This window comes from Prionailurus viverrinus, unplaced genomic scaffold (assembly GCF_022837055.1).
Source record: "Prionailurus viverrinus isolate Anna unplaced genomic scaffold, UM_Priviv_1.0 scaffold_45, whole genome shotgun sequence".
NCBI lineage: Eukaryota > Metazoa > Chordata > Mammalia > Carnivora > Felidae > Prionailurus > Prionailurus viverrinus.
In genome coordinates, this window is record NW_025927610.1 from 3,659,527 (window position 1) to 3,799,331 (window position 139,805).

The window sequence follows — 139,805 nt, forward strand, 5'->3', positions numbered from 1 at the left end:
CCTGCCCCCGGTCCCTACCGGCAGCCAGCCCCAGGCGGGTTGGGTTTCCTGTCTCCTGTCCTCCCGAGTCCTGCACTATAGGAGCTATTGACACCCACTTAAGTACACGGCGGTCAGGACAAAAGTGTAGAGGTCTGGCAGTAAGGACGCTTTGGTCCAGCCGCGCTAATCCGCAGCTAGACAGCCCTGCTGTCCAGTCACAGCCAGCGCGGCTCAGGGAGCCCGGTCCCGGCCACCTGTCCACGCAATGTGGAACCGTCTCCACCTGTCTCAGCAGGTTCCCTCAGGCCTGAAGGGCGGGGTCCTGTCGCGGTGGAGCGGGGGTTCCAGGGGCGGCTGGGGGATCGGCGCTGGGCTAGGGGCGGGATTGCACTGGGGGCTGGGGGCCGAGCTGGCGCCGCCCAGGACCCCGGCCGAGGGCCACTCGAGGCCGCGCCAAGACGACGCATCTGGGAGCCACAGCCCGGCCGGTGCAGCGTAGCCTCCGCCGCCCGCAGTCCCCTCCGGTCTCTGTTCCCGCCCACCTGACCGGCTTGAGCCAATAAACGTGTGCTAGGTAGTCCGCCACTATTGGCTCCTAGAGTGTCACGTGGCTGGAGACTGGCCAATCAGAGCCGGGGAGGCGCCAGTGTGCGGCTCCCGGCGATCGGGGGACGGCCCGGCGCCGGCTCCCCCCACTGTTCTCCCGAGGCCCGTGCGACCCTTCCCCCAGTGTTCCCCGAGTCCTCCGCAGGCCGCAAGGGGCGCACGGCTGGGAGGCGGCCGCGGATCCTGGGCGGGAGCAGCCGCCGGGAGGCCGGCACCGGAGAGGGGACACGTCCGGGCTGCCACGTGTGGCTCATCCTCGGACGCGACAGCACAGTCTCTGCCCTTCGCCCAGGGGCCGAAGCCAGCCCGGGTGGGGTCGTCCTTCCTGCTGCCCCCAGACCAGTGGCCAAGGCCGCCGCCTGTTGGGGGGCGCGGAGGCCCGGGAGGCCCTAGCTGGCCAAGCAGAGGTCCGTGCGGGTCTGAGGGCAGGGCCTGGGGCAAGGGGTGCAGGTGGCAGTGACCGAGGCTGGCCGCCGGGTCCACGCTGCAGCCCGAGGCGCAGCAGGTCGTTAGCGGGCACACAGGGTCCTGCGCGGTTCACACTGGAAGGTGAGGCAGGTAGCGTCCTCCTGCTGCTGGTCCCGCGTCCCCGCTTCGGGGCCCTGCCCAGGGCTGAGCCCCAGCCCCCAGGTGCCAGTGGTGCCCAAGGTGATTTCTCTCAGCCCGAGGACCGGGCGTGCGAGTTGAGGGTTAGTTGATTTTTGCAAAACAAAACCCTTATTTCTTGCACCCTTGAGTGAGTCCATGGGATTTATCCTGCATAGGGACAGAAAAGGACTTTGTGGGGAGGGAGGTGAGTGGTGTGGCCTGGCTAGGGAAAGGCCTGGACGGTGGGTGTCTCCCTCTCTGTCTGCTCCTCCCCTGTTCATGCTCTGTCTCTCTCTCCTTCAAAAATAAATACGCATTTTAAAAAGTAAAAAAAAAAAAAAAAAAAAAGAAAAGAAACCTTTGGTGCAGTGGCAAAGAGAGGAGGGCCTTGTGCTCTGTGTCCATTTGGCCAAAAATCTTAATTCTCTCCAAGGAGGCTTAGACTCCAGGGTCCATCAGTCAGAACTCAGCCTCTGGTCACACGTTTCCACTAGGCCCTGACCTTGGGGCTCAAGCAGAGGGGGACACCCCATCACACCTAGCCCCCTCTCTCACCTACCCAGGAATGGGCCTGGCTGGAACTTCCCGGCTAAGACGGATGATTGACACTGGGCACGGGTTCTCTCTCCTGTTAATTCTTCCTACCCAGAGCAGAAATAAATAGACAATCAAAATTCACCCACCAGGAGACATTCACCTATGACTGGGGCGATAAATATACACGATGGGCCTGGAGGCAGGAAATGCTAAATAAACACAAGGGTGGGGCATGTCAAAGGCACAGACACAGCACCAACTGGCCGAGCTCTTGGTGACCAAAGGTGCGACACTGAACAACACAGGCAGTGTTGGGTTACAACTCAAGTATGGAATAAATACCCATTAGTCCACACTGATACGAATGAATGAATAAACAAAGTGGGGAGAAGAGAGAAATCCGCCATGCGGGATTCTAAATAGTTTACGTAGACACGGCCTTCAAGGAGATGGAGTAACCCCCTCACTGTAAGTCCTGCACAGTGACTTCCTTCCAAAGAACACAGTGTGGAAAAGGGGTGAAAAGACTAGCTTATAGGGAGAAACCTGATAAAGCCACCACCTCCAGGAGGTCAAGGTCAACATCACAGTGATAGGTCCTGTTGATAGTGTGTGCCCTTGATAGGATGGGACGAGAAGGGCACTTCAGCTCTGTGGTCTTCCTCTCCCAAACCTGTTAGCCTAATCGAACCGTGAGAAAAACCTCAGACTAACCCCAGTTGAGGGATGTTCTACAAAATAACTGACCACCAGTACTCCTTAAAAGTGTCAAGGCCAGGTAACACAAGGAATGTGGGCGAAAATACCACAGCCAAGAGGAGCCCATGGAGACAAGACACCTAAAAAATGCAATATCCTCAATGAGGTCTCAGAACCGAAAAAGGACACCAAGTAAAACCTAAGGACATCTGAATAAAGAATGGGCTTTACTTAATAACAATGTGTCAAAGTTGGTTCATTCTCTGTGGCAAATGTACCGTACTTATGGAGGATGTTAATAGGAGGGAAAATGAGGTGCGGGGATATGGGAACACTCTGCATTATCTTCACAGCATTTTTTAAATGTTTTTTTTTTAATTTTTATTTTTGAGACAGAGAGAGACAGAGCATGAGCAGGGGAGGGGCAGAGAGAGAGGGAGACACAGAATCCGAAGCAGGCTCCAGGCTCTGAGCTGTCAGCACAGAGCCTGGTGTGGGGCTCAAAATCATGGACTGTGAGATCATGACCTGAGCTGAAGTCAGACGCTTAACTGACTGAGCCACCCAGGCACCCCATGCACAGCATTTTTTTAAAATCTAAAACTGTTCCAAAAAGTTTACTTAAAAAATTCATCTGGAAAAGGCAGAATTCAATTCAAACACCATTAAAACCAGCAGCTGATGAAAGACCTAGAAGGAAGCACAGGCTCACCCCCTAACCTCGGCCGCTTCGTTGCAGAGCGGCAAAGCCACATGGGGAATGGACAGTCCTGGGCTTCCTGAATGTTCTCCCTGCCTCCTCACAGGCAAGGTGGGAGCCGCTGCATGGAGGCAGGTTACGTGAAAAGAGAGAAGAGCGGGCAGGTTCCTAACGGGAAGGAGAGGTCCGAAACGGTTTCCTCCTGGGGATGTCGCCCAGTGCCTGCCTTGCTGCCCCAGTCCTGCTTGGTTGGGGTAAACGTGGCCAGGCTGCCTGACACCACCTCAGCTGAGCTGCCCAGCCCCTGCCAAAGTCTCGGGCCAAGAGGCCTGCAGGGTCATCAAAAGCCCCATGGTGCTCCAACGCAGAAGAAAAAGCAAGTCATTCTCAGAAATGGTGGGGAGAGTGTAAAACCTCAGCATGCTGTATCTAAGCTGAAAATCGATTCTGGGTAGGACTGTACAAGCAGAAGAAAGTGGAAAGAACCAGCAAGGCAATCAGGCACATCACAGAGAAACAAGCAAACAAGCGAATACTGACTGCAAACATGGACCAAGACCCTAACCTAGCAGGAGAAACCTCAAGAAAGAACATAGCGAGAACATGAACTCAATACAATTCAAAGTTCTGAGGGAAAGAACCTGTGGCTCGAGATCTGATTTGAGAATAAAGCACTTAACACATCTCTTCAGTAAAGAAGCGGCTGAAAATCAGAAAAAGATACAGAGGATTTCATGCAATTAGCTAAATCTGTACTCAACTGAAAAATGCATATTCTGTTTTTAAAAAAACGTTTATTTGGGGGGGGGGGCAGGGGATCCGAGGCGGGCTCTGCATTGACAGCGTAGAGCCCAATGCAGGGCTCGAACTCATGAACTGTGAGATCATGATCTGAGCCAAAGTCGGATGCTTAACCAACTGAGCCCCCCAGGCACCCGTGTATATTCTTTTAAAGTTCACATGAATATTTACAAAAATTACTGCTGATTAGGCCATAAGCTTGTCCCAACACAATTCATGGGGTTGTCACAAGACAGAACATGTGGTCTAGCCTCAGGGCAACTAATCCGAAGATCAACAACAAAGATAATTAGAAACACCCATAGGCTTGGAAATTAAACTTGTAAATTATTTTAGGCCAGAGAAGACACTGAAATGGACTGTTGTGTGTTTAGTTTGTCATTAGTGACCACTGAGAGAACACGCATGCGGAGCTCACAACCTAGTAGAGGAACAAAGGAGTGGAGAAATTGGTTAATCTAATAGGGGACAGGAACGGAGGGGGGAAAGGAAGCGAAGAGACGGACCAGGGCAGTGGAGCACCAAGTGCCCATAAGTCCCCTTATCTGAGATGCCAGGATGGCCGTCTGCGTCCCGGGACCCGGATTGTTGGCTGCCGGTGTCTGCTGCTCTTTCCCACAAGGCGGCTCCCCTCGTGACGCAGCCAGAGGCCCCAGGGAGCAGGCACCCCGGGTCTGGCGAGAGGGGTGAGCCACCCCGGCTCCTTCCCCCCTGGAACAAAGAAGGGGAACGATTGCAAGATGGGCACCGTCACGCACCCCGAGCTCCCCCACGGGAATGAACGTCATGAAGCTCAAGAGACCAGGTCTTTTGTGTCTGTTACCTTCTCGCCCAAACCCACTGGAAACACCCTGTAGCGGAACAGGTTGGCTGGTCACTCGTCACACACGATGGGGACGTCTCGGTGAGAAAGGACTTCCGGGATGTGGCGCTGGCTGGTGTGCGGGGAGGGCTCGGGGAAGATGCGCCAGGGATCTGGGAGGGAGAGGCCTGGAGCCAGGCGAGTTCTGTGATCGGTGAAGAACAGGTGTCACTCCCGCTGGCCAGGACAGGGGTGCTGGGTCGTTTCTGTGGCTCAGACGACGTTTGTATGTTGTCTGTGTTCAGCGTGATTACAAAGTGCTCCTGTTCCTGTCTTTGTCCACCGGTGTGGCCTTGCCTGGCTCTACGGTCCTGTGAAATTGTGTCTGTTCAGTGGGGACCCCAGGGCCTTCCCGGGGGTGGTGGGCCAGCCCCTGGAAGTCGCAGCTGCACTTCTCTTTCTCACTCTCTGCCTTCCCTCCCTGACCCGTGTCCTCGCTTCCCACCTGCTGGTCCCTGTCCCTCTAGGTGAAGGACTGAGACACTTGTCTTTGGGGTGGCTCCTAGGGGGAATACAAACGAAGACAGTCCACACCAAGAGTGGATCAAGGAAGCGGGTCCCCTGGATGGGGTTGGAAATGATTATTTGCTGCCCCTGGTGAGAGGGGACATCACTCCCTGGCACGCTGTAGCACCCAGTTGCCACAGCCGTCACTGGCAACGCACCGGGCTCCAAGGCCACAACAGCCAGGTGGTGTGTGTGCCCTTGTGCGGCTACACAGTGACGCATGGCGCCGGTCCGCCACCATTAATTGTCCCCTTATTGATGACCTTGAGTCGTTATCCGGTTCAGTCATGAAAATAAGCCACTACGCGGTCTTTCTATGAACATTTCTCTTAGGTAACGACCTATGGGTGGCACTGCTGGGTCACGAGTAGCTGTATTCTTAACCGGAAGAAATTGTGAAACGGTTTTCCGAAGTGGTCGTGCCAGTAATATTTGGAGAAGAAGCAACGTATTGTCCGTCAGGGCGGGCCGCTAATCTCGGTCTCCATTCAGCCTGCTTGAATCAAAATCCCACGGCCTGGGGCTTAAACAACAAACGTTTCTTTCTCCCAGTGCTGGAGGCTGCAAGTCTGAGATCAGGGGGCCGGCAGATTTAGGGTCTGGTGGGAGCCTCTTCCTGGTTCACAGGGGGCATCTTCTCACTATGTCCTCCGTGGCGGAAGAGGTAGGGGAGGTCTCTGGGGTCTCTTTTATAATCTCAGTCATGACCCGATCACCCCAAGCCCCACCTCCTAATGTTATCACCTTTGGGGGTTAGGATCTCCATGTGGGAACTTTGGGGGAGACAAACATTTAGTCTGAAACGGTCACTGAAGTTCCAATCACTCTCAGGGGTTTTTAGTGGTGTCTCATCTTGGCTCTGATTTACGTTTCCCTGATGACTAGTGGTGAGCACCTTTTCATGAGCTTGTTGGCCATTGTATAGCTTCCTTGGAGACGTCCATTTAAAAAGTTGTCTTTTTTATTTTTATTTTTTTAGTTTATTTATTTTGAGAGAGAGACAGAGACGGAGACAGAGAGAATCCCAAGCAGGCTCTGCACTTTCAGCTCAGAGCCCAACACGGGGCTCCAGTTCATGAGCTGTGAGATGATGCCCTGAGCCCAAATCAAGAGTCAGATGCTTAACTGACTGAATCACCAGGTGCCTGTAGCTCATTTTAGTGCTAAATAATATTCCACTGTCTGGACGGACCACAGGTTATTACCCATTTGCTTATTGGACATCTTGGTTATTTTCAGGCTTTGGTAATCATGAATAAAGCTGTTATAAACATTTGTGAAAACTTTGTGTGGATGTAAGTTTTCTTCTTTTTCTTTTTTTAGAATACTATTTATTTAAGTAAACTCTACACCTCATGTGGGGTTTGAGCTCACAACCCCGAGATCCACAGTCACACGCTCCTCCAAATGAGCCAGCCAGGTGCCCCTGGATGTAAGTTTTCAACTCATTTGGGTAAATACCGAGGACCGGGGCTGCTGCTTCATACGGCAAGAGTATGTTTATGGTTCTGTAAACCAACAGCCAACTGTCTTCCAAAGTGGCCGCAACAGTTTGCATTCCCACACCAGTGGGGAGCGTTTCTGGGCTCCACACCCATGCCAGCTCTTGAAGTTGTCAGCGTTCCAGGTTTTGGCCATTCTGATAGGTGTTTCCTTATTATTTTAATTTGCAATTCTCTAATTACACAGATTGCGAGCATCTTTTTATATGCTGTTTGTTATCTGCATATCTTCTTTGATGAGGCGTCTGTTCAGGTCTTTTGCCTGTGTTTTCATTGAGTTGTTTGTTTTCATATGGTTGACTCTTGAGAGAGCGAGCAAGAGAGTGTGTGTGCGAGTGGGGGAGGGGCAGAGAGAAAGAGAGAGGGAGAGAGAATCCCAAGCAGGCTCCACGCCTGCTCCAGTGCAGAGCCTGACACTAGGCTTGAGATCGCGACCTGAGCCGAAATCAAGAGTTGGATGCTTAGCCGACTGAGCCCCCAGGAGCCCGTCTTATCTTTGACTTTTAAGTGTATGTAAATTTTGGATAACAAAATTGTCAGATGTGTATTTTGCAAATATTTTATCCCAGCTTGAGGCTTGTTTTCAACGCTCTTAACAGTTTTTTTCACAGAGCACAAGTTTTAAATTTTAATGAAGTCCAACTTACCAACTTTTTCTTTCATGATTTTGGTGTTGTAGCTAAGGGGTCACTGCCAAACCCAAGGTCTCCTATGTTATCTTTTATGAAGTTTATAGTTTGCATTTTTACACTGATGCCTGTGATCCATTTTAGGTTAATTTCTGTGAAGGGCGTAAGGTCTGTGTCTAGATGCGTTTTTTTGCATGTGGACGTACAGCTGTTCTGGCGCCATTTGTTACAGACTGTCTTTTCTCCGTTGTGTTGCCTTTTTCCTTTGTCAGGATCAGTTGACTGTATTTGTGTGGGTCTAGTTCTGGGCTGGCTGTCCTGCTCCACTGATGCATTTGTCTATTCTCTCACCAACACCTCACTGTGATTACTGTAACTTTATAGTGAGTCTTGAAGTTGAGTAGTGTACGTTCTCCATCTTTGTTCTTCTTCAATACTGTATTGGCTGTTCTAGCTCTTTTGCCTCTTCCAAATAACCGCAGAATGTATTTGCTAATATTCACAAGAAAACTTTCTGGGGGGCGCCTGGGTGGCTCAGTCGGTTGAGCGTCCGACTTCAGCTCAGGTCACGATCTCACGGTTTGTGAGTTCGGGCCCCTCCTCAAGCTCGCTGCTGTCAGCTTGTCAGCACAGAGCCCGCCTCGGATCCTCTGTCCCCCTCTCTCTGCCCCTTCCCTGCTTGCGCTGTCCCAGACTAAATAAATATTAAGAAAAAAAAACCTCTTTAAAAAAAGAGGATCGTGTCATAATGATGAACTGGTACATTCATCAAAAAGACATAATAACCCTAAACAGTTCTGCATCTAATAATAAAACTTTACTTGAAGCAAAACCAGATTTTTTTTTTAACAAAACCCAACTGTAAATTTAAGTTGTAGATTGTAGCTGGCGATTTCAATACCCTTATCTTAATAAATGATAGAACAAGTACCAGAAAATCACCAAGAATATAGTTGAATGATACCATCAGCCAACTCGACCTAATGGACATTTGTAGAACACTTTACACAATACCAGCAAAATATACATTTTCAAGTGTGTATGTGAAGAACATTTGCCAAGATGGATAATATTCTGGGCTACAAAACAAGTATGTTCTGGGGCACCTGGGTGGCTCAGTCGGTTGAGTGTCCAACTTTGGCTCAGGTCATGATCTCATGGTTTCTGGGTTCAAGCCCCATGTCGGGCTCTGTGCTGACAGCTCAGAGCCTGGAGCCTGCTTCGGATTCTGTGTCTCCCTCTCTCTCTGCCCTGCCCCGCCCCCCACACTTCTGCTCTATCACTCTGTCTCTCAAAAATGAATAAATGTAAAAAAAAAAGTTAAAAAAAGCGGACTGACAGACTTAGGCATAAATCTAACCAAACGTGTATAGGATACACGTGCTAAAAACTACAACATGCTGATAAAAAATTTAAAAAGATCTACATAAATAGAGAGATGTAATATACTCGTGAATGGGAAGACTCAACATAGTGTATCAATCTCCCCCAAAATGATCCATACAATTAACACCATTCCAAAATCACAGCAGGATATTTTTGTAGATACAGATAAGATGACCCTAAAATTTATATGAAAGGGCAAAGGAACTAAGATAGCTTAAGAAATTTTTGCAAAGAAGAACAAAGGTGGATGAATCACACTACCCGATTTTAATGCTTTCCCTGAAGCAACAACAATCAAGACAGTGTGGTTTGACAAGGGGACAAGACAGAGAGGTGAATGACCAGAACAGAGTTCAGGAACAGACCCAAATACATACGGCCAATTGATCTTTGACAGCAGTGCAAAAGCCACCCAGTGGAGGAAGGACAGTCTTCAACAAACGGTAATGGAAAAATTAGTCGTCCATATGCAAAAAATTGAACCTTGACCTAAACCTTATACCTTACAACCAACTCGAGATGGATCACATATAAATAGGCATAAAACTATAAAATGTTTGCAAGAAAGCAGAAAAATATATTCATGACCTGGCATCTAGCAGAGTTTTAGACACGACACCAAAAGTATAATCCAGCAAATAATCCATAAAAGAAAAAACTGGTAAATTGGGCTTCATCAAAATTGAAAACATTTGCTTTTCCAGTGATAGTGTCAGGAGAATGAAAACCCAAGCTAAAGACTGAGAGCAGTATTTGCAAACCTCAAGTCCAGTTTAGGACTTAAATCCCGAGTATATAAAGAACTCTCAAGACTCCACAATGAGAAAAAAACCCTCCAAGGGGGTGAAAGATGCACCAAAAGTGCTGTAACGGCAGACGAGCACAAGAGACGTTCGACATCAGCAGCCACCAGGGAAAGGCAGACTCGAACCCCCTTGAGACCCTATGCACGCCTGTGAGCGGCTAAAATCAGGGAGGACACTGACAACTCACGGGTGTGGAGCACCGGGGCTCTCAGACCTTGCTGTTAGAAATACGAACCAGGGCAGCCACTCTGGAGAGCATTCTGGCAGCTTCTCATACAGTTAAATGGACAGTCAGAATATGACCCAGCAATTCTACTTCTAGAGAAACCAAAATCTCACATCCACATACACACCTGTACATGAATGCTCACAGCTGCTTTCTTCACAGTCATCAAAAAACTGAAAACACGGACGCCTGGGCGGCTCAGCCGGTTAAGCGTCTGACTCTTGATTGCGGCTCAGGTCACGATCTCACGGTTTGTGAGTTCAAGTCCCCACATCAGGTTCTGTGCTGACAGTGTGGAGCCTACTTGGGATTCTCTCTCCCTCTCTCTCTCTCTCTCTGCCCCGCCCCTGCTCACATGCTCGTGCTCTCTCTCTCTCTCAAAATAAATAAACATTAAAAAAAAAAACAAACCTGAAAACACAGAAGCTTTTCTTTGGGTGATATCCACATAGTAGAAAAAGGGAAATACTGAGCTAGGCAGCAGCTTGGGGTCTGAGGTCGTGTGCTGACAGAGTTCTTGAGAAGGCAAGTGTGATACTGAAGGTCAGTGGTTGCCAGGTGTTCTAGGTGAGGAGGGTGTTAGCAACAGAGGGGAGGCACTACGAAGGGGTTTTTTGGGGTGATGAGCCATTCTGTGTCCCGACTGTAATGGTTAATGAGTCTACAGGTGTTTGAACTTCAAAAACGAAACAAAAATTTTAATTTAAAACTTTTAACTGAAAAATAACATTTATAATTAACACATACTCCTGAGGCGCCTGTGTGGCTCAGTCGGTTAAGCCTCCGACTTCAACTCAGGTCACGATCTCACGGTTCGCGGGTTCGAGCCCCGCGTCGGGCTCTGTGCTGACAGCTCAGAGCCTGGAGCCTGCTTCAGATTCTGTGTCTCCCTCTCTGCCCCTCCCCCCGCTTCCACTCTGTCTCTCTCTCAAAAATAAATAAACTTAAAAAAATAATTAGGGGCGCCTCGGTGGCTTGGTCGGTTAAGCGTCCGACTTTGGCTCAGGTCATGATCTCGCGGTCCGTGAGTTCGAGCCCCGCGTCGGGCTCTGTGCTGACAGCTCAGAGCCTGGAGCCTGTTTCCGATTCTGTGTCTCCCTCTCTCTCTGACCCTCCCCCGTTCATGCTCTGTCTCTCTCTGTCCCAAAAATAAATAAACGTTGAAAAAAAAAATTAAAAAAAAAAAAAAAAAAAAAGCAAAAACTCTCGTGTTTGCTAAATGAACAAATCTGTTTCTGAGCAAGGGAGAGGCTCAGGTCAGGAGGGAGCTGAGAAGAGGTGCTCCAAGGGGGTACAAGTACAAGACCATTGTCTCCACCTCCCTGTCCAACAGCCAACCCTAACCCTAGACACGACCCTAGGGCAAAACCCCAGGCCTCAGGCCTCTCCAACGAGGCTCCAGTTTAAAAATCAACAGGGGCAGGGCACCTGGGGCAGGGCTCAGTCGGCTGAGCGACAGACTTCGGCGCAGGTGACGGTTTTTGAGTTCGAGCCCCACATCGGGCTCTGTACTGACAGCTCAGAGCCTGGAGCCTGCTTCAGATTCTGTGTCTCCCTCTCTGCCCCTCCCCCCGCTTCCACTCTGTCTCTCTCTCAAAAATAAATAAACTTAAAAAAATAATTAGGGGCGCCTCGGTGGCTTGGTCGGTTAAGCGTCCGACTTTGGCTCAGGTCATGATCTCGCGGTCCGTGAGTTCGAGCCCCGCGTCGGGCTCTGTGCTGACAGCTCAGAGCCTGGAGCCTGTTTCCGATTCTGTGTCTCCCTCTCTCTCTGCCCCTCCCCCATTCATGCTCTGTCTCTCTGTGTCTCAAAAATAAATAAACGTTAAAAAAAATTAAAAAAAAATAATTAACACATATTCCTGATTAAAATGCTTAGTAAGCTGTAACAGAAGGCAATTCCTTGACTTAGTACAAGGGATTTATCAAAACCCCCCAACCATTATGCTTAAAAGGAGACATTAAGAATATCCCCATGGGGTGTCTGGGTGGCTCAGTTGGTTAAGCCTGTGTCCCTTGATTTGGGCTAAAGTCATGATTTCAGGGTTCATGAGTTCAAGCCCTGCAACAGGCTCCAAGCTGGTGGTGAGGACCCTGCTTCAGATTCTCTTTGCTCCTCCCCTGCTCTCTCTCTCTCTCTCATTCTCTCTCAAAAATAAACAAACAAAAAGAATATTCTCATCAAAGTCTCAAACCACAGCATGCTTGTCCAGAGGTCCCAGTAGGGAGAGCAAACCACAAAATAGCAAAGTAAGTAATTAAATGCTGGAAACAGGCTCTTTGTGTGCGTGTGCGTGTGCGTGTGCGTGTGCATGCGTGCGTGTGACTGCATCATTTGTGTGGACATCCAAGAAATTCCACCCTGGAACCTTCAGAACGGATTCAGCACAAACAAGCGTTTTCTCAATTCCAAAATAACCAGTTTGCAATGGGCCACGTCTCCCCCACCCCCGTACCTTCCTGAGCAAAAATACATGAAATAAACCAGACAAGGAACATGTAAGAACTCTATGAAGAAAACTCAGAAACTCCTTTCAAAGACACACAAACATGCCATGATGTGGGTGTTGAAAGCCGCCCCAGAAAGTAACGGCCAGGAGGGACTTTCTGTACTAAACAAAGCTTGCGCCCTGCGATTCTGGTCCACCCTGGTGTAGCATTATGTGCCCTCTGGGAGCCGTGAGTGTAAGTGGGTCCCAATAACTAGAGTCCTTGTAGGTGCTAGCTGGTGGCACTGAGGGAGGCAGGTGGATCTGAGACCGGCCATGTTTCCCTCAGCAAGTACTTCAGCCCATCCCACCACATTCTCAGGAGGTGGGCCGAGGCACCTACGGTGACCCCTCCACTGCTCTGGCGTGTGATGTGGGAGACAGCTGAGGGGCAGGAGGAAGCGAGTCAGTGACCTCCCAGGGTAACACCTGCACAGCCATGGTACGATTTGTGGATCCAGGAGACCCCTGTCTCCTCACCATCTCTCCAGAGCCCTGGAATCCTAAGATCCCCCCCACCAGAACCCTGGGGTCCTGGGACCACCCCAAACCCTCAACAGCCTTGGGGTCCTAGGACCACTGCCCCCATCCTTCCACAGCTCTGGGATCCCAGGACCGCCTTCCTGAGCCCTGGGGTCCCACAAAAAACAGAATGGGAAACAGTACAATCACCAGAAGCACCTCCTAGCAGGTGGGGAATGAGCTTAGGAATTCCCCAAGCCTGCACGGATGGGTTCACAAGGCATAAAGAATTAGAAAGCCACAGAACGAACTTAACACACCCAAGTTCGGGTAAACAAGATTAGGTAAATGGGGCAAAGGCTCCCAGTGTAGGACAAAAGTATAGGGCAATAGCACAAAGCTGCCTTCACCGGAAGGAAGGACCACAAGAGGTAAACAGGTAAATAGGGCTATAGACAGCTGCAGGGTGAAGTTGCCCGGAGGGGAGCTAATTAGCAAAAGAAAGGTGCCTTGTGGACCCTGAGGTAGCATGCTCTGTCTCGTCCCCTAGGCCAACCTTCCACCCAGCACCAGAATCTTGTTTTGTGTTGACCCAAACTCCTGACACCGCATATCTCCAAAACCCCCTAACCCTCACACCCGTGAGTTCATGTTGACAGTTTCATTGTGTCTCTGTGCCTGCCCAGCGCGCTTGTAAGCCTCTGATCCTAACAAAAATGGAGCAAGGACCCGTGCTACGGGCTCTTGTCTCCTCCCGGACACGAGCCTCTCTGGCGTTTTTAATCCTGCATCCGCTCTCTTGCTGGACGAGAGAGAACCCCAGACCCAGAGTCTACGACACTAGAACTCTCAGCCAAGCCCATTTTGTGCTCCCCAAGAACTTAAAGAAGTGATTTCCCACCAACAATAGTATATTCTTAGTCTGAACATTTTTTATACTTGGTCTATTTATAATAGAGGCCAGATCCCTTTATCATTCAAAAACTTTTTGACCAAAAATGTTCTTAGAGCAGCAAATTTGTTTTCATAGTACCCCAGTAAATTAAAAAAAAAAACGTAGGAATAAACGTAGCAGTCAAATAATTTGTTTTCCATACCAAAATAAAGTCCAGCTTAGTAAAAATAGCTGACAAGAGCGCTATTTCAGAGCGCCACTGATTAGCCTGCACATGGTTGGGACAGACTTGCCCCTCTCCTCAGGAGCCGGGAAAGCATGTCACGGTCATGTGAATCAGAGCAGAAGGTACAAATACAACCCACATGCCAGAGGGGGTCTTCGGTCTTTGACAGAGGGCGCGGACTGCCCCCTGCAGGTGACTTGGAGAAGCACCATGTATTTCAGAATAACGGGGGGGGGGGGGGGGGGGGGGCGTCTTTCAGTATAACCGGCGGGGGTTGGGGGGCGTCTTTCAGTATCGCCAGGGGAGGGGGGATTTCACTATAAGGGGGGGAGGGGGCGCCCAGTGAAAAGGTGCGGTACGACGCAGTGGAGGCTGTGGAGCAGGTAGCCCCCCGCACGTCTGGCCACGGCCGCCCCCTATGGGGGTCTGGTTGCACCCACTGGGATTTCCATCCTTAAGAAGCAAAAATCCAAGGAAGACATTTATTCGCGGCCACGCAGAGGCATCTGCAGGCCTCTGGTTGTGCTGCGCGGTGGGCTCCTGAGGTACTAAGGCCAAGGCCTGGCGGGTGGGGTTTCTCTGGCGTCTGACATTTAGGACGCACAATCACTTCTGTCGGTAATTACTCTTTTTTAAAAAAGAGCTTTTTTTGTTTTTTTGGTTTTTTTTGAGAGAGAGAGAGAGAAGACCGTGTGAGCCAGGGAGGGGCAGAGAGAGGGAGAGAGATAATCCCAAGCGGGCTCTGCACTGTCAGCGTAGAGCCTGACCTGGGGGTTGATCTCACGGACCGGGAGATCACGGCCTGAGTGGAAATCCAAGAGTCGGACGCCCAACTGACTCAGCCAGCCAGGCATCCCTGTAATTGCTCTTAGAGTTAAACCGGGACTCACATATTTCCACCCACGTGGCTTCACACCGAAGGAGGCAACCGCCAGGAAGATGTGCAGACGAGAGTGGCTGATGGTCGCACACAACCCTTCGAGGCCTGCAGAGAGGGTCCAATCACCTTCTCGTTCTTCCTGAGTCACCTTTCTGGGGCGTCGACTGGTCTCTGGTGGAGGCAGGAGGCTGTCAGCCCCCGGGTGCCCACCGACCTCACCTGGTGGCAGCGCAGACTTCAGAATCTGCCCACGTGGACGACCAGCCGCGGGGGCCTAACCTTGAAGATGCCCGGTCCTGCCGCGCCCTGCCGCTGACCTCGGCATGCAGGTGAACGTGAACGTCTGTGTGGGGTTTTAGCTGATAACTTCTCATTCCTTAAGATAAAGGACACCATTTACCTAATCAATTGAAATAGGCAGGCAGTTTCTTACACTAAATTTTCTTTCAAGTTTACTGAAACCCATGAGAAAATACCATTTTGGTCATCATGCTCTGTTTTTTCAGCTCCCGTTTCCTCAGAGTTTCACGATTTCTGTGTTACTTAGCCTTTCAAACTTACAGTTTTGGGCATACTGCCCTTTCCCCCGAAATCGTCTGCCATGGGTAATTTCATGTGTCCGCCTGAATGGGTCCCGGGGTGCCGGGACTGAAATGACTCTGGGAGTGTCTGGATGAGAGGAGCACCTGGTTTGGTGGGTTGAGCCCTCCAAGTGTGGGTGGGTGTCACTCAAGTCCTGGCGGGCCGGAGTAGAGCAGAAGGGTGGAGGAAGGAGGAGGAAGAAGGGATCCTGCTGAGTTGGGACACGGTCCCCTCCTGCCCTCGATGGCACTGCACAGGTCCTCCGGGGTCTCTCAGTCTCCATGATCCTGTGAGTAAACTCCTGACGACCCGTCTCCTTTTAGACGTGTGCAGAATGACAGAGTCACTCATGTCAAGCAGTGACGCCACGGCCAAGACCGGGAAATGCATCCCCAGATGCCGACCCTTTCATGTCTGACCACATCAAAGGCAACAGCCACAGCATACTCTGCCCAAGTGATCTCTGGACAGAACAGATCCCCCACCGCCTGGACAGAACAGATTCTCCCACTGCCTGGACAGAAGAGACCCTCTACTCCTCGGACAGAACATTTCCTCCAGTACTTGGACCGAATAAGCAGTCTGCATAGACTTGGACCGGAAGAAGTCCTCAACTCAACTCCACACTCAGACTGACTTTGCATTTGGTTTGTTAGCTTATCCCTAGCTGTATCTTGTTTTTTTTTAATGATTTTTTATGTGCTTTGCTTTGTGTGCTGTGTATGAAGCCAAATTAAATGTGTAGTGAAACGTCACTGAGTTTAGATGTAAACCTGCTTTAACCTTGCTCTACGACTGAACAAAGTTGACACCGTGGGGAAATCAGGACCCCTGTGTGCTCTGTGGCATGCTCGTGAACACACAGGCACACAGATATGTATACGCACGTATTCTCTACTGGTTCTGCTCCTTTGGAGAACGCCCGTTAACATCTTAACAGAGGGAAGCAAACACGGTCACTCCACCCACAGGGATTAGCAGGTTCTTTTTTTAACAGTATTTTCATCGGCACGTGCAGCTCTAAACCAAAGTGAGTTCTTGCTGCAAGCAAATAGATGAGCAGCATGGACTTTACACACAGGTCCCGCCAAACCTCTGGTCCAAACACTGGACCAATTTCAGTGAAGTTCTGTATCCAAGATACAAGTGCCGCGTGAGTCAGAGTGAGAAGGTAGTTAATCTGTGAGGGCTAGGCATGGGGTGAGGGAGGGCACAGGTGAGGGAGGGCACGGGGCTCGGGGTGGGGGAGGGCTCGGGGCTCGGGGCTGGGGAGGGCATGGGGGGAGGGGTGTGTGCCAACAGCGCCTGCGGTAATTTTCAGTTCACTGCGGTGCCAACAGATCATCCATGTTACGCTCCTAGAAATATTTTACAAACTTCCAGCCCGAAAAAACTTCAGGTATGTTTTTCTTTTGCTTTTATTACAAGCATATAATATTAATTGGCAAAACACTGAGTACAAGCTTCACTATCATAAAATCAAAACGTTTAAGCAATATTCCAAAAAAGATTTTAGACAAAAACTAGCCACCAATAGAACAAAAATTACACACCAACACAAAGCATAAAAAATGTAAACTTTCAAACTAAACAGTCAAAAATATGTATCTGCATTTTCATCTCAACAAACCGCGACAGCGTCCATGTGGCCACGTGTGACGGTCAGGTTAGTGGCGGCTCACAGCCCTGAACCCTACATCGTTTGGGGAAAAATGGTTTTCTTATACCCAATTCAGTTGTTGGAACAGACATTTGCACTAACGCTACACACGTTTTAGGGGACACTCAAACCACAGTCCCTCCTTCAGATGCGCTCGTGGACGTGGCGAACCCCACGTGATGCAGGCCAAGCGTGGGCGGGCATTCGCACAAACAGAGCCTCCCTGATGGCCCGGAGGCTACAGCTGCGCCACACCTGTCCCTGCCTCGCAGGGACAGAGTGTGTCAAGATGACGGCTGGTTTGAATCACGGTTTTCTAATCTACTGATCTTGACCTACGTAGTTGGTTTAAATCCCAAGGCAGAGAGACACTTGGCTTATGGCGCTAAGGTCACACATGATGGAGCGTAAATGATTTCCTGAGGAAACAGAAACAGGATTTGTTCTGAGCTAAGTTTATTTTCAGTGTCTTAAGAGCACATCTAACACTCGCATGTAAAGTAGAAATCAGCTGACTCGTTTTCTGGAACATTCAGCCCAATGACACGTTTTAAACTGCTGTAAAATGCCATCCTGTGCGCTTTGAGGAAGAAACGAAATGGATTTCTAAAGACTTCGCCACAAGGAGGCATCAGAGGCCGCACGCCCTGGAGGGCTCGGGAGCCCCTGTGGAAGTAGCACCCACACATCCGTGGTCTGGTCGGCGTGGGGCAGGGCACCCAAGGGCCGCACACGGGGTCCGAAAATAGGGGACCCGGGGTGGCCGCGAGGCAGCCTGCTGGGTCTCGTGCCCTACGATACTGCTGGCAGGTGTTCTTGCACACACACACACACACACACACACACACACACACACCATCCCCCAAAACAGCATTCTCGTAACAACAGTGAAAAGGAGAAACCAAATAGCTGAATGTACATATTTTGAAATTCCACCTACATTCCCTTTCAATTGAGCAGAAGAGATGCGGCATTACAATTTAAACAGATGTCTAGTAAATGCATCTTGGGACCTATTGCACAAAAGCATAAACAGTGCTCTGTATCTATCTAAAAAAAACGTACAAATTAAAAGCTACTCAAAGTAAAAGAAGAAGCTTGCAAAACATGTCACAATTTCATTTTATATGCCTGTAAATAAAGCTGGACCACGGAAACCAAACAATCGGATGGGAAAATATGATAGAAGGCTTAAAATAGAATAAATAATTTTATAAAGTTAAGTTTTCTTTTTTTTTAACCCCCCACATCTTAAATTCAATATTTATATATTCTATCTGAATTTTCTATTTTCATGAAAACTGCATTTAGCGAGACCACGTGCTGGGCAGGGAGTCCCGCTGCCGCGGACAGTGACGCGGAAAGGTAACTGAACAGCTCTTGCTTACCAGCATAAACGGTCGTGAAAACTACTTCACAGTAACTCCATCTGTTAAAAAAAAAAACCTCGTAGGATCCAATCACTAACTGATCCTGGCTTTCATGCTGGAAGAAATTAAATTCAGCCTTTTGATGTGACACGAAAGCGTGACAGCGGGGAAGGGGCCACGGAAGCTGCCCTGGGACGCAGGCTCTGGGCTCCTGTCAGCTGGGGGGCGGGGTCCCCGGGGCCGTCCTGTAGTGAAGACAGTCTGCACGAGGAATCTTAGAAAAATAGGTACTTCTGCTGAGGTTGCGTCAGGTTGACACGATTACAAAAGGGGTCACAGGAGGGCCAGCAGCCTGCCGGCCATGTCAGCACTGGCTCCGACCATCTCCACCTCTCCGTGTATTTAAGTACGTCCGCTTAGCACCATAGCAAATTCAAGTGATTTCAAAGATAGCTACAAAGTTACAAATATATATTATGAGAGGATTACGGCGATACTCGGTCTAATCTGAACCGTGAGCCGATTCTGTTTGAATTTGGGTGCTTACACTGTTTCACCCTAACCCCCCCTCCACCACACAGGCAAATCCCCAAGTTCTAACGCTAACCCTAAAACCGCACTGTGGTAATGTATGGTTGTGCAGAGTGCTTCAGCAGTGATGTGTATTTTGAGGTAGACAGGCAATATTTACTCCTACACATCTACTCATTAACCCTAGTAGAGCAACCCTAAAACATGATTTGGATGAGTAGCAAGCTTAGGTAACTGAACAACTCGAACAGTACTGGGAGTCCATGGGCTTAAACGAAGACGTGAATTTTGACCAATCCCTAACAATCTGTTGCTACGTTTGTGAAAGGCCTTACGTTAGAATCACTTGGACTGAGTTAATTGGGATGATTTTCTCGTCACCCAGATCAGGTCTCGTTAGTAGCTGCTCCTGACATTTACCTGTACGAAATGGGAAGCAGAAGAAACCCAACCGTAACTTTCGAAGCAAATGGAGAAAAAAATTCTGGTCAGTAAGGTGAAACAGTCCATGACCGAAGGTGGTGGACGGGGGCTGATGGACCCAGGGCCCCCAGCCTGCCTGCAGGGTGAGCAGAGGTGACGGTGGGGGGTGGGGGTGGGGGGCAGGAACCCAAAGCTCACTGAGGAAGCACGGTGCGGGGGGCAGAGGACAAGGACAGACACAGAACCCAGGACAACACTTTCACTGCCCCGGAAAGTGGTTGCTTTCTCCTTCTTGCTTTACGTGTTCCAAGTTACTATTTTCAAGGAACAAATATTTATTCTCTAATTCCACAAAAATATTAACACCTGGGAGGAGAAAGGGGTTGACAAAACGTGTGCTGCCTGTGACCGGCACTTGAGAACATTAAGTCACTGAAAAAGCAGCCAGCAGGCTCGTCCCAGGCTCGGCTGGGAACGGCAACAGAGTGCCGGCTTTGTGCACAAGCGGGGGCGGGGGACAGCTTTCCAAGGGTGGCCGTGGTGGGGACCGGAGCTGCGCCCTGGGGCACCGGCCCTCATCCGACGGGAACGCCCCCCAGAGCCACCACCCCTCCCTTCAGCAAGATGCAGATAGGAAGAATTAAGCGGGGCCCTCAGCCCTCGGAACCCGACGCGCACCAGTGATGTTTGAGAACAAGGGCGGCTCCACCAGGCGGCGTGCGGCCGGCCTAGCCACCCCGCCCTGCTGAGTGCGCCGCGTCCGGGGGCGTCTGGGGGGCGGTGGGGGCCCTTCCTCGCCTGGGGGCCGCGTGGCCCTCGGAGCCCGGAGCGCCAGGCGAGGAGGCAGAGGCGCCGTCGGCTTTTCCCGTTTCCTAATGTGGAAATTAAATACCGTGGCTAACTCATTAATGGAAACCCCTTTTGGTATGCTTTTAAATTAAACCTTTATATACCTTCTAAGTCTTCAGGAAGCTAAAGGCAACATAAATAGCGTCATTCACCATGAAAAGATATTTTCTCAATAACTTAGGAAGGGTTCAATAAACATACAAGTATTTTCGAGGCTTATCGTGAACCCTAATTCATCAACTAAACTGAAATGACCAGATTTCCAAGGCCTGGAAAGCAAGCGAAGGTCGCGTGGCCACTGTGTTTACCATCCAGTCTGTGAGAGGCGCCTCTTCGGCCACTAAGACTGTGCGGTAAAGTGTTTCGTCGTCTCGTGACCGCGGTGCTGGTAGTGTCTTGGTGAGTGTGAGTTCTCTCATACAAAAGTTATAAATACTCTGTTCAGAAATCTGGTCCCCACGACACCTGCAGGGCGGCCACAGCCCGGGCGCGGCGGGGCCGGCCCAGGGCCGAGCTCAGAGCAAGTCCATCTTGGGTCTGTAGTGCAGCAGGAGAGGCGCCTTCTGCAAGACAAAGTCAGAGCGCGGCGTGTCACCATCGCCAGCCGCGGGGGCAGGGAAGGGGGACGGGACGGGCCCCTTCCCTCTGCACAGCTGCTGCCCCACCCAGTCCCGCCCTTCCTCTTGGGGTCCTACTGGCTGTCACCCCCTTCTCCGGGCTGCCCCTCAAGTCGGGGATCCTGCCATCTGCTTCCTGCTTTAGAGCGGTACCCAAAGGCTTGTGGGCGTCCTCTGACCCCCACAGCTGACTGCGGGCAGCCAGCTTGGCCAGGAGGGGCGGTGCTCGCCTGAGGGCCCCGGCCACACCGACTCTGGTGTTGATGATTCCAGAATAATCCTGTGACTGAGCTGTCATTTCTAAGCTCTTAGTTGAAAATATGCACAGAAAAGCAGTTGTCATTTGTAGCAGATTCTGAAAATCAAATAACCCAATCTTTACAAAGTGACGGGTCTCACCTTGAATCTCCACCTCGTGACAACCACAAATTTGAGCGTGTGGTCCTTGCCCAGGATTTCCTCGTTGCATAAAATGTCCAGCTGGCGGGAGAAGAAGGCTTCAGTCAGGGTGCCTTGGGCACGGCGCTCAGCACACGTGGCCTCCGGTCTGCGCCAGCGATGCCGGTCGGGTCACACAAGTCAGTTGCCTGTGGCCGACGGGCCCCGTTTCCAGGTGGCACAGGTGGGGAGCACTCGGGAGGCCCTGCCCCAACCTATCCCAGGTCCAAGAGCACCTGGGGCTTGGGTCCACACCCACCACACGGCCCCCAGGGGGCGCTCAGCTGTTGTCACCCCAGAGCACCTGTCTCTCCACCTCAGTCCACCTCTTGGCCAAGCTTGTTCCTCTTACCTCAGTGGAGAAAGGTAATGGGCTCTTCAGGTGGTCTTTCTCCTTTCTTTTTAAAAAAAGACTATTTTGAGAGCAGATCTAGGCTCACAGCAAACCTGAGGGAGGCACGGGGATGCCCCACACCCCCTGCCCCCCCACAGCCTCCCCCGCGATCCACACCCCCACCAGCTGGTGCACCTGCTGGAGCTGATGCGTCGTCATCGCCCCGAGTCCACGGCAGGGTCACCCTTGGTGGTGCACGTCCCGTGGGTCTGGACGAGCGCATGATGGCAGGCGCCCACCACCCTGGCGCCACACGGAGCTGCTTTGCTGCCCTAAAAATGCCCCGGGCTCCAGCTGGTCACCCTCCTCCCCCCTCCCCTCCCGCCGTAGCCCCTGTGGTTCCGCCTTCTCCAGAATGTCCCACAGCTGGAGACAGATTGGCTTCTTTCCCTCAGTAACGTGCATTTAAGATCCGCACCCCCACCCCCACCCCGGGTCTTTTCATGGCCTCATAGCTGGCTTCTCTTTAGCATGAGTAAGATTCCGCTGTCTGGGTGGATCACAGTTTATCATCATCGCCTACTACGGACATCTTGGTTGCTTCTTAGTTTGGGCAACTACGGACACAGCTGCTACAGACACTGTGGGCAAGGTGCGTGCGTGTGGACGCAAGGTTTCAGTTACTTCGGGCGAACGCCAGGGAGCAGGACTGCTGGATCATGCGGTAAGAGTGTAATTCATTTTGTAGGAAACTGACAACCTGCCTTGCAAACTGGCCGCAGCATTCTGTGTTGCCACCGCCGCGAACAGGGGTCTGTTACTCCACACCCTCTCCAGCGTGTGGTGGTCAGAGGTCTGGACTTTGGTGTTCTGATAGGCGTGGAGTGTAATCTCACTGTTTTAATTTGTTTCCCTGATGACAAATGATGTGGACTCAAGTGGTCTTTTCAACTCCCTCAGGACGAGGGGAAGAAGCCCCCTACACCTGCACGAGGGCTGGGCAGGGGACACGTGTGGGGCCACCTGGGGCCAACTCGGAGGAGACTGTCCCGACGCCGAACCCCACCTCCCCCAGGCGTGCCTCTCACCCACACCAACCCTCTCCTCTGGACAACCTCACCATGACCCCGGGGGCCAAATGGCACCACACACCAAGGACCCCAACCTTGACCCGGGGCCCTGACACTCACCTCCCACTTTCCCTCTCCACTGTGTGCAGGCAGTGGCCACAGCGGCCTGTCTCGAGAGGCCGTCCACCTGGGTGCTCATTCCCGACCCCTTCTTCCCTCTAGTAGCCCCGCCGAAAACACCAGCACATCATTTTGGCTCTCTCAGTATCAGTCTCCTGTGCCTTCCCTGAAACACCACCACTGGGGGGCTTCCCACTTAATCTCCTGGACGCCAGGAGGCCACACTCCCCTGGGGTCTCTGGGGCTTTCTATCACCAGTTCATTCCTTTTTACTGTTTGTGTTTTTTTTAATGTGATAAAATACACATAAAATTTACCATTTTAACCGTTTTTTACGTGGGCAGCTCCGTGGCATTGGGCACATTCGCAGTGGTGAACATGCCCAGCCTCCACCTCCAGAACTCTCTCATCTTCCCAGGGGACACTCTGCTCCATGAAACACTAGCTCCCCGTCTACCCCCCCCCCCCCCCAGCCTCTGACCCCCACCATCCATTGTCTGTCTCTCTGATCTGCGTCCCCCACGGGCCTCCTGTGAGTGGAATCATCTGATGCTTGTCCCCTCGCGACCGGCCTATTTCACGGAGCACAACGTCCTCCAGGTCCATCCGTGTGGTGGCAGGCGGCAGGACGTCCTTCCCGCTCGAGGCCGAGGAACATTCCGCCGTGTGGACGGGCCACGTTTTCTCACCCGCGCGTCTGTCGTCGACGGACTCTGGGTTCTGGCTCGTCTTAGCTGATGGGAACGGTGCTGCTGTGAACGTGGGGTGCACACACCTCTTCAACGTCATTCTTCTGCGTGTGGATGTGCAGTTTCCCCAGCACCATTTGTTGAGAAGACTGTCCTTCCCCCATTGAGTGGTTTTGACCCCCTCGCTGGACGTCATTTGACCACATACGTGAGGGTTTATTTCTGGGCTCTTTATTCTAGTCCATAGACCTAGATGTCTGTCTTTATGCCAAGATTGTTTTGGCTATTCAGGGTCCCCTGAAATTTCATATAAAATTTAGGATGGGTTTTTTAATTGCTGCAAAAAACATTGGGATTTTGATAGGCATTGCTTTGAGTGTAGATTGTTTAGGTGATATTAACATTTTAACCATTTTTTTCAAGTTTGTTTGTTTGTTTATTTTAAAAGAGAGAGAGAGTGCATGCGCAAGCAGGGAAGGGGCAGAGACAGAGGGACAGAGTCCCTAGCAGGCTCCTCACTGTCAGTGCAGAGCCCAACACGGGGCTCGATCCCACAACTGCGAGATCACAACACGAGCCGAAATCAGGAGTCGGATGCTTAACCAACTGAGCTGCCCAGGTGCCCCACAATCCTTTTGATTTCTCTAGAACTATGACAATGCCTCTACTTTCATTTTAGATCTTAGTAATTTTTTTTTAGTCCATTAGTTAGAAGTTTGTCAACTTTGTTGATCTTTTCAAAGAACTGCTGACTTTCTCTGTTTTTCTGTTCTCTATTCCATTTATCTCTGCTCTGATCTTTATTATTTACTTCCTTCTGCTAGCTTTGGGTTTAATTCTTTTTCTACTTCTTCAAGTTGTAAATCGAGGTTGTTGATGAGACCTTTCTTGTTCTTAACGTAAGTATTTATAGTTGTAAATTTCCCATTGGCACTGCTTTTGCTTTACCCCAAGGGTTTTGGTAAGTTGTGTTTTCGTTTTCATTTGCCTATAAGTATTTTCCAAATCCTCTTTGATTCATGACTTCTTTAAAAGTGAGTTGTTTAATTTCCACAATTTTGCAAACTTTCCAGTCTTCCGTTAGTGATTTCTAATGTCACGCTGCTGTGGTCAGAGAAGGTGCTTTGTAAAGTATCTGTCTTTTAAAATCTATTGAGGCAATGTGTGCCTGCCCTCCTCTTATAAGGACCTTTGTCACTGAATTTAGGGTCCAGCTAGATGATCTAGGATGATCTCTTCATCTCAAGATTCTTGACACATCGACAAAGGCCTTTTTTCAAATCACGTCATATTCACATGTTCTAGGGGTTAGCAAATGAACACATCTTTTAGTGGAGTCATCATTTCACCTGCGATAGACAGTCTGCCTTCTGGTCCCCCCAAGTCCACATCCATCCCATATGTAAAATATACTCACCCCATCCCAACATTCCCAAGAGTCTCAACCCATTCCAGTAGCAACTCCAAATTCCAAAATCTCCTTGGACACCATTAGCCAACAGTCCCAGACCTTCCCTTCCAAAGCATAGGAATCAGGCAGAGGTGAGGCTCTGGGTATCCACCTGGGTTGAAATTCTTCTCTAGCTGTGGGTCCTATGAAACTAAAATCCCATTGTCTGCTCCCCATATACAAGGTTGGGAAAGACACAGGATATTCCTCCTCCAAAGGGTAATATATTAGAAGAACAGAGGGTTCACTGGTCTCAAGCAAGTTTGTAAACCAGGCGGAGAAACAGCACTGTGGGTTGAGTGAGATTCTGCTCTCTGGGCCCACGACGGCCTCGCCCTCTGGGCCTAAGGCTCTGCCCTGGGAGTCATTTTTTCTTCACGAAGCGTAGCTCTGCCAGCCTATCTCCTGCCTGCAAAACTTTGGAGGTCTGACAGCCTGTTCTTGTTTCTTCCCGTCTCTGTCCCCTTCAGGAAAAGCTGATGGTCATCTGCTGGTACAACATTCTCAAAAATGTTGTGGGTCTCCCATATGTGTTCTGGATCCAGGCCATTAGACAGGATGGTTCTCCACAGATCCATTGCTAGTTTCTGTGAGACAGCTGAGTCACACATCTAATGTCTTCAGCAAAAGGTTGTCCAGCCACACTCTCCACCTTCTCTCCAGAGCATGCTTTCCCAACAGTGAAACCCTAGTATTCTGGTCTGTCTGGAGTCGGCACAGGCCTAAATGCTGGCTCCTTTTTGCTTAGCAGTCCCTTCCCCAACTCACATCTCTCATATTTTACTGACAGCAGCAAGACACCGGACCACACCTTCACACTTGGCTTGGAGACCTCCTGGGCCAAATACCCAAGTTCATCACCTCCACGTGGTCAGAGGGCGCAGTCCCCCTGTGCTTGCTGCCACCGTGTGATGGTGACTGCTTTTCTTCTGCGTCCTCTCTTGTCAGAAGCATATTTCACGTTTCTATTTCTACCAACATTGTGCTTGTGGTGACATGTATCCTCCTAGGTGACAGAGTGGTTTCCCTGCGCCGCTCACCTCCTTTGGGGCCACCAGAGTCACCTTAAATGACCTTATTTCCAACAGCAATCCAGCCTTTTTCATCGTCTCTCAAAATTCTTCCAGCCTCCACCAGTGACTCAAGTCCAAGGCCATGTCCACATTTCTAGGTATTTGTTACAGCAGCACCCCACTTCCTGGTACCAAAATCTGTTCCAGTTGCCTGTAGCAGCTGTGACAAAGTACCCTAAACCTGGTGGTTTAAAACAACAGGAATTTACTTCCTCGCAGATGTGGAGTCCAGAGCCCAAAATCAAGGCCCTGGCAAAGCTGAGCTCACTCTGGAGGCTCTAGGGGAGGATCCTTCCTGTCTCTTCCAGCTTCGGGTGGCTCAGGTGTTCCTGGGCTTGTGGCCACATCACCCCCTGTGACCCTGCCCTCACATCACCTCCTCCTCTGTGTGTGTGTCTCAAATTCCTCTGCTCTCTCTTGTAAGGCCACTCGTCATTGGATTTAGGGTCCGCTCGGGACATTCACGGGTTATCTCATCTCATGATTCTTATCTTAATTATAGATCCTTACTCAATTTAGAAAAAAATACTTTTCCCCAAAAGGTCACATTTACAGATTCTGGGGTATGTGCACATATTTGGGGGGCTACTGCTCAACCTACTACTCCCTCTGAAACATTCCTCAAGTTTGTCCAATTCTGCCGTCTGCAGTGCACCACCCTGGTCCGCCTCCCCCTGGACTCTTGCCACTGATGCCCCTGCTGGCCTCTCCTGCTTCCGTTTCTGGGCCCCAGTGACCCATTTTCCTCACGGCCTGAGGACTATTTTAAAGCTATACCTCTTTCCGCCTTCTCCTTGCGCTTAATGACGCACAACTGACTCCTACTGACGACTCGCATCCTAGCGTAAGTGCTCGCCCAGCCCTCCGTCCACCAGCCCCGCGCGCACCCGCCGCCCGTCATCCCCACAAGATCTTGACCTGCCCACCCGTTCACTGCCACCCAGCAGGCAGTCAGCCCTCCATTTGCGAAAGAACAGAGTCTCTCTGAGATGAACCCCCCCAGCACGGTCACACTGTCCCCACCGCCCGTCAGCACTCTCTCCCGTTGTGGGGGCTCCCCACACTCCATCTGGCCTTCCCTCCACTCTCGTCATCACCGTGTCCCACGTCACGCTGTCTGGGGGTACGCAAAACAAACCGAGAGTTTTGTTTTCTGACTTAAAATCTCTAAACGGAGATGTCAAAACAACAAAAAACCCACAAGGAACCGTAGAAGTATCGCTTTTACAAACGAGAACCGGTTTGTCATAGTTTCTATTTGTGGCCTAACTATTACCTCGTTGAAAGACGAAAGGTTAAGTTTTTTGGCGATGAACTTCTTCAGGTGCAGGACGGTCGCCTGGGCCGAGCAGCGGATCCACTTTCGCTTCAGGCCCCGCAGTTTGCTGCTGTTGCACTCCAGACAGATGCTCACCTGCGGGAGGAGGACACAGCCGGGCAGCCCCGCAGACAGGGGTCCGCGGGCTGCCCCTCGGGGCCCCCGCTCCCGTGCCCACGCGTTCCGTCAGACGCGAGAATGCGGACTTCGTGAAACCAGACGTCTGTCTGACCTCAACGCCGTGGGAGAGGGTTTCGTTTTACTCACATTCTCTTAAAATCTCTGTTCACCATGTTGCGAAACGTAATCTACCAGTGTCTCGTGTTCTGTCTTATAAGCATACTACTTGAAAGTAAACCTGAGGGGCACCTGGATGGCTCGGTCGGTTGAGCGTCTGACTCTTGATTTCAGCTCAGGTCTAGAGCCCAGGGCCTTGGAATCGAGCCCTCGTCAGGCTCCGCACCGAGCACGGAGCCTGCTTGAGATTCTCTCTCTCTCCCTGCCCTCCCTCGATCGTGTGTGTTCTCGCTCTTTCAAATAAAAATAAACACATAAATATTTAAAGTAAATCTGAGAATTATTCATCCGTTGTCCAGATGGCGCTGGTCTCAGAGTCTAGCTGATGCAGACGCAGCCTGCCCTGAGCTTCCGGCCGGTGGGACACATGTGCGTCTTCCCACAGGCCCCGGGCCGAGTGTTCTGCTGGCATGAGGGGGAAGGACACACGGCCATCTGAAGCGGGTGCCCCTGCCTACGCGAGATGCACCAAAGAAGGCTTCACAAAGGAAGGAAGTGTGGGGCGTGGCCTTGGAGGAGGATGGCAGACTGACTAGAGAAAAAGTACTCTCAGCACAGGAAAAAGCACGAGCGAAGCCACAAAGGTTGAAAGTTCACAGTCCCTCCTGGATGATCAACAGGACAGGGGATCACGGTAGGTCACGTAACAAGGAACCACAAGGTAACGAAATAAAAGGGATTCTAGCCCACGGGATGCCTGGCAGATGCAACACCAAGGACCCCAGGCCACGAAGGCCACAAAGCGTTGCAGAGAAGGTCCGGCCGGACAGCGCTTCCAAAGAGTGAGTCTGCAGTAGCAGCCACAAAACAATGGCACAATCAGGGGCGCCCGGGGGGCTCAGATCACGATCTCGCCATTCAGAGTTCGAGTCCCGCGTCGGGCTCTGTGCTGACAGCTCGGAGCCCGGAGCCTGCTTCGGATTCTGTGTCTCCCTCTCTCTCTGCCCCTCCCCCGCTCTCTCTCTCTCAAAAATAAATAAAGATTAAAAAAAATTTAAAAGCTGGCACAGACTCTCGAAAATTCAGATAAAAGAGTTAACAAGGAATTAATGGAAATATGTAGGCCTAAAATCACTAGAGATACAAAAGAAGGAATTAAAAACAGAACATACTATGAATAAATAGGTATAAAAGATAAGCAACCACAACTTCTAAAAATAAAAGCAGAGTCACTTAGACTAAAAACTCACAGGTGGCTGAACCACAAATTAGTCTCAGCTGAAGGCAGACTAATTTCCTACAAGACCAATATGAAGAAATTACATAAAAGAAGTACAGAGGCCAAGGGGTCAATTAAAATAACAAAACAAAGGAAAAGTGAGAGACGGGGTAATGGACCGAGGTGTCTGACAAACTTGTAACGGGTTCTGGAGGAAGAAGGCAGAAAAAGGGAAAGGCAAAATTTAAGAAATAACGACTAAGGATCTCCCCAAAATAACGGAGGACATAAATTCTCAGATTTAGGAAGCAAAATAATAAGAAAGAAAGAAAGAAAGAAAGAAAGAAAGAAAAAGGAACCCTACACCTACGCACGAGTGGGGAAGGCGCCAGGCAGGAGCAGTGGACAGCTCTCCAGATGTGGCCACAGAGCCTGGAAAGCAAGGCGCTGGCAGAAAATGCACAGAGAAATTACCACTCAAGACTTAAAATGAAACAAAGCCATCTGTAAACAAAACAGAGAACGACTAGGAGGGGGTACAGTTGAAGAAAAGAGACCCATGTCCAGGAGGAAGACATGGGAAGCCACAGAAGGGTGAGCCGGAAGGCGGGACAAGAGTCCGCGGCTGGGTTTGGGTCTGGGAAGAGAGAAAGGAGGCGGGACGGTGGCCCCAGGCAGAGTGAGCAAGGCCCTTGTGTCATTCGGGGAAAGGGAGACTCTCGTTAACTTCAGACCTTTAAAAAATGTAAATGTGCATTTTAGAATTTCACAGCCACTAAAAGAATAAAAATAGGACATATAACTTGTCAACTAGTTGCTAAGTAGAGGCAAAAAAGGGATTGAAGCAAACTTACTAATTCAATAGAAGGTAAGAATGGGGGGAACATAAAAAACATGAATGGACAGCACAGAGAAACTCAGAGTTACTGTGAATCACGGTAAATGGAAAACGTGAAATAACTTGTCAGCTAAAGAAAGTTTCTCATTTGATTTTTTAAAAAAACCCAGTTCTGTGTTGTGACAGGCGTCACATTTAAGAAAGTTAGGGAAAAAATGGAAATACCAAGCAAACATTAACCAAAGAAAGCTGACACAGCTACATTGATATTAGAAAAAGCAGACTTTAAGAAAGAAAGCGTAATCATAAAAAATTCCCTAAGGATGGGAAACACTGCTAAACTTGAGTGCACCTGGGAACAACCTTAAACTGAATGAAGGCTGAGGGACGGTAAAATCCTTAAGTGTGATGGGGGCCTTCTGTGTGCTTCTCTGTAAGTGCCAGACTGAATTCTGTCCCCGGCAGTGGACACCTGTCAGGACACAGGACACCTGGCCATCTGCCCCCCAAGCCCAGAGCAACAGGCATCATGCAGACCAGGGTGCGGTAAGCAGATGCAAGTTAGAGACCAACAAGAAGCCCTAAGCACCACCGCTGGGCTCTCCGTGTGCGCAGGGGAAGGGGGGTAAGAAACTATTTGCTTCACTCAGGTTTGCGTGGATGTGGGGGCAGCAGGGACGGTCGCAGGGGTGCTCAGATTATATCTTTCATATGATATGAACTCGGAAATACATGAGTGTGTCACCTGTTTAAACACACTAAAGTATGTTTTTAACGGCCTCGTTGGAGTATAATTCATACGTATGTTTTTCGGATACACTTCAATAGTATTTAGTAAACTTACAGACCTGTGCAGCCACCACCAGAATCCAGTTTCACATAATTTTCACCACCCCATAAAGACCCACATCCTGCTTTGTGCTCAAGCCTTGCTCCTGCCCAGCCCCAGGCACCCAACTACCTCCTGTTTCTAAGATTGGCCTTTGGGGGACATCGTACACAAATGGAACTGTGCAACATGTAGTCTTCTGCATCTGACTTCTTTGCCTTGTAAGGTCCTTCCGAGTGTCACTGTGGTGTAGCAGGTGCTGGGGTCATTGTTTTTCACTGCTGACCAGAACGTCCCTGTACGCGTGGACCACATTTTGTCTATCTGAAGTTCGCACTGTTCCCCGGCTTGGCTATCATGAGTATGATAGCCCTGCTGTGAACATTCATGTACAAATCCTTGTGTGAATAGGTTTCCATATACACCTAGGAAAATTGCAGGGTTGTATGGTTAGCTTATGTTGAACTCCTTAGGAAACTGCCACACTGTTTTCCCAAGTGGCCACACCATTTTATGTTCCTGCCAGCACGCTACAAGGGCCCCATTCTTCCACATCCTTGCCAACACTTGCCAGTGGCTGTCTTTTTGATGGCGGCCATCCTAGTGGGTATAAAACAGGATTTCATTATAGTTTTAATTTCTATTTCCCTAAGAGACTCATGACATTGAACGTCCTTTCACGTGATTACTAACCAGTTTTAGGTCTTCTTTGGTGAAACATCTACTGAAATCTCTTATCCATTTCTTATCTGGATTATCTTCTTACTGAGTTATACAGATATATAGTCTAGATAGAAGTCCTTTATCAGAAATATGATTTGCAGAGGAGTCAAAATGGTGGAGAAGTAGAGGGATCGCAATTTCCCTCGTCCCTCAAACACGAGTATCGACGTCACAACACTTGGAACACCCATGAAATCAGTCTGCGGAGAGACAGAAAAGTCTCCACAGGTGGACAGAGACAGCTTGGCAGGACAGAGGTGTGTGTATGCGAATTAGAAAAGATAAAACGGTCAGTGTAAGCACGGAGCGGGGAAACCCTTTAGTGGAGACAAAAGGAAGAGAAAGAGAGGCTGTGGAAGTGTGGTGTTATATTTGGACAAGAGAAAAACCTCTCCGGACCACAGACGGGGGAACGAGAAACACAGAGAGTGCCAGTTTCTACTTTGCAAACAGCCTCAGAAGCTAAAGATGGTAATTATCAGGGGTGTGTGACTTTCTCCAGACCAGAGCCGGGTGCATGGGCCTGGTGGGGAGGGAGCCCGCTTGGGCGTGATAGCGATCTCGGGGGCGCACCGGGAGAGAGCGGTCCCTCCTTTGAGTACTGTGGGAAGAAGGTGTATTGCCCTCCTCAAGGACAAAAGACCTTGCAGGTGACAGCCAGATGCCCTTTGTCGGTTGGGCAGAGTGGCGTTATTCCAGAACCAGGACCGTGTAGAATGTGACTCTTTAAGACGTCAGGTTTTGAATCTCAGCTGAGTGCCCGGGAGGCACGGGAGACTGTGGAGCGAGACAAGCTGGCCTCCCACGCTGCTCTGTGAGGACCACCTGAACAGCGTGGTTTGGGACACCCAGTCCAGGGAGGAGAGACTGGGGTGTTGCCATTTTTCTCCCAATCACCAACACAGTGGGGCTTCAGGGAACAGGACAGCGGCCCCCAGTGGAGGCGGGGCCTGCTTACACCAAACCCGCCCCTCCGTGCCTGGTAACTGCGTATGGACCAGAGTGAGATTGACACTGACGCGACCAGACGGCCCCTCCTCCAGACCAGAGCTGCCACCGGTCCCAGGCGCCAACATGGAATCGTCCTGTGGTTTTGTTTGGTACTTTTTAACATTTTAATATTATTATTTTTTTCTCTTCTCTCTCTTTTCCCTTCTTTTTCTTTCCACTCTCCTCTTTTTTTCTCCTCCCTTGGGAATCAGCCTCATGGTTTCTGATTTGATTTTTGGTTAATTCTTATTATATATATTTTTTCTTTTTTTTCTTTCTTTCTCTGTTCTGGTTGTTTGTTTGCTTAATCAGGCATCTTTATTCTTTTTACCTTTTCTGTATCTCTTTCTTCTTTATTTTCCTCTCTCTCTCTGAATTAAGCCTTATAGTTTCTTCGATTCTCTGCCTGGTCTTTTTTTTTTTCCACACCTTTCATTTCTCTCTTTGTATGGGATAATGTTTCTCCCCCTCTCCTTTTTCCTTTTTCCAGGGTTACTTCAACAAACAAATCAAAGGACACCTGATGGAAGGCCCAAACCACCACTACAAATAGGGAGCAACAAATAAAGCAACCAGAGTCACAATAACAGACAGCATGCAACACACTCCAAAAACACCTCCTTAAGGGTCAGGCATTGCACTCTGTATGGCTTCTTTTTAATATAGTAGTGCTTGCAGGTGCAGGGCACATAACAAGCTTTTAAAACACATAAGGGACAGAAAACTAGCCAAAATGACGAAATGGAAGAATTCTCAAAAGAAATTCTGGGAAGAAATGACACCCAGAGAATTGTTCAAAACAGATATACACCACATGTCTGAACAAGAATTTAGAATAATAGTCATAAGACATTAGCTTGGAAAAAAAAGCATAGAAGACAGCAGAGAATCTCTTGCTGCAGAGATCAAGGACCTAAGAAATAGTCACAATGAATTAAGAAATGTTGTAAACGAGGGGCAAAATAAACTAGATGTAGTGACAGCAAGGATGGAATAAGCAGAGGAGAGAATAAGTGAAAGAGATGATAAAATTATGGAAAATGATGAAGCTGAGAAAAAGAAGAAATTACTAGACCACGAGGGGAGAATTAGAGAACTAAGTGATTCTACGAAACCTAATAATATCTGTATCACAGGAGTTCTAGAAGAAGAGAAAGGGGAAGAAGGTTTATTTGAACAAATTATGGCTGAAAACTTCCCTAGACTGGGGAAGGACACAGACATCCAAGTCCAGGAGCCACAAAGAATTCCCTTCAAAATCAACAAAAACAGGTCAACACCACAACATAGCATAGTGAAACTGGAAAAATACAAGGATAAAGAGAGAATTCTGAAAGCAGCTAGGGACAAATGGTCCTTAACCTACAAGGGTAGACATATAAGGGTAGTAGCAGAGCTGTGCACTGAACCTTGGCAGGCCAGAAGGGAGTGGCAGGAAATACTCAATGTGCTGAACAGGAAAAATATGCAGCCAAGAATCCTTTATTGAGCAAGGCTGTCATTCAGAATAGAAGGAGAGATAAAGCCTTTTCCAGACAAACAAAAATTAAAGCAGTTCATGGCCACTACCAGCCCTGCAGGAGATCCTAAGGGGGACTCTGAGTGGAAAGCAGCAAAGACTACAGAAGACCAGAGACATCACCGCAAGCACAACCTAAATTACTGAAGTCCAATTGTAACGTGACTTTCTCCACAAAGACGCAGCTCTGCAGACTACTGTGGAAAAGAGCATCTTCTGCCATGTTCATTCTAACATATGTGTTCCTCCTATCCCGACTTTCTTAAGGGTTTTTATAAAGAAACGATGCTGTATTTTGTCAAATGCTTTTTCTGCACCTATTGACAGGATCATATGGTTTCTATCCTGTCTTCTACTAATGTGATATATCACGTTGATTGATCTGCAAATACTGAACCAGCTCTGCACCCCAGGAGTGAATCCCACTTGGTCATGGTGAATAATTCTTTTAATATTAAAAACATCAAAAAAAGCCGTATATGAAAGGCCTACAGTTAAAAACTGAGAGCTTTCCCCCTGAGATCAGGAACACAACAGGGATGTCCACTCTCACCACTGTCATTTAACATAGTGTTGGAAGTCCTAGCCAATCAGACAACAAAATGAAATAAAATGCATCCAAATTGGCAGTTCGAAGAAGTCAAACTTTCACTTTTTGCAGATGACATGATACTGTACATGGAAAACCTAAAAGACATCACCAAAAAACTGCTAGACCTGATATGTGAACTCTGCAAAGTCACACGATATAAAGTCAATGGACAGAAATTGGTATACACCAATAATGAGGCAACAGAAGGAGATACCAAGGAATCAATCCCGTTTAGAATTGCACCAAGAACCACAAAATACCTAGGAATGGGGCGCCTGCATGACTCAGTCAGTTAAGCAGTCGATTTTGGCTCAGGTCACGATCTCGCAGTTTGTTGGTTGGCCCCTCTGCTGACAGCTCAGAGCCTGGAGCCTGCCTCGGATTCTGTGTCTCCCTCTCTCTTTGCCTCTCCCTCACTTGTGCTCTGTCTCTCAAGAAGAAATAAATGCTAAAAAAAAATTAAAAAAAAAAAAACAACAACCCAAACAACCTAGGAATAAACCTAATCAAGGAGGTAAAAGATCTGTATGCTGAAAACTATAGAAAGCTTATGAAGGAAATTGAAGAAGACACAAAGAAATGGAAAAACGTTCCATGCTCATGGGTTGGAAGAACAAATACTGTTAAAATGTCAATACTACCCAAAGCAATCTATCTGCACATTCAATGCAATCCCAATCAAAATAGCACCAGCATTCTTCACAGAGCTGGAACAAACAATCCTAAAATGTGTATGGAATCACAAAAGACCCCAAATAGCCAAAGTAATGTTGAAAAAGAAGACCAAAGCTGGAGGCATCACAATCCCAGCCTTGTAGCCTGTACTACAAAGCTGTAGTCATCAAGACAGTATGGTACTGGCATAAGAACAGACACATAGATCAAGGGAACAGAATAGAGAACCCAGAAATGGACCCACACACGTATGGCCAACTAATCTTTGACAAAGCAGGAAAGAATATCCAATAGAATCAAGACAGTCTTTTTAGCAAATGGTGCTGGGAAAACTGGACAGCAACATGAAGAACGAACCTGGACCACTTTCTTACACCAGACACAAAAATAAACTCAAAATGGATGAAAGACATGAATGTGAGATAGGAAACTATCAAAACCCTAGAGAAGAAAACAGGCAACAACCTCTCTGACCTCAGCTGCAGCAACTTCTTACTCGACACATCTCCGAAAGCAAGGGAATTAAAAGCAAAAATGAACTATTGGGACCTCCTCAAGATAAAGAGCTTCTGCACAGTGAAGGAAACAATCAACAAAACTAGAAGGCAACTGACAGAATGGGAGAAGATATTTGCAAATGACATATCAGATAAAGGGTTAGTATCCAAAATCTAGAAAAAACTTATCAAACTTAACACCTGAAGAACAAATAATCCAGTGAAGAAAGGGGCCAAAGACATGAACAGACACTTTTCCAAAGAAGACATCCAGATGGCCAACAGACACATGAAAAGATGCTCGACATCACTTATCACCAGGGAAATACAAATCAAAACCACAGTGAGATACCACCTCACATCAGTCAGAGTGGCCAAAATTAACAACTCAGGAAACAACAGATGTTGGTGAAGATGCGGAGAGAGGGGAACCCTCTTGCACTGTTGGTGGGAATGCAAACTGGTGCAGCCACTCTGGAAAACAGTGTGGAGTTTCCTCAAAAAATTAAAAATAGAACTACCCTATGACCCAGCAATAGCACTACTAGGAATTTATCCAAACAGGAGTGCTGATTCACAGGGGCACATGCACCCCAATGTTTACAGCAGCACTATCAATAATAGCCAAATTATGGCAAGAGCCCAAATGTCCATCAACTGATGAATGGATAAAGAAGATGTGGTTTATATATACACTGGAATATTACCTGGTGATGAAAATGAACGAAATCTTGCCATTTGCAGCAACGTGGATGGAACTGGAGGGTATTATACTAAGTGAAATAATTCAGTCAGAGAAAGACAGATGTCATATGTTTTCATTCATATGTAGAATTTGAGAAACTTAACAGAAGACCGTTGGAAAAGGGAACGGAAAAGTAAGTTATAACAGAGAGGGAGGCAAACCATAAAAGACTCCTGAATACAGAGAACAAACTGAGGGTTGATGGTGGGGGTAGAGGGGTGGGCAGGAGGGGAAAACGGGTGACGGCATCAAAGAGGGCACTTGGGATGAGCACTGGGTGTTGTATGTAAGCAATGAATCACGGGAATCTACTCCCGAAGCCAAGAGCACACTGTATACGCTGTATGTTAGCTAACGTGACAATAAATTATAATAGATACACAGATAGAAAAGACAAAAAAAAGACAAAAGATATGATTTGCAAATATTTTCCCCCACTCTGTGGCCTTTTAATTTTCTCACTGGTATAGGATGCTGTATTAAAAGCTGGGTAGGAATGGCTATAGGGCTTGATCAAATGCTCTCAACAGCATCTCTGTGATTGTTTTCTTTTTTAAATTGGTAATGCAGGGGCGCCTGGGTGGCGCAGTCGGTTAAGCGTCCGACTTCAGCCACGTCACGATCTCGCGGTCCGTGAGTTCGAGCCCCGCATCGGGCTCTGGGCTGACGGCTCGGAGCCTGGAGCCTGTTTCCGATTCTGTGTCTCCCTCTCTCTCTGCCCCTCCCCCGTTCATGCTCTGTCTCTCTGTCCCAAAAATAAATAAACGTTAAAAAAAAATTTTTTTTTTAAATTGGTAATGCAGTAAATGACGTCTGCACAGATTTTCCTCAATGTTGCACTTTTTCTTTTCCTTTAATACACGACTGGACCGTACCTTCTTTTATATAATATGGGCACTTGCACGGAAAAACGCCCGGCACCAAATTTTCCCACCTGTGGAGTGATGTGTGGAGAATGGACTTTAATGTTTTTATATTTAAGATGTTTTATAGTAAGCATATATTACTGTGGCAGTTAAAGAGAAAAAAGAAAGAGAAGGAAAAACTAAGACGTTGGACGTTTTAACATGTCTACTTGGCTGTTTGGCCTTTCCTTCCTAAGTGGAGGGAGCCCCCGGGCGGGACAGTCCGCAGCACCTCTCTCGCTGGGACGGGACGGGGTATGAGGCACCTGCAGGGGGCAGGCGGGGCGGCCATGGAGGCAGAGCGCCACCTACCTGCTCATCGCTCCTGTGGTAGTCATTGTCCTCCTCCTGCTTCTCCTCCGCGGCCTCTTTGTTCGAACTGTCATCTGCTTTGGTTTCACCTTTCAGCAAAAACAGAAGACACTATATTATGAAATCCAGAATGCTAAACCATCACTTTTTTAACTGTACGGTATACTCAAAATGCTATAAAAATTCACTCAAATAAGACAGTTGCACCTTTAAGAGCATATGCAACTGAGGAGAGCTGGTCTCCAAAGCACCTGCTAAAACTCCGTATTCTGTAAAGTGCAGGGGCCCCAGGAAGCTGAAGTCAGCTGTGCACGGGTCTGTGAGTGTGTGAACAAGGGCACAGCAGGGTGACAGGGACAGTGAAGGGGGCAGAGAAGCCCCCCACACCCAATACTATTCAATGCTTAACACACCAACTACCCGCGAGTAATGCAGGACTCCCACAATATTTATTGTTCCAACACTACTTTTAAAATGAAGACTCCATTGTACATAAGAAGTTGGGACAAGACCCCTGGCTTCCCAAACAGCCCCCAACTGCCTTCCTTCCGTCTCTGCAGGGCTCCACCTTTCCCAGGGGTCCCAGCCAGGACATCTCCTTTCTTCTAAGATTATGGGAAACACACAGAGTGGTCTAGAAGCTTCTCAGGAATCCCTGTGCTCACTAGAAAGGTACCATGGCATCAAAGATTTGAATAATTTGTTATGGCACGTAGATTTAAAAATACCACTAATTTTTCAGTGAATCCAAGTGTCACTTTGCCATTCTACAACAGGACAGTTGAGGGGAAGTCTCAGGAGGCCCGCCTGCACTGCACCCCACCTCCAGGTACTTTCGGGGCCCCCGTGCTTCCCTCACCTCGCCTACGCAGGCCCCCTCTGTCCACGAGCCGTTTCTCAGCTCCGCCCGCATTCCCATCGGCACCAGGAGTGCCGGAGGACGCCGGAGGGAGGCACAGGGCCACCTGAGAAAGGGGCTCGTAATAAAGGCCGGCCTTGGCAGCAGGTGTGCAGAAGCCCACTCACCGTTCCGATGGGGATCTAGGTGCTGTTTCGCAGAACAGGTCTCCCCCTTGATGTCTCCAGGCACTTCCATGCCTAACTTGTGGTAGAATTCCCTCTGTTTTCTCATTTCCGCTATTAAAAATGAATATATACTCTTTAATCTTAAGGAGGCAACGAATCACATTAAAATGCTGTTCACAAACACCACATGAAGAGAACGACGGATCGGGATTGGGAGGTTTCGACGGCTGCCACTAACGAGAAGATAAATCTGGACCGAATCCTCGGGATCTTGGAGCGGCTGCCACCCCGCCCCGTCGATGCACAGACTCCCGGCTGCAGGACAGGGCAGCTGTGTGAAGAGAAGCCCCTCCCCCCGCCCCCATCCCCCCCCCCCCCCGCCAAGACCCAAGACTGCTGTTTTCAACATGTGGCGTCTGGTCAACATTCTGGGACTCCTCAGGGGCACAGCAAACACGACCCGCTGACCTCTAGGCTGCTCGGTAGGAGACTCGGGCCTTCTAGCACCTCACGCCTACGGCCACAGCTTAGAAACCAGCAGTGCCCCTGATCCGCACGGTGCTTTCACAGCTAGATGGCCACCCAGGTGCGCCCGGCGGTGTGTAAACGCTGCCCCCTGCTGTCCGTGGCCAGCCATCACAGCTCGCCGCATCCGGAGGAGGAAGCCAGGGGAAGGTTCCCTGGGGAACAGAGGCCATCCACCCCAGGGCCCTGTGATCTCCTCCTCAGAAGCCATGCCAGTCAGCATTCTTGCGCCCCACAGTCAGCACTCCAGTCACTGCCGGCTACGCCGGAGGAGGCTCCCCAAACGGAGCGGGGGCCGGGCCGGACAACGAGAGGGCAGGAGCGTAGGACACAAGGCAGCTACGGATGGGCTTTTAGCAACAAGTGACTCTGAAGCGAACACCCGGGGAATGAAGTAAGTAGTCACTGCTCAGGGCCGCACAGCAGCAGCAAAGAAAATTCACACCCAAGTTGCTCCAACTAATAACCTACAAATCACTCTACGAGAAACATTTCTGTGGAGCTCACTTGGTAACTGTTGCACTTTTTACCTGCACGTCTGTCTTCTATACGCCATGAGCTCAACGGAGCCAGGAATACATCTTGGTCACATCCTGGACCCACACAGACGCTTGGCGTGCCCAGTCATGTGGGAGCGCATCGATGCAGGGGGTGGGGCTCTGGCGGAAAGAGGGTGGCCCTCAGAACTGAAGGGACAGCACTGCCGGACTAGAGAGGGAGGGGCTGCTGGAACCAAATACGGCAAGTGCCAAACCAAAAGGCTGGTCTGGAAAATTTGGATTAGCTTGAAAAGAAATCAAACAATCCTGTAAGACTGGCTCAGGAGTAAAGGTGTGAGATGGTGTGGGGCTGTTCCCAGGTTCTCCAAGAAGGGTGACGGAGCCCTGCTGGTCAGTGCGAGAGAGGATTCTCTCCTCACCTGTAGAAATGGGGCAGCTCCCATTACCTTGCTTTAATTCCCATTCAAACATTTTTCACCTGTCAGAATGAAAAAAGATTGAAAAGAACAATATTCTCTGCCAGGAATACGCCAGCATAGAAATGTTAACTGGGATGATTTTCAGCAAGGTAACTTGCTATTTAAGGGGCTCCTGGTGGCTCAGTCGGTTGAGCATCAGGACTCTTGCTTTCTGCTCTGGTCGTGACCCCAGGGTCATGGGATCGAGCCCCGGTTCGGGCCCTGTGCCGACAGCGCAGAGCCTGCTTGGGATTCTCTCCCCCTCCCTGTCTCTCTCTCTCTGCCCCGGCCCTGCTGGCGCACACCCTCTCTCCAAATAAATAAACCTTAAAAAAATGATACAGGTCACATTTATTGATGTGGAGCCAGCACCACGATATGCTGTCATGCAAAGGACAGGTTATGTGATGTCATAGGTAAAAATTACAAGTCGTAATCCTGGTGTGACTACCATGCTGTGAGAATCCAGGGGAGCGATAACGCAACGTGACCCTGGGCACAAGCCAGTGTCCCTTCCTGACGCTCTCGGCACCTCCTCAATGACGAAGGGCACCTACGGGGCCCCGTGGCCGACCTCACACTCGGGTGTGGAAGGTGGACTGCATTCCCACCCCGGCCCCACCCACGTCCACGTCCACGCTCGCCATTCGGACTCAACGTCACAGTCAGAGCTCAGGCTGACAAACGTCTCTTCGAGGAGGGGATGTGTGAGCTTAGCAGCAGAACTGTGATATGAGGCAGGCACTTGTATAACAGGAAGAAGGCGCACTTTTGTTGAAATATACACACGTCCACAAGCATAGTAAGTAATTGAGTACATTCTTGCTCCTTATCACTTTGAATAAATGGTCACCTGTCAGATTTGGAAAAACAAAAATTCTCACTTTACCTTCACTGCTGCTCCTTCCTGCGGGTCAGAGTTTCCGACCTATACTTCCTCTGGAGAACTTCGTGGAACTGTTCTTGCAAAGCTGGTCTAGAGACAACAAACTCCCTCCATCTCTGTTTGACTGAGTCTTTACTTCTCCACGTCTGGGGAGTAATTCCTCAGGGTGCAGAATTCTTGGTGGATGCCTTCCTCTCTCAACACTAAACATTTCACCCTCCACTCTCCTTGCAGGCACAGTTCTGGAGGAGAAGCCAGGTGAATTCTGATCTTTGTTCCTCTGTACTCTGGCTTGTTTTTGTTTCTCTGTAGCTTCAAAAGAGCATGCACAGGTGTTGTGCTTTTGGTATTTATCCTGCCTGGTGTTCTCGGAGCTTCCTGGATCCATGGTTGGGTGTCTGACATTAATTTGGGGAAAATCTCATCATTATCATTTCACTGCTGTTCCTTCTCACTCTTCTCTTCTGCTTCTCCTGTTCCCATCACACACACAACACACCTCTGGGGCCATCCCACGTCCTCAGAGATTTTGGCTTTGTTTTAGTGTGTGCTCTTTCATTTTCAGCCTCCGAGTCTCTGTTGACAGGTCCTCAACCTCGAGATCCTTCCACATACAAGTCCTGTTACTAGGAGGCCCACCTGAGGCTTTCTTCATTTCTGCCCCAGCATTTTTTGCTCCTTCTCGGCATTTCTCTCTCTCTGCTTCCACCGTCCACCTGTTCTGGCATGCAGTCCGCTTTACCAGTTAGAGCCCTTAGCATATGTATCACAGTTGTTATTTTATTTTATTTATTTTATTTTAAGATTCATTTTGGAGAGACAGACACACACAGAGTGTGAGCAGGGGAGGGTTAGAGAGCGAGAGACACAGGACCCGAAGCAGGCTCCGGGCTCCGAGCTGTCAGCACAGAGCCCGACACGGGGCTCGAACTCACAAACTGAACCATGAGATCATGACCTGAGCTGAAGCTGCCCAGGCACCCCTATCCCGGTTGTTTTAAATTCCAGTCTGACGACACCAGCATCCCTGCCATGTCTGGTTCTGACGCTTCCTCTGTCTCTAGAAACTGTGTTTTTGTCTTCTAGTGTGCCCTGTGATTTTTTCCTTGTGAGCCAGATGTGATGTGCCAGGGAAGAGAGCCGGTGTGCCCAGGCCTGCGGTGATGTGGGGCAGGGTGGGCGGGGGAAGGGCTCCGGGGGTGGCGCCTCCACACTGACCGTCACCAGAGCTTCCCAGCTGTGTTCTCTCCCTCGGTGGGGAGGGGTGAGCGGAGCTGACCGGCTCCCCTTGCTCAGGTTGGCTCTGGTTAACTAGTGTCCCCGGGGGCAGGCCTTGTTAGAAATATTTCAGAATGGCTCCTTTTCTACCCCCTGCTGGAAGCATGAGAGATTTCTCTCTGATATTTGCTGAGAGACCTCAGCCGAGCTCCTGGAGGTGACGTTCACGATACCGTGAGGCCCTGGCCATGATGACATCTCCTACAGGTTTTCCAGACTTGTCCACACGGGGCCTCCAGCAGCTCCACAAGCACAGCTCAGGTTTTCAGCCCTGAGCTGGTTCCTGCAGAGGCTTCTGCTCTGGGAAGCCGTGTCCCCAAATCCACTGTCAGTCTCTCTACTCTTGACGCAGAACTTTGCCCTGTGTCCCTCCCTCTTTATGATCCAAGAAAGCTGGCTGGCTTCTCAGGCTGTTCAGCTTTTTATTTGTTAGAACAAAGTGGAGACTTCCGAGTTCCTTATATGAGGAAGTAGAAACCAGAAGTCACGAAATTCAAAAACCAGTAATTATAACTGAGTACAATTTTTGTAATATAGGCTACTGACCAGAAGAATGGGCTCCTTTTAGGGGGAATAATATTTAATTGGTGTTAAAAGTTAGTGTTCCTTACATCAAAACCGACTCCACATGTTCATCTCAATGATCTTTCACACATTTCATTTTTGGAAGTGTCCTTTCATACAGAAATGCTGACATCAGTCCACAAGCACGTGACTTTGTGTGGCTCGTGCGTCAGTGTGGGGGCGCTCAGGGAGCTCCGTCAGACTCCCCTCCCGGTGCTGGCCTTCGTGGCGCCAACCACAAGCCAGTGCACCCGGCAGAGGGCGGACGAAAGCTCCTCCGTGGCACAGTTAATGGACTCTGAAATATGGAAGCTGCCTTCGCATGTGTGTTGAGCTCCTGGGCCTGGAGCCAGAGCTCAGATCAGCCTGCGACAAACCTGAATGGGATCAGAGATCTCGCTCCCCCTCTTCTGAAAGCAGGATGTCTGAAGTCACGTAGCACGGACAGCACTCACTGCTGTTGAGCGACTTCACTCGCAACAGAGGTTTGCATACAAGTAGTCCTGTTGTGCCTTATGATGTTGGGCTGAATTCATCCCAACATAATGTTGGGAAACATTATCAAATCTTTAGCAAAAGCTAATTTCCATAGTCATTCCAGGTTAAAGGAACTTCTTTCCATTCCAAAAAACTTCAATTTGTCCTTAGCTCAAAATGACAACAACACACACACTCACCACTACTAAGCCACTATTAAAGTGCCGTCTGGGGGAGAAAGTCAGGGTGTTTAGGCTCCACTCCTGACAAATTCATCTCCCTGGTGACAGTGACATCTGAAAGAGTGAAGGAAGCCTGCCGCGGACTCCGCTGATTCGGTGACCTATGAAAGACTCGTCTTCCACAGAGTACCTGCTCTGATGCAGAATACGATGCCCTCTGAACACCTCACACTCTTGCCAGCTCAGTTAGTCTGTCTGAGTTAGCATCTTCCTGACCCCCAGACGCTTCTAGTGCCGCTGGACGGAACGCGTCTTGGCAGACCCCACTTCGGGCTGCACTGAATTAGTATTTTCTCGACCCCCCGGACGACACTCTTGTCCGCAGCTGCTCTCTGCAGACTGTTCAGAGATGTTATTTCTTCAGTCACTTCGGACTCACCAAATGAACAACTGAGCAGACTGGCGACACCAAGGCCAAGGAAAACCACTCAAAACCGCCTGCCTCGTTTTCTCGTGGACCCCTGATGTTGCCTCCCAGAGGCTCCCTCCCCAAAACAAGCCTGTCTTCTCTGGACGCACTGGCTCAGCGGCTACAATCAAACGAGATCTGATTAACTTACGTTACGAAGCGGCTTTCCTCGTTTGGCTTAACAAAAGAGTCAGTCAGAAACCTACTTCGATTGTAGCCTGATATCCACCTTTTATTTCCGCGATGAGGTATTCCGTTTGATATTTTCAGTTCTTTCCAAACGTCGCTTTCCTGTGCGTTGGGAGCGCCGTGTACTCGTCTGGCGATGCCTGCACACGCTCTGCCCCTCCAGCTCGGCACGGCCGCGCCTCATGGCGCAGTCGGCTCACGAGCATAAAACCGTCCACGCTTCACTGTGGCTTAAAAGGGCAACATCTGAAGTCCATACCTCCCTTCTTCCTGTTTCGACATGACGGGTACGAACTGGCAACAAGGACAGTCGCACCAGTGGCGCACATGGCTCCTGAAACACCGTCGAGTCAGCACTGCGTTTCTGAGCTCTGCAGCGCGAGGAGCGGCCACAGTGCACATCCCGTCGGCCGCCGGTTGCTGCTCTGCGTTGTGACGTGAACACAAACGGTACAGGAGCGAGCGAGCTGTGATTTTCACATCGCAAGTATTACTGACTTTTTTCTAACCATTTAAAAGTATAATAAAGCATTCCTGGCTTGCAAGCCATGGAAAGATGGGCAGCAAGCCCGATCTGGCCTGCAGTTTGCCGACCCTGTTCCAGCCAGGGCGAAAAGGCAAGAGAAAGAAATAATGCAGAAGCCTTGGCCTAGCGATTGCACTTCCAGAATAAAGCCAAATACATCCACCCACATCCACACAAAATTACGCGGAAGGTGTCACCGCACCCCCTCTTCTGTTAAAGCCAAGGACGAGAACGTCCCGAGTGTCCCTCAGGAGGCATACGGGAGTGAGCAAACCCCACGCAGCCACCCTCACGACAGGGCCCGGCCCGGCGTCCCGGCCATGCCGGCAGAAGAAGCCAGCTGGGCAGTGTGAGGCAAAGAAGGGAGGGGGGGGCTCAACATAGAAAAATAGTTTGATAAATTTTATAAAATGTTGCCTCTTTGGGGCGCCTGCGGGGGGGCTCTGTCAGTTGAGCGTCTGACTCTTGATCTTGGTTCAGGTCATGATCTCATGGTTGGTGGAATCGAGCCCCGTGTCGGGCTGGGTGCCGACAGTGTGGAGCCTGCTTGGGGTTCTCTCCCTCCCCCTGTCTCTCTCGGTCCCTCCCCTGCTCGCGTGCATGCATGCTCTTTCTCTCAAAGTAAATAAAAACTTAAAATGCTGCCTCTAAAAGACAGGTTTTTAAAAACTATCGAAAAAGGAAACAGACCACTGAACAATGAACTCTCCGGCAAAAAGGCCTTGTCTACAAGTGAACAGAGAAACCGAGCTGGTGCGGGGCCAGCAGCGGGGAGCGAACCCCGGGGAGCGGCCACTCGGGAGGCCTGGATGGCGGCACGGGCAGGCGTCCTGCTGCCCCCGGCCCTTGTCAGCTGCAGCTCGTCTGCCAGGAAGGGGCCTCCATCTGAGAAACCGGGTTTGCGACCGTTGGCACAAGCAGACAGACTGTGTGGAGGAAGCCCTCCTGCCGGGAAGGGTTTCCTTCTGCTTAGGGGCAGCAAGCGACCGAGAGCCCGAGCAAGAGAGAAGCTGAGCGCCTGCCGGAAGAGAAAACCTGCCCGAGGGGCAAGAGGGGGCACGTCCCACATGCAGGGTCATCACATACCCGCACCACGTTCTTCACAAACAAACCCTCCACTACAACTCTGTCACCGGGCGACCCCTACACTGAGGGCACCTGGACTCCGTGGGGAGATGGCCGGCACTGCCCGGGGCAGGAAGTCAACAGGAGGAGCCTGGGACCCACCTGGTCACCCCAGACTCCCAGGGCAGTATCGGGAGCTGCCGATGGGGGAGGGGGGGAATGGGGGGGCGCGCGAGCTTCAGAAGGGACAAGGACCACGAAGCACTGTGAACACACGTGTACGTTTACACGGCCCTGACTGTGGCCGGAGAGGTCAGAACTAAGGCAGCGTGCCGTGCGCAAAGGAAAGACAGGCTCCGATCTGCCGGTCGGTACAAAACGGGCCTCAGGAACCCCGCGGTCCACCTGGCACGCGGGCCGGGCTGGGCGCCAGGACAGGCACGGGTTGGCCACTTCTAACGAATCGTGGACTGATGCTCTGCCGGGGCAGGGCGGCTGGGGTGACACGGGAGCCAGGCCGACTGCACCCGTCCAGGCGGAATAACCCCCGGGGGTGGGCTTCCCAAAAACACGAGCCAGAATCCTGTCAGGCCTGCAGACGCCAGCGGTTCACAGGAATGGGGCCTCCTCAGCAAGTCCAGACTTGGTGACAGGAGGGGCTGAGAGGGGGCAGAGCAGTCGGCCTGGGGGCTGACCTGACCTGGACCCTGATTAAAATACACGACAACAAGGAAACTCACAACATGTGGTGTTCACGAGGCAGCTAGAAATGCTGACGCTGAGCAGGTACTTGATCCTAAGGGATTACTATTACTTCCTTAGGTTTACGAAGTGTTGTGGTTACTTGTGTTACAAAGAGGGTATCTTCTGGGACTGGAAGATGGCTGGAAGCAGAGGATGAAACGGGGCTCTGCGTGAGCTGCAGGGGCTGGGCAATAAACACATGGGGTTCTACATGTGGTTCTGCCTGCTCTTATGTTCAAAACACCCTGTGATCATTTTTCAAGGTACTGGCATTTTATTTTGACGTATTCTTTGCCTTTTCTGAGGACTCAAAAACTTCTAGGTATCAAAAGATTGTTTCCGTCCGCATTCTACGGGAAACTTGAATTCTTCTTGTATGAGTGAATTGGTGAATGGCACAAAAAAGACCTTAACAATATTATTCTTTAAGTTCTGTACGAGGGGAGCCTGGGTAGCTCCGTCGGTCAAGCCTCCGACTTCAGCTCAGGTCGTTATCTCACGGTTCGTGAGTTCGAGCCCTGCATCGGGCTCTGTGCTGACAGCTCGGAGCCTGGAGCCTGCTTCGGATTCTGTGTCTCCCTCTCTTTCTGCCCCTCCCCCACTCACGCTCTCTCTGTCTCTCTCTCTCTCTCTCTCAAGGATAAATAAACCGGGGCGGGGGGGGGGGAACAGTTCTATAGGAAAAGCCAGGTGTAATATCTATCTCTTGATCTAAGGTAGTAAGCTGTATTTTAAATTTTAACCCTCTTCCGAAACATTACAATGAGAAAACACAGCCCTTGCAAGTGAATCCCTAACATATCTTTAAAAGAAAGTGTACCTGAGCTGTATCAGCCAGCACCACCACGCCCGCCCACCATCAGACCCTGAGTGGGATTCTGAGGCCAGTGTCTCCCTCCCCTCCCCCATCACCAGCCCCACAAAGAGGGGGGGCAACAGTCTCTGCGTTCGGAATTGCAGAAAAGGTTGAAAAAGAACAGCCATTTCCACTTCGAGGGTATTCACACTGCATAATGGTTCTTCTTCATTCTCAGTGAGACTTGACTTTAAATACAGTCAAACTTTATCCACACACTTGTTACCGGCTTCACGTCTGTGTGCGTGTGACTGAGGAGGCTGCCCCTGTGCCCTGCTGTGCCCCCGCTGCCCCAACAAGGCAGCACGCTCGGCAAGCCAGAGACAGTGGGAGAAGCCAGCAACACGGCGCTCACGAGTTCAGAGCAGGGACAAGGGAGATGGTGCTGTTCCCAAAGAGGGGACGGGGCCGGGACCCCCAGGAGCAAAGTGCTCAGAGGCTGAGCCGCAGACTCAGGGGTCCAGGTGGACGTTCTGACACTTACCTTCCTGAAGGCCTGGAACCAGTTTGTAAACAATGTCCTGCATGGTTCTGTCATGACTGGCAAAGAGAACATAACAGGTGAGGTTAGCTAGAAACGCCACTTCCACAATCCGTGCGCATTTTCCATTAACGGTATCAGACTCCACGATCGCGAATTTGAAATTTTGCTTGAGTTTTGCTTCTAGTTTGCACTTAAAAAAATGTTTGTGCTAGCAAAAGTTATAAACAACCCGAATCAATGTATCATTTAATTCAGGTTCTAGAAGTTTCAAGGAATGGCGGCACAGACAAGACCCTCTAGATGATGAGTGCCCTCTGCCTGCTGAATGTGGTCCGGACACCCAGAGATGCGGCCTCCAGGGGCCACACAGGCCCCCACCCCCACCTCTTCCACCGGTGCCTCCTGGGCCTCCACTAGACAGGAAACTTTTCTTTCATGTTCTGAATAATGTAGAGGAAAGGCCCTAAGATCAGGCCCTCCCTGTGGTCTTTAAGATCTACCTATAAAGGTTTTCTGAAAAGGCTATATAAGCACAGTATTTCAAATATAGTTTCTACTCCAGTTTGCTATTTTTAAACATAACTTATTAATATGTTTAAGTAACTTTTCAAATCAACGTTAATTTTCAAACATCATGCGTTAAAATGAAAACCTGTTAAGTACCCAGACAAGCAGCACGTAAATAACGGAAAACGATGGGGTTCCACAAAACTTCTAGACATTTAGCTGTCAGGGCTAGTCCAGGGCTGGGCACACAGCAGCCACTCAATGGGCTCACGGTTAGGCCACAAATGGCGGGTGACCAGGGCCTGCAGAGACCCTCATTCGCCATTTCCAGGAAGAACTTTTAAGTTCTAATAGACATCAGTCTGACATCTCAGCCTGTGTTGTGGCAGACCAAAGCAGGGTTTCTCAAATTTCCGACCACGATGCACACGTGCCCACAGCGAAGATTGTGGACCACAGCCGGCCCGCAGCACGCAGGACACCCCCGCGACTTTGCGGAAAGCTCCCCCCACTGCACGAGGAGAGGACGGTGGAGAGATCCCCGCCACAGAGCTTGACTCTGGGTCCTCCGAATGACCGTGCCAGGCCCCGCCTGCCTGGCCACAGACCCATAGGGCCGAGGGGAGGGGTTGGGGGGGGGGGCTCTCCTTGGAAAGGGTGCTGGCAGGCAGGACAGAACAGCACAGCGCGCTTCTCCTGGTGTCAGCCACATCCAGGCTCTTGGAGGGGCAGCCCCTTGAAAGAGGCTTTCGTGTTTACACTCTAGGCCACAGGCCACACACCCTCTCCCAGCCCTTCGCTTGTGCCGAGGTCTCTACTGGGCCCACGTGACAAGAGCCCTTGGCTTTAAGATGAGGCCTGAAGTGTGGTGCTGCCTCAGGGATCCAACAGGCACCAGGAGCTCAGGCCCAGCACCCGCCTGCGGCCAGCACCACTCGGCATCATCCCACCTCGTAAGGCCTAAGTCACTGCCCGGGGCCCCGCACGGTGCCACCAGGCCCCGCTGCCCTGCCCTAACTGCCCTCTCCCCACACTGCCCCAGCCCCAAGCTGAAAGCCCTTCCCTTGGGGCAGCTGCACAGTGGGGGGCAGCGAATCAGAGCAGGAGGCTGGGCCAGGTGTGGCTGGAGAAGCTGTGTCAGGAACGAGGCTCTGAACCAAGTGCAGAGTTGGCATCAGGAGGGGAGAACAAGAAAACCACCCTGGGCCAGTGTAGCTTTAGGCAGAGCACAGGGAGCAAACAGCAAGGGACAGGACTGCCAGGAAAGAACCACCCTGGAGCCCAGGGCCCACAGCAGGCCTTGGGGCTGCGCATCTTTCCCAGCTCTGCACCTCCGTCTCGCTGGCCCTGGCCCTCTGGACCCAGGCCTGCACACCTGGCCAGCTCTCTTCCCATCGGCCCCCTCCTGTGTGTTAGCAGGCTAGGCTCTGCCTGGAACACTGGGGTCTCAGATTGCTAAAGGGCTTCAGTTCTCCAGACAGCCCTGCCTGCTGTCTCCCCAGAGCACGGGGGTGGGGGTGGGGGCAGGGTCTCCACAGCTTCCCACGAGCACGAAGCCCCCACCACCACCTGCCTTGTACAGTTCATGTCAGGAAAGCAACCCCGTGCTCTGCAAGACTATGCCCCCAACGCAGGTAACGTGCACACACCGCCAACAATTAGTACCCAGAGCATATAAAGCATTTCTTCAAAGCAAACAAGTAAAATAAAGAACCCAAGAGAAAAATGAGATGTGAAGAGACATCTCCCGGCAGCCCAAGTGGCCAGGTGACATCTGAGAAAGGACCGTGCTCACTGGTAATCAGGGCGACAGGCCAAGATACCCTACGGAGCCACCGTGTGGCCAGAACGCAGTCCACAGGCACCCACAGGACACATCAAGACGGTGCACGGCACAGCAGCCCAGCAGCACACAGGAAGGCACGGGAGCTCCACAGCCCAGCAGCCTGCGGAGGGCCGACAGAGGGGGGACACCCGCACGGGAATGCCCAGAGCAGCACGGAGGGCCCACAGAGGACACCCTGATGTCCACCTGCACAGACCTCCCCACTAACAGAGACCAGTCTGGAGAACAGGCTGGGTCAAGGGCAAGGGCCACGAAAACACAGCTGGTTCCCCATGCAGCGAGCCGGACCACAGGAGACTAAGCTATGTTGTGTGGGGACAGCGGCCAGGGTGGGGCGGGGGCTTCTGGGCCTGGTGATTTCTACTTCTCCATCTGGGAGTGGTTTCTTGCTGTGCCGCTATAAGCCATTCATGTGTTTTTAAACGCCTTGTGCGCACACGACATACTTCACAACTTGGGAAGTGGAGAGACACACGTCCCTCTCTTCCTTCAAAACATATATTCAGCCCTACCTCTGCTGCTCCCATGTGGTGCAGGCGGCGCTTGGCTTCCTTTAGAGCGCCCCCCGCCCCGGCCAAATCTGAAGTCATTTAAAACTCTGCATAAAAGCCAGAAGCCAGCACTTCCTGCCCATCATAGCCTGACCCCCAAGTCTGGTCGTGCCAACTCCCTCACAAATGGTGCTGATTCCAAGGGGGTCCGATCTCCCCGAAACCAAAGGAGGTGGCTCCTTGCAGCACCAGCTGCAGGGAGCAAGACGCAGGCCACACACAAGGGGCAGCCACCCGGGACCTAGGACCACTTGTCCCATGACAGGAAGGTGGACCAGGGGCTGCTATCCACTTCAGAGTAAACTTCAGCCAATTTACTGCAAAACTAGTGAAATACAGGTGTGTCCTGAGGTTCCTCAAAATACTCAATTTGAGCAAATATTCCTGGAAACTTGTGGGAACAGCCCCAGCGCTCACTGGCCTGACTTGGCTGGATCGGCTGCCGTACGTGGTCACACGTGTCCCGTGCTGGGCGGGTCCCTGACACACCGGGAGATGCCGGAAGCTGTGGCTTTGGGACCGCGACCTGGGCACACTTACCCAATGTACTGCAGCGGGTGGCTCTGGTGGATCACGATCCTACACGTGGGGCAGGTGTTGTTCTCCTCCAAATACTTGACCAGGCAGCTCCGACAGACTGCAAAAGCACACTTGTGTCAGAAAGTAACCAGGGAGGGAGATGCCAGCACCCCCTCGGGCTCGGCACACACGGGGGCCGAGGCGCAGGCCACCTCGCACGTGGCTGCTGTGATGGAGCAGCCACCTCTCAGGTCTCAGCAACGACGGAGAAGCCCCAGGCGCTCAGTCAGCGGCCTCACTCAGCAGATTTGAGGTGCAGGGATAAGAGGGGCGAAGAACCTAAGTGAATAGGTGTTCAGAGGCCAAGAGCTGAGAAATCATCAGAAAGTACTTGTCTCCCCCAAATATCTTCACCATAGGGGCCCATAATTACAATTTTCACGTGTGTAAAAAAAGATCACAAGATTTTCTTTGTACACCAAAATTCAAGGCAATTCAATGAAAATAATAATCCAAAAACTATAGTTACCTTTAAAATGAAAGTTCTACCTAAGGGGTCAAATATTTTATTTTCTGAAGTGGAAAACACACAGTCAAAAGTCATCTACATTACACGCATCGGCCGTATTGCAAAGACCCTATCTACACGGCGTGCCTACCACAGCCAGCGGAGACACTCTGGCCTGACTCCTCAACCACCCCAGCGGTGACTATGCTTCGGGGTAAACAGCAGCATCTCCTGCTGAGCTGGGGCATTAAAACCGCAAGCTCGGCACAGCTAAGAGTCTTCTAAACATCAGAACACAGGCTTATTAGTCGTGAGGAGCCGAACCGCATTCTTGTGTTTAAAACGTTTAAGGAATTCATTTGGAAAAATTTAAAAAGTAAGCATTTCTGTCCACTAGAAATGAATATTCTGTCATAACAGTTACTGGTTTTGCTGTTATATAGAAATAATTAAATTTTTCCTGTACTTAGCTTTCCTAAATGGTATCTCTACTGAAATTACCCACAATGTTTTTAATTTGAAGTAATTTTTCGGATTTATTTTTAAGATCTTTATTCCTGCTTCTGTGTTTTGCTTTGTGCTTGAGCTAAAAGCTTTTGGTGGAGGAAGGAAGGAAGGAAGGAAGGAAGGAAGGAAGGAAGGAAGGAAAAAATAAGAAACCACAAGTATTAAGAAAGCATAAGGCTGGAAGTTGTCAAAGGCCACGTTCTAGAACATTCCGCCATACACATATGCAGACAGTCCACACACACCTCCCACAGCTGTCAAAGGGATGTTCTAGATCATTCCACCATACACATATGCAGATAGTTCACACACACACAGCTGTCAAAGGCCATGTTCTAGAATATTCTCCACGTACACGTATGCAGACACTCGGTCACCGTGGTCGCGTCGATGAGATATCCACTGCACAGGCGGCAGGTGATGTGGGCATTTATGTCCCAGAGTTTAATCTTTCTGGTCAACATCTTTGGCTTCTAGAAGAGAAAACCAGTATCAATATCTGAAATACTCCCAGGTGTTGTCAAAGGTTCAGGCTAAATGTAAATCAAGTTACGGCACATCCTTCCAGGAGGGCACAGCATCATGTGGACAGAGGCTGCCACCTGCCAGGGCAGGTCCAAGCCACAAAGGCTCTGTGGGCCGACTTCCGTCTGGAGAAGGAACTGCCAAAAGTCCTCTCACAGAGGACTGGGACTGTCCCGCCGAACACCTGATGGGCAGCACTCTGCAAATGTTACTATTCCCTTAACCACCTGTGGCACTGCCCCTCTCGGCTCCCCTGACCCCTCCTGCTCAGGACTGAGCTGAGGCCAGCTGGTGAGGCGGCAGGCAAGTGTAGGAGGATCGTGAAGGTGCAGGGAGACAGGCTGGGAGAATAGGTGGGCTGTGCTGAGTCTGGGGCAGGAGGCTGAGGGGTCACTCCTAGAGCTTCTGGCTCTTCTGTAAACCTAGGGGATGAATGACCCCAAGGGGCACCAGCAAGGGCAGCACTGGCCAAACCTGAAGGAGAAGCAAAGTCCTTCGATGAGACCTTGATACAAACAGTCACACCACGTGATTCTGACATCAGAAGGGTCAGGAGAGTCAATGTCCAGTCCCGACAAGGCCCAGGGAAGCAGGCAGTAAGAGGGGCCCAGATGTGCCCAGATGGAACAGGAGCCATCCCATTTCTAGACATTTATCGTAATAACTGGACAAGTTCAACAGATGTTTGCCGCAGGGGCACCTGGGTGGCTCAGTCGGTTAAGCATCTGACTGTGGCTCAGGTCATGATCTCACAGTTCATGAGTTTGAGTCCCACGTCGGGCTCTGTGCTGACAGCTGGGAGCCTGGAGTCTGCTTCAGATTCTGTGTCTCCCTCTCTCTCTGCCCCTCCCCTGCTTGCACTCTGTCTCTCTCTGTCTCTCAAAAATGAGTAAACGTTAAAAGAAGAAAAAGAAAAAAAAAAAGATGTTCGCTGCTATTGTTTCAAATGGCAAATCACAGAAAACCGCCACCGAGGACTGGCTCGGAAAGCGATTTCATTTAGCCGGCATGAGCTCCAGACTCTCCCCCCCCTTCCCTCTGCCCTGTCCAGGGAAAGCCCAACCAGCCCTCCAGGACCCCTCCCCGGGGCTCAGGAAAGCCCAGGCCCAGAAGCAGGGGGGCACACAGAAGCCCCCGCCTTGGGCCGCCTGCTGATCCCTGTCAGTATCACACAGAACGTCAGCACTGCATACAACATGGCATCATCAAAGTCCAATCATCTGTGCACCAAAGTGCCGACATGTTGTCTCTATCTCGGGGCCCCTTCCTGCTCTGCTCCAGCTTTCTCCGTCTCCCTGGCTAGACCATCTCCGTCTCCCTGAGGTTGGGTTCTGTCACCGCATCTCCGGAGCTGTGTCAGGAGGTTTAACTACTGTCCTACCACATGTCCTACTCCAAAATCTGCATGTCACCTCACAAGGCAAAAAGTCCTTGAGCTGGGAGATGGTCCCAGATGACCCCACAGACCCCCTGTCATCACAGGGCCCTTGAAAGGGAGATGGGAGGGTCCGAGTCAGAGAGACTGGGAGTGGTAGGCTGCTGGCCATGAACCAAGGGTGGGGTGCCTGGAAGAGACAAAGATCCATTTTCCCCTGAAGCCAGAAGGAGCCAGCCCCGCGGGCACCTTCACTATAGGCCACTTGAGACCCTTTTGGACCCCTGACATTTAGAACCGTCAGGTGACACATCTGTGCTGCTGTAGCCACCGAGCCTGTGGCCCTTCATTGCAGCAGCAGCAGGGAACCCACACAAAACGCTGCTCCAGAAAATACTTACAGAACGGATGTCTTCCCGGTAAGATGACTAACAGAAACAGATGCTCCGAGACATCAGAGTCAAAGGCATCACTGAGGGTGGCTGGCCGCACCCAGTGGCCATCGCGCACACGGCTCCCAGGCCGCCAGCGAGGACATTCACTGCTCAATGCCATTTAAGGAAAATGAAAAAGAAAGCAAACCACTTGGAGGACTTCAGACCCACTTCCATTCGCGTGAAGTCCGAGGGCAAATGCCCGCCACGCCCGCCACCGTGCAGCGTGGCACGGGGGCCCGGCCAGGGCTTTTGGCTGGAAGAGGCGGTGAGGGACCCGGAGGGAGCAAGGATCTGGAGGCACACTGTCACCCATCCTGAGACCCAGCGGCACCCACAAACTATCAGAGCAAAGGAATGCAATCAGCAAGACCGCCCCACTAACGTCGCTGATGGAACGCGGCGGGTCTCTTGACCACAGTACCGCTTTGGGCTTTCCACGGAGAGTGAGGTGGAAGCTGACACTCCTGGGCGTTCGCCCACATCTCTCCTCCCTGCACATCAGGCTGCAGTAGACACACGGTCTCCACTGGAGATGACCCTTCCTAACTCCTTGCAGCAAGGTGTGTCTGTGGGTCAGGGTTCACGGACGTGACTAGGAATCTAGTAAAGCCTGTCCTCAGCGAGTGTGTGCACTGAGGCCAGCCAGGTGACTGAGCTGGGAACCCAGCAGCACCACCGTGTGGAGCCAGGAAAAAGGAAAAAAAAAAAAAAAAAAAAAAAAAAGACAGAGAACAACCCGAGAGAAGGGAAATCCAGGAATCATCCCAAGCAAAGCAGAGCAGGGAACGGGGCCCTGCCGACATGAAGGGCTCTGGCGTGAGGCCCCGCGCTGGCCCCAGGGAGTGCTGCCCTCATGTCCACAGCCCTCTATAGGAGCTGTTTCCAAGCCAGCCACTGAGGATGTGACCACACGCAAATATTCCCGTCAGACAGGAATGTGCTCAGCGACAAAGCGTCTTCCCAACCCCCAGGTAACTGAACCACGAAACGAAAGCCACAACGGTGCTCGCTTCAGTAGCACACACGCTGAAATCAGAACGACGTGAAGACCGGCGTGGCCCTGCATGAGGGTGACAAGCAGATTCATAAGGACAAAACAGAGGCCACGGTCACGCCGGCACTGACAGGGCCTTGGGCCCCTTTGAGGGACCAGGCTCAGTGTGAGCTCATGCTTATGAGCAGGTGGGTAAAGAGATAAAGACGTGTGGGTGCATGTGGCTTGGACTCCACACCCCCTCCCCAGCTCTATCCACCGAAAGGGCCTGGGAGTAAGCGCTCCTTGGCAGCCTAGGTCCCAGCTTACAGCACGATCCACCACGAGGAACCAGGGTGCGTGAGCAGGTGACTGACCCAAGGCTGGGCCCGGAAGGTAACAGGACTGGAGCAGGGGTCCTGGCCCCAGCTCAAAGGGGCCCCACTAGACACCCCGGGGCAACCAGAACTTCAAGATAAGCAGTAACTATCGTTAGGTGAACAGAATGAATCAGATTATAATCGACAGAATAACCCAGAAGCTCACGAGTCCACAGGGAGACAGATGAGTAAGAAAGGAACACGTGTCTTTCCAGAAGAAGGTGAGCTGATCGTGTGGAGTAGGAGTCACCACCACCTTAGTAACTGCGGTGACAATTTATTCGGGAGTCGCCAGTGGAGGCTTTGTTGAGGAAAGAGAAGATTCAGTCTCAAAGACCCGCTACCACTTTTCAGGCAGAGTGAGAGCAGGGCCTCAGTGTGGAGACACTGCGTAGACGTCATTTACCGAGTGACCAGGTGACAGCAGGTGGGCACCAGATGGGCGGCGGGAGAGCCTTCAAGCTGCGAAAGACACAGCATCCCTCGGAGACTCCCGCTACAAGAGTCTCACCGCCAGGGAACCCCGGATGAGCCCCGAGGGAGGGAGGTCACCGGGGACAAGGGAAGGCGGAGGGGCGGGCCACCCAAGCGCAGCGCCTGGCTGAGGGGACGGCCCTGGCAGCCCGGAAGAGGAACCCTCTGCCTGCCGACCACCGCATTCGGAGACGAGAGCGGCCCTGAGAGACCCCTGCCGCCGAGTGCCCGCTCGGCCCACGCTGGGCCCCACGGCCAGCCACCGTCCTGCCCCTAGGCCCACAAGGAGCTGCACTCAGGAGGGACACGTCCACTGTCACCGTCCCTGCACCGCCCATGCTCGACGGCCCCTGCTCAGCACCGGACACTGGACACCAGGTGGGGGCGCAAATAGCAGCAGGGGTGCAAAGCTTTCAGTCCCGCACCCTCCACAGGCTGCACCTGCCGGCAGACCCTGAGACGCCTCGCCTGGCCCGTCTCCGACCCCCCTGCAGGAGCGACACTAGGGGAGGTCGGCAGCGAATGTGAGCGCACGGCCCTGTCTCAACGGTGGGCTTCTCACGGCTGCGGACTCCTCCCCACCCGACACCAGTGGCTGTGGGAACGGAGGGTTGGGGACCCTGGGGACACCGTGCCTCACCTCCTCTAGACGTCTTCGGCCCCCTCCTCCTGCCCTCGCATTGGGCGCTCAGGCCGCTGCTCTGACACTGGGGCACCTCGCCAGCGGCCGCACTCTGCCCTGCGGGTCTTCGCTTCCGTGCCTCCCCTCCGTCCCTTGCTCTCTGTCCATCTTCTGGCACAGAAACGCACGTGTTATTTCACGTCTTTTGTGTCTGATGCACACAGCCCTGACATTAAGTTCTTTCTAGAATTTTTAGGTGAGTCCCACGTAGCAAACAACACGACAGAGTCAAGCAGAAGCGTTAATGAAGAGAAAACTTGAATATATGTAAAGCAGCTGTGCCCGAATCTCCTCCAGAGCTGTCAGAGACTACACGTGAAAGGAGTCAGAAGGAACTGACTTCTTCTATGGCTACCATAATCTCACAAAGTACAATCCAAGGTACATTTAAGCAATTCGCGTGCACTGAAAGAAAATTCGGACCGCACTCACCTGTACACGGCAGCCCGGAGCCCTCTGCTACATCTTGAAGCCTGTGGAGACACACAACCCAGGAGCGTCATCCCACACGTGCTGACCACACAGAGCCCGTGTTCCCCCCACGTCCCCAGACCAGCAGCTTTGGCTTTGCCCAGTTACACCGGTCCGTTCATTTGCTTGCTTGAAACAACCCGGAGAAAAATAAGAATTGAGACAGTGAAGAACCAGGATCGACCAAAGACACACGGGCCGATCTCAGTGGCAGTCTGGTGTCACTGAGGCCCAGGGGCCGGTGGGCTGGAAGGGCGTGGGAGACAGGGGAGTGCACGGGGAGCATGTGGGAGTTGTGGGGGCAGGCAGGGGACATCCCATGTTATGAAGCCCAAGGAGACAGGAGGAAGGTCTGTGAAGGCCTACCACCTCGAGGGCAGTCCTACCAAGCGTTCAAGGAGCCAAAGCAAACCTACTCAAACAAACCCACTTGGAGAATCAATAAGACAGTATTTTCCAACTCTTTTTATGAAACTAACATCCACACACACCAGACCAGAACTGGAAGGAAAATCAGACTGACCTCACTGGTGGACATTAGTGTCAGAGGCACAGCACGTGGAGTCACCTGACCCAGCAGTGTCTGAGAAGGAGGTTCGTGCCTCACAAGCTAGGTTTACCCCAGACTACAAGGGGGCTTAATACGAGAAAAAGAAGCAATTTCACAAAAGACAGAAAAGGAGAAAAACGACAAGATCTTCCCAAAGATTACAGAAATCATTTGGTAAAATTCATTATCCATTCAGGACTTTAAAAAAACCCTTAGATGCCTGGGTGGCTTGGTCGGCTGAGCGTCCAACTTTGGCTCAGGTCATGATCTCATGGTTCGTGGGTTCGAGCCCCACGTCAGGCTCTATGCTGACAGCTCGGAGCCTGGAGCTGTTTGGATTTGTCTCCCACTCTCTCTGCCCCTCCCCTGCTTGCGGTCTCTCTCTTTCTCTCTCTCTCTCTCTCTCTCTCTCTCTCTCTCAAAAATAAACATTAAAAAAACCCACCAAAAACCTCTTCACCAATTTAGAAGCTAATAAAAATTCTCTAATTTAAAAGAGACACAAACACGAATACGCACTCAAAGGCTTATGCCTCAATGTTCAAAGCAGCTTTATTCATAACAGCCCGCACTGGAAACAGCTACAGTGCCCATCAACGGGTGGTGGGAGTCGGAAAGTGCCCCATCCACACAAGCTGGTACTTCTCAGCAACCAAAATGAACAAGGGGCGAAATCTGTGCTGCGGGAAAGAAGCCAGACACGAGGACCACGCAGTGCGTGTCCCAGCGCACACACGATTCCAGAAAAGGCAGATTTGGGTGCCTGTGGACCGGCCGGCGGCAGGGACTGGTGGCTGGAAGGCTGAGGGGATGAACAGTCGGGGTCGGGACTGGGGTGCGGTCACAGATGCACCAAGGGACGCCAGCCACACCGAAGACTGTGGTGAGCTTCAGGCTGTGTAGACGACACCTCCACAAAAAGTGCATTTTACAATGAAGAAAACTGGGCCATCCCCAGTGATGAAACAGGAAAACCGAAACGAAAACCAACTCTCACTACCTCGTAACAGGGATCTCCCCTACCTCACCCCCAAACGATCAATTCCAGGTGGATGAAGCCCACGTGTGAAAGCACAATTCAAAACGTGAGAAGATCCCGGGGAGGACATCATCTTGACCTCAGTGAGAAAAGGTTACCAAACAATCAGAAGGCGCTAACCACAGAGGGACTGCCCTAAGAAGAGCAACTTGTTAAAGAGAAGGGCAGCAGATAATCGAAAACCACCAGAGTGGAAGAGGCCACGGTGGACGAAAACACCCCCGTGGGTAAGACTACAGTCCAGACGGGGCTCGGCAAGGCTGGCCTGGAAACAAAGCGAGATGGGGCCTGCCGCGCCCCCTCACCAGTGTCCCGTCTGTGACCGCTTTGGGACTGAGGACTCTCGACACCAGATGACCCAAAAAGCTAAGGTATTTGCTGTCCGGTTCTTTACACGAGACATCCGCCCACATCGGCTCCGGGCCGTACAAGGAACCACGGGCACTTCACAAAAGGGGAAATCCAAACAAGCATATTTTCAAATGTTCAGCTTCACTAGTAACCCAGAAAATGCAAGCTAAACTCAGTGCGGGTGTTACAGGCCCCCCACACCAGCGCACTCTTTTCCCTTGCATCTGCCACCCCGACTCCATCAAACTGCTCTTGACAAGATCCCAGTGACGAGGACGCTACCAACATAACCTGTATCCAAGATCACCGGTCACTGCCCCGACCGTGGTCTGGCCAACCCCTCCAGTCTGAGACCCGAGCCTCTCCCATGTGGCTCCCTGCCGTGGTGCACGGAGGCTGGCTGCGCTGGTGCCGGAGCATTCCAGAAGGGCGTGGGTGGTGTGTCAGGCACACCGCGGACCCAGAGGCAGCCATGCTTGTGTGAAGAGGTCCTGCCTCCCTGTCCACTCACCTCGACCCGCCCCTCCAATCAGCCTCCTCCACCACGAACAGTCCTTCCTGTTAGGCCAGTGCCTCCGTCCCGGCCGCTCTGCTGCACACTGCTCCACGATCCGGAGCACGCCCTCCCTCCGAGCCCCTGGGCACTGCTCCGTGGATACTTCCCCACCCCGCCCTCCCCGTATCACACCCACACCCTGCATTACTGTCCTTTAGGTGAGTACGTTGGGTTTCTTTTGCAATATGAAAGCAATACGCACATTTACTGAACGTGATTTGGAAAGTAAAGAATAATATTAAGGAAAAAAAAACCCCGACAACCCTAATCACCAAAAAGGAGCTGTCGTCCTTAGCGTGATGGTGTATTTCCCTCTGTGGGTTCACCCTTAAATACTTTTCACACGTATACACAGATCTCCATCTTTACTAAAAAGCCAACCTCGGACTACAATATGATGCATTACAATGCGGTTTTTATAACTAGTCAACCACGGGGGGTACCTTCCCGTGCCAGCACACACAGCAAGTGGGCTCCAGAGCTCAGGCCCTCGGGCCTCAGCCGCAGCTGAGTGAGGACAGCGTTATGTGGTGTGCCCTGCCCACAGATGCGAGGCACGATGGCGGCTCCGTGACCGTGGGGTCCCCGACGGAAGCACCCCCTCCGGCTGGTCCCAACTTCCCGTGCGGCTCGGACCCTCCTTACGCCCACCTGCCCCGGGGACCCTTCAGGAGAAGGGACCTGCATCCACCCCCTTGTGCAAACACCCAGGGGTCATCCCTTCCTTTCGTTAACCACATCTTACAAGAATCTTAAAGTTTTCCAATTATTTTTTTAAAGTATATTTATTTATTTTGCACTAGAGTGAGAACACACAAGCAGGGGAGGGCAGAGAGAGTGAGAGAGAGAATCCCAAGCAGGCTCCGAGATGTCAGCACAGGGCCGACGTGGGGCTCGATCCCACGAACCATGAGATCAGGACTTGAGCTGAAATCAAGAGTCAGATGCTCAACTGACTGAGCCCCCCAGGCGTCCCATCCACTTGCTTTTTCATTAGCTTTGCTAAGTTGTATTTTTCTAGATTATTCATCTATCTATCCCATAACCTTTATTAAACAGCTTTTAAGGAGAAATATTTGACAAAACAAACCGCACGTATTTTAAAGAGACAACTTGGTAAGTTTTGACGTTTGCCTGAAAACCACCACCACGACGGAGATGAGGACCCTCGCCCCAGAGACCCCCGGTCTGCCCAACAACTGCACCGAGGGGGCGTGTTCTGGGCACTGTGTTTGTGGGTCACACAGCACAATTGTCTCCCTCATCCTGTTTCCAGGCTCGCTCACGTTGTCACATCAACAGCTCGTTCTCCTCCTGAGCAGCGTCCACTGAAATTTTGTCGGCCCACTCACCAGCAAATGGATATTTGGGTTGTTTCCTGTGGGGCTGTGAGGACTAAGGCTGCTGTGAACACTCACGGCCACACCTCTGGGTGGACAGACGCTCTGGAGTAAATGCCCACCACGGGGAGCCACACACGGCTATCTGACAACTTTCTAAGAAATCGCCAACCTGCTCCCCCCCGCCCCCCACCTCCAAGCTCCAGCTGCCCTGTGGGGGTCCTTCTGTCTTCTCTCCTTCCTCCCCACACCATCCTCTCCCCAGTCCTGCCCCTTCCTCCCTGAATGCCACGCCCTCTGAGCCCACGGCCATTCCCTGGACACTCCATGGCTCCCATCTGGATGGCAGACCCATCCAGAACAGGCCTTCCTACACCCAGTCTCAGGGACAAGTCTAAGCAACATGTAGAAAAGCCAATCAGACATGTCCTTCCTGCATGAAACCCCTGAAAGGGTCCAGACTCCTGATGAGCCACGCCAGCCCCATGCACATCAGGGCTCCCATCCACGCTGGCCCCGTCCACGTCAGGCTCTGTCCACACCGGCCCCGTCCATTAACAACGTCTGTCCGGGTCAGGCTCCATCCACGGGCAGAGCCCGTCCGTGTCGGAGCGCTCGTCCGTGCCAGTGCCACCGGTGTGCACCATTCCTGCCAGCCCGGCTCCCCAACCCCAGGTCTAAAGCCAGCTGCTGTTCTAACTCCCACGCTGTCAGCATCTTCAGAGCCGTGCCCGGGCCGCTTCCCATGGCACTGTGAACCCCCAGGCAGGCTGAGGCTGCACCTCCCTGGGGGACGTCGTGTCCGGCAGAGTGCCCGCCCCAGAGCTACTGCTCAGGAAGTCAACACTGAGCAACCAACGAGAGAGATTTCTATCTTCACCTAAGCACTCTAGAAGTCCTGTTTGTACTTACTTCTACACAAAAATCACCAAACTGCTGAACCTGCCCCACGTCCAACACCCTCGCCTCACAAACCAGTCTGCTACGGTCTGGGATGTTTACGTGTAAGGCCGAGGGAAGCTGCCTCCGCACGCCGTGCCCCATCTGATGGGCCTCTCTCTCCCACCGGCCAGAGGGCCCGAGTCAGCACGCGGCAGGTGCTTAAGAAAGAACCCTACTTTTTGCCACCTGGTCCACTGCAGCCTCTTGCCTGTGGCCTACCTCCCAGACCCCCGGCTCCTCACTGCTCTCCCTCCGACACCCAGCTAACTCACTCGCACACTGCTGCCCGCTCGCGGTGCAGTCCTGCTCACCAGTGGGGCCGTGGCACTGACAGCTGCCGAGCCAGCGCGCCCCGTGAGGGCGTCACCAGGTCCTCCAGCCGGGCCTGGAGGAGCCGCCAGCAGGGCTCTGCATGGGGGCCAAACACCCAGGATTTATCGCAACCTCCAGATAAACAGAACCAGATCACGAATGTTCTGGGTCACTGAAATCAGGTCAAGATTACGAGAAAAAGGGAAACTTTAAATGTATTTCTACATGGCTACATACCACCATCAAAGCTTTTAAAAAAAGTAATGAAATAACAAAAGTGCTTTGAATTTAGACTCTCAAAAGGGTTTGTGACTCAAAGGACAGTGAAATCCCTGCTCCACCTTCTCCCCTAACTAGGACCCGACGCCCCACCTCCACCCCTGCCATCCCGTCACCCCCAGGTCACCATGGTCTCAGCCCTGCAGAAAGCCGCACGGGGCTCCCTCCCCAGGCTTCGTCCTCGCTTCCCCACTCAGGGACACCGTGCCCCCCCCACCCGGCTACTCCTCCCACATCACTGGGTGCTCGGAGGATCACACAGTACCCCGCTAACATGCGTCCGATGAATACCTGCTCAACGATACGGCAGACTGATGGTCATTTCTGCTGGTGAGTTTACTCCCAGTTTTTACTTCTTAAATTAAGAGTTTGTACAAATATCTGGGTGTAACTTAGTGACCTGACATACAGCCCAGGGTGGGATCCCAGGCACGTCTTGAGCAGCACCAAGGCCCACCCACATCAGTGACATCCACCGCAAGCGGACCGAGCTGCTCCCAGGCACCAGTCCCTGCGGCCGAGCCCACGCCAACCCTCACTTGCAGTCACGTCCCACTGGCCCCCCACCTCCGTGTTTGTGCCTCCTGTTCCTTCAGCTCGACACTCCCGGACCCCAAATTCAGACGTCAACTCCCTATGCTCCACTGGGAAGGCCGGGCATTTCCACGCGGGTGCCAGCATCTCCAAGTTTCCTCTGCGTGTCCGCCATCCCTCCTGCACCTTCTGCCCACCTCACACCCATGTGCAAGAGACAGGGGCAGCTGTACCCCTCACACTTACCCCATTTGGCCCCGCTGTCCAGGCATACCATGCCACACTTGCCCACATGCAGCTCCCAGGGATCCCATGAAAACGCACCTGAGCAGGTGGCTGTGGCACAGACTCTCCAAAGTGTTCCAGTGGCTCCAGTGGCCAGCGATGCCCAAGCTGCCTCGCAGTCCACCGTGGCCACGGTGGACCCTGCTAGGTCTAGAACATTCTAGGTGTGCTCCTTCTTCGTGGCCCTTGCACTTACTGTAGCTGCAACATTCTCTGTCATATGGCTACACGGGGCCCCTCATCTCTGTCAAGCCTCTCCCCAGCAACACTGTTAGAGACCATCTTACTCAAAGCTACATGCTATGTGGGTACACACCACAAATCTAAGACACTACCCTCGAATTTATAATTTACTTATTTTGTTACTACCCATCTCCCTATACTACGATGCCAGCCATGTGACTGGCAGTATTAAAAATTCAATGGAACGGTTATATGATAAAGCTGAGAAACCTTCTCCAAGAGCAGATAAAGACAGGAAATAGAAAAAAGCCAACATCCAAGCAACAGGTGTTTTAGAAAAAACAGAAAACCGAGATATGGAGCTTCCAAATCTACTTTAATATTTTATTATTTCATGATTTGGAAAAAATTACCCAAGTATTCCCCCCGCTGGAAGAACCATGAGGCTGCAAAGGCCCGAGTGCCAGGCACAGAGAATGAAAATGACCCATGTCTAGCCAAGTCCTAGAATCTCGAGACATCAAGGGTGCCAGAGAGGGCCCTGAAGGTTCTGAGAGGAGAGGAGGTCCCTCCCCACGACAGACTGGGAATCAGATAGCATTTTCATCAGCAACAGTGAACCCTACCAGTAAGAAAGCGATTCTTTCCGAGCACTGAGGAAAGTGCTCAAATGCTCAGCCGAAGCATGCGTACTGAGCCAACCAGGGTGCTCACACCTTATCACAGGCCTGGTGCTCATGGAGCTCCCGTTCCAGCTGGTGACGAGACGTGACAAACTCATCAGCAAAGAGAGGTGAGCACCACTGAGAAAGTAGGTCAAGGCAGCGAAGCAGAGAACAGGTGGAGGGGCTGCTTTAGAAAGTGACCAGAGGAGAGCCGGTGCAGAGGGACATCTGACCTTGGGCCTGGAGGGAGGGGCCAGAGCAGCAGACACCCCACTGACGGGGCAAGGGATCCCCCAAAGCGTACTATGACCACTTTGAAGCCGGCTGGCCCGGAGGATGAGGCCTCCAGACAGGGCAGGGGGACGAGGACAGAGGACAGAGGAGCAAGGAGGACAAGGGCTCAGACGCAACCCTTGAGAATTTGGAACAGGAGACAGTAACGTCAGGCAATGTAAGGAAAAAGGAAGGGAGATTAGAAGCCAGCTGTATAACAGATCATGATACAATCACGTCCATTTTAACTGCCAGATCCAACCCCTGGAGAAGACAAAAAACATGCCGCGAAAGGGGCTGTGGGGCCCCAGGTTTTCTACCAACAGAGGCCGCTCAGCTACAGACACGCATCCCCCTCACGAGGAAGGCTGACTCAGGGCAGAAACGGGAGCCCAGGGAGCGAAGCAGGGAGCCAGGGGGGGTCACCCCGAGCTCCTGACTGGGGATCCCCCGCTGGGTTTCAGAACCGTGTTGGGCCCAGGACTTCCTGTTGTGTCCAGTTCCCACTTCTGAACTGGCCAATCTACACCTGTGGTCCCACAACCTGTCCGCTGCGTGGGGATTGCTGGGAAGGCGAACTGTGTCGCTTGGCCCGTAAGTGCCCGGAAGCGGCACCCAGCGGGTGACCCAGGGGATGAGACTCTGGAGTTCTGGGACTCAGGCAAGGTTTGGGAGTCTGAGCCGGTGCTGCAGTGGGAGGAGACCCCGGGGAACCTCAGAAGAAGGGTAGGTGTGTTTGGCATTTGGGGGGATATCAATTTCGGAGGGCCGGGACTGTAGCAGGCGGAATTCCGAGGTAGCCTCGAGAAGGCCCTGGCATACACATACCTCTTGCCTTACTGGCCCAGGCACTGCTGCAAAGCGATTTTTAAGGAGCAAATTAAGGTCCCAAATGAGCTGACCTTGAAACAGAGCAAGTATCTGCTGGCCAAGTAGCATGGCCTTTCAAAGCGATGTTCTTCCCAGCTGGTGGCAGAAGAGGAGGCCAGAGGGACGAGTCCTACTTGCCTGGCACAGGGCAACTGGACCCGTCAAGCACTCACGGCCCTGAGGCGAGGAGCCGTGGGCCTCCAGGAGCTGAGGGCAGTCCCCAGCCGACAGCGAGCAGAACAGCAGGACCCCAGTGCCACAACCACAGGACATGGGTTCTCCAACAGCGGGCGGGCTCAGAAGACGATCTGAGTCCCAGATGAGAGCTGCAGCCCAGCCCCCGCGTTGATTTCGGCCTCTGAGGCCCTGAGCGGGGGCGGGGGCGGGGGGGGGGGGGGCGGGGGGGGGGCAGCCACCCTGCACGACACTTCCAACCCATGGAACTGTGACTAATGAGTTGGTGTCCTTTTAAGCCACTAATTCTGTGGCAATTTGCGATGCAGAATTACAAAATTAACGTAACGGTATTAAAAGAAACGGAATTAATAGCAGAAGACAGGGTCAGTTTCCCCAGCATGTAAAATACAGAGTGGCCACCAACCCCGGAAACATTTTCATTAGGCAACTATTCTCCCAACTGGAGCGACAAGGAACAGGTTAACAAACCAGCAGAAGAAGCTAGAGCCCCTTGGTGGGGACTGGATTGTGCCTACCCAAAATTCATGTGCCGAAACCCTAAGCCCCCATCTCCAAATACGGAGCCCATGGGGCGATTCGGGTTAGATTCCCAAGGGTGGGCCCGTGATGAGATTAGTGTCCTTACGAGAGACAGAAGAGGGCTCGCCGCCTCTCAGTCTCCACCGTGTGAGCACCCCACCCCATCTACGACGTTCTGTTGCAGCGGCTGAGCTGACTGAGCCCCTTCCTGGTTTCTGATGTCTGTCTTCTTCACCAGGCTGCCTTCAATAAAAGGCCGGGGGCAAAAAACTGCCTCTAGCCAGCCGTGTCTCTACAGCAAGAAAGGCACTTGCTTTATGCAAGGGAAATGTTACTTGTCAGCAGAAGTCCTATTTCCACGAACAATTCCAAACACTTTCCACCCACTAAACCTTTTATGAAGTCTGCTAAAAAGTATGGAAGCCGACAAGTAGGACTTGCCCGTGTGTGCCTGTGAGGAAGGGTTAACAGGGCCAAGGGCACCTCCCCATCAGAGACGGATGAGGTGGCCCGGAAGGACATGCCCTATCGCAAGACAGTGGGACTCTCTGGGGCGCCTGGGTGGCTCAGTTGGTTAAGCGTGCGACTTCGGCTCAGGTCATGATCTCATAGTTCCTGAGTTCAAGTCCTGCGTCGGGTTCTGTGCTGACGGCTCAGAGCCTGGAGCCTGCTTCGGATTCTGTATCTCCCTCTCTCCCTGCCCTTCCCCCACTCTCTCTCTCTCTCTCTCTCTCTCTCTCAAAAATAAATAAAACATTAAAAAAAAATTTTGTTTGAAGACAGTGGGACTCTCCCCTGGGTTCCTGTGCTGGGGCTCCACATCTCTCCTGGCACTGGGGACCGGGGCGCCAGAAGTATGGCCTGCAGCACTGACCCGAGTAACCACCACTTGAACACATGTCCCCGAAGTCGCGTGAAGCACTCACTCACTGCTCCTATGAAGTGATCTCCCAAATCTCGAGCCTGACTCGGCCTCTCCCTCGTTCCCTTTAGTTTACAGAGTACACAGGGACAACAGGCAAAAGTGAAGGACACAAATAGTGAAGACTCAGAAAAATCCAGATGTAACAGGTGGCCTAGAAAAGTCAACTCTGTGGAGGACAAGTGGGGAACCTGAAAAGACACCAAGGGACGTGCCACACGGGGAACCTGCCTCTGTCTGGTTCCGAAAAGGCATGACCCCCAGTGCCATGCAGGGAAGCTACCTGTCTGTTTCAGGAGGGGCACGACCTCAGCGTCACTCAGGGCACCTGCCTGTGTCTGGTTTAGGAAGGACATGACCCCCAGTGCCACTCTGGGAACCCAGTTATGTCTGGTTCAGGAGGCACGTGACCCGCTGTGCCACACCAGGAACCTGCCTGGGTCTGGTTAAGGGAAACACATGGAAGACATTCTTGAGACAAGGGGGGGGAGACTTGAAAATGAACAGGAAATCAGCTATTATGTGAAGTAAGAGCCCACTTCTCGGGTGTGATAATGATGTCGTGGTTGTCCTGTGACCTGTGTGCTCTAAACTACTTAAGGGACACGGTAGGTTGTCTGTGGCTATTACTTTCAGATGATTCAATGACGATAAATATGTATTTAGAAAAAAGAGATGAGGCAAATATGGCAAAGCATGAATAACTGTTGGGTCGGAGCAGGGGTGTAAGACTGCTCAGTGCAGAATTCTTTCTGTTCTTCTCCACTGTGTTTTCTCTGAAATTAAAACTTGGGGAGGGGGAAGTAAAATGGAATCACTTGAAACTTTAAAAAAAGGAAAGGCTACCCTTTCTCTGCTCCTGACTTCCTAGCTGTGACTGTGCCCTGTGCCTGCATGTTCATCAGGCAAATGGGGGGCGGGAATCAAACAGCAGTCCTAGGATGGCTCTGAGAACTAAACAGGTTCGCACACACCGTGCCTCCAGGACGGGACCACACACACCAGCCAGGGCTCGGCTGACATTCACCACAACACCCACTGCCTCCATGAAGCCCACAGTCAGTTAGCAGGGGCTTCAAAGAAGTATGCAGACAGCTTTCCACAGTTTGCATATTTCTTGCTAAACATCTGGAACTTGCTGTTCATGTAGCAAAGTCCAGCAAATATTGATTCATTTGCAAAATAATCCAATTAACCTCCACTCTCCAAATTCACCTAAATATTAGAAGTTCTCTTCAAAAAAAACCAATCAACCCGACAGTCTTTAAGGACTGTATTTTCAAGTGAGTTTTAGTTCTTCTCAACAGACGCCGTTGCTTAATTCAACAGACAATTCTGAAAATGTGTCTAAGCAAGGCTCACACCCTAACTAACTCTCTCGTCACGTGTTAAGTGTTTCATTATAGCTCTTTGTCATGTTGGCCTTCAGATAATTCAGTTCTGTAGGGAGGAACATGCCACATCAGAAATGACAGTCCTATTATTTTTAAAGGTCTTCTTACAATTGAATTGATACACTATCACTTGTACAACAGTATCCTGTGGTTCCATTTTCTGAAGGACAAGGGATTGTGAAGCATTTTTGGACTATTAACAGCAAATACCAGAAGGGTAATAAGAAACTGTCCCCAAACCTCAACATATTTCAACAGTAAAAGAAAAACACGTTTTCAACTTCAAATTTGATTCTCACCACTAAGCAAATAGCTCCAAATGAATTAATAAATCCTGCCATTTAATAGATTAAAGAGTAACAGTATAGACCCAAACAACCCAAATAAGTCATTCCAGTCACTGGCCCAGGGCCCCGCCTCACACTGGCTGGGTGGGGCCTTGGCAGATCTAGAGAGCTGGGCACAGGTGACAGTTCCGTCCACGTAGGGTTCCTGGGACAAGTCCTGCATGGAGGCCTCCCATACGGGCCCCGGATGGTGTCCTTTCCAGCCCCATGCTGCAGCCCAGCCCAGAGTGCCAGACAGAGGTACCCCAGAGCCACAGGTCCTAAGCACCGAGGACCTTGCATACAGGCTCCTGGAGCATGACTTCCTTACAAAGGTCAAATATCCAAAACATCTCAGGATCTGACTTCTTAAAAACTTCTTACAAAGGTCAGTTTACAATTTCTGGAGCAAAATCATTGCTAGGAATAAAATGACTCTTGGGAAACATTGAAATCATTGCACTTGAAGCTATCAATGAATTCCACACCACTTCACTTAATTTGAGCACGGGGGTGGGGGTGGAGGGGGCGGTTCACGGTTTGCTACAGGTGTGTTACATTAGAAGTTAATTCCCAACAATCTTCCCTATTTATAATTTATCTTCCCTCATGTGTAAGTTCCAGTGGTTTCAGTCATTATGGCGACAACAGAGGAACCGATACAATTAAAGAGACAGCCGGGCTGCTGCAACCTTGTACTTCAACGTGCTACCCTCTACACAAGTGTTAATTTACTTGGGTATTTCTCAGGTGCAGGCCCTAGATCAGCGGAACCCTGATGGCCACAGTGTGTGTCACCCCGCCTCCCAGTACACACGTGTTTCCTCTTGAGTGAGGGCTGGGCCTAGTGACTAGGCCCTAACAAAGAGAATGTGGCCAAACAGATGGGATGTCCCCGCTAAGATTAGGTCATCAAGATTGTGGCCTCCTTGCTCGCTCTCTTCTTCTATCACTGGCTCCCTCTGAGTTGCCCTGTGGAGAGCCCCATGTGGAAAGGAACTGACATCTTCAGCCAACAGCTGAGTGAGCAAGCCTGGAAGCAGATCCCACAGTCAAACCTTCAGATGAAACCACGGTTCCAGCCAGCGCCCTAAGTTCAGCCTTGTGAGACCCAGAGCCACAGGACTCAGCTAAGCTGCGCCCAGATTCCTGAACCACAGAAACTGTAAGATAATAGCTGATGTTGTTTAAAGGCACTATGTTTGGGGGTAATTTGTTGGACAGCAATACATAAATAATACAACCACACAGCACTATCGTACCTTCAAAAATCCCAAAATAGGAAAATAGAGCCTAACCAAACTTGAATGCCCAGTTTTGCAAGTCTTTTCCAAAACTTCACAAAACAAATTAAGTTTTTAAAAAAGTAAAGTGTGTATTTAAAAAAAAAAAAATCAGAAGTGTTGAGTAGGAAGGTCCCAAGTATGGATACATTTGGCAAATAAAAGTTCCTAAGCTAGACCATTCAGGGACTCCATTTGGTTAAGATTCGGTCTTATGAAATGTCAATCTGAAAATCTCAACTGCAAATCTTAGGTTTTCTCCTAAGTAACCAAGCGGCAACGTTGTGGCACAAAATGAGACGCTGAAGTGACCAATTCAGGTGCCTCCCCTGGGAGTCCATACAGCTCAGAGTTCTAGACTTGCACCTCATCCTACTGTCCAACCTGTGGATAAGTTTGCAAACTTAACACAAGTTCTAAAAGTACTCCTGCCTTTCATCCATTCATTCACGCACTCACTTCATTCAATAGTCGTGCACTGCCGGCCGACCTCAGGCCAGGGAACCAGTTCTGGCAGCTGAGCTGGACGAGGCCCTTGCCCTCCTGGCTCTTCATTCTCTTAAACTCCTCCAGCATTACCTTACTGGACACGCTCTGGAGTCATTACCCAATCAAAGAGCAGCACATAGAATACCCTTCTTTTTCATCAACACTTCCAAATTAAAGGAACACACGGGCAAATTTTAGACGAAAGTCTCATCCAAAGGTTTCAAAGAAGCAAAGACCCCCATTGCTAGGTCCTTTAATATTTTCCTTTCCTGGAGTGGAGAAGGTGCCTGACCCACTCACCTGACATGTATGCTCACCTACTCCAACCTTCTTCCCCTGGGCCCAGTGCCCCCCAAATATTTCCTTAAGCTTCCAACACTCCTTAAGGAACCCCACTCCTCCTGGAACTTCCTGGACACTAAAGACACACCTGGATGGAGGGTACACCCACCCAACCACTTGACCTCCAACAACGGAGGGCGGGGAAGCCAGGAGTGGTTGAAGGTGATGGACACTGACCACAAGGAAAGAACAGCAGCCCCGCAGTAGGGGCTGGAAGAACAGGGTAGGAGACAGCTTCTTGGATCTGGGGAGTGGGCACTGGGGCATGGAGCCAGTGTGGACTAGGAGCTCCACTTGAACCCCTAGAAGGAAGAGGACAGACCCTAACCCTGCCTCACACCTGCCCCTGGGGCCCAGCCAGGCAGCATCTGCTGAAGGTCAGAAGGTCTGTGGGGCTGGCCCAGGTGCTCGTAATATCGGGGGCCTCAGGGAGGTTTGCACTTGTGGGGCTCAGGTGAGCAGGGTCCCTGATGCCCCCAAGCCTTCACAGCCGTGGGTCCAGTTGAGTAGAATGGGCACATTAAAGGCACCTCTGGATCTTGCCCCAGGGGGTCCAAACCCCTGGAGGGCTGGCTTAGGGTCCCAGCCTTCCTTTCTGCTCTTGGGGTCTGGGTGCATCCCACTGACTTGTTCAGGAGTTCTGGCAGGGACCGGTCTCCAAGTTCCAGCTCTTATCAGTGTCCTGGCCCTCCCTGAGAGCCTCGCTTCTTCATGGTCCCGCTCCAGCATCCAGATACCCCTAAATGACCTAGCTGGGGCCTGGTCATCCCCGGAGCCTGTCACATGGGATGAACCCTCCTCATGGCAGATCCCAGGGTCCTGGCCTCCCACTCAGAAGGGGCTGTCTCAGGGTCTCAGAAGTGCTCACAGGACTGTTCCAGCATGCCAGCCCTCTTCGGGACCAGTCTCCGTGTCCTGGCCCTCCTTAGTGACCCAGCCTCGTGTCCCAGCCCTCCCTAGGTCCTGCCAGATCCTGGGGGCTGGCCCCCCTCAGTGACCTGTCTCAGAGTCCAGCCATCTCTGATTCCTGTCGGGTCTCAGGGTCACAATCCCCCTCAGTGACCCGAGCTGGCGTTGGACCCTCTTGGATGACCCATCCCAGGGTTTGACTCTCCTCCGGTGACCTATCTCAGGGTCTAGCACTTCCTGGTCCCTGTATGGTGGGTCTGAGGTCTGGCCCTCTTCGGTGAGCCGTTCTGGGGTCTGGCCTTCCCCGCTGACCCGTCCCGGGATCCGGTCCTCCCTGGTCCCTCCCCGATGACCCGTCCTGGGGTCCGGCCACCTTCCCCGTGACCCGCCCGGGGTCCCGACCCCGTGGGTCGCGCCCGCACCCGGGGCCTGCCCAGCGGTGTCGGGGCTCCCGCGGGCCGGGCCAACAAGGGGCGCAGGGGCGCGGGCCGGGGTTCCGAGCCTCAGGGGCCCGCACACGGGCCGAGGCCGCGGCCTGAGGAGCGGGCGCCTCGGGCCAGGCCAGGCGGGGTGCGGACTCACTGACCTGCCGTCTCGGCTGCGGGCGAGCGGGGCGCACGCGGGGGCAGCGCCGGGAGCGGGGGGGGGGGGCGCCGCTCCCTCCGGGTCCCCCCCAAGAGCAGGAGAAAAAAACCCGTCCGGAGTTTAAAACAAAGAGGCGGAAATGCCCGAGCGGAGCCGAGCGGCGAGTCGGGGGCGCCGCACATGGAGCATGCGCGTTGCCCTCCCGGCTCCCACCCCGCAGCCGGGAGGGGGGCGGGATCTGGAGGGGGCGGAGCCCGAGGGCGGGGCCGGGGCGTGGTCATAAGGCGCAGGCGCGTTCCGGCAGGGCTAGGCCGAGGGATCTGGAGAGGGGAGGGTGTCGGGGGCGGGGCCCTCAGCGGAGGCGGGGGCTCGTGAGGGCGTGGCCCGAGGGGGCGTGGACCAAGGGGGTGAGGTCTGCGGCGTGAGTCTTGCTGTACACTGGACTCAGCAGGCAGCTGACGCCGACTCCAGCTCCGGGACCTGACCGGGGCTTTCCTCTGGCGGAATCCGTCTCGTTCTTGCAATTCAGTCCTTCCTGGGACGTAGCAGCGAGAGCTCTCCGTGCACCAGGCAGGAGCCGGGGGCCGCACACGGACAGGGCCCTGCTTTCCGGGCCCCGGTCCAGTGGGCAGCAGGGCCGACCCTGAAACTCTGTGTGTCCACCCTTGCGCAGGCCCTGCCCTGGAGCGTGACGTCCACCCCTTCGTGCGGTCCACACCTTAGCGGGAGGGGGACAATAACAAGAAAAAGTAAATCTGATATAATGTGGGAGCCAGATAAACTGGTTGGGGGAGGCCGCGGATGTCTGGAGTGTTAGTTACAATAGGGTGGGTGGGCATGGAAGGGACAGAGGGAAGGCGCCATAGAAGCACAGAGTAGGAACATAGAGGTAACGGCCTTGCAAGTATCGGCAGGTGGGGTTCACAGGCAAGGTGTCCTGCCAGCACCAAGCTGCACAGTGGGGAGATTGAAGAGAGCCAGCATGGAAGCCAGAGGGAATGGGGCACGAGGAGGCAGGAGATGAGGTCGGAGGGAGAGGTCCCTGGGTGTTATGAGCAGAGGGGTGACGGCATGGTGCTGGCATTGTAAGCCTCCCTCTGGCTGTGCTGTGTCTGTCTGGCAGGAGCAGAGCAGGAGGCAAGTGGTGCCCTGGAGGGGAGGAAGCGTGAACTGCTGGGGGATCAGCCTGAGAAGAGGCAGGGATGGGTGGGGGACAACTGGAAGGGTGGGCGGCTGCTGACAGTCCGGGCAGCATGATGGAGTGCACAAGGGTAGAGTCAAGAGTGTAGTTGTAAGGTCCATTGGCCCCCCAGTGGAGCCGCTGTGTAGTACGTGTAGGATGAGTTTGCAGTGTGTGGAGATGGGTGAGCTGGTCAAAAGAGTGAGTGAGGGTTGGGGGGCTGAGCCCCCTGCCCACGTGGAAAAATCAGCAAGTCCAGGTGGATCCAGTAAGAAAGACTGAGACTGAGCCAGCTGGAGAGAAGGAGTGATGTCTGGTCAGCTGCTGAAAGGGGCAAGGGGAGTGAGACCCTTCTGGGGCCTTGGCCTACGTACAGGTTACGTAGGGGTAAAAACTGGATTGTGGTGGGCTCAAGAGGGGAGGGTAAATATAGGCAACTTTTCCAGGTGGTTTGCTGTGGAGGAGCTTCTGGGACTAGAGGGATGCTTCACATTTGGGCTGCAGCCTCAGTGGTACTGGTGCAGTGCAGGGGGAGGCTGGCCACGCTGGAGAGAGGAAAGGCTGCCTGAACCCAAGTCCTCACATGGGGCCAGGGACCAGATCTGGAGATGGGGCTGTGGCGGCCCTCACGCTGCAGGAGGCAGCCCCAATGCAGGAGGTGGGGGGTCTGTGCACCATCTCATCCAGCTGCCTCTATTTTCTAGCGACACGGCAGCTAAGTTGGCCCAGACTGGAGTAGAGGCCTGGATGTCAAAAATGGGGACGACAGGCCGGGATCAGCCCTGGGTGGAGGGCACAGTGACCCTAGGAAGTCATTTGAGGGCCCTCTGACACCGTAGCCATCTGTCTGCAAAGGGGGGAGAGCCAGGAGCGTGTGCATGACGCATGGCCACTGGTCTCTCTCAAAGGATGCAGACCAGAGAGCTGGCCTGCCCGCTCTCTCCCGGGACCTTGTCAGCAACAGCATCCCAGACCTTGACCCTGAACCCTGGGCTCTTGTATTCAACTGGCTGGCCACATCTCTACTGGGATATCTTTAGGGAGCTCAGGTTCTGATATCAGAGTATCAACTCCTGATCTTCCCCCAACCTTGCTACCCACCCCAGCCCCCATTGCAGAGGAGAGGGCTCCATCACGCCGGCTAAGCCAAGACAGTGGGGTCTTTTCTTCCAACCCCAAAACTGCTGTCAGCAGACCCCTCAGAATCTGGCTATGGCTCTCCATCCCTACCCTGGCCCAAGTCCACTGATTCCTCCTGGATTAGTGCATGGCTTCCAGACTAGTCTTTCTGCTTCTTTCCTTGCCCCCCGCCCAACCTATTCTCAACACAGAATAGTAACTGCCATAACACATTAGTCAAAGTATGTCTCTCCTCTGCTCAAAAGGGGTGTCACTCAGAACAAAAGCCCAAGAGTGGGTAGATTACAGGGGACCCAAGGAAACCTGGGAAGATGGAAATGTGTGCTGTGTTGATGGTGGTGATGAGTTCATGGGTATATCCGTGGGTCAAAACTCATCGAAGTGTACAGGTTACGTATGTGTGGTTATACCCCGATAGAGCAGTAAAGAAAGAAGAAGCCAGAGACCATGGTACAAGCAGTGAGAGGAGGCTGCCCCCCAGCCCACTGCTCCCTCCTCCCTGGAAGGTGAGCTGTCCTCACTCCTATGCCGCCCAGCCATCCCTGGGCACTGGCCTGTTCTGCTCACCCACCCAGCTGTCCCTCCTCACCCCCCCTCCCCCACAGGCCATCCTCTCTGTTGGGTCACTCCATTTGCTTACAAACTCCGAGTGAGGCTGTCTCCTGATGGTGTACTTCTCTGCTTATCTTCACAGCACGACTTCTCCGAAGAGCGGTCTACACTCAGCCTCTCCATTTTCCCTTTCCATGTTCTCTCTTAAACCCTCAGACTCCTGTCCTGCCCCCACTCCAACAAAATGCTCTGTCCAGACACCCAAGACTTTGTGCAGTTGTACCAAGGGCCATTGTCATCTCCATCTCCAAGGGTCATCTCCGTGACCTCTGTGCTTCTCTCTCCTGAAACACTTTCCCTTTGCCTGGTTCTCCATTCATGCTCTGCCCCCTGACTAGCACCTTCTTGGCCCCTCTGCCATCCTCTTCTCCTCCTGGGCTCTTCCTGTCAGGCCTCCTCTCCTCTCCCTGAGGCTCCTCTCCTGGCTGGTGATCGCTCTGCCCCTGTTGGTTTTATTTTATTTTTTTAAATTTTTTTAATGTTTACCTATTTTTGAGAGAGAGACAGACAGACAGAGTGTGAGCAGGGGAGGGGCAGAGAGAGAGGGAGACACAGAATCTGAAGCAGGCTCCAGGCTCTGAGCTGCCGGCACAGAGCCCAACGCAGGGCTTGAACTCGTGAACTGTGAGATCATGACCTGAGCTGAAGTCGCATGCTTAACCGACTGAGCCACCAGGCGCCCCACTCCATCCATGGTTTTAAGCTCAGTCCGGATGCTGGCTGCCCTCCAATGTTTATGCACTATGTGTCCCTCCAGTGAACAGCAGACATCATTCCCACCAGGTTCAGGACACAACTCTGGGCCTTCCCGGGTGACCCGCTTCCCTCCATTTTCCTCTCTCATAGCCACTCTACCTTTTCTGTTACTGGGGCACAAACATTTGGACTCATTCCTGATGACTCTCTTTCTCTGTTTTCCCACATCCAATTCCTGGGGAAGTCCTGTTGGCTCTGTCTTCAAATATGCCTTAATCCAGCCATGGCTTCCACAGCTGCCGCCATGGCCTGAACGCACCTATCCTGTCTGGGTTGGTTCCACAGCCTCTGTGCCCGCCCCCAGTCTGTGCTGAACAGAGCAGCCAATAAGCTGATCCTTCAATACCTAAGTCAGAGGGTGCCAGGCCTCTGCTTAGCAGCCCAGTGGATGCTCTGAGCCTCCAAGGTCTTGCCTTGGGCCCAAACCCTGCCTTGACTCTGGCCCGGCCCTGGCTGCTCTCCCCAACTCACTTCTTCCAACCACATGGCTCTCCTGGACACGCTAGGCCCTCCCATCTCAAGGCCTGGCAGAGCCGTTCCTAGACCTGGATGGCCCATCCTTGGTGCCCGTGGGGCTCCTTCCTCCCTCAGGCCTATGGTCAGATATCACCTGAGGCCTCTCCTGACCAGTCTGGTGACAAAGCCTCACCATTTGATAACTCACCTTATTAAACGGCGCCAATATATAATAGCAAGATCCTCATACGTTGCTATTGGAAACCGTGGGGAGATTGACGATAACCTGCAAAACTACGTGGGCATCTATCCTTTGGCCCAGCAATCCCCAAGTAGGAATTTATCCCAAAGATAAATTGGGAAAACTGGTAAAACACTGGCAAAAATGCAAAAAAAACCCTTTTTTTTTTGAAGCATGAACAAGGCTACTAATTGAGGCATAATTTGTAATAGAAAAAACGAGCCAGTCCACATGGTACCACATGTGGTAATTAATAAACAATCGAGTCTGCACCCCGTGGGTCCCGCGGCTACAAACAGAGAGGCAAATACCCATCTATGCTGTCACGGGGTTGCCACGAGTGACGAGAGCCAGACCACATTGTTGAGATAAGCAGTGTGGACAGAAGGGTGTGCAGAGTGCTGCCACTTGCCCAGTAAATGGGGATTATTGCTTGTTTCCTATGTGCTTGCCCGTGTTAAAATCCTTGTGGGTTGCCGCAGGCCGGTGGCAGTAGCAGGACTTCTGCGTCTCTCTGAATCCCCTCATAAAACGGAGAGGGATAAAACCACAAAAGAAACGGGGCATCTTGGTAGCTCAGTTGGTTCAACGCCCGACTTGAGCTCAGGTCATGATCTCATGGTTCGTGAGTTCGAGCCCTGTGGGTTCTGTGCTGACAGCTCGGAGCCTGGAGCTGCTTCGGATTCTGTGTCTCCTCTCTCTGCCCCATCCTCCACTCATGCTCTATCTCTGCCTCTCAAAAATGAATAAGCATTAACATTTTTTTAAAAAAGCCCCAACAAAACAACAATCAGGTGGGCTGCAATGACCTCAAAGCACACACACAAATAAAGACATCACTCTACACAAACAGATACCCATTCATTTCCAATGTACATGAAAAATTTCCTAAGTATATCATACTTACACAATATGTCATACCACATAATACACAGAAAACTGAGATACTAATTTCAACCATACAGAGAAAAAGGTTAGACACCCGTCTCACAAATAAACACTCATGTCTCCCCCTTTTCTCCACCCCCCCAATACTTTCCACCTCAGAACACCATGCTAAAAGATTCATCATGCCATATCCTCAAACAAAAAATTAGGTTCTCGTAGAGGTGTTTTTGAAGGGTAGATCCTATTGGGAGGCAGTTCTCCATGAATATCTCATGTTTCTGTTTCTGCATGGTCCAGGTCGTCAGAGCAAAGTCATTTAGAGCCTAATTAGGAATGTTTGTCTCAGAGACATTCCAATATAGTCAGGAAAAATACCCATCCTTCCCCTCCCTGGAGAAGATTTGCTCATATTCCAGTGCGAAGAGAAGGTCTCTCTCTGGAACGCAGGGTGGGGAGGGCCACAGTAGTCCTAAGATAAGAGTTTCCTATTTCAGGGTTCCTCTGAAACGTACCCCACTGCGGTGCATGCCACCTGTCCGCCCATGGAGATAAGACCCGAGGAGCCAACACAAGGCATTGTCCTTCACCTCTGACCTGGGTGCCGTGCTTCCTGCATACACACATACGTGACCTGCGGTAGGCTACCTTGTTAGCTTACCAGTAGAGCAAAATCTCAGACCCAGCACAATTTCTGATTTAACACATGCTCATTTTATGCCACACACACACACACACCCTTCACATAATACACACCAAAGAATTAGATGCCTGTTTTTCCCACCCATTCAGACAGAAAAAAACAGATAAGCATTTCACACCATTACGTATACGTGCGAGAGACCCATCTTGCACCGCACGTACCAAAAACCATACAGTCTTACATAACGCACCACGAACACACACTATCATACCATCCCGTACCAGACACACAAAACAGGTGCACGTCAGGCCATGCGCAACATTAGACCCTTATTTCTCTCGTATACATACTAGACGCCACTTCACACCATGCACGTACAGAACAACTGGCCACCTCACAGTGTGTGCATATGCACCTGTGAGAACTCTGATCCCCCCTCTTCTTTAGCTGGCTGAACAGGTCTGAGCAGCACGTAAAAAATGGACCCCAGAGTCCTCCTTGGGAGGGGCTGGCCAGCTGGGGCGGAGGATACTTGTCATGACTTTGAGATGTAACGAGCCTCCCAGGCTGACTTCCCTGGACTGTGGCAGAGAGACAGAGGGCAGATTAGGGGAGGCAACCCCAAGGGCTTTGCTGGTGAGAGCCAAGTGGAGTGCAGACCACAGCGACCAGGGGTGTTGTTCATCTAACTAAACAGGTACACATTCCAGTGCAGATTTGTGAACTGTTTTCAGATCGACTCCCCGATTGGCCTCCCATAAGGATAAGGACTAGGGCACACCGTCCTTTTTGAGGCAGCCTGCGAATCCAGATTCTGATTTGCTTGCTTGCTCAGTTCCCTGCTGTGGGGCAGTGTTGGTGTGTGTGGGCTTTCAGCAGCCTTGAACTCAGGGAAAGCAGCACGGAGTGGACGAAGGTGTGGGTGCTGGGAAGGGAGGGTGTGCTTCTGGAATCAGACAGGCCAGAGGCTGTTGTCCAGGATGTGCGTTGCAGGGTGGGGTCAGGGGAGTGGGCCACCCTGTGGAGAACCTGCTAGACAGGCCAGAAGGTCACCCACCCCACACACTTCTATTTTCTCCCGCAGCTGTGTGCTGGCTGTATCCTGTTCCAGGGATTTGGGTGTGGACATACCAGCTCCTGCCCTCAAATAGTTGACATTCTCTTGAGAGGAGCAGATAAAAGACAAGTAAAGACCAAACAAACAGGATGGGCTGTGGCCATCTCATCAGATAAGGTGAGATTTCTTCCCTGATACTGTCAGTGAAGAAGGCGTTGCCTCTACTCTATTCCTGGCAAAGGGACTGCTCTCAATCGCTTAATTGTGAACAAGACACTAGGGAAGACACGGGTAGCCTGAAGAAGTCTTGACTAGTGCTAGTTTGGGTTGTTGATGGGAGTCTGTTTTGGTTAAGAAAAAAGGAGATAAAAAACTGAAACACATTTAGTCATAATTGTGTGTTGAGTGTTATTTCAAACAAGTCTTTAAAGGTCATGTCAAAAGGAAGACGCCAGGTGGAGATCACTAAAGGGCCTCTTCAAGATGCGGTGGTCCCAAAGGTGTGCGGATGTGTTCTGGGCTCAGGAAGACACTTCTGTGGATGGTCTATACCTGGGTTCAAAATCTGAAAAGCTTAGATGCTATGTTGAGGATAGTTGTCCATAATTTCAATAAACTGTGAGAGTGGAAAGAGTTGTTTCCAAACAAATGTGCTTTCCACCCTATGTGAGTTTTTATTTTATTTTATTTTTCATGTTTATTTATTTGAGAGAGAGTTTGCGCGTGTGTGAGCAAGGGAGGGGCAGAGAGAGAGGGAGACAGAGGATCCGAAGCAGGCTCCGAGCTGACAGCAGAGAGCCCTATTCAGGGCTTGAACTCACAAACCGTGAAATAATGACCTGAGCCAAAGTTGGACGCTTACCCAACTGAGCCACCCAGGTGCCCTATGTGAGTTTTTAAAATTAAACCTATTTTGAGATAATTATAGATTTAAATGCAGTTGTAGGATATAATAAAGAGATTCCTTGTACCCTTTGCCCAGTTTCTCCAATGATAACATCTTCAAAACACAACTGTATGATATCACAACCCTGATACCAACATTGATGAATCACAATCTTAGATTTCTCCAGTTCTGCTTACACTCATATGTGTGTACTTAGCTTCACGTGCTTGTTTCACACATATTGGTCCCTGTATCCACTGCCACAGCCAAGGTAGAGATTTCCATCACCAGGAGGACCCTATCTCCCACTTGCCCCCTCATGCCTAAAACCACTAATCTTCTCTCCACTTCTAAAATGTTACCTTTTCAAAAATGTTAACAAATGGAATTGTGAAAATTAATAAAGGGAAAGTTCACTAAAATGGAATAGGGAGTTCCACAAGTGAAGCTCTTAATTGCAGAATCAACAGGAGGGGAGGGACCTCCTAGGTTAGTGCTAGATTGCCACTGCTTTATTATCCCATCAGGAGGAAGGTTTCCTTCTCCCCCAGCAACAGCCCAGCCAATGAGAGATTGCCACAGCCCAGCCAATGAGAAGCCACTACACTTCCAGCTCCTAGCTGGACTTTCTGCCCTCCTGACTCTCTCCTCTCAGAAAGAGCCTCCTCTGCTTTGTTCTCCAAACTAGCCTATGGTTTTTCAGTAGGTTGCTTGCCCTGGACTGTAATTCTCTGCTGTTTCCAAATAAACCCATTTTTGCTGGTAAAATAAGTGGCGGTTTTATTTTTAAAGTTAATAGATCATAAAGGATATAACTTCTGAGTTTGGATTCTGCGCCCCTCCCCCCCAGCGTAATTGCCCTGAGATTCACCCAGACTGCTTCCTGTATGAACAGTCCATTCCCAGTGAGCCCACTCCACGGTCTGGATGCATTGCAGTTGGCTCAAACACTTACTCACTAAAAGCCATCTGAGTCATTTCCGGTTTTTAGGTATCACAAATAAGGCTGTTGTGAACATTTGGGTACAGATTTTTGTGGAAAATAAGTTTTTATTTTCCTGGGATAAACTCTGAAAGTACAGCTGCTAGGTCATAAGATAACTGCTTAATGGTTTTATAAGACACTGCCAACCTGGTTTCCACAGTGGCTGTACCGTTTACATTATCAGCAATGGATGAGTAACCGAGTTACCCACAACCTCAGCAGCATTTGATGTCATTGTTTTTTATTTTAGCCATTCTGAGAAGTGTGTAGTGGTATCTCATCGTGGTTTTAAGAATTTTTTAAATATTTATTTATTTTTGAGAGAGAGAGAGAGAGAGAGAGAGAGAGAGCGCACCCCCCCCCCCCCCCCCACACACACGAGTTGGGGGAAGGGCAGAGAGAGAGGGAGACACAGAATCCAAGGCAGGCTCCAGGCTCTGAGTGGTCAGCACAGAACCTGACTTTGGGGCTCAAACTCATGAACCACGAGATCATGACCTGGGCCGAAAGTCGGACGCTTAACCGACTGAGCCACCCAGACGTCCCTATTGTGTTTTTTTAATTGTGGTTTTAATTTGCATTTTCCTAATGACTAATGATGTTAGCCATTCGTAATTATTTGCCATTTGTATTTCCTCTTCAATGAAATGTCTCTTCATGTCTTTTGCTAATTGAACTTTCGCTTTGCTTTTTTACTGTTGGGTTTTGAGGGTTCTTTATATAGTCTAGATACCAGTCCTTTGTTGGGTATGTGGTTTACAAATATTTTCTCCCACTCTATGTCTAAAAAACGCTTTGTTTGATTGTTTATTTATTTACTTTTCAGAGAGAGAGAGAGAGAGAGCATGCGAGAGCAAATGTGTGTGCTTGTGTGCAGGGGAGGGGCAGAGAGAAAGGGAGAGAAAGAGAATCCTAAGCAGGCTCTGCCCTTCCAGGAGCTGGAACTCATGAACTCAGGAGATCATGACCTGAGCCAAAATCAAGAAGATTCCAACACTTACCCAACTGAATCACCCAGTCGCCCCTACAAAACTCTTTTGATAGGAATTGTATTAATCTTACGGATCAATCTGGGGAGACCTGACATTTTTACTATGTTGAGACTTCTGATCCATGAACATGGTACATCTCTCCCTTTTTTGTAGGTCTTCACTGATTTCTTTCATTTGTGTTGCATAATTTTTAGCATACAAGTTCTGTGTACAGTTTGCTAAATTTATACCTTTTGACCTTAAAAATATAAGTCAATTATTTTACCAGCAGAAAAATGAGTTTACTTGAGAATAGCAAAGAATTGCAATTTGGGACAAGCAAGCTACGGCCAAAATCACAGGCTAGTCGAACAAACAAAGGAGAGGAATGTTATTTTAAAGAGAAGGAGGAAGTTGGGAGGGGTTGTTTTGAATTAAAGTCCACTGGAAAAAGACAAGAGTGTACAGTCATGACAGTTCCTCACTGGCTGAGTTGCAGGGGTGGTTAATTCCTTGTAGGAGATGCATCATGCATATCTTTTCCTGTTGGGGCCTGTAACTGATGATTCTTTCCTGTTGACAATTCTTCTGTTAGGGTCTATACTGGCAATTTCTGATATTGAATGGTACTGCATGAGAGCTCCCCCTTCTGGACTCCTGACTCCATTAAATTTTTTTTTTTTTTTTTTTTTTTTGAGAGACAGCGGAGGGGCAGAGAGAGAGAGAGAGAGAGAGAGAGAGAGACATAGAATCTGAAGCAGGCTTCAGGATCTGTGAGCTGCCAGTACAGAGCCCCACGTGGGGCTCGAACCCATGAACCAGGAGATCATAACCTGAACTGCAGTCGGATGCTTAACCAACTGAGCCACCCAGGCACCTCACTGACTCCATTTTTATTGAGGTTTCCTTTTATTAATTTTCACTGACCCAGGGGGGGAGGGTCTGTAAAATTTTTTAAAGATTAAAATTTTTAATTGTCCAAAGTAATTTTAAATGGTATTGTGTCTTTAATTTTGGTTTCCACATGTCCATCGTTGGTATGAAAAAATACGACTGCGACCTTACTGAGCTGCCTACTCCACGCAAGAGCCCTAAGGATGGGAGGAGGGGCCCTCTCAAGCTGAGCAGGAGGGTCACAGAGGTGGACAGGAATAGCATCTCGTCCATTTATGTCAGCCCCATAGAGATCACGGGCGACCTTAGGAAGAGTAGTATTTGGAGAGTAGAAGGGAAGATTTTCGAGGTGGACTTCTGGGTGAGGAGGAAGCTGGAGAGGAGGCCGGCCCACCACAAGCGTGTTCTGTGGGAGAGACAGCAGACACCCCCTCCTCTCTGCCTTGCAGCCCACTCTGCCCCAGCTGTTTCCTCAGTTGCAAACTGCAGACAATAACCGGATGGGGGAGGCTGAGTGCCCCCAGGTCCCCAGGCCCTTTCCCTGGGCAGGCCAGGCTAGCCTTGGACCCTGCCTTCCTCCTGGGCAGCACCAACTCTGCCCAGTCCCCTGGTTCCTGCTCCCAACAAGGGCCCAATCTAACGCCTCGTCTGGATTCGAGGCTCTTGGCAAACTGACCCCAGCCTCCTCTTCCACTGGCCTCCTGCCGCTCCTTGTAACTTGTTTGGACGGCAGCAATTGGGGTGGGGGGAAGTGTAGGGGACCCTTCCACAACCCCTTTCAGGAAATGCGGACCTCGTGCCGGGCAGAGTTACTTCATGGGTGCCCTCTCCTGTACCCACCCGCGTGGGCGTGTCCGCCTTGCGACCGCACAGAGGCCGTGACCTCCTTCGCCCCGGCGAGGGGACTTTGTCCCTGTTTTTGTGGCAGACACTTCCATCCTGGCCAACGGAGCTGGGTCCAACTTCATGACTGGTATCTTTCCCCCTGGGCGGAGCAGCGACCGCCGTCCCTCGGGGCGGGGACTGACCCCGAGCGCCCCGTCCCGCCCCGCCCCGCCCCGCGCGCCTGGCACCACCTTCCGGGGCGGTCCTGGCCCGGGCGCCGCGTTCCTCAACCCGCGCGGCGGGAGCGGCGGGCGATGGTCCTGCCCGCGGGGGACCGGCCGGGGGCCGACGCGACCCAGGCCCTGGGCGCGCTGTGGGACTACCGCGTCTACGCGCGTCGCTGGGTCTTTCTGCTGGTGCTCAGCCTTCTCAGCTTCTCCAACGCCACGGTAGGGGGTCTGGGGCCGCCTCCGTCTCCAATGCCCCGGTGCGGGGGTCTGGGGTCGCCTCCGTCTCCAATGCCCCGGTGCGGGGGTCTGGGGCCGCCTCCGTCTCCAATGCCCCGGTGCGGGGGTCTGGGGTCGCCTCCGGGCGGGGGCGGGCGGCCCGAGCTGGGACCCCGCCTGAGTCGGCGCGCTTCGCACCTTCCAGTGTCCCGCTGCACCCAGGGCGGGGTCGGTGTGCACTATGGGACCGCTGGGAGTGGGGGCGCCGGCGACCTCAGCGCGCGGCCGTGGGACCAGAGGCCCTTCTCCCCACTGTGGCTGCACGGGGAGTAAAGCTGGCATCTGTCCTCCAGACAGCCCAGCCTGGGTCCTGTGACCTGTGGTGGTTTCGAAAGAGTCCCTCCATTCCTCAGGAGGAGGTGGGGGTCACTGTCATAGCTGGAGAGGGGTCTTCCTCTGGAACACCCAACGTCTGGCTACAGGCCTTCATGATCTGGCTCTTGCCCTCCCTCTCCAAACTCCCCACCCCAGTCTGCAAGGCAGGCAGGGCTCAGCCGCCTTGCTTACCTGTGCCCTGGAGCCTTCACTGGGTTTCTGACTCAGTATGCGGGACCCTCACAGGGGGCCTTCCTTACCTGTGTGCACAGCCTCTCCACAGTTCCCCAGCTAGGGTCCCCAGTGACCCGTTACCTGTTCTAGAATGGTTCCCACTGCTGGCAGTGACCCTGCCCTGGAAACCCACACAGAGCAGAGACCGGAGACCGGTTGAGCAGTGAGAACAGGGTCTACCACTTACAGGGGCTCAGCTCCCCAACCTGCTTCTCTCCAGCTCACCCCTGAGCCCTCAGCTGTTCTGCGCAGCGGTTTGGGCCCCTCTTTCCCTAGCCCGTCACGTACAGCGGGCTCAGTGGGGGTGAACTGAGTGTGGGCAGACACCTCAGGGAGGTGTCCAACCACTCTTGGATGTTATTCCAAACTGATCAGGGCCTTTTGCCTCTTTTCCTTGCTGACTGCGTGTGGAGAGCCAGCCCTGTGCTGGGACCAGGTGGCATCCATGGCCTGGGCTGAAGTCTGCTGTGACTCTGGAAACCTCTTTTCTCTATGGGACTCTGCACAGTGGCTTGTCGGCCAGGTGCTTCTAGCTGCTAGGAAGCCGGAGCTGGCTTTGGGCCCAGCGGTCTGAGGACACAGCCCCTAGAACTGCTCTGATGACTCTGAGAGGGGACGGGTATCATGAGTGGCCTCGAGAAGTCCCTTGGACACTGAGGCGGTATCCTGCTGCACTCTCCTTTGGTCCACAGATCGTTACGGAGCAAGCAGGACTCTCATCGGGAATTATGGTCCCTGCTCTGGTCACCACGATAAACACCGACCATGAGGCTAACCCCAGCCATGTCCCCTCGTGGACTTGTCTGCAGCCAGGTGACCACAGCTCTATGGTTCTGAGAGGGCAGTGTCAGAGGCAGATGGAACGGTGTCTGGAGTGAGGTCTGGGTGGCCTCAGAGTGACCCAAGGAGGCAGCCTCATGGTCTGGGCAAGAGCCAGCACGTGGGGCATCTGTCAGCACACTCAAGGGATACAAGGAGGCACCCGGCAGGGCTGGAGTGGCCTGAAGGGAATTCTTGTATGCAGTGGAGATAAACTGTTGTCCCCATGTTGCCTTGCACAGTTTAGACCTGTCTCTGCCCTGCCAGCCACAAGCTTTGGGGAGGAGCAAGGAATGGGCTCGGCTCAGCAGGGCGGGTTTGGAGCATAGACCCCGCGGTTTGTCTTTGCTGGATCAGTTGGGCAGGAACAGGTCTTTTTCTGAACCTGGAAGATCTGTCCTCTGTTCTGTCCTAAAAAGGGGGGGTGGAAAAGGAAGAAAAGGCAGCTGTTGCCTAAGTTCTCTGTCATGTGAGACTTTGTGGTCAATGTCTGTTTGGGTCAGCAAGCCTGGATCTCACTGGCCTCACCACGGAGGGTGTGGTCTGGGGCCAGCCCCTGCATTTCTGGGTCTCTCGGATTTGCAGTGATTGTGCACTTTGAATTGTGCTGCCCTTGTCTTTGGTCCATCCCTGGCCCATCTCCCCTCTCCCACCTGCAGTAATCCTTGGAGAGCCCCTCCTCCCCTCTTGCCTCACCCATGCAGGGGTCTCAGCTCTGCCAGGAAGGTCAGTGGTCTTCCCCACTGACCCAGTCGAGCTTAAGGTCTTGCCTTAGGTCTGCTGGCCGAAGGTCTGTGGAGTTGAGTCCCAGCACTTGACAGCACCTACAGCTGGGAAATGTCACCTGTCAGGGAGGGCCTCACGTCCCAAACACCTGGGTCTCCTGTAGGACAGGTGGGGCTGGCTTTGGGCAGGGCCAGCGCATAACCCAGGTGTTTCCACCTGGGACTCCATCACTGAGTTTTCAGACAAGCTAGAGATACCTTTTGGGCCCCTTTCTGCCGCCCCCCCCCCCCCCCCCCCGCCCTCCCGTGGAAACGTCCCTTCAATGGCTGCAGGCCCACCCAGCCTCCTACCCTTATCCATCTGGGTATTCACCACAGGCACCGAGTGTCCCCCCCGATGCGCTCCTCTGCCCAGCCAGTCTGGGCCATCTATACATCTGTGCGACTGGGATGCCAGGGTCCAGACCCCCTCTTCTACCCTGCCAGGCTCCAGTGCTGTCCAGTACCCGGTCTAGGCTTCTTCATGCCCATGCACTGTGTAGAGCTCCCCTTCCCCCTTCAGACATCTGCCTCTCACTGGCAGCCCTCTGGGCTTTCTCCTTAGAGGGTCAGTCTTGGTAGGGCTTACGATCCTGCAGGCTCTGGCCGGATCTTCAGCCTCTGTCTCCCCCCCCCGCCCCCGCCCCCCCACCGGACCGTGCCTGCAGGATGGTGCTGTTCTGCATCCCGGGCACACTGTCTGACCCCCCCCCCCCCCAACCTGGTGCACTCCCTTGGAGGTGACTGGATGAAGACACTGGCCCTTACGGGATTGCCAGGCACTTTCTCTCCCTCAGACTGGCTGGCTGAGCCTGGGACAGTGGGTGGCTATGGTGTCCGTGGCACCTGCCCCATGGGCTGACGCCAGCGTGTGTCCACAGCTGTGGCTCAGCTTCGCACCCGTGGCCGACATGATTGCCCACCACTTCCTCCTCTCCACCGAGCAGATCAACTGGCTTTCGCGAGTCTACCTCGTGGTGTCCATCCCGTCCGGCGTGGTGGCCATCTGGGTTCTGGATTCTGTTGGGCTCCGCTGGGCAGTGAGTCAGACCCCATGTGAGGGTCAGCTCTTGAATGGGGCAGGGTCCTCGAGTGAGGGCTCGAGAGCCATTGCTTCCTCTCTGGGGATCTCCAGGCAGAGCCACTGGGGTGGCAGGGCGGAGGGCAGGGTGCTGGGCCGGGAGTCCGGGCTGGCCAGGCAGCGCTCCAACCCCATCCCTGCAGACCATCGTGTGCGCATGGCTGAACTTTGCCGGGAGTGTGTTCCGAACCTTGCCCTTCATGGTCGGCGGGATCCAGGACCCATTTGCCTTCCTCATGGGTGGGCAGAGCCTCTGTGCCCTGGCCCAGACCCTGGTCATCTTCTCTCCGGCCAAGCTGGCTGCCTTGTGGTTCCCCGAGCACCAGCGAGCCACGGCCAACATGATTGGCACCATGTGTGAGTGGCGGGGGGTGAGGCTGATGGTCTCCCGCGGCTTAGTGAGAGGGTCCTGCCACCTCTGTGCTGCCAGCTCTCAGAGAGCAAAGGGCTCTGCCTGTGGGCTGGGGACCAGGCCTGGCCACGGCTGAGCTGACATGTGTCTCCATCTGTCCATCCAGCAAACCCCCTGGGCATCCTGGTGGCCAACCTGCTGTCACCTGCCCTGGTGAAGAAGGAGGAGGACATCCCCATGATGGTGAGGGAGCTCATGAGGTACAGGCACACGCGTGTGCCTTTGCGTGCGGTGTGTGTGTGTGGGCATGATGGGCTCGCGTGTGCACACACGTGTGTACGTGAGTGTTTGTGTGGAATGTGTGCACGAGCCGGTGTGAGTATGCACCTGCCCCTCCCTGTGGCCACACCAGCAAGTGGCCCCAGTGCACGCGGGATTTCTCCACATGTGCGAGGCCTAGGCACCTCGTCAGACACAGCTCTAGGGACCAGGATGTTGGTTTCCTTGGTGGGGAGAGGCCTTTGGTGAGCTGAGGGGCTGACTGGAGCAGGAGGCAGTGTTTATGGGGCGGGCCGGAGAGGGAGACCAGGGACCAACAAAGGCCCTGAGGTGGATGTGAGGTTGAGGGGTAGGGGTTGCAGCCAGAGGCCAGCGTGTCTGCCGTGGAGGGAAGGGTCAGCCAGGTGGTAGGTGGTTGCCATTGATGTGATGGAAACCCCGGGGGTGTCTAGGGGGAGAGCGATTCAACCTGGCCCAAAGACTCGGGGAGCCAAAGACGCGGTTGCAGCGTCCAGGCGGGGCGTTGGGACTTCGGTTGGGAGGGGCGGGGGGGGGGGGGTAGCTCAGGCCAGGTTGGGAGAGGCGAGGGGCTTCCAGCTGTGCAGCCAGGTAAGTGTTGGGGTCATTCACAAAGGCAGGAAGGAAGGTTCAGTTGGCAGGCGGATGGGTGAGTCTGGGGCTAAGGTTGTCACCGAGGAAGTCATCTCTGTGTGACATTTCGAAAGCCAGGGCTCCGGATGAAGCAAAGCCGAGCAGACCCCCCGGCTTGCCTTTGTCTGCCTAGGGATGGCCGGTGGGGGTGGCTAGCAAGGGGGGCCGTGTGCCACCCGGTGCCCAGAGCGTTGGACGTGAAGCCCTCGTGTGCATGTGCACGTGTTTGCGAGGGCCTGCGCACGCACACATACTCGTGTGCTCGCAGACACACTTGCACACGCACGCACACTCACGTGCACCCTCTCCCCAGCTGGGCATCTATATCATCCCTGCCGGCATCACCTGCCTGCTGGCCACCGCCTGCCTCTTGGAGAGCGTGCCCCCCACCCCACCCTCCGCCAGGGCCATCCACTCCACCTCAGAGAAGTTCCTGGATGGGCTGAAGCTGGTCGGTGCCGTGGGATCCCGGGCTGGGGTCATCGGGGTGGGGAGGAGCTGAGGAGGGAAGGGGGTCAGGACAGGCGCTGTCGGAGCCTCTGCATGTCCTGCGGGAGCTCCTGTGCTGAGCGGCGCCTTCTCCCCCAGCTCTTGTGTAACAGAGCCTATGTCGTCCTGGCCGTGTGTTTCGGGGGCGGCATCGGCATCTTCTCCAGCTTCTCGGCCCTCCTGGAGCAGGTCCTTTGTGTGAGGGGCTACTCCAACGTGAGTGCTGCCCCACCCTGGCCCTTTCTCCTGCTCAAGGGTGGGGCTTGGGGGCCATTACTGTCACCCTGAAGGCCGTCTGCCTCTGCCTCCATCAGGTGGCCCGGGACCTCCCCAGTGCTGCATTTCCACACCTAGACAGGGTAACCTCCTGTTGTGGGTGGTATTGAGATGCCGCGTGTGAAAAGTTGTGTCAGGTGCCAAATACAGTCTGAGGATGAGTGGTGGCCCTGAGGAGGGGATGGTGGCAGTGCCCAAGTGGCCTGGGATTTTGTGTGTGCTTTCCGCTATCTTTCCCAGTGTCCCACCCAGGATGGCTTCAACCCTGAAGGGCCGAAGGGTCCTCTTCTGATATTTGGAGATTGGAAAGGCCTTGCTCTGCTCATAGCATCTCTGGCCATGCCCTCCCCCGTCTGGCATCAGCCCTGGGTGTGGGATTCAGGCCTGGCATGTTCCCAACTCATGAGGGGCCCGTGGGCACTGAAGGGTGTCTACAGCAACCAGGCCCTTGCCTTTAGCAACTGTTGAGTTCCCGGGGCATGGCGACACAGGAAAGCGGCGCCTCCAGTGGAGGACATGCTACCCCTCGCTCATAGCTGATCCTACAGCTGAGCCTTCCCTGTCACCCTGCCATGGGCCTCTTGGTGATGGTGTGTGTCTTGAAGGTGAGTGCCTCCTCCTGGGGCCCCGGTGTCACTGTGCCCCAATGATGGGGTGCCCCCCACCCCCTCTTCCCCTCCAGGAATTTATAGGCCTTTGCGGGGCTCTCTTCATTGTGTTTGGGGTCCTGGGGGCCCTGGTTCTCAGCCTGTATGTGGACCGGACCAAGCTCTTCACCGAAGCTGTCAAGATTGGCTTCTGTCTGACCTCCGTGGTCTGTGTGGCCTTTGCTCTGGTGAGAGTCGCCTCGAACCAAGACTACCCTACAGTGGTGGGAGTGGGGTGCTCTGGGGCAGGGCAGCTGGCAACTGGGTCAAAGCAGAAATTTCGACCTTCTGCCCACTGGAGTGGTCCCTGGGCGGGATGGGCTCCCCGGTCCCCTGACCCTGTCCCCCGCTCAGCTCAGACAGGGTGCTGGTACAGGGCCTGGCTGGGTCTGGGTGACCCATCCCTCTGTGTGGCTCACTGCCCCCTAGGTGTCTCAGCTGCAGGGACAGACCCTCGCGCTGGCTGCCATCTGCTCACTGCTTGGCCTCTTTGGTTTCGCGGTGGCACCCATTGCCATGGAGCTGGCCGTTGAGTGCTCCTTCCCTGTGGGTGAGGGTGCGGCTGCGGGCCTGATCTTCGTGCTGGGGTGAGTGTCGGTCCCTCTGCCACTTCCCTGGGACCCCAGAGACCCTCCCCTCACCCCACTCCAGGCTACACAGTGGGTCACCTGCACGTTCTGAGCTGCGTGCAGTCCTGGGCTGGCTGCTGGGGTCCACGCTGACCGGAACAGCACGCTGCCCTCAGAATGACCGACGGCACTGAGAGCAGTGAGTGGTGCCTGGGGCAGGGCTGAAGGCCTCGTGGCTGTCTAGGCAGGCCGAGGGCGTGCTCATCATGGTCCTGCTGACTGCCCTGACCGTGCGCCGTGCGGAGCCGTCTGTCTCCACCTGCCAGGATGGCCAGGGCCCACTGGACTGGCAGGGTGAGTGCCCCGGCCTGCATGGGACCTCAGGGCCTAGCCCCCCCACCTCCGGCCCTGGAAACTCCCTTCCACGGGCCCCTTCCTCTCGGCATCTTTTGCTCTCCTTGGCACGTGCAGGGCACCCACAGGGCTAGGGCGGGGTAGAGTTGGAGGGCAACAAGGCCGACCTTTCCCCACCAAGGCTTAGGATGGTGGGTGCAGCCCTGAGGCCCTGATGAAAGCTCAACTTTTCAGCCCACGTGAGTTGTTTAACAATGAGATCAGGGAAAGAGAGAGCGAGGCAAAGAGAGGAAAGAGAGAGAGAGAGAGAGACAGGGGTGAGGATGGCCACGTCCAGGGACCCCATGCCGTTGACCTTGGATCTCACCACACCTGGGTCTGTGAACATGCCCTCAGGGCCCGTTGGATGCTGGGCAAGATCTGTTTCCAGGTCACTCTCTGGTCATGGCCAGTGGGGTCCGCGGGGGCTCTGCCAGCCGTGTGGCTACTCTGGGTCCTGTGTGGGGAGCTTGGCTGCTTGGGCCAGCCTCAGAACAGAGCTGGGTTGTGTCTCCCCAGTGTCCATGCTGCTGATGGCTGGCCTCTGCACCCTCTTCAGCTGCTTCCTGGTTCTCTTCTTCCACACACCATACCGGCGCCTCCAGGCTGAGGCCAGTGCGAGCTGCTCCATCCAGGAGGACATGTCCCCTGTGACCGTGGACCGCGAACCCCACCCGGCAGCCACCCCCTGAGGCATCCACACGACCTCCGGCACTGGCGCCCTAGGAAGCTCGGGGCCACTCATCCCTAGAGCTGTTCTCCTGGCCCCGCCTTCTTGTTCCTGGGAGCCCTGAGCCCCTGGAACCCTCAGGACTTGCAGAGATGTCACAAGGGTCCCTGACGAGATCTGGAAGCTAAGAGAGCAGTTAGCGCATCAAGAAGTGGTTCTGGGGACATGAAGGGGAGGCCAGGAGAGACAGGCTTTGGTCACAGGGTGACAGCTTCATGCAGGTGCCGGAGGGACTTGGGGCAAGGCAGGGTGGCCCAGAGAGGACCCTGTGGCTGTGGCAAGAACTGCTGGTGCCGTGCGACAAGCAGACACCCCAGTGGCCAGGCCAGACCCAGGGTGGCTGGTGCTGGAGCAGCGTATGGGAGTGGACCTAGCAAGAGAGACAAGAGCCGAGGGGGACATGGAGGGATTGGGGGCCCTGGGGGCCCCTAGCATGACCGAGTCTGGAGTCGACTGTTGTGAGAAAGGCCGTGTTTGGGGGATCCCAACCCGTAGCTTTACTCAACCTCTGCTGACCACTGAGTGGCCTAATGCCCTGGGATGAGTGCTAGCACAGCGGGGGGGGGGGGGGGGGGGCAGGCTGGGTGGGGAGGGGAAGCAGAGGGAGGACCCCACAGGCAGATGCTCCCACCCCAGCAGGCGCTTCCCCTCCAGACTCTCCTAGTTCCAAGCAAACACTCCCACCCACAGTGGACCCTCCCCACACTCTCCCTGCCAAGGCAGACACTTCCCCCACCCAGGCGGAAGTTCCCCACCTGCAGACTGTCCCACCCCCAGGTGACTCGTCCTCCTCTCCCTCTGCAGACACTGGCAGGCAGGTTTGTGGGTTCATGTTTATTGAACTGGCTGCAGCCCAGGTGGGGACGGGGCCATGCCCCTCACTCCTCCTTCTCCTCCCCGTGGGTGAGCACGTAGCTCAGTGCCTTGTAGTCCAGGTTGCCTGCAGCATCGATGGTGGCAAACTGGAACATCTGGTCAACCTGCAAGCCCGGGTGGTGTGGGGGCGGGTCAGGCCCAGGGAAGAGGCGAAGGAGCAAAAAGGTCCTCGGAATTACAGGCAACTCACTCCAGCCAGCTCCCAGTGTTGTTTTTGCTTATGGGGAGCCAGGGGTGGGACCAGGGCCCAGCCACTGGGTGTCCTGCCCACCCTGATGGTGCAGCTTCTGGAGGCCCAGGGAGTATCCCCCCTGGAGCCCAGAGGGCCGCACTGGAGCTGCACGGAGGGCCATGGGGGAGGGGGTGGGGCGGGGGCGGAGTGGACCGTTACCTCTTCAGCGGTCATCTTGTCTGCCTGAGACATCAACAGCCGCTTGATGCTGAGGACAAGGAGGGAGAAGCCAAATTAGGCTGCTCTGAAGAAAGGGACCATCAGCAGAAGAACCAGAGGGGTGGCCCCAGGGGAGCCCCGTGACTTGGCTCTTCTGTGTGGGATGCCTCAAGGGGGGGACGCTCACCCTCTAGTCCCACCCACTCACAGCGCAGGTGTCTTTTGGAAGCCTGGCTCTAGGGGGAGTCCTAGGCACCGGGGAGTGGTCACTGGGAGTCCTTCCTGACACTCGGGTCACTACCCCTTGTGGGGGCTCCATCTGCAGGGAGGAGACTGAGGAGGGATTAGAGGCGAGTGCCTGGCACACCAAATGTGCCCACTCCCAGTGCTTGGCTGATGTAGCCCTCAAAGGGGGTTGAAGACCCAGTGATCGTACAAGTGGCATGACCAGCTGGGTTACTGGGTGCCCTGGCCTTGGTGTGGGTAGGACTGGTTTTGCCCTCAGTTACCCTGAGGGACTTGGGACCTTGGGACAGGCAGCCCAACACCTGGACCCTGGGGCGGGGTGGGGGGGGGGCTTGGCGCCCCTCAGGAGAGATGCCCAGGCTGGGGGGGAGGGGCTTGGTGCCCCTCAGGGGAGACACCCAGGCGTTTGTGACCAAACTCACTAGTCCTTGTTGATGCTGCCTTTGCCTTCAGGATCCAGCATCTTGAAGGCATTCAGGATGGTCTCTTCGGCATCCGTACCTGCCCACAAAAGGCCTTGAACCAGGGGCTTTTAGGGCTCCAGTCCTGCTCCGGGCCATCCCAGAGCCTTCCCACCTCCAGCTCCTGAGCGCCTGGGAGACTCTGCAGCTCCCACCCTGAGGGGACTGTTCTGGGGTCCCTGGAGTTCTACCCACCCTGAGGGGACTTTTCTGGGGTCCCTGGAGTTCTACCCACCCTGAGGGGACTGTTCTGGGGGTCCCCGGAGTTCTACCCAGGCCCAGAGGTGGAGCGAGTGCTCAGCGAGTGAGGGACAGAGGCTGTCGCCAGTAGGCAGAGGGGAGGTAGGCTGGGCGTGTGGCCCACAGATGTGGGTACCAGAATGCTAGGCTTTTCATCAAATTGGAACATTTGGATTTTTATGTGAAATGCCTGGGTTTGTAAGTGTTAGGAGCTAACGAAATACAGATGGCTTTGGCAGACTGGCCTGAAGGCTGCCCCTGGCCAGGGAGAAGCCTGGCTCCATGGTGCTCCCCACCCCATGGTTCTCACCCGTCAGCTTCGCCCCAAACATATTCAGGAACATGGTGAAGTTGATGGGTCCCGAGGCCTCCTTGAGCATGGCATCCAACTCATCATCCTTGACGTTGGTTTTGCCTGTCGCCAATACAAGACCGGGGACGCTGGGTAGGAATGTCACACTCACCCTGGCTGTTCTTGTTGTTGATGTGTCTGCTGTCCCCACTGGCCTCCCAACTCCATCATTCTCCAGGTGACCCCAGAATCAAGTTGGGGAGACCATAAGGAGGGCAGTGAGCAGATGGGGGGGACACTTGGCCCAAGGGTGGTGGGGTACAGGTTCTGCACGTCAGCATAACCCCAAAACCTGAGCCCCGGGGAGATGGACTGTTGAGGAGGAGGAAGAGGCCACGCATGGGGTCCAGGGAGACTGTGATCTTACCTGGGTGTAAGGGGGCCCAGAGGAAAGAAACCTACCTGTCCTCCCCTGGGACTGCCTCAGGCTGAGAACATGGCCCCAGATGGGAAGTTGAGGGGGAAAGGGCCAGTCTTTGGCTCTTTAGAGGAGCATAAGTTGGCTCCACATTCTCTCCCGGGTCTGTTTCTGGGCTTCCTTAGCATGCCTGGGGGCAGGAGGGCAAGCCTCCCCATGCAGTGGTGTCCCTCTGGGAGGTTGGCCCTTCCCTGGAGCTTTGGTCCCAACCCCCCCATCCATGATGCCTGTGCTTGGGCATCTAGTGATGCCCTGGCCAAACCAGAGAGGGATTTCTCCCCCAGGGGAGACCCGGCCCACCTCCTCATGGCCCATGGGACGTGGGATGTCAGGTCAGGCTGTAGGGCCCAAGTGTAGAGCAAGGCTCTCCAGGGCTGGAGGACATTCTGAGGTGGGGTGTGGCGGGGTTCTGCCCCACGGCACATACCCAGGGAGGCATAGGTGTCCTTCAGATCCTCCTTGTCAATAAAGCCATCTCGGTTCTGATCCATCAGTGTGAATGCCTGAAACCGGAGCCAGGGTCACTAGGTTGCCAGGCCAGCCACACCATGTCAGGACAGGCATCTACTCTCATTGGCTCTGGAGCGAGGCTCCCATAGGGTCTTTGGGTCACCTGCCTTATGATTCCCAGGGGGCCCCTGATCAGGAGCTTCTGGGTGGAGGGGACCTGGGACAAGAGCAAAGCCTCACCTCCTTGAACTCCTGGATCTGGGTCTGCTCGAAGTTGGAAAAGACGTTGGATGATGCTCTCTGGGCCCGAAGGCCCCCCCCTTCCTTCTTCTTGGTCTTCCTGCTGGCCTAATGTGAGAAACAGCAAGGCTGAGGGTCCTCCAGGCTGGCATTTTGGAAGGCAAGGCAGAGGACGCAGGGACTATAGCACCAGGGGCTCCGGGGGAACCCCAAGCCCGGGTCCCTGGGCTGGGATGGCTGTAGGCGCCTGGTGTGGGTGTGAGGAGCCCTGACAGCACAGCACCTGCAGCTCTTCTCGAGCTTTGCCCTGCCATCCAGCCAGGAGGAACCAGCTGGGCCTGAATACCCAAGGAGCGGATGGGTTGTGCAGGTGGCCAGCAAGTGGGTGGGGCTGTTCTCGGGACCCTGCCAGGGTGAAGGCCCGGGCCCTCGTCTTTCAGCCCCAGACCTGCATGGAGACGGCCACGGAGCACAGATTTCCTCCCCACTGCACACACCCTCACACATGTAAACAGACTCAACTTGTGTGCGTACACACACACACACACACACCCCACACGCTTGTGCAGGTGACGCAAGTGTACATAGTCACAATCGCACACTGTGCATAAACACACACACACTCACACTCGCTCCTGCCCCAGTGGCCTACGGGCCACACTCACCATGCCTAGGTCTGCCTGATGCGATGGTCTGTGCCCTCCCTGCCTAGGTCGCCTGTCTTAAGCTCCTACCCAGTCCCCCAGGACACTTCGGGCTCCGGCTGCCGCTCCCTACAAGGGCAGGCACAGGGCTACCCTGGGGACTGGACAACTGCAGAGTGAGCTTTGGCAGCTGGCGGGTGACTCAGATGCCCATCCTGCCCTGCCCAGCAGGGCCCCCAGGTTTCCAGGCACCTCCCCACTGCCCCTGACCCAGAAGCTTTTGTTCTCCTGTTTTCTGTACATCTCCAGGGCCACCTACATGTGGACCAAAGACCCGGGAGCTATGGGAACTAGAGGAAGGAGCACCTTTCCTAGATTTGCACAAAGTTACTGTGAGTGGCCTTGGGGGCTGGTCACCATGCACTCCTCGAGCATGTTGTGTACACCCTCACCTATCTGCCTCGGTGGCAGATAAGTCCCAGGGCCCCGTCCCCATGGCAGGGAACTCCTTGCCTGGAACACAGTGGGGATAGCATTTCTGGGATGAAGGGCCATCCACATGGGCTGGGCCCTGGGCCATTACTCGGGCAAGTTTCCCCCCTATATCGGGGCCCAGCAGGCAGAAGCTGGGGAGGGCACACAGGTGCCTGTGAATGGTGCCAGGTACCAAGGTCACCACAGAATCAGGGGCTGGATGTCCTGGTCCTGGGTTGAGGGGAGTGAAGGTCAGGGGTGGGAAAGGACGGGGGTGGGGTCTGTAGGCTGAGCAGGGGGAGGGCGCTTGGTGGCCGAATGAAGTGGGCAGGCAGGATTCTGCAGTTCCACACCTGGGGAACAAGCCCTCAGAGCCCCTGTGCCTGCACCCAGTAGGGAAGCACCAGCTGCAGCCAGTCTGCGGGTGCGTCTGGGAACCACATCACATGTGAGTGCCACTGTAGCAGGGGTCCTGCCCCTTGGGGCACACACCTTCCATCACGTGACACCCCTGAGGCGATCCCAGGGGCAGTTCACTGTTGGTCTCCACTAAGTATGAGACAACAGACACTGTGCAGAACCTAGGGAGGCGTGACATGCCTGGGCGGGGGGGGGGGTACTTGGGGGCTTCCTGGGGTTCTGCCTGGAGGACTCCCAGAGGGACAACCTGTCACTAATGTGGGAGACCCAGGCAGGGCTGCACTCTCAGCTGGGCAGGGTCTGACCGTGATGCCTGGGGAGACCCTAGCAGGGCTGCAGGAGTGGGGACCACTGCAACGAGAAGGGAAGGCATGTAGGATCTGTGCTCAGAAGGCCCCTGATGTGAGGAAGGCCAGAAGACACTGGCAGGGACCCTGGGGAGGTTTCCTGGGCTGGTAGCACTAAAGATAGCCGTGGAGTCTGGCTCCTGGGAGAATATCGGGATTCAACATGGACAGCTGGCCCTGACAGGTGCAGGGGCATCAGCAGGCGGTCCCGGTGTTCTGAGCCAGGTGGGAGCCCCCTCAGCCTTCAGGAAGGGCCCTGGACCAAAGGAAGTCTCCCTCAGCTTTAGGGGTCTTCCCCGGGCAGCCATGTACATAGGGCACGTGTGCCTGTGTGTGCCCTCCACTGGTCCCCTCCCCGTCTCCCCCGCCCCACTGGAAGCTACTGGTATGTGCTCCCTACCAGCACTCTGGCCTCATCTTCAGCCCAAGAGACATTTATTTTTGATTCTGGAAGCAGGAGTTGCTGAGGAGTCCTGTTTATTTTAAAATCCAGGGAAGGGAAAACACACTCATCACCCGAGGTCATCTGCCTAGCTGTTCAAGGGGGTAGGGGTGTGCACTCTGGATTGCCGCATGGCATGTTGGTGAAAGAGGGTTATTTTGTGCCTTGTGGGGTCAACATGTGTGTACAGTCTCCTCAGGGAGCAATGAGGGGGCTTGGGAAGGCCCTCCCCCCACCCCAGGCCAGGCAGAAACACCAGTGGAGGCATCAGGCAGAGGTCTCAGAGTCCTTAGAGAAGAGCCTGGTGACCCTGTAGGATGGGCCTCCTTATTCCCACCGCCATCCCAGGAAACAGCGCAGGTGATTTTCCAATTTCTCGGCTGGAGTCCCAGAGCCAGGACTCCAGAGCAAGCTGCCGAGCCAGAAGGGCCTCCCTCCATGCAGATTTACTGAGCACCTGCTTTGTGCCCTGGAGTTTTAGCCTCTGCATTCCATTCTCTTTAGATTTATAGTTAAGCTGTCTTTGGAAACAGAAGGGTATGGAAGAGTAGGGAAAAGTGGGCTCCCTCCATCGTATTGGGGGCCCTAGTGAGCCCCAAACTCTGGTTCTCAGGGAGCTTCTGCCTGGATCCGTGCAGGGCCCAAGGGGGTGAGTGGTCCTCCTGTCAGCCCACCCCCACCTGATTGCCTTGGGAACCATGTATCCGCACAGCCAGCGCTGTTGGGAGGCTGGCTGGCTGGTCACCACTGCCCCATCTTTGGGCAGTCTCTGCACAGCTGCAGCTGACCTGTCACGTCTTCACCAGGACTAACCACAGAAGTGGGGGAAACCGGCTACTCTGAGGGGGACAGAGTAACTGGCAGGTTACCCCCTACCCGTCCCACTTAAGCAGCAGAAGTGGGAGAATGAGGGCCCATCTGGGGGCTCTGTGGACCCAGGGGCCCTGATTGAGGTGGACCTTGGAGCTTCGAACTGCAGGGTCCGGAGGGCAGCAGTCAGGGAGCAGGTCTGCTAGCTCTCAGGAAGACCCCAGCCCCCTGTGCCGGAGAAGCTCCTGCTCTGCTCTGCTCTGCCAGGGGACTGGGGACTGAGACTGGGGGCGGGGGGTGGCTGGAAGGGGCTCCCAAGGCAGTGCCGTCCCAGCAGGGGGTTCTGAGGCCACCATAATCAGGGAGGCCTGAGTGCAGAGGGTCTGGCCACAGCCCCCGCCCATCCCCCCCCCCCCCCCCCCCCCCCGCAAATGCGCGAGGAGCCTGGGGACCAGGGGGCCAGCGCTCAGGTCACACTTAGTACCTAGACCCGGTATTCCCTGTCCAAAACCTCAAACCCCTTTCCCGGCCAAGGCCCCCTCCCAGTCGGTCCTTGAGGCTGACCTGGGACAGCCAGGGACCTGGACAGGCCTGGGCGGGGCTGCAGGCCGCACTCCAGCCGCCCGGCGTGCGTGGTGGTGGGCTCATTCCCCGACTTTCCAGGCCCTGACGGGAGAGCCCTGGCAAAGCAGGAGGATACGGTGCCATCTATTTTACACTTTGTGACTTTGACTTGTAGTTTTCAAATATTTGGACATATAATGGGCGGGCTCGATTGCTGCTCAACCCGGCCTGACAGCGTCCGGGGCTGCAGGAGACGTGGCGGGAGGCCAGCGCCTCACACCCAAGACAAGAATCACCCGCGCCGCCCAGCCAGAACCCGCTTGCTCGGCAGTCGCGCACGCGCAGCTGGTCGCGAACAGCGCGCCCGGTGACTTCCCCGCCCGGAGCGGTCGCACGCCGTTCCACCTCCGCCCACCGGGGGGCGCAGCGGTGCCCTTGCTCGTCGCCAACGGCGCATGCGCTCGCCCTGGTACGCTTTTACGTCTCCGCGGCTCTCCGAGCCCTTGCGGCGTCCTCCTCGGATTGTGCTTCCGGCGTGAAGGTTACCGACAAGATGGTGCCGCCGGTGCAGGTCTCTCCGCTCATCAAGGTGACTAGGCTTTGCGGCCGTCGCCGCGTGCTCGGCTCCGTGTGGGCTCCGCGTGCGCGACCTCAGGGAACCCTGGGCCCGCGCCCCGCGGGTGCGACCTGCCCTCCCCCCTCCCCGCGCTCCCCAGATCCCCGCCCTGCGCTTCCGACCCCGCCGCGGGCTGGGACCCCCACCGGACCCTGACCCCGCCTCTGACGGCCCTTTCCCCGCAGCTCGGCCGCTACTCCGCCCTGTTCCTCGGCGTGGCCTACGGAGCCAAGCGCTACAGTGAGTGACCGCGGGCGGCCGCGCCGCTGTCTCGGCCGACGGCAGAGGGGGCGCTGGGGCTTCTCAGAGCCTGTTGGGGCTCCCCAGGGCCGTCTGCTAAACCCCAGCGAAGGGCGAGAAGGGGGGCAGAGTGGGAGGCGCCAGAAACCCGAGCGGACGCGGCAGGTGTGTGGGTTGATTTGGGACCGGCTCAGGCGGTCAGGACCCCAAGTGCATCCTGATGCAGGGCAGCCCCCGGGGAACAGAAAAACGGTGAGTTCCAGTTGGCACGTGGTGCCAGGTGGGTGTGGGAGGAGTGCTGCGGTCTGACGCGGGGCGGCCTCTGGCGACCTGAAGGACTGGGCGAAGTACGAGCCGGGGGCAGCGGGGACCCTGCAGCTGCCCTCTGGGTTGGGTTCCCTGCGGAGCGGCAGCGGCAGCGGCAGGCCTTCTACATCGAAGTGCAGGGTGGGAAGTCGAGGCATCGGCATTCCCAGTGCACCCGAAGAGACTGAAGCCCCGCTAGGCAGCGTTTCAGTGAGGAAGTTCAAGTGTCTCCCCACCTTCCCGTTTGCCTTAAACAGGCTACCTGAAACCCCGGGCGGAAGAGGAAAGGAGGATAGCCGCTGAGGAGAAGAAGCAGCAGGATGAACGGAAACGGATTGAGAGAGAGCTGGCAGAAGGTACTCGAATTAGTGCATCGTACAGATTTGCCCTCCGCCCGATTTTAGACACACAGTGCTGCTTCGCGGGGCCCCACTGCAGAGGGAGAAGCCCCCTCTTTTCATCCAGCACCGGCCCAGTGGGTCCTGGGGGTGTGTGTGGGGGGGGGAGGTGGAGCAGAGGCGTGGGTGTGGGGACATGATGACACCTTGCCTTTGGTGAGGCTCGGGTCCCTGGGCCTTAGAGGTTAGTTGTCTGGGAATGTGACCTGGTGGTGCCACCTGAGACGGGCCCACAGGACCGGAACCAGGCACACCCATCCCGCTGACTGCTCTGGCCGGTTCCAGTGAGAACATGCGGGCACAAGGAAGACCAAGGACAAGGCTTTAAGCAGAGCGTAGTCGGGCTGCACCGTAACCAGATACTGGATGATGTTGAGCTGAGATGGTCTGTTGGGATCGCCTGAGGCTGTAATAACACGTATGTTTTCTTTTGAACCTTTCAGCCCAAGATGACAGCATACTAAAATGAGCCTGCCTCGCTGGAAGTGTGGATGAATAAAATTTTCTTTCTTGTTATGTGATGCTCTCCTGGACTGTCCCCGCTTGTCTCATTTCTGGACTTGGGCTTGGTTTATGTGCAGTGGGAGTGGGGATGGGGAGGGGGAATTCAGAAGAACTGACTAGCCATCACAGACTCAGGATGCAGTGCACAAATGAGCCTGTGAAACTCCTCCACTTCTCTTGGGCATCTGGGGGGGGGGGGGGTGGCCCAAAGGGAGCAGGTTATAGTAGCGACACAGCCAGCTTGGGTGCTGTGAGTGCTGCTTGGTCTTTGCTAAGCCCTAGGCCACCCGTTGGGTGGGCCGTGCAAGTGTCAGGTTGGGACCTGGATCTCTACCCCCCTGTCGTGAATCCTCTCCTCGGCCCACAGGAAGGCATGTGGCCGCCCCGGGACCCGACTGGGGTGCTGCACAAGCTTGTTATCGGACTCAGGCTCTTGCCGAGCTGATAGCCGGGTCCTGCCCCTCCTGGCTGTGCCCCTTCCAACCTCTGAGGCCTGGTATTGGAATGTTACTATTTCCCAGTCACAGGACTTGAGCAGATTTCCCTAGGCTTTGAGCCCAAATTGCATTGGTAAGACGAATTCGTTTGCAAATGTGAGGAGAAAATGAGAAGCAAGCATATAAACACTTTAAAGCCTTGGTTTTAGTTCCGGCGAGGTTTGAGTGAGGCCACCGCAGCTCCTCCTGACTTTGGCGGGATCTGTTCCAGTGTGGCCAGCTGGTGCTGAGTCCCTCTGGAGGAGCGCCTGGCCCTAATCGCAGGCGGTCACCAGGTGTCACTGCTGAGATGGAAACTACCTCCATCTGTGACTAGATGGCTTGGTGGGGGTTGCTCCCCATTCTCTCTCCCCACCTACCCCATGAGCTCTGGAGCTCTGGGAGAGGGCTTGGGTGGCATCTGAATTGGCCTTACAGCGACCAGTCTCAACCTGCAGCTGAGAGGAGGCGTTAAGTGTCTAGTGTCTGGGGAACAAATGCTTTGGAGTTCACATTATAAGGACTTCAAGTTAAAAGCCCTTAATTTCTACCAGATAATCGGTACCTGTTTCAAATGGGAGTAGTGTTCTGTTTGGGTGTGGCTATGCCAATTCATAAACATTAAGGGAACCCTCACTCGTCCAGGAGTTGAGCAGACCCTAGGCATGGCAGTGTGCCCCCTGATCTCAGGGTCTGTCAGCGCACCTCTGTGCACAGGGCTGTTAAACGTATTTATGCACAGGTCACTTGTGTCTGATCACTGCCTCACTCATGGCCTTGAGCTTTCTGGCAGAATTTTCCAACAGGTCACATGTGATGTGCCTGTAATTTCTGCCGAATTAAAACAAGGGTGATGTATTTTGTTTGTATTCTGAATTTCTGGTCCTATTTTCCCTTAAACCTGATAGGCAATGGTACCTATGTATCTTACTTGCCCATACACACATAAATGTGCAGTCGTGAATGTTCTCACCCAATGCTTTCAGACACAGTTCGCAGACCCTTTCCAAAGATCTCTGTGGTCTTGCTATGTACCCAAAAGATGGATGAGCGTAAGGTAGGCTAAAGTGTTTAAATTATTCATCGTTGACTTTCATTTATAAAAACGCAAGCCTTAAAAAAAAATTCAAAATATTCAAAATTGTCTTCAGTCACTTCGTTGGGCTTCCTAACCTGTAGCAAAGGGTTAGAGGTGGAGTCCCAGGAGGTGTACGGATGAAAGAGCGGTCCGAACCCCCGGAGCAGCTCACAGGATGCAGCAGGTTGAAGACTTGGGGGCGGGGCCGCCATTGCAAATCTCTGTGCCCCCTGCAAGAGAAAACAGACGCTGAGTGAGAACCGTGTGCACTGGCCTTGCTCCTTCCCTTCTGCCCCGTGTCCTCTACCAGCCCTGCAGGATGAAGGGCAGAGTGTGGGACCTGCGGGGAGCCTAAGCCGATTAGTCTAGCCAGGGCTCAGCCTTTCTTATCTTAGCTCTGGTGACACTTTCAGTTCTGCCGCCCCCGCCCCCCCCCCCAACCCTGAAACAGTCTTGTTTACATTGGTTCCCTCCCCATAGCAGGAAATCGCAACAGAAGTCCCAGAGCTGAGGTGGCCAAGCACAGGCAACAACTTCGGGGATTCCATCTTGGGGGTGTGCTGACTCATTGCGATGAAGCCACATTCCCACAGCAAGGGGAGGGGCGGGCAGGAAGGGTGTCATGCACACTTGGCTCTTTTAGCTCACTTTTTTTCTTTTAATTTTCTTTGTTTTTTAAATAGCTCGCTTATTTTTTAAGGTCTTCTGTTTTGTTTCTGAGGGTAGCGTGGGAGTAGAGGTAGATTTTCTGAGTTAATTAGGAGGGAACTGCAGCCTGATGGTGGAAGAAAGACCTGTTGAGAGTTCACGATGTTTGGCTGGGATTTCCTCCCCTTTACAAGGGAAGTGACATTCAGTTACTTCATTAGGGAAAATGAGTGTTCCTGGCTAGAGACACAAGGAGACCTTCCAGTCTGGGAGTGTTGGGTGCACCGCCTGAGCAGGGCCGATCCTGAGGGATGGCCGCCCCTGCGGCGAGGAACCAGAGCACGCCAGCCTTTTCTTGAGACTTGACTCTGGTCTTTAACTCCATCTCTTCATACACTTCAACGTGGGGACTAACCAAGTGCCCGCCCCCACAGCCCAGACCTTTCTTGACTGTCGTCCTCTCCTCCTGTTGCTGCTTCTCCTCCTCCAGGGCCTTCACTTTGGCCTCGTACTCATCAGCCAGAGCCTTCCACTCCTTCCTGTTGTTCTGTAGTCGGTCGAACATGGGCAGGATCTCCTCGTGGAAACGGGAAAACTCCTGGACAGGGAATCAAGAAGTTGCCCACACCGCCTGACTGTTCCTGGGCCGCTGGGGCAGGTGGTCTCCCCACGTCTTGGCCCTTGCTGGCACCAGCCTGTCCCCCCACCACCTTGCCCCACTCCCCCAAGAGGAGAACCTGGGAGGGGGTCTGCCTGCCACTGAGACGTCACTTTCCCAGCAAAGCCTTGGAAATGGAGAAGATAGGATGGGGAGATGTGGGGTATGAATGCTTATGGCACAGATGAGGCCCCCAAGAATAAAATAGAAAATAACAATGGCAGAAGGGGAGTCCCTTGGCAGAGGGAGTGGGAACACGGGGGCAGACAAGCAAGTCCTGAGGCTCCTTCTCTGGTCTCTTATGCACACATCACCCATGTACACATGTGTGCACACACAAACACACATACAATCTATGGAGCATGTGGATGGACTTGGGGAAGGCAGTGGGAGGGGAGCAGTGTAGTGGGGCTGTGACCTGTGACCTTCAGGACTGGGATGTACATCCTGGTCCTGCCTTCCTTCCCAGGACTTATAGCCCCAATGAGGGGGTAGCAAAGGGAGATGGTGTTTCAGTAAAGGGGAGCACAGGAGCTGTGGGGGTCAAAGGGGGGGGGGTGGGACTGGTCCAGTCAGGGGTGGCTTTACTCAGAACCAACCTCCTCCTCAGAGCGTGGGACCCTGCAGCCCCCCGGACCAGATGGAGTGGAGTCCATGGGCATGTGGGCATCACTTGCGGGGGGGGGGGGGCTCTGACTGCAGAACCCTCCCCACCCCCGCCAACATACTCCCTGGCCAGTGACGTCACAGCACATGTCTTCAGCACAGTGTCCCACTGTCACTTGTGCAACATGTGTTTGCTGGGCAAGGAATTCCTAGCTGTGACAGGTGGACCCATCCCTGTCCTCCTGGGTTCACAGGCACTGAACAAATGCACCCACAGATAAACTGCAGTCAGTGCCCTGAAAATAACATGCAGGCCACAAGTGGGGCTGCCTTAGGGTCTTGGGAGAGCACATTTGAGGTGAGACCTGATGGAGAGCAGGAGGACCCTCCAGAGGGAGGAAGCCAGTGGGTAAGCATGAAGTGCTTCTGAGGGGCTGGCTAGGTGAAGGTGGGAAGGTTCTCCTTGGGGTGACGCTGAGGATTTCAGATTTTAAGTGCAAGTCTGAGGAGATAGGGGCTGTGGCAAGTCAGGCCATTGGGTGAACCCACACCAGTCCCCTCCTCCTCCTGTGAACCTAGCCAGGCCCTGCTCACCTTGTACACGAATGTGCACACAAAGTCGATGAAGCCAACTTGTAGTTTGGGGAGCTCGGCTGCCTTGTTCCGGTCCATCATTGGCTTGGTTGGGGGGGGGGGGAGCAGAGACACTTTCTCTGAGCCCACAGGACTCACTCAGCCCCACCCAGCTTGGATGAACATGTCCACAGAAATACAGATTAAGCAGTGTCCATGGGATGAAGGTGAAGCCTCTGGCCTTGGGGCCTGGCCTGCCTTGATAGATGCTGGCCCTTGAAAGGAGACAGCTAGGACATCCCTGTCCCTTCTGAGCCATCTAGTAGTTCCAGGGCTAGGTCCACCATGGTGCTCCCAGTTCCCTGTCCCCTGAGCCCCTTTCTCCCAGGCCCCTGGGAGCTATCCATGGTGCTGACTCAAGACCTGACCAGAGACCCCTGGGGGGCAAAACTCAGATGCCTCTGGAGGGGCTGTCCATACTGTCCACACACTCCAGACTGCCTGAGTTGGCCCTTGCTAGTCTGTTCTTCATAGCTACCCACTGTCTGAAGCTCCATGTGGCAAGGGTGAGTCATACAGGACCTAGAGGCCTGGCCCCCAAGGGACTTGGCTGGTTGGTCAGGATACCCTTACCTGCAGTCTGTACCTGGCCCCAAAGCCTTCTCAACCCCATAGGGTTGAGACAGCTACTCATTGACTGGAGTTGACTTTCCATTTCTTCCACATGCCTTTTGGACAACACTATGCTTTCCTTATACCCTTGGTTCCTATGCAGGTGCCATTGTAGTCTAGCAGCACATTCCTGGCCCCACATTGCTGACCCGAAGATCTCAGCATTGCCCATCTGCCACGGTGTGGGCCCCTGGGCTGCAGCCACTGGCTCCCTCTGGCACCGTACTCTTCCCAGTTGAAGGCCTTTCTGGAGCACCTCACAGCTTGGCTGAGGTTCTGTAGAGCTTCCTAGGCCATGGAGGCTCTGGGTTACGGGCCACAGCCTGCTTCTACCAGCTTTGATAATGGCTTTCCATCTCTGCATGGGCACCACAGCTTTATCCAAACCCTATTATTTCTATAACTTTACCCATTTCCCGAGTCACCTAATTTCACACTCAGCTCATGTCACATGACCCCACAAAGTGAGACTGAGGTCCCAGGACCCCCAAATCCCTGGGAGTCCCCTGTTTCCACTAAGTGAGGCCTGAGTTTCCCAGGGACCACAATGGGGATTCTGGAATTAACACTCACAATGGGCTGCTGATCCAGAACTGTCCTTTCCAAGTCACCTTGTTCCCAGAACTCAGCGGCCACCAACAGAGCTACCTGGGAGGTACGTAAAAGGCAGTCATCCTGTGGAGCTTAGTGCTTGGTCAGAGAATGACCAAGGAGGCTCTTGCCTGGAGCCTCTGTGTCCTCAGTCTTCTCTGCCCCAGACCCTCTGGGATCCCCATTCTTCAGACTAGGCCTAATACACAGTGAGCACATTGGCACTTTCCAATATGGTGGCTGCTGGCCCATCCCCAGAGCAAAGGGGCAGCCCTCAGTGCTACTTGCAAATGAGGGCTCTGTCCGCCTATCTCAGGCTTCCCCTAGATGCAATCCCAAGAGGCACTGACAAGAGGTGGGGGCCCTGCATGACTTCTGACCTTGCTCTGGACTTCCCAGGGCTTGGTGATGGCAGACAGGTCACACGCCGTCATCATCATGGCCCTGCAGGGAGATGGAGCTCCAGGCATGCCCAGACTGGCCTCCCTCCCTCCCCTCCACCTCCACCTCTGGGCACAGGTCCGAGCTCCAGAGTCCTTCTAGTAGTAGGCATCTTACTGTACACACACACTTCAGCCCACCCCCCTCATACTCCACCTCTCCCTCCTTCTTGCAGCTACAAACTAAAATCAACAAATATTTATCAGGCAGCCTCTAAGTGCCCGTGATTTACAGTTTTCTTTGGTGGATCTCTGGGATAGGCCTGGGGGAGGACTGTAGTTCTGAATCTCCATTTTGTACATGCATCTGTGGAGGTTCATAAGATAAGTAAAATACTGCCAAATCCACAAACTAAGGAAATGGACTGTCTGACCCCAAATCCTGTACGGTCTTCCCAGAAAAGGAGGAGCAGGTTAGATGGAGCATTTATTTTGACGTGTCAAAGCCATTTAGAGATCAGCTGTTCTTGTTGCAGGTCATGGGGGTGGGGGGTGGGGTGGGGTGGGGTGGGGTTTCCTATCTTTGTCCCGGGAGGTTTGAGGATTAAGCAGGGCAGAGATGGCCCCTGTCTCCCCCGCTGCTCACATGACTATCTCCTTCCGCGTAGTCTCCAGGGACAGGTACTCCACCCAGCTCTTCCTGTCCTCGTAGTTCTTAGACTCATCCACAATCTTCTGGAACATCGTCCTCTTCCTGAACCCCAAGAACAAAGAGAGAGAGAATCGACCCCCAGCCCCTCACTCCACCCCTGAGCCAGGACCTCCTCCTAGGGGTCCCTTGGGTCTTCCCAGAGCCCCTGGCCGACGCCTCCCTGCAGGGAGGGCGGCACGCACTTGAAGTAGAGCGCCAGGTCCGTGGCGATGATGGCGATGTCCATCAGGTGGATCACGTGCTCGTGCTGCCGCCGGTTCAGGTTCTGGTAGATGTTCAGGGTCTGCGGGAAGGGGCTCAGGTGGTAGAAGCGGTCCGCCTGTCCCCTCCCCCTCCCAGGATCCGTCCATCTGTCCCTCGCACGTTGCTGGCCTGCTCCTCCCCCTGGGTCGTGGGCACCAGACCCCGGTGGCCTGGCTCGCTGACCCCTAGCCGCGGCCCTCCCCTCCTTGGCCTGAGGGCTGAGCTCACCCGGCCCTGCGGTGGGTGCTTCACCAATGACCCTCCTCCAGCCCCCCGCCCCCGCGGGATACCGAGGTGGGAGGGGCCAGGGGTGCAGGCGACGGTCAGTGGGTCAGTGGGTGGAGAAACGCCCTGAGTGAGTAACTAACTGGACACGAACCTCCTCTGAGAGCAGGAACTTCCCGAACTCCAGGTGATGCCGTTCCAAAATCGAGGAGCCATGGAGCTTGGCTAAGGGATTCTGGGATCTGTTACAGAGGTTTTACTAAAATGAAACTTTGGTCAAAAGCCCCCAGAGTGGCTGGTTGCGGCTTCTAGGCTTCCTGTCCTTCCCCTCCCTGCCCCTCAGCCAGCTGTAGGCAGGCACCTCCCGTGGGACCCCTTGACAGATTCTTCTGCTCAGCCCCCAGGGCGCCCAGGCGAGCCACCTACTTCATCTGGTACAGGTTGTTGGTGCCACGGTGGTCGATGTCGTGGCACAGGCCAGCGGTCACCATGGCGAAGGCCTCTAGGTCTGTGTAGTAGCTCTTGAGTTTGCCGGTCTGAGGAGACAGGCACCTACAGTTCTGCAGCTCAGCTCTGTCAGCCCCCTCGCCCACCCTCCCTTCCCTGGGCCGGGGGTGGGGGGGGGCAAGCAGGATGGGGGGGGAGCTGGGCCCTCCCCAGACTTGGTGTTCTGTACCTATTTCCGGGGCTGGGGGTGCACACCGGTGGGAGGGGCTTCCACTTCCTCTCCCCTCTGCCCTTGAAGGCCTCCACCCCCCACGCAGAGGAATCCCCACCTCCAAGCACCTGGGGCACGGCCCATGGAACCAGGAGAGGCCTTAGGACCCTGGCCAGATGGGAGGGATGACAGGGAGGCATGTCTGGCCCCTGATGGTACACGCACCATGAGTAGAGTGAACATGGTCTGGGCCACATTGAAACCATGGCGCCAGTTGTGGTAGGTGATTCTCCGGTACCCTTTGCTCACGGAAAACAGAAACCGCACCAGGACCTGCGGGAAGCCAAGAGAAACACGGGCTCGGACACTGAACGTCAGTCCCGCCAAAGCATTCACAGACTGACAGCTTGGTGTGAAAACCCTGCTCACTCCTGTACCCGAGGCCTCCGTGACCCTTTCTGTCCCAACGATTCACACTACTGGCCCCTGACGACTTTCCTGGGTGGGAGGGGCTTGCTTGTCACTGCAGGGTGCATGAGGGGTGGCAGGCAGCCTGTGGGGCACAGAGTCGAAGCCTGGGGCTTCCCAGGCCTCCATCTGACTTCCCAGCCCCAAATTGGGAAGAGGACCCCAGGCAAGGGCTACAGGGTGTTTTAGAAGAAAAGGTCTGTTTTGGGCATGTGTGTTTGAATGGGGCAGTATTTGTGGGTACTTGGCAAGGGTGATGCAGAAATAAAACGTGACACATTTTCTGCCGGGCGGTTGTCTCTGGACAACAGAATGTGGGCCAAGGGAGCCCCTGCTGCTTCCACTGTGATTTTTAGTGTCAGAAAATGATTCTGAAGTTTAGAAATTCAGTTAATGATTTCTACACCTTTTTCCTTTGTGTTTTCTTTTAGTGTTTAGTAAAATTTTTTTTGACAATGCCAGCCTGTTGCACCTGTTCTCGGTGGGGGGGGGCACACGAGGTGGAAATGTGGTGGCAGAAAACTACAGGACAGCAGCAGAGCTCAGGGCAGAGCTGGGAGGGCCACCCCTCCTCCCTGGGGTGACTTCTGGGGGTCTCTGTGTTCAGGCTGAGAGGTCTGTGCTTTCTGCACAGCTGATAGGCTCCTTCTGTTTCCTCCTCTCCACCCCACGCCAAAGCCCTGCTGTGGCCCAACAAGGCACTTGATGATCAAATTGCCAGGAACAAGTATTTATCAGACATTCCATCCATGTATCTATCCGTGGATACATTCATCCGGTGATGTGTTCTAGGCATACCTGCTGTGTGTATTCTGTAATGAGCATGTGACCAAACTTCCTATAGGACCTAGGACTCCTGACCACATCTCTCCCACCTCTTGTGGGGTTTGGGGCTCCCAACCATTTCCAAATTCTACCTCCTACTGGATCTGGAACCCTTCACCACAACCCCAACCTCATAGTGGATCTGGGACCCCACACCAGGACCCCCTACCTCATAGTGGATCTGGGACCCCCTCACCAGGACCCCCCCACCTCATAGTGGATCTGGGACCCCTCACCAGGACCCCCCACCTCATAGTGGATCTGGGACCCCCTCACCACGACTCCACCCCACCTCCTGAGGGATCTGGAACTTTCGGACCACGCCCAGCTCGTAGTACATCTGGATGCCGCATTTGACCAGCTCCAGCTCTGTGCACTCCAGATCAGAGAAGTGGAACTCATAGATGTCGAACTTGTTGGGCCCCGGAAGCACTTCCTTCTGTGGGAAGAATTGTGGGGCTGAGGGAGGCAGGCTTTTCTCTTCCTTCCCAGGACCCTCTGTCCAGCCTCAGATGCCCCAGTTGTGTGGTGACATCCCCCCTCGCGGTTGCTTTGGCCTGTGGCTGGGACACTCACATGCCCTGCGCTTCAGCCCCCACCCAAGGCCCCACAACAAGTACAGGGGTGTTGTCAGGAAAACAGATGCAAAAACACACACGTAAAGAGATCCAGGCACACACGTGATGCACAGACACACACACGGACCCAGGCACAGGGATATGCAGACAGCAGCAGACATCAGGAAGTGACATGCTCTGGTCTCCTAGGAATGAGGAAGTCTCTCCCGACCCTCAGGCCCCTCCAGTCTCCACCTGAGGGGTGGGAGTCAGGTTCTGACCAAGATTGTCCCCAGCTCATCCTCCTCACAGTCAGCAGGCTCCTTCCCCAGGCGTTCCCTTGTTGGCTAGGAGAGAAAACAAAGGCACTGAGACAGAGAAAGTGCCAGCTATGCCCCTCACGAGCATGGGACGAGGTGACAGCACTACACCCCTCATGACTATGAGACAAGGTGACATCTGGCACAAGACAACAATTGCCTTGGGAAGCCACAGCTGGAGCCTCTAGCTTCAGAGGTAAGTGACAGTGTCTATGGGGTACCTCACATTTCCTGCGTGTCCCCCCCACCCCCAGCACTGTTCTGTGCTGTCCACATGGACAACTGATGGGGCCCTTGCACAGCACAACCAGGAGGGCTCTGGACGCTGCTCACAGCTGAGGACACAGGGCAGGGACTGCCCCTGGCCACGCAGAGCATGTGGGACTCCAGGACCACAGGACGTGCCCTAACTACTGGGATGTGCTGCCTGTGGAGAGGGGGCCAGGCTGTGACAGGAGCGGTACCAGGACCAGCTGGATCTCGTCCTTGTCGCATCTCACGTGGTAGAGAACCATGTCCTGCGCGATGTCCTTGCGGTTCTCCAGCTTGTTCATCTTGTCGTAGGTGTCAGTGTTCAGCACTGACCAGCCCAGGAACTGAGTGAGGGACTGCAGACAGAGAAGCAGCGTCACCACCTGCCCTGTGCCCGCTGGGTGCCAGGCCCTGTGTCCTGGTGTGTGGAGTGTCACTCTGGGGCAGTGAGTGCTTCTAATGGGGTCTCCAGGGTGGAAGGGGGTTCCAGGATGGGGCCTCAAGCTCCCCCTTGTCCTCACTCTCCTTGGGCCTCACGCTGGGTCCAAATGCTAAAGTAGGTGACGGGGGGCGGGACTCCACATGGCTGTGTCCCATGCCATCACACAGGTGTCACCTCTGAGAGCCACACCTGGGACAGGTGTTTACCTCCATGAGGACTTCATCCTGTTCGTCAAAGGGCTTCCCGTCTTTCCTGTTGTAGAAGGTTGCGACCCCCACAATCTCCTCCTTTTTGTTGACGATGGGCATGGAGAGGACATTCTTGATGGTCCACCCTGAGTCGTCCAGAGGCCCTTCCTGCAGGGAGAGGCGTCCAGAGACACCTGCTACTCTGGGCCTGGCCCTGGCCCAGGCTTGTCCCAGAGAGTGTGAACCTCTTTTCTGCTGCCCTCCAACTGCGGTGGCTGGGCTGTTGTTCCTGTCTGTTCACTCCCCCCATGCATGAGCACCTCACGCCTATGGGTTTGTGTTGTGCCTTCTCCCACCAGCTAAGGATGACGCTCTTTGCTCACCAGGGCGGATTCATGGTGTGAGTTCTGTGGTCACACAGGACCCTTCTCTTGGAAGGCTCCCACGCTCATTTGAATCTCTGCTGCCATGCTCTTAAAGTTTTTCATGGCTGTCGAGCACGGGGCCTTGCATCCCATTCTGTTGGGCCCCACGAATCGTCTCACCGTCCATTGGTCATAGCCAGTGAGATATGAGCAGTGGCCAGCTCCTGGGAGAGGCCTTGGAGACAAAGGCCGATTGCACTGGCCCACTTGACTCTTGGCCCCCTCCAGAAAAGAGCGTGTTTGGGCCTTGTGTCCCCAGAGGAGGACCCAAGGGGCAGGAAACCTCACTGTGGCCTGGCCCTGCCCCACCAACCCGAGACCTGAGCACAGGAAGTACGTGTTTGCTGCTGTTAGCGCCTGAGATTTTCTTGAGGAGCGAAAACTAATTCAGTCCATCATTTCCCTAAGTACGGCATACTTTCTCTAATGAATGGATAGATACCTGAAATTTGAACATTTCGTCGGCGGGGGCATTCATAATGTTACAGATCTGAAAGAGGATCAGGAAAACAATTTCACCTGAAGCAGCCAAATGTACCATATGATTCTAAACCAGACTATCCAGCCTGATGGATTCTAAGTAGGCGAAGCAGGGCAGCTGGGAGAGGTGCACGTGCTGGTGGGAAGGGCTGGGGCACCAGTTGAGGACAGAGCCTCAGCAGACTCACAAAGCCACTTTCTGCCACGTAGGTTGGAAGGCCACTGGCCAGGGCCCAGTGATCGGCTGGGGGTGTGCTGGGGGAGAGAACAGAGGGGCAGATGGTGGATGGGTTGTCCGATGTGTGCATGTAGATTTGGCACAGTGTGTGTGTTTACGTTCATTCCCTTTTCTGAGCTCTGGGCGGGGCGGGAAGGCTAGCAGGTTGTGCCTCAGGGAGATCAGGAGGAGGCCAGGGGTTAAGTTTGGGGATAACTGTGCTGTTTTATCCCTCTTCTGCCTATGCTGAGGCCCCTTACCCTGTAGCAGCCCCCTTCACCACTGGGGGCCCCACGCTTCAACCCAGCCCCAGGGCTCAGTGTCAGTCACCTATCCTGTGGCCTCGCACCTGGATCCCAGACCCTTCGTGGGACCTGCAGGGTGGGGTCCTGACAGGCTTATGGGGTTGCAGGGTCACATGGTCATGCAGCTATAGAGCTGGCAATGGCCAACACCTCTCCCCTGTCTGTCTAGTTTGGAGCCCCTCCCTGCCCTCTGCCTAGCTGTGCCTCCACTGGGACAGGCATCCTCCCTATCTTGCCCCACTGGGTGTGCCTTCTGGGGACCCCACCTGTGTGGGTGGCTGGGTGAACCAGGATGAGACTTGAGGCCTCAAAGGTCAGTTGCTGCTGCCAGGGCTACCTGGACAGCTCACCTGAGCCTTTGAAAGTGCGCCCTGGACATGCTCTGTGCCTCCCTCCCCACATCCTCACTCATTTCCTCCCATATTGGTGAGTCACCCTCCCTTCCCACCCCATTTCTGCCTTGCCCTACAGCATAGGGAGCACCATGGTCTGTGCGAGGGGCCAAAGGCTGCTGAATCCATTGTGATAAATCCCCGAAGCCAACCCAGCATGGGTCTGAGGGTGCTCCCACCCTCAGGTGGTGCTTCCTTCAAAGCCCTGGCACTTACGGGATGACCTTGATGTCTTCCTTGCCATGGAGGATATAGTCGATGACTTTGTAGAAGACGATTTCCTGTGAAAAGGACCACAGCAGTCGTGAGGTGCTCCCCGGGCCAGCTTCCCAGCGGGAGCCTCCCTGAGGGGTGAGAGGAGCCACCCAGGTGCCCCACCCAGATACATACATGCATGTGCATACACAGCACATTCCACACCCAGAGTTATACACAACCCTCACGTGCACACACACGTGCAGACCATCAATGACACTTGTGTAACACACATTACACACTTATCTTCATTCTGTGTCCTACTCAAGCCCACACACAAACTGGGTCCCATACCCTTTCATACATGTGCATACAGCCACCCAGGCCTGCGTGCATGTGCACACACACACACACACACACACAAACTGTGGCAGGTCATGGTCACAGCCCAGCCTTGTGCAGGAACTCGTCTATACACTTGACACACAACCCTGTGAGGAGGGCACAGTTAGCAGGTGGGGAGACTGAAGCATGGCCGGGCTGGGTGGTGTGTACCAGGTTGGATGCACACACGATAAGGGGCACAGGTATCTGCCCATGTTCCCATGCACTTTTCATATTGCCTCTGTCATGCACATGCACACGCGTGTGCACACACATACACATGGCCCCATTAGGGAGAAGCTACAGTGGTTTCAAGGGGCAGCGGAAGGACCACCCAATCAGGACGGATGCTGGTTATTCCAACCAGGCTGATGACACTTATTGGGAGACCAGCACCTGCCCCACCTGGCCCAAGAGCATGGGGTGGAGTCAGGCGGGACAGCAGACAAGCACTCAGAGCAGTCAGGCAGCCAGCCGGCCCCGGTGGTCTGTTCCCACCTCCCCACACCGTTCCTAAAGCCCTCCCTCTCCCACCCTGGGTCAAGCTGGGACAGACCCCTTCCTGCCCTGGAACTTGAGTTGGAGTCAGGGAAACCACAGTGTGCCAAGTGGGCCTGTCCCCCCTCCACCATGACTCACGCGGCCATCGGGCGTGCGTGGGCCTGAGTACGGCTGAGCTTCTCCCATCAGCACAGGCCACACATCAAAGAATTCCTGAGCCAGGAAGAGAGGGGAGAGAGTTAGTGAGTCAGTCTGGAGCAGGTCAAGCCTGGCCAGGAGGCTGGTGGGACAGCGGGGCCTCACCTTCTCCTTGGTCATGTCCAGGAGGCCCACTGAGTACCGGTCACAGTTTAGATAGGCCCGCACAGTGTAGAAGGCCTTGTGGAACTGCCTCTCGATGTCTGTCAGCTCCTCAAACACCTTGTTAGCTGACCACAGCAGCACCTGGTGGGGGGCACACTGGTGAGCCTGTGGTGCCACGCACACACACACACACACACACACACACACCTGTGTGACCACAGCAGCACCTGGGTGTGAACTGTCACACCAAACATACACAGGCACACATGCAGCTGACCACAGAGCCCCAGAGGGACACTGGCTGATGGTGCCTCTCCCAACAGCATCTCCACAGAGTGCCATCACCCAGGATTTCATCCAAGCACAAGGCTATCTGCTCCTTGACCCAGGTGCCCTGAAACCTACTGGAAGGTAAGCCCTCCAAGCTTCGGCCGTGTCGCGGACCCTCACTGTCTCGTGCTGGCCTTGGGCTGGGTCAGTGAGTGAAAGAGTGAATGCATTAGAATCGAAAGGTAAAGCTTTGACCAGCCTTCCCTTATCAGCCTTGAGAAGCTGGGTTTTGAGAACATGGGGTCATTGTGTTCTGGATGTCACAAAGCAAGTTGAGAGCAACAGGTCACTGACATGCTCCACGAGGCCCTGGCCAGACCCTCCCCGGGACGTCGACACCCCAACTGAACCCTGGCTGCTGTCCAGGGTCACTGACCAGGCTCAGGTGAACCCTGTGGGGCTCTCCCCTCTCCTGCCCGGGCGGAATTTCTCTATTTCCTCAGCCAGGGCCCAAAGGCAGGTGACTCCAGCCTGTGCCACCCACCACCGCACATGTCTTCTGGCCTGTAAGGAGTGTTGCTTGGTGCAAGCCCTTCCTGCCGCCATGCTGCTTCCCCTCCTGCCAGCCCCTCTCAGGCTTTCTGCAGCTCCCACCCTTTACTGTCATGGCAGAATGGGCTTTGGCGGCCCCACTTGCCCTGGAGCCTCTCACCAGGAGGCGCTTAACCCTAACCCTATCCCTGACATTCTCCATTGGTGCACAAGGCTCATGGAGATCTGGTCCCACCCACCACTCTCCATTGGTGGATGAGGCTTACCTGGTGGCCTGGCCCCACCCCCTCTCTGCCCATCCGTCTCCAAGGCATTACCAAGTGCCCTCAGCACTCACTGTGACTGACCACAGGGTCTTTGCACAAGCTCTATCCTCTGCTTTTACAGCACTCATTCCAGGGCTTCCTCATCTTTGGGTCTCAGCCTAAAGTTATCTTTGGGAGGCGTGTCTGAGCACCCACCAAACCTGACCCCTCCCAACACTCCATTTTGTTCTGACCTCATGCAGGTGCAGTTTCATTGTCTCCCTACTCCACCACAAGCTCCATGAGGCCAGAAGGCATAGCTTCTTCATGGCTACACAGTACTTCACGCCTGAGTGCCTTGCAACCTGTGTGTTTCTTGATGGCACAGAAGGATGTGAGCTTTGAAGCTCTAAGGCAGACTGTCTGAATTCCAGGTCCTGTAGCCAGCTGCCACCTGGACGACTGCACATGCACGGCAGGGGAGGGCAGGACTCTGTGGTCACCCACACCCACCATACTGTGTCTCCTTCACCTTTGAGCCACTGGCTTAGCAACCTGGTCCTCCACGGCTAATGGCTTGGACACAGAAGCCTTCATCCTTTTCCCCCACACATGGTGAATAAGGGTGCTGATCTGCTTCCCCTCAGCTCTATGACCTCAGGGAGGTTGGCTAACTTCCAGACCTCAGCCTCCCCACCTCTAAAATGGGGATAACGATGCTGGGAAGAGGAATGATGGAACAGGAGTCGGGCTCTGAGAAGAGTGCTTGGCTTTCAGGAGCCCATGTCTGTGAGTGTGCACATGAGTGTGTTAGTCACCTGGGTGTCCATTCCACAGATACTCACCAAGCTTCCCCTGGGTACAAAGCCCTGACTAGGACCAGAACACACACCAGAGATATAAGAATTGGGGGAGTCAGGCTGGGGGAAGGCTGGGTGCTCAGAGACGTCAGGGTCAGCTGCCCGCGGTCCTGCTGGAGCACAGGGCGGGGTGTATGCCTGAGCTGCACATCCAAGTTTTGAGTCACCTGAGTACTTTGGTCCCCAAAGCCTGTCCCCCCGGAGGAGGACAGCGAGCAGAAGGACTTGTGCCTCACAGTATAGCATCTGAGGGACACCCTCCGCGACCCCCCACCCCGTCCCATCCTGCCCTCCTTGCAGAGCGCCTCCTGTCACGCCCTGCCCCTCGGCTGCTCCAGTCAGACCAGGGGCCCGTTGCCACTTGCTGGACTCTGCTCTGAAGCAGGTTCTCCATGGCCTTGAGGAAATAGGGGCTTAGCAGGTTAGGCAACACATCCAAGTGTTCTGAAGCCAGGCGTCCTGGCTCACTGAGGGCCTCTGCATTCCCCTCTCTCCCTGTTTCCTTTTTTAACTTTCTGAGTTGAGTCTGGCACATTCAGTAGGCGAGTGCGGTGGAACACAGCTGGGTGGATCTTTATGTTGGCACACACCTGTGCAGTCAGAATTTAGAGCATTTTAGTCCCTGGTCGACATAGCACCCCCTCTCTGTCTTGGCAACGGTTCTTGTGACCTCCGGCCCCGGAGTGCTCTGGAACTTCAGCGAGGTGTCTCATGCAGTCCCTGTTCTGTGTCACTCTGGGGTGCTGTTCCTGAATCCCCAGTGGCTTGGGCCTCCCGGATGCCCTGTCTGCCACCGCCTCGATTCCAACTTGGGACCATCTGAGGCTGCTCCTGCTCATCCAGTTCCCACATAGCCTCCCCCTCCCCTGACTTCAGACCAAGGAGAGTTCTGACACCTGTTGGCCGACAACATCTATGTTGCCTGCTGGAGATTAGCAGGCCAGGACCCTCAGGGAGTAAACATAAGGGTCAGTAAATGGGCCTCAGACTTTCAAGAGAAGTTAGAAACCCAGATTCTTAAGTGAAATCCAGCCTTTAAAACGTAGGAAAACTTGTTGAATCAGACTGGGGCCTTGTGTGGCTCAGGACATGTCCCACCTTTCGGGGTGCAGCTCACTTCTCGTCTTCTGGACCTCAGCTCCTTTCCCGGGAGTGGCCACCACATGTTGACCTCAAGCCTGTGCCTGCTGTCATCAGCACACCAGTGCCGCCACATGTTATGTGAACCCAGCACCAGGTGATTGAGGGACTGGGAGCCAGGATCAGCCGGGGGCTGCAGTGTTGCCCCTCATAGATTCGTGCTCCAAAATGAGAAATATGGGGGTGATGGTGAGGAGCCCAATTGGGCCCTGGCACCCAATTGCATGTGGGGACGGACAACACAGAGGCCTATACAGCCTCCTGGAATGGAGAGGCTGGTCTTGTGAGGCCCAACCTGGCACTCATACTCCAGGAGGGAGAGGTCAGGATGTGTGGAGGGTGGGGAGCAGACAAGAAAGGTGAGCCAGTGAGCTCTGGTCAGCCTTGGCTCCCAGGGCTCTTAGTGAGTTGTAAGCTTTTGAGAACTGGTTGCTCAGTCTTCAGAGATTGTGATGCCCAGTGGTTAGACATGGCCATCATTAAAATGAAATGATGTAAGCTTAAAAAATAAGAAAAGTATATTAAAACAAATGTACCAATGTGCAACCTTATTGCTTCCTCGTTATCCCACTGCAGTTCGCTATCACCTGTGCTCCTGAGGCTACTTATGGTGGAAGATGATCTGGAATAGGGCACATCTCCTCCCAACTGTGTGGTTTTCTGAAATTGTCTAGTCCTGGCAGGGGTCGTGCATCCTCTGGTCTTCTCAGCCAGCCAGCAGGCCATGGCACACAGGCAGCCTAGAAGGTGGAGAGGCCAGAGTCCTCACCGACGAGGCAACAAGGACTGCTGGGGAGTGGGGATCACTCAGCGAAAGCGGGCCAGTCAGCTTGATGTGGTAGATCAAGGAGAGTTCCACCGTCTCTGACCAAACCTAATGTGCACCCTGTTGGTTCTGTCGCCTCTGACTAAAGAGGCCTCGGTGTTTTCAGGAAGGGACTGGCAGGGGGCCCTGGTGGAGTCTGCAGGGAGCATAGTCAGGGTTGAGTAGTTCTTGACTGGGGGATGGAGGGCAGGTCTGAGGACCCTGAGAGCTGCTAAGGTTTGAGGATGGGGGGGGGGGACACCCTCTTCGTGAGAACTGCTTTAATTCCCAAGTAGCTGCTCTCCTACAGCAGAAGGGGGAAAGAAAGCAAGGAGCAGGTGCCAGGCTTAACTGCAAACCGTGTTGGTGCCAGTCTTCACTTACTTTAGAGTTTCTGCTCCAAAAGGGATTGTGAGGTAGAGCCCTGTGCTCTGCACAAATTACTTAGGGTTCTTAAAAACGTTGTTCATAGTATGAGGTGTCAGAAACAGCTTTTTACTAGGACTAGGTGATGTCTGAGTGGAAAATCAAAGCACCCAAATGAAACATGAATCCATTGTTGAAGCCCACAGTAGAGCTCTGACTTAAAGCATGTCTGTACATGCGTGTGGTCTGAGGAGCTGGAAACAATGCATTTCCTAAGCGCTGGCAATTCATTTGCCAGAATGATACTTATTGCTGGTTTAGGTCTAGCATAACTGGACAACAGGACAGACCAAAATCCCTGAGTCTCAGAATCCACTTCTAAGTGGGGACAGGAGGTGCTAGAACATGAACAGAATAAACAGCCTTATGGCTTGTTGCAAGTAGATGAGTAGACAGAGGGGATACAGGAGGCAGGGTTGGGCAGGGAATGCGGGGCTCAAGTGGGGGTGCTCAGGGCAGGGGAGAGCTCTCTGCAGACGAGCCACAGGGTGTGTGGAAACAGTGTTCCTGGCAGAGGGACCTGCAGGTGTAAAGGCCCCTTTGAGGGACAATGGCTGGGGTGGAGCAAGGGTGGGGAGAGCCAGAAGGAGGGAAAGGGCAGTGCAGGGGAGCCCCTGAGGTCATCCAGTGACATGACCTAAGTTTTCAAAATATGGCTCTGACTGCTGAGTGGGAGTGGGCTGACAAGATGCAGAGGGAGAAGGACCCTGTGATGTGTCCATGACAGCGGCAGACAAGGCCCTGATTTGTGTTTATAAAGGGGAGCATTCAAGCAGGGGTAGCTGGAGAAGGAGGTAAGGGCTCAGGATATGACAGGCAGCGAACTGAAAACCTGGCTTGTCCTGTGATGCAACTTTCCTGGAGGGAACTGTGTCCCCTGCCTCTGAGGAATACCCAGTGGGGGGAAGTGTGCATGGTGGGATAGGGCCAAGAGAATGCTCCCAGACTTGCCTCTCTGAGGCACATACCTGGGAAGATGGGGTTGGATTTGAATCTTAGCCTGAGGTCACTGCTTGGGAGCAGCTGATGGTAAGAAATGGGGAAATGTCCTCACAGCAATTAAGTTAAGGGGCCTGACCAAGAGAAAGCTGCATTAACTACTCCTGGGAGAAGAGGGGACCACAGAGCAAGGGCAGAATGAGAGCCACTCAAGACACTAGCTGCGAGGGAGGTGGGCTAGACCCTACCAAGGCAGAAGGACACACAGAAATAGTGAAGAAATAATGGCTGGAAACCACCTAAATTGGATGACACACATGGATATTAATATCCAAGAAGCTCAACAAACTCTAAGTAAAATGAATTAAAAATATCCACACGAAGACACATTATAATCAAATTGTTGAAAGCCAAGACAAAGAGAGTCTTGAGAATGGTGAGAGAAAAGGGACTTGTCACACACAAGGGATCCTCAGTAAGGTTGTCTGCAGATTTCTTATCAGCAATTTTGGAGGTCTGAAGACAATGGGTTGGTATATTCAAAGTGCTAAAAGAAAAAAAAAAAAACTCTGTCAACCAAGAATCCTATATCTGGCAAAACTGTCCTTAAAAATTGCGAGAGAAATTAAGACATTTCCAGGTAAACAGAAGTTGAGGACATTTATTACCACTAGATATGCCCTGAAAGAAATATTAAAGGGAGCCCTGTAGGTGAAATGAAAGGACACAAGACAGGTACTCAGAGCTTCATGAATAAATAAAGATTTCAATAAAGGCAAATACATGGATAATTATAAAATGTAGCATTATTGTAACAATGAAAGCTAGAAAACATAGCTGAAGTAAATTAAAGAAGACATAAATAAAGAGAAAGAACTGCCTTAGTCATGAATTGGAAGAGTTAATATTGTTACAATATCAATACCTCCCAAAGTGACCTACAGATTCAATGTAATCTCTATCAAAATCTGAATAAATTCTTTTGTGGAAATTAGAAAAAATCCTAAAGTTTGTATCTCAAGGAATCTCAAGGGATCCTGAATAGCCAATCTTGAAAAAGAAGAACAAAGAGGACTCATACTTCTTGCACTTAAAACTTACTACAAAGCTTCCTTAATGCTGGCATAAAGACAGGCATATAGATCAATGGAATAGAATAGAGAGTCCAAGAATTAAGCTGGGTCTTTACCTCACATCATTTGCAAAAATGAACTAAGAATGGATCAAGGCCCTAAGCATAAGACCTAAAACTACACAACTCTTAAAAGAAAACATAGGGAAAAAGCTTCATGACATTGGATTTGGCAATGATTTCTTGGATAGGGCAGCAAAGGGCATAGTCAACAAAAGAAAAAAAATAGGCAAATTGGACTTTCTGAAAATTAAAAACGTTTGTGCATCAAAGGACACTATCAACAGATTAAAAAGGCAACCTTTAAATTGGGATAAAATATTTGTAAATCACATATCTCATAAGGAGTGAATATGTAGAATATGTAGAGAACCCCTAAAACTCAACAACAAAAGAAAAAAGACATATTCAAAAGTGGGCAAAAGACTTGAACAGATATTCCAAAGAAGATACACAAATGGCCAATATACATGTGAAACAGTGATCAATAACTACTAATCATTAGGGGAGTGCAAACCAGAACTACAACGAAGTACCTCTTCATGCCCATTAGTATGGCTACTATGAAAAACACACAGAAAACAACAAGTATTGGTGAGGATGTGGAGAAATTTGAACCCCGTGCATTGTTGGTGGGAAAATGGAAAATGGTGTAGCTACTGTGGAAAACAGTATGGCAATTCTCCCAAAAATTAAAAATAAAATTACCATATGAACCAGCAATTCCACTTCTGGGTATGTAATCAAAAGAATTGAAAGCAAGGTCTCAAAGAGATGTTTGTGCACCCATACCTATAACAGTATTATTCACAATAAAGTGTGGAAGCAACCCAAGTGTCCATTGATGGAAAAAAGGATAGCAAAATGTGGTCTATCCGGACAATGAATATTATTCAGCCTTAAAAAGAAAGAAATTTGGATACTTCCTACAACATGGATGAACCTTGAAGACTCTGTGTTAAATGAAACAAGCCAGTCACAAAAAGACAAACGTGGTGTGATCTCACTTATATAATGTACTTAGAGTAGTCAGAATCATGGAGATAGAAAGTAGAGTGATGGGTGCCAGGTGCTGGGGACAAGGGGCCTGGGGGGTGAGTATTTAGTGAGCATAGAGTTTCAATTTGGAAATGTGTAAAGAGTTCTGGATATGGATGGTGATAATGGTTACACAATAAATGTAATTAATACCACTGAACTGTAGACTTAAAAATGGTTAAGATACCAAGTTTTATAGTGTTTCTTTTAGCACAAGAAAGATAATTAGAAAAGTAAGTAAAGAGAGGGAGAAATATATACTATGCTAACACTAATCAAAAGAAGGCTGGAGTAGCCATGTCAGTTATAGACAAAGCAGACTTCAGGAGAAGGAAAATTATCAGGTGTAAAAAGGGACATTACATTATGGTACAGGGGTCATTTCTCCAGGAAGATAACATCCTTAATGCGTATGCATCTAACAACAGAGCAGCAAATCGCAAGAAGCAAAAACTGATGGGACTTGAGAGAGCAACAGGTCGGCAACTTCAGTGCTCTTCTTTCAGTAATCGATATATCTGGCAGCCAGAACATCAGTAAGAGTTGTCAAAAGAGCACCAGAGACAGCGGACACCAACACACACTCCACGCAACAATGGCAGAAAATATGTACTTCCAAGGTCACATGGAGCAGTCACCAACATCGGCCATATTCTGGGCCATAAAACCCATCTTAACAAATGTGAAAGAATAAAAACCACAAGGAGTACTATCTTATCATACTACAGTGGAATTAAACTAAGGGTCCGAAATTAAACAGAAAGTAGCTGGAAAATTACAAAATATAGGAGACAAAAAACTCTTTTAAATAATACACGGGTCAAAGAAGAAGTCTCTAGAGAAATTTATAAAGCATTTGAACTAGATAAAAATGAAAATACAGCTTATTAAAACTTGTGGGATGCAGTGAAAGCGGTGCTTAGAGGGATGTTTATGATATTAAATGCACATATTAGAAGAGAAACAAGATCCAAAATCAATAATCTAGAAAAAGAACTAGAAAATAAACTAGAAAAATAAACTAGAAAAAGAAAACCAATTTAAGCGTAAAGCAAGCAGGAGAAAAAAAATAATACATAAATAGTAAACATTAAGAACAACACTATGCCCCAAAATGTGACAACATAGGTAAAATAATTTTTTTAATGCCTTGAAAGACACAAACTGCCAACACCCACATAAGGTGAAATAGAATACTCTGAATAGAACTGTATGCATTTAACATTTTGAAAACTTCATTTGTTAATTTTGAGAAAGAGAGAGAGAGTGAGAGAGAGAGTGAACAAATAGGGGAGGGGCAAAGAGGGAGGGAGAGAGAAAATACCAAACAAGCACTGAGCTGTCTGCACAGAACCCAATGTGGGGCTCAAACTCACGAACTGTGAGATCATGACCTGAGCTGAAACCAAGAGTTGGATGCTTAACTGACTGAGCCACCCAGGCGTCCCCAGAACTGTACATATTAAAGACATTAGAACAATAATTCATAATCTTCCAAAAAGAAAGCACCAGTCCTTGATGAATTCATTGATGAATTCTACCAAACACAGGGAAGGAATTATGTCAAACCATGAGATCATGACCTGACACAAAATCAAGACTCAGTTGCTTAATGGACCGAGCCACCCAGTTCCCCTAGATGCAAAAATTCATAATAAAATATTAGCAAAATCAATCCAGTAATGTATAAAAATAATTATGCTCCACAACTAAGTGGTATTTTTCCCAGTGATACAAGGCTGGTTCAACATTTGAAAAATCAATTAATATAATCTACCACATTAACAGGCTGAAGAAGAAAAAAAACCACAATCATATCAATTGATGGAGAAAAAGTATTTGACATAAATCCAACACTCATTCAGAATAAAAACTCTATGCAAAATAGAAACAGAGGGGGAGCTTCCTTAGCTAGATGAAAATTCTACAAAAACCTTTAGTGAGCATCAAACTTAATGGTGAGACAGTGGATGTTTTCTGCTAATATTGGGAGTAAAGCAAGGATGTCCCCTCTCACCACTCATATTCAACATTGTACTGGAAGTCCTAGCAAGTGCAATAAGACAAGAAAAAGAAATGCAATGCATATAGATTGGGAAGGAAGGAATAAAACTGTCTTTGTTTGCAGATGATATGATTGTTTATGTGAAAATACCAAGGAGTCAATTTAAAAAACCTTCCTGGAACTAATAAGAGATTGTTTTAAGATCACAGGATATAAGGTTAATATGCAAAAGTCAGTTACTTTTCTTCATATCAACAATAAATAATTGGAATTTGAAATTAAGAACACAATATCACTTATATTAGCATAAAAATGAAATACTTAGGTGCAAATTAACAAAATATATATGGAATCTATATGCAAGAACTACAAAATTCTGAAGAAACCAAAGAAAATCTAAAGAAATGGAGAAAGATTGTCTGTTCGTCAACTGGAAGACCCATTATTGTTGCCAATTCTTCCCAACTTGATGTACAGATTAAACGAAGTCCCAATTAAAATACCAGCAAGGTACTTTGTGGATATAGACAAACTGATTTTAAAGTTAAAAAAATTTTTTTTAAAGTTTATTTATTTTTGAGACAGAGAGAGATACAGCATGAACGGGGGAGGGTCAGAGAGAGAGGGAGACCTAGAATCTGAAGCAAGCAGTGGGCTCCGAGCTGTCAGCACAGAGCCCAACGCGGGGCTCGAACTCATGGACTGTGAGATCATGACCTGAGCCGAAGTCAGACACTTAACTGACTGAGCCACCCAGGAGCCCCTGATTTTAAAGTTTAATTGGAAAGGCCCCTCCCCCCACCCATGGAATAGCCAGAATAATACTACAGAAAAAACAAGTTGGAGAATTGATGTTTCTGATTTCAAGGCTATAAAACTATAATGATAAAGACACTATGGTATTGGTGAAAAAATAGACACATAGATGAATAAGACAGAATAGAGAACCCAGAAATAGACTCAGACAACTGCAGTTAGATGAAGGAACAAAGGCAATTCAATGGAGAAAGGTTCATCTTTGCACAATTTGACATCCATATGCAAACAAGTGTGTTTAGACCCAGACCTGACACTTTTCACAAGGATTAACTCATAGACCTAACTATAAAACACAAAATTATAGGGGCGCCTGGGTGGCTCAGTCAGTTAAGCTTCTGACTTTGGTTCAGGTCATGATCTCAGTTTGTGGGTTCAAGCCCTGCCTGGAGCCTGATTCTGATTCTGTGCTCTCTGTCTCTTCCCCTCCCACTCATGCTATGTTCTCTCTCTCTCAAAAAATGAATAAACATTGAAAGAAATTAAAACACAAAACTATAAAACTCCTAAAAGATGATATAGAAGAAAATATGGATGACCTTGAGTTTGGTCATGAGGTGTTTTTTTTTAAGTTTTTATTTTAATTCCAGTTAGTTAACATATAGTGCTATGTTAAATCAGGTATGCAATATAGTGATTCAACAGTACCAGACATCACCCGGTGCTCATCACCATGAGTGCCCTCTGTAGTCCCCATCACCTACTTCCCCCATCCCTCCACCCACTTCCTCTATGCTAACCTTCAGTGTGTTCTCTGTAGTTAGAAGTCTGTTTCTTGGTTTGCCTTTCTCTCTCTCTCTCTTTTCCCCTTTGCTTGTTTGTTTTGTTTCTTAAATTCCACATACAAGTGAAACCATATGGTATGATTTGTCTTTCTCTGACTGACTCATTTAGCTTAGCATGATATATTCTAGCTCCATCCATATTGTTACAAATGCCAAGATTGCATTCTCTTTTATGGCTGAGTAATATTCCACTATATATATATATATATATATATATATATGCCTTGTCTTCTTTATCCATTCATGTATCAACTGACATGGTGATGAGTTTTGAGATACAACATCTAACTATAATTCATGAAGGAAAAATTGATAAGTTGGACTTTATTAAAATTTAAAACTTCTGTTTTTCCAAACACACTGTTAAGAGAATGAGGAAGCAAGCTATACCCTTGGAGAAAATATTTGCAAAACAGAAATCTGATAAAGGACTTGCATCCAAAATTTATAAAAACTTTAAAAATGAAACAATAAGAAAACAGAAAACTAATTTAAAAATGGGCAAATATCTTGAACAGACACTTCACCAAAGAATAAGATATACAGATGTCAAATAGTATATGAAAAGATGCTCTGGCACAAGAACAGACATTCAAATCAATGGAATAGAATAGAGAACCCAGAAATGGACCTACAAATGTATGGCAAACTAATCTTTGACAAAGCAGGAAAGAATATCTAATGGAATAAAGACAGTCTCTTCAGCAAGTGGTGCTGGGAAAACTGGATAGCGACATGCAGAAGAATGAACCTGGACCACTTTCTTACACCATACACAAAAAGAAACTCAAAATGGATGAAACACCTCAATGTAAGACAGGAAGCCATCAAAATCCTCGAGGAGAAAGCAGGCAAAAGCCTCTTTGATCTTGCCCACAGCAACTTCTTACTCAACACGTCTCTGGAGGCAAGGGAAACAAAAGCAAAAATGAACTACTGGGACCTCATCAAAATAAAAAGCTTCTGCACAGCGAAGGAAACAATCAGCAAAACTAAAAGGCAACTGACAGAATGGGAGAAGATATTTGCAAATGACATATCAAATAGAGGGTTAGTATCCAAAATCTACAAAGAACTTATCAAACTCAACACCCAAAAAACAAATAATCCAGTGAAGAAATGGGCAAAAGACATGAATAGACACTTCTCCAAAGAAGACATCCAGATGGCCAACCGACATATGAAAAAATGCTCAACATCACTCATCATCAGGGAAATACAAATCAAAACCACAATGAGATACCACCTTACACCTGTCAGAATGGCTAACATTCACAACTCAGGCAACAACAGATGTTGGTGAGGATGCAGATAAAGAGGATCTCTTTTGCATTGTTGGTGGAAATGCAAGCTGGTGCAGCCACTCTGGAAAACAGTATGGAGGTTCCTCAAGAAACTAAAAATAGAACTACCCTATGACCCAGCAATTGCACTACTAGGCATTTATCCAGGGGATACAGGTGTGCCATTTTCGAATGGACACATGCACCCCCACGTTTATAGCAGCACCATCAATAATAGCCAAATTATGGAAAGAACCCATATGTCCATCGATGGATGAATGGATAAAGAAAATATGGTATACACACACACACACACACACACACACACACACACACACACACTGGAGTATTACTTGGCAATCAAAAAGAATGAAATCTTGCCGTTTGCAACTACGTGGATGGAACTGGAGGGTATTATGCTAGTGAAATTAGTCAGAGAAAGACAAAAATCATATGACTTCACTCACATGAGGACTTTAAGAGACAAAACAGATGAACATAAGGGAAGGGGAACAAAAATAATATAAAAACAGGGAGGGGGCAAAACAGAAGAGACTCATAAATATGGAGAACAAACAGGGTTGCTGGAGGGGTTGTGGGAGGGGGGATGGGATAGACGGGTAAGGGACACTGAGGAATCTACTCCTGGAATCATTGTTACACTATATGCTAACTAATTTGGATGTAAATTAAAAAAAATAAAAAATAAAGTTAAAAAGAAGAAAAAAGAAAAATCCAGAAAGAAAAGAAAAGATGCTCAATTGCATTCATCATTAGGGATTGTAAATCAAAACAAAAATGAGATACACCTATTAGGATGGCTAAAATCCAAGTAACTGACAATACTGAAAACTGATGATAGGAATTCTCATTCATTGTTGATAGGAATGCAAAATAGCCCAGTTGCTTTTTGGCAGTTTCTCAAAGTTAAGTACAATTAGGGGCACCTGGGAGGCTCAGTTGGTTGAACAGCTGACTTCGGCTCAGGTCATGATCTCACGGTTCGTGAGTTCCAGCCCCGTGTCGGGCTCTGTGCTGACAGCTTGGAGCCTGGAGCCTGCTTCGGATTCTGTGTCTCTCTCTCTCCCTCCCCAGCTCACACACACTCTCTCTCTGTCTCTCTCTCAAAAAAAAAAAAAAAATTTGAAAAAAAATTTTAAAGAGTTAAATGTAATTATACCGTGTTATTCAGCAGTTCCACTCCTCGTATATACTCAGCTGAATTGAAAACTTACATCCACACAAAAACCTGCACACAAATGTTTTTAACAATTTTGTTCACAATTGCTCCAAACTGGGAACAATCAAGATGTCTTTCTGTAGGTGAATGTGGTCCATCCAGACAATGGAATGTTATTTAGCACTAAAAAGAAATGAGCTATCAAGCCATAAAAAGACTTGGAAGAATCTTAGAGTAAAGAAAAATTTAATGTTTATTTATTTTTGAGAGAGAGAGAAAGAGAGAGAGAGAGAGTGAGAGAACAAGCAGGGCAGGAGCAGAGAGAAGGGGACAGAAGATCCAAATCGGGCTCTGCCCTGACAGCAGTGAGTTCGATGTGGGGCTTGAACTCGTGAACTGAACTGCAAGATCATGACCTGAGCCAAAGTTGGATGCTCAACTGACTGAGCCACCCAGGTGCCCTTAAATTTTTTTTAATGTTTATTCATTTTGTTGAGGGGGGGAGGGGCAGAGAGAAAGGGAGACCCAGAATCTGAAGCAGGTTCCAGGCTCTGGGCTGGGAGCATAGAGCCCCACATAGGGCTCAAACTCACAAACCGTGAGATCATGACCTGAGCCTAAGTCAGACGCTTAACCAACTAAGCCCCCCAGGCGCCCCAAGACGTGGAGGAATCTTAAATGCCTTTTACTAAGGGAAAGAAGCCAATCTGAAAAGCTACACACCGCATGGTTCTAACTATATGACATTCTGGAAGAGGTAAAACTGTGGAGACAGTAAAAAGATCAGTGGTTGCCAGTGGTTCAGTGGAGATGGGGAGAGAGAGGTGAACGGTGGAACACAGGGGATTTTCAGGGCAGTGAAATTATTCTTTATGATACTGTGAGAGTTTATAACTATCATGATGCATTTGTTAAGACCGGTAGAAATTTACAGCACAAAGAATGAACCTCAATGTGTGCCAATAGCACAGTCATTTAGCAGCCGGGGGGGGGGGGGGGGGGGGCGGGGGGATGAAAGAATGCAGACTCTGACAAGAAAATCAAACTCTAACACTTGAAATTACCTCACTGAAGGAGGCAGAGAAAAGGTGCTGATGGAAGTATTTTTGGAAATGAGCAGAGACTTGTAAGACTAAACACTGTCCTCTGCTTAGTAAAGTTGTATCCCATGGGTTAACAATTCTGTTCTTGCTGTGCACATGCACTAGAATTGAACAATTAAGTAAATGAGTGGTGGATGACGGAAGCCAGGTATCTCACTGTCAGAGTGGAAACTTGCTTACCAGAAAGAGGAGGAGGCCAGAACATCCTTGTGGTGTCAGGTTACATTGTGGACACCAGCAAGAACTCAAGTTTAACTTAATATGGGTTCATGGTTACATGTAGAAATATTTGTAGATGTGTCTATGCACAGGCTAGTATGCACACGTAGACTTCCTTACTCTGTCAGCTGACCAGACCTTGAAGCTGACACCCCAGTAGCAATGAGCACCCCCAGTGCCCAGATCTTTGTTTCTAAGACATTCCCCAATACAAGGAACCAGGGCTCCTTGAGGAATTGCTGATTTCAGGACTGGACAGGAAATATACAAATGACCCTGGAGCATCAGAAAGTAAGTGATGTTCTCTCTGCTCCTCCCCCACTTGTGCTCTGTCTCTCTCTGTCTCTCAAAAATAAATAAATGTAAAAAAAAATTAAAATAGAAAGAAAGTGATGTGCAAACCCTCCCCCCGCCAAACCAAGAAACCTACCCATCCACCAACCCAACAAACAAAAACACCCCAGAATAATGGGGTCAATGGGTTATGTCAGATGGCACAGGAGCTCACTGAGAGGCTCCCAGTGGCTACAGTCAGAACAGATTGAACAACAAAATCAATAAAGTTGACTAGGGTTGTAATCGAAATACTCAGGACTCCGAACTGATGAAAATAAATTATTGCATAAATTAATAAATGGGCGAGAGGAGACATATCTCCAGTGCAAACCCCTGTTCCCACAGTGTGGGGCTCACAGCGATTTCCCTCCAAAGGGCACCGTCAACCTGGTGGCCTTTCTAGATGCCAGTGTCATGCCGGCCTCACAGCCCTTTAAGCTGTTCCCCATCCGGCTCTGTGCCCTGCCTGACCAGCCCCCAACTGAGCAATCATGTCCTTTAAGGCCTCAGGCCATGTTTTTCTTTCTGCCCAGGGCACCCTCTTGTCCTCACCAGAGGATCCTCCCATCACCCCCTCTGCACAGACATGCTGGAGCACCAGGATGGCCAGCCTTGTCCCCCTGGGCTTTGGCCCTAACCCCATGTGGCCATAGCCTGTGGGAGGTCTCTCTCAGAGGCTTTTTTCTTCTCTATCAATAGGGCTGGCCTCTGGCCAAAAGATCCTCAGGGGATCCCAGACCACCTGCCTAGGCTGCTCCTTCTGTAGCTCGTGGGTCAGGAGGGGGCTCCCAGACAACCTTTCTGAGAGAAGCACAGGAACCTCTCATCATTTTAAGCAAGTTTACAGCAGGTGCCCAGGACGCACCCAGCGTTTGCAGACAGAACAGACAGTGGGGATGGCCTAGAGTGACCAGTTCATCCTCAGCATCTTCTGAGGCTCAGCCTGAAGGCCACGTCTCGTACAGCTTTCCCAGCCCAAGGCCCGGAGTGACAGGAGCTGCCTTTCTGTCCTCTTGCCAGGCCCACTCACTGTCTCCCAGGGCTCCAGGGGGCCTGGGCCCGAGGCAGGAGGACAAGAGGGAACCTACCTCATGCGCCCGTGAGCTCTGCACCTCTTCCCGAAACACAAGGCCCCACCTTGCTTGCATCAGGCCCCACACCCTCCTCGCTGGGGGGAAGCAGATTCCAGCCCTGGAAGCAATTGCTATCCTGTGTAGCAAGGGCTGAACCCACCAGGAGACTCAGGCAATGAGTGGCTGTTGTCCATTCTTCTCCCGCCCCAGCTCCTGCCACAGAGGGTTTGAGGGAGCTTCTAAGGAGTGTCTACAGCATTCACAGGCACCCATGCCCGCCCGGGCTGGGGGAGAGTCAGGGTTGAGAGTCAGGGATGAGAGACCCAACCTCTCTGGGGTCCCAGCCACACGATGGCTTCCCAACACTGCCTCGCTGTAGCCGGCCCACTCACAGCATCACACCGCAACCACAAAAGCCATGGGACACTCCCTGGAGTGCTCTGGAACTGGCCCAGCTTGGACACGCACCGTCTCTGTCCAGAGAGACTGGCACGGGGACCTGGACACACTTGGACATCTTGGAGGGCTGGGAGGCTGGGGCGGGATGGCCCTGGCCAGGCGCACGCGTGGGTACCTGGCCTCGGCGTGTCTCACAGTTGTGCAGGTAGCTCAGGTGGTAGATCTTCAGGTTCAATGTGCCAAAATTCAGGTACTTCAGGAAAACCTGAGACGGGGATTATAACAGCACGAGTTTAAAACCCCAGTTTTCAGAAGGCGTTCGGGTGTGCAAGGGTGCAGAGACGCCCGGCTGCCCAGAGCAGGGCCCGTACGCGGCACTGATCTCAACGCACGCAGGCCCATGGCGTGCAGGAGACACACATGCGCGGGCTCTCAGAGCTAAGAGGAGGGGAGGTCTACACCCAGACACCAAGAGAACACACGCGCGCCCCGCCAGCACAGGACAGACCTGGGGACGGGGTGGCCCACACACGGAGGCACCCATGCCCGCAAGGGCCCCCAACACTCACATCTTCATCTTCGCTTGTGAAGCACGGGCCGTCGAGCTTGTTCACGGCCATGATGACGGCCACGACGTCTTTGCCATTCATGATGGGTGTGGCCAGGATGTTCTTTGTCACATAATCGGTCAACTCATCAGCGAAGGAGCTGAAGTGGGGACACTGGGCAGGCAGGAAGAGGGGAGAAAAGAGAGGCAGTCAGTCTGTGGACCTGGCCCACCCTGACCCCGGGGAGGCCGGGCCTAAGCTGCACAGAGGCCACTGCCCAGGCCAGTGCTAAGACCCAGGTGCTGGCGTCGGGAGCCCAGGCAGCACAGGAAGACGTAGCCTGTGGCCTGTCCTTGTGGCTCTAGCCTGGCGCAGTCCCTATCCCTCGATTTGGAGCCAATTACCCCAGCTCTCCATCATAGACTCTGCTGAGCCCTCACAAGCCTGGATGTGGCAGGCCTGGGTCCCTCCGCACCTGCTGTCATCCGGTTAAGCAGGTCTGTTGGATACCTGTCCCAAAGCCCCTCCTAGATCAGGCCGCCCTCTCCTACCTTCACCTCCCTCTGGGCCAGCCCCCACATGCTCCTTCCCAAAAAGTGTGTTGGCTGAATAAAGGGTGAGTGTGAGTCGGGGTGGAGGGTCCCCTGGGAGTCTCCTGGGGTCATGCTCCAGCCAGCAGGTGCTCCGTGGGGTCTGTTGCCCCTATGATAAGGCATGTGTCCGCGTCTGGCCCCCAGGGCAAGTCCCGCTAGCTTTAGGGTTGCTCCTCCGGGTCGCTCCTTGATTGGGAGCTGATTGACGGACTTCCCACAGGGAACAAGTGACAGAGTGTCACCAGGATGAGGTCCCCCAGGTGACTGGGACCGTCCTTCAGAGTGGATGTGACTCCAGCTCTACCCTCATACTTCCTGGTGCTCATATTTATTTACATGAGGCCCAAGTGACCAGACACAGAGCTGCAGTGGATGGCTCAGAGTTGGGCTGTTTGGGTCAGGGCCTGGGCTTGCCACCGTGTCACCTCCAGCAAGGGTGGGACAGCCCTGGGCTGCTCTCTTCACCCGTCAGCTTGGGTTGAGCGAGGCAATCTCCGTAAACGCTCCCTACATTTGGTTATTATTACTTGTTAAAAGAGCTCTTTGGGGTTTACTCAAGGACTGTTGGTCCTGTGGCAGACAGAGGAGTCACTGACCCCATGTGACTTCCCGCGCCTTCTCTGTGGCTCCGCCCTCATGTGGCCCAAGGACGCTGCGTCCGCTGCCCAGACTCCCTTGCATGGGCAGCTGGGCCACAGTTCAGGCCAATGGGAGGTCAGAGGAAGCCTGCTGGGGACGAGGACATCCCATGTTCTCACGAAGAGGTGCATGCGTCTGGCACCAATCTTCTCAGTTCCTCTCCTGCCTGATGATTGGAGAGGTAGCTGTCACCTGCAGCCACAAAGGGAAATCAATACTGAGCCCCGGAGGTGGCAGCAGCGTGGGGAGTGGCACCAGCGTTCCGTGACACAAAGGGGGGTGTTCCACCTCACCCCAGGCCCAGCACAGGCACGAGCTCAGGGCCCTTTTCACGCTCCCATCCTTGGTGTTTCTGAGCTCTCCAGTTACCTTCCTGGCCACATGGCTGGGTCTCTTGGCAGGTCCTCGACTCTGCCCCAGACTTTCCTTTCTGCCCTTCAGCTGTGTTCCCCTCTTCCCACCTGGGGTCCCACCAGCACCCCTGCTCCCAGGTGCCCCCCGCCATAGCAGCGCCCCCACTCCCAGGTGCCCCCCTCCGTACCAACACCCCCTCTTGTTCCTCCCACACTGGGACCCTAACTCTGACGCCCGTGGCTGTAGCCTCTCCTTGTCCCTGCAGGTAGCTCGTCAGCTCCCACAACACCCTAGGTACAAGGTGAAGGGAGCCTCAGGAAGGTTCTGACCCAGAGCTGTGCGGTCTGAGCAGAGTCACCCCAGGGCTGGAGTCACCTGCGTGCCACACCCTTGTACCCTGTGCCCAATCAGGCTCCCTGCCTGCGTCTTCTTCTCCACTGTGTCCATGTCAACGCTCCCACCCCGGCTTCTCTGCTGAAGCAGACCCCACCTCACTCAGAGCCCCTACCATACTGTGGGCAGGGGGCTATGCTCAGGCTCCCAGAAGCCCTGGAACCAGAGCTTCCTGTAGCAGAGTGTGAGAGTAGGAGCAGCCCCAGCCCCACGGCATCCTAAGCCTCATTCCCGAAACGTCTGCCCTCTCGTGCTCCCAGTCCAGGGGTTGGAAGCCACCCACCACCCCATGGAGGGGAACTTGGTGTCTCCTTGGCACCTCCCTCCCCCTCGGCCTCAGTGGGTCTAGGGGTCCCGTGACTGCTCGAAAGTGCCCCCAACCCTGTCCCTACTGCCCAGACCCTCTTCATTGCTCTCCTGCAGCATCTATCCATGTTCTGCACTGCCGGCCTGGTGCTGTCGCCCTCCTCCCTCTTCAGAGTTGGCCTGGCTCCTAGACCTTCCCCACAAAGCCGTGCCCCTAATGGCAGTCTAGCCTCCTTCGACCCCCCAACGGCTGGCTGCCCCAACTGGGGTCTGGATGCCTTGGCAATACGCAGGACCCTTGTGATGGACCGTTTCTGGGCCCACAGCTCTTTGGAGGGGAGTCAGAGACTGTCCCAGAACCATGTCCCTTCTGCCTGGCTGCTTGCCATGAACGCTTGGGGGTCTTAGGAGCTGCAAAGTAGTGATGGGGTGATGTTGCAGCCCTGCGGTGTCCTCCTGCCACCACACACTGGCTGTCCTGGCTGCCTGCAAGGGTTCCCTGCCCCGCTGGCACACACTACCCTCCAAAAACAGCCTCCATGCTTTCCTCATGCTGCGAGTAGGGTGCTGGGGCCTCAGACGGAGCAAGGTTCTGTCTCAGTATCCCCTTTGACGACAACCTGGGTCTGGGAGCCTGACATCGGCAACGCTTAGAGCTTTGTGACACACTTAATGGAAATGTGCTTTTTGGCTGATGTGGGCTCTGTTCTCAGTTCCACCGCGTCTGAGATAAAGAGGAGCCAGCACAGCCCTGAAGATTGAGGCCAGTGCCATGCCCCTGGCCCACCGGGGGACAGATTAGGGCAGGCTGTCCTCATGGAGGCGGGAGGGTCTGAAGAAGCCGAGGGCCCAGGGATAGAGGAGGCACAGGACCCAGGATGGCCATGCCACCTGACCCAGACCCTCACCCAGCACAGGCTTGGGAGGCCAGTCAGAGGACAGGCCCCTGGGGGCTGTGGGGTCTGCCTCAGACTCAAGAAGGGAGGGGTCAAGATGTAGAGAGAGAAGGAGCAGGGGAAGTCACTCAGTGCAAGCCCCCTGCGCCTTTCCTCACTGCCGAATTCCTTATTTTCCTGTTAATTCAGGCTCCTGATATTCTGATGCATGGGTGACCCATTTCTTAAATGGGAGTGGAGATGAAGCTAATCCCAGAGATTACTATATTCAGGTCGCTGGACCTGGGGTTGTTTAGAGCAGATAAGTTTAAGAGGATTGCCACCACTTCCTTCCCAAGGGACCTGGGGGGACGTGCACGTGTCTGTTCGCCTCCAGGAACTAGGGGACAGAAGCTGTTTTGAGAGAAGCCCACCCTGGTGGGCAACCCCCTCCAGATTCCTTCACTGAAAGTGGAAGAGGCTGGTCCAGCTCAGGGCTCCTGCTTGCCCCTCTCAGAGGCGAGAAAGGAGAAGAGGGGAGAAGGCAGTGGCTCCCATTCTGCCCCAGCGGCCTCTTCCTGCTCCTTCTAGGAGCTCCTCAACCCCATGCCCACATTGGAGGCCCTTGCCCCTCACACATGTCCAACAGGCACCTCCTTCTCTCAAGTGCCACCTGCCCTGGCCTCCACCCCAGGGACCCTGTCCTCCTGCTGTACTAGCCCCACACTCGCCCTCCTTCCCACCCAACAAGAGCCTGTCCTGTTTCTCAGCAACACGAATTCCTGCCTACCCTTCCTGCGCCGCCTGGACCAGCCCTGGTCTCCCTGCTGCTTCTCCCGAACCCCCAAACTTGCCTGTGCGAGCAAGCAGCATGGTCTCCTATGGGGTTGTGAGTTCCAGGCTCCAGGGTCAACTGGCCCTTCCTTTCTGGGCCTTTGCACAGCCCCCTGCTCTGACCCCTTCCCCCCGACCCCCTCCCCCCCCCCAAGCTCCTGTGCAGGGGCCTATGCGTCAGGGAGGCAGCAGGGCCTGTCCGGGCCGCCCTCCCAGCCACCTCAAGGCTGGCTTCCTTCCTTTCTGTGAGCTCTGGACCAAGCCACCCCACTCACCCCACTCACCCCACTGCCCCAGGCTGCCTTCCTAAAAGAAGAGGCCCCCACATGGCCTGCAGGCTGGCCGTGGGACGGGTAGGGACCTCTCGCCAACCGCACCAGTCGTGGCCCAGAACCCACCTCCGTCACGTCCTTGATGTTCACCATCTTCTTGGTCTGAGCCACGTGGCCCACAACCCCAATGTCCAGTGGGAAGACGATCTCAGAGTCGGGGGGCACCAGGCAGTCCTCTAGGACGCTGCCGGGCTGCACACTGAAGAGGCGCGTGGCGAGCTCAGCCACGCCATTGCGCTGGCGGTACATGAAGAGGCTGCAGCGGTCGGCATGCAGGATGGTGCAGAGGCGTCGCAGGATCTTGAAGACCACCCGCTCCATGTTCACACTCTCCTGCATGTCCTGCACCAGCTCAAAGAGGGCTGTGCTCTCCTCCACCTGGCACAGCTCGCGGAAACTGGCACAGTCCACCGGCTGTCCGTCCTCGTGGGCGCCAGCCACATTCTCGGGGCTCAGCTTCTTCCCAAAGTACTGGTCCGCGAAACTGGGGTTCTGGTCAAGGAACTGTTGCACCTGCTCCCCGCTGAGGCTCATGGTGTCCCACTGCCCGTCCAGGAGTCGTGGCCGGTCCCCAGGCACACACAGACTCCCAGCAAACACTGTCATCAGCAAAGCCTTTCTTAATGACGATTACTGAGGACTGGGAGGACGCCAGCTGACTCACCCACGCTTGCCCCCCTTGCCTTAGATCTCGGACTCGGTCTGATTTTCCCAGGGTTGGGTGATGATGGGAGCTCAGGGGCTTCTGCCTGTGGCAGGGGTCCTGGGAAGCTGGGGGTAGGGAGTTGGCTTCCACCGGAGGAGCCCCTCACACCTAATCCTCCAGAGGGGTAATCCCACAAACACCGTGACCCTTTCAGCCTGGGGGATTGCCTGATAATTCTGGATGGTCCAACAGGCATCCCCACATCTCCTGGCCCTCATACCTGGGCTCAGGTGTGCTCGAGAGGTGGGGCACCAGCTCTCCCCCTCGGGGAACTGCAGCCCAGCCCCAGGCAGGGAGAGGGGGACCCTCCTATGGTGCCAGAGGTCAACAAATGCAGCTCCATGGCTCCGTCCTCATGGAAGGAAGTGAGGAGAAGGGAGGAAGATGGTCCGGCATCCAGTGTGGAGGTCGGGCCACAAGATGGGGGTTTGCAGAGACCTTCCTTTCTCTCTGATGGTGAGGAGGTGGCCTGGGCATTTGGTCTTGCAGGTGAGGGGTTTGCATGTGAGAATAGGTCACCTGGGTGCACAACAGAGCTTCTCTGTTAAGAGCTAGTGCCCTTAGAAGTCTCAGTGAACCCCCACCACACATCTTTTTCCCTGGCCCAATTCCTACTTACCGGGCAACCTTTATTCAAACTGCCAGACCCCCTCCTCACAGAGTCCACAACCACACTGCAGGTACTGCTATGTTCTATAGACGAGATTGTTCCTGGTTGTGCCTCAAAGAGTGACCAGCGTGCCTGGACAGCAGGCAGAGCCTCTCTCCTTATCCACCTGCCTGGGTGCCATACAGGGACTAGCTTCTTTGTGGGCCATGACGTGACAAAAAGGTTGGATTCAAACTGGGTGGCTTGTTCTGCGTCTGTCTGACTCTCCAGCTGCTGGTGTGCAATGTGTGTGCATACGCATGAGTGTGTGTGTTCACGCTGGGTGTGCACGTACAGGTGTGTTGGGCGTGCGTGTGCCTGCGTGTGCATGTGGGCTGGATGTGCACGTGCATGAGTGTGCATGCGTGTGCATGCCCAGGGACTGCTGGAAGGTTGGGGGTCGGAGCTACGTCCGCAGTGTGAACCAGCTGTGCACACCACCCAGCAGAATGTCTGTGAGGTACATCCATGAGGTATGCCAGGTGGGCACCTGGCATTCTGGACTCATCTTCTGAGGCAGCAGCCACGTTTCTGTCCACAAAGGCAGAGGCAGAGGCAGAGGCAGAACAGTTTTGTTGGAAGAACGTTAGGCCTCTCCAAGCCAAGGACCAGGAATCACGAACCAGGGGCCTTGCCTGAGGAAAAGGCCTAAGGTTCCCTCATGTTACCTTTTAACCAGGATGCAGGATTTGTGTGTGCTTCTGAATTTCACTGCATTAAGCTGGCAAAAATGTGTTTGTGCATGTAGGACCATGCATATATGCACACACGTGTGAGTGTGCATGCATGTGTGATCGTGGGGCCAGGGAACTTCTTGGGCTCAGACACGTTTTCTCAGCACAAGCCTTGGTTCCGGGGGACCTTCCGCGTGGGCTCTGGGCTGGCGCCTGGCAGCTGGGCTGGCCACAATGGGCCCAGCTGGCCAAGCGCCGGCGCAGGCCCTTGTGCTATGACATTCCTGCCTGTGCTTAGTCATGCAGCAGACTCCTTTCAGGGATCTGCTCTGAGCATCCCACTTTTCCTAAAAATAGTGAGTTCTGCCTGGGGACTGGGGGAGAGCAGGGAGGCAGGTGCTGTGGATGGGGTGCTGTGGTGCTCGGATTTGGGGCCAGGGTTGGGGGTCACCTTGCCCTGAATTCAGTCCCCAGACAGCTTCCAGAGCCTTCCGGCATATTGTCTCCAGACACTCAGAGCTGCAGTCCAAATTACGCCTGATGTGAGGGCCATGCCAATGAGGCAGCCATCTGGCCGAGAGGCCCAGGGCAGCAGAGTCTTTGTGGGGGACGCTTCCCAAATCCTTGGCTCGCCCCATCCTGAGGCTCACGCAGGGCTGCACAACCCTCCCTGCTTCTGCACCCCGCTCCTGCCAGCTGGCTCCTTCCTTGCAGGGCTGAGGAAATGGGGTGTAGATGTGCAGCTTACCTGCCTGGGGCAGGGGAGGCCCTTCGGTGAGGGATGCATCTATGTCTGGCAACTGCAGGGCTGGGTCACAGCAGTGGGAATGGCATGGCCATGGGCTCAGAGGCACGATGTACTCAGTGTTGGTGGAGCAGAGGGGGCTCCTGGCAGAACGGGTGGGGAGCAGAGGAGGGGCTGGCTGAGG

The 139,805-nt window shown here is 52.8% G+C and overlaps 5 protein-coding genes across 13 annotated transcripts; 2 read left to right on the top strand and 3 right to left on the bottom strand.

Annotated features, from left to right (window-relative positions):
- Positions 1-16,765: 16,765 nt before the first annotated feature.
- On the bottom strand, positions 16,766-72,721 carry PCGF3 (polycomb group ring finger 3). Of its 6 annotated transcripts, XR_007149712.1 has the most exons (13): positions 72,520-72,721; positions 57,334-57,374; positions 56,860-57,012; positions 52,411-52,528; positions 51,062-51,158; positions 47,618-47,673; positions 38,415-38,525; positions 37,389-37,477; positions 27,266-27,403; positions 21,783-21,919; positions 21,606-21,651; positions 21,215-21,295; positions 20,723-20,761 (listed from the first exon to the last, which is right to left on the bottom strand). XR_007149712.1 is itself a non-coding variant. In XM_047847183.1 (11 exons), exons 4-11 carry the CDS (start codon positions 52,517-52,519, stop codon positions 20,714-20,716), a joined length of 729 nt encoding a protein of 242 aa, XP_047703139.1. In that variant the 5' UTR covers positions 52,520-52,528; positions 56,860-57,009; positions 57,334-57,374; positions 72,520-72,716; the 3' UTR covers positions 16,766-20,713. The 6 variants fall into 6 exon arrangements, 4 of the variants coding, with proteins under 4 accessions (XP_047703139.1, XP_047703137.1, XP_047703138.1 ...); XR_007149711.1 differs by having other exon boundaries at positions 20,694-20,761; positions 21,215-21,651; XM_047847183.1 differs by lacking the exons at positions 21,606-21,651; positions 21,783-21,919 and having other exon boundaries at positions 16,766-20,761; positions 56,860-57,009; positions 72,520-72,716.
- Positions 72,722-84,295: 11,574 nt separating this feature from the next.
- On the top strand, positions 84,296-95,624 carry SLC49A3 (solute carrier family 49 member 3). 3 transcript variants are annotated; one of them, XM_047847278.1, is made up of 11 exons: positions 84,360-84,498; positions 85,797-85,917; positions 87,569-87,727; positions 87,912-88,125; positions 88,287-88,363; positions 89,364-89,501; positions 89,639-89,755; positions 90,498-90,650; positions 90,892-91,049; positions 91,276-91,385; positions 91,944-95,624. In XM_047847278.1, exons 2-11 carry the CDS (start codon positions 85,870-85,872, stop codon positions 92,114-92,116), a joined length of 1,347 nt encoding a protein of 448 aa, XP_047703234.1. In that variant the 5' UTR covers positions 84,360-84,498; positions 85,797-85,869; the 3' UTR covers positions 92,117-95,624. The 3 variants fall into 3 exon arrangements, with proteins under 3 accessions (XP_047703236.1, XP_047703233.1, XP_047703234.1); XM_047847280.1 differs by lacking the exon at positions 87,912-88,125 and having other exon boundaries at positions 84,296-84,498; XM_047847277.1 differs by lacking the exon at positions 85,797-85,917 and having other exon boundaries at positions 84,296-84,498.
- On the bottom strand, positions 93,033-97,052 carry MYL5 (myosin light chain 5). The gene is made up of 8 exons (XM_047847349.1): positions 96,925-97,052; positions 96,112-96,166; positions 95,829-95,936; positions 95,566-95,641; positions 94,679-94,783; positions 94,090-94,168; positions 93,422-93,470; positions 93,033-93,134 (listed from the first exon to the last, which is right to left on the bottom strand). Exons 1-8 carry the CDS (start codon positions 97,050-97,052, stop codon positions 93,033-93,035), a joined length of 702 nt encoding a protein of 233 aa, XP_047703305.1.
- A 2,367-nt stretch (positions 97,053-99,419) lies between these two features.
- On the top strand, positions 99,420-101,605 carry ATP5ME (ATP synthase membrane subunit e). Its single transcript, XM_047847345.1, has 4 exons — positions 99,420-100,118; positions 100,331-100,385; positions 100,949-101,047; positions 101,533-101,605. The coding sequence occupies exons 1-4, from the start codon at positions 100,083-100,085 to the stop codon at positions 101,556-101,558; spliced, it is 216 nt and encodes a 71-aa protein (XP_047703301.1). The 5' UTR covers positions 99,420-100,082; the 3' UTR covers positions 101,559-101,605.
- A 740-nt stretch (positions 101,606-102,345) lies between these two features.
- On the bottom strand, positions 102,346-137,396 carry PDE6B (phosphodiesterase 6B). 2 transcript variants are annotated; one of them, XM_047847243.1, is made up of 22 exons: positions 136,914-137,396; positions 132,543-132,695; positions 132,149-132,238; positions 115,368-115,508; positions 115,203-115,277; positions 114,201-114,265; positions 113,259-113,325; positions 113,033-113,080; positions 112,184-112,333; positions 111,748-111,891; positions 111,245-111,310; positions 110,699-110,845; positions 109,339-109,446; positions 108,882-108,991; positions 108,610-108,697; positions 108,170-108,270; positions 107,922-108,029; positions 107,276-107,339; positions 106,878-106,952; positions 105,654-105,737; positions 104,237-104,393; positions 102,346-103,377 (listed from the first exon to the last, which is right to left on the bottom strand). In XM_047847243.1, exons 1-22 carry the CDS (start codon positions 137,379-137,381, stop codon positions 103,316-103,318), a joined length of 2,571 nt encoding a protein of 856 aa, XP_047703199.1. In that variant the 5' UTR covers positions 137,382-137,396; the 3' UTR covers positions 102,346-103,315. The 2 variants fall into 2 exon arrangements, with proteins under 2 accessions (XP_047703199.1, XP_047703200.1); XM_047847244.1 differs by lacking the exons at positions 132,149-132,238; positions 132,543-132,695; positions 136,914-137,396 and having other exon boundaries at positions 104,308-104,393; positions 115,368-115,382.
- Positions 137,397-139,805: the final 2,409 nt, after the last annotated feature.

Bases quoted from the DNA above. Each gene is read 5' to 3' on its own strand.
- PDE6B (XM_047847243.1), bottom strand. From the start codon at position 137,381: ATGAGCCTCAGCGGGGAGCAGGTGCAACAGTTCCTTGACCAGAACCCC. The intron at 111,311-111,747 runs GTACCGCTCCTG...TTTCTCTCCTAG, and splicing joins ACGAGATCCAGCTGGTCCTG to CCAACAAGGGAACGCCTGGG. The intron at 105,738-106,877 runs GTGAGTGTTAAT...CCCCCAACCAAG, and splicing joins TTCTGGATCAGCAGCCCATT to CCAATGATGGACCGGAACAA.
- ATP5ME (XM_047847345.1), top strand. From the start codon at position 100,083: ATGGTGCCGCCGGTGCAGGTCTCTCCGCTCATCAAG. The intron at 100,119-100,330 runs GTGACTAGGCTT...CTTTCCCCGCAG, and splicing joins AGGTCTCTCCGCTCATCAAG to CTCGGCCGCTACTCCGCCCT. The intron at 101,048-101,532 runs GTACTCGAATTA...TGAACCTTTCAG, and splicing joins TGAGAGAGAGCTGGCAGAAG to CCCAAGATGACAGCATACTA.
- SLC49A3 (XM_047847277.1), top strand. From the start codon at position 84,364: ATGGTCCTGCCCGCGGGGGACCGGCCGGGGGCCGACGCGACCCAGGCC. The intron at 88,364-89,363 runs GTGAGGGAGCTC...CCCTCTCCCCAG, and splicing joins AGGAGGACATCCCCATGATG to CTGGGCATCTATATCATCCC. The intron at 89,756-90,497 runs GTGAGTGCTGCC...CTTCCCCTCCAG, and splicing joins GTGTGAGGGGCTACTCCAAC to GAATTTATAGGCCTTTGCGG.
- PCGF3 (XM_047847183.1), bottom strand. From the start codon at position 52,519: ATGTTGACCAGAAAGATTAAACTCTGGGACATAAATGCCCACATCACC. The intron at 47,674-51,061 runs GTAAGTGTGCCC...TCTCTTTGCCAG, and splicing joins CACCCGCTGCAGTACATTGG to TCATGACAGAACCATGCAGG. The intron at 37,478-38,414 runs GTGAGTGGGCTT...TTTTGCTGAAAG, and splicing joins CCTAGATCCCCATCGGAACG to GTGAAACCAAAGCAGATGAC.
- MYL5 (XM_047847349.1), bottom strand. From the start codon at position 97,052: ATGGCCCAGGGCCCAGCCCATGTGGATGGCCCTTCATCCCAGAAATGC. The intron at 96,167-96,924 runs GTGAGGGTGTAC...TTGGGTATTCAG, and splicing joins TCTGCCACCGAGGCAGATAG to GCCCAGCTGGTTCCTCCTGG. The intron at 93,471-94,089 runs GTGAGTTTGGTC...CCTTGTCCTCAG, and splicing joins GGCAGCATCAACAAGGACTA to CATCAAGCGGCTGTTGATGT.